Here is a 144179-nt window from a genome sequence, read left to right as displayed (position 1 = left end):
TCCACATAGATTACCGACCACTATAGTACCTCCAGGCCCAGAGGAAGCTACAAAGACTAGGAATTACAAGTGGATGGGGTTTCTACAATAATTTCATTTGGTGATCAAGTACAAAAAGGGAAACACAAATAAGTTGGTCGCCATGCTCTCAAGGCAACCCATATCAAAGATCACAACTTCGAGGACTCTTATGCACATGAAGCCATTCACCCGTGATGCATACAAAGAGGCATGTTTAGGGGATGAGGACTTCAAGGAGGTGTTTCATAATTTTTTGAGTTAGATTCATTGCACGATGGTGACAAAACTGTTGACCACCATCTCCAGAATGGGTTACTCTATAGGATGGATAAGCTATGTGTTCCTAAACGCTAGTGATTGTAGTTGATTAGAGTGGCTCACACCTCCAAGGTTGCAGGACACTTTAGTGTAGGGACGATTGTGGCCAACTTACAGAGGTATGTGTATTGACCCAAGATGAAAGAAAAAGTAGCAAGGTTTATAAGAGAATGCATGTTTTGTAGTACTAGCAAGTCTAGAAACAAGAACAAGGTCCATACCATCCCTTACCTATACCCACTTGTCCTTGGGAAAGAATTTCCATGGATTTTGTGGGAGGTTTACCAACAACCAGGAAGGGACACGACTACCTATTCGTGGTAATTGACAAGTTCAACAAGATATGTGTTCTAATACCCTGTAGAAAGACCATAAGTAGGAAAGAAGCAACAAAATTGTGCTTTGGACAGGTCTGGGTGCACTTTGGGATACCAAGGAGCATCATTTCAGACGGGGACACAAGATTTCTTAGTGCATTTTGGACTACATTGTGGGAGAAGATGGACATAAATTTAAATATATCCACAACATTCCATCCACATACAAATGGGCAGATAGAAGTAGTCATCAAGACTTTGGTGTTCTTCTGAGGGGATAAAACCATAAGCATCTAAAGACTTGGGACGAAAATCCAGGATATATACAACATTCTTACAAAAAGTAGTCCACACTTCTACAAGAAAGTGATGCGAGGGTTACCCTCTCTTACACCCACAATATACATATACAATGCATTACCACATTAGTCCCACATATTTTAACTCTTCTTCAAGTCAAAATCTTCAACCATCATAGTCTCAAGCAGAATGATTTATAGACTAATAAAGTCTAACCCTTAACTCACCTTTTCCTTTATATCGGAACTCAATCACCCCTTATAAACCTTAGTTTAAGCCTTACCTGCACTTTAGGCCTTCATAGCATTGTTGCCCCATATATATAACAAACCCCTCTTTAAACCATGGTAAATGCAGACTTAACCACAAAACCCTCTATCAGTGCTTAACTCATTATAACCCCTTTATCCTTTATAATGGTGGACTTATATATGAAACTTCACATATTCGCGCTTAATCCTTTATAACTCATTTACAAAGGAAATATACGCAAAACATACCTTTCCGCCTTGGTACAACCTCTGCACGGTTCTCAAGGTTTCCCCTTTATCGCTGATCGCAATCGGGTATCGGCTCCTCCCAGGGTTTTTGTTAACATCGGATCTATCACATCCGATATGCGATAAAGCACTATCGGATCTCAAATATTATTAACTGCACCTCAATACTTTATCGGGTCCGCCTTTTCCATATGCTTTATCGAATTTCCTCCGAACTCCGCATTACACAGGAAATACACGGAATGATGCTCCAAAGCTTAAGGCCAAAACTAAAATGGAATTGAGTCCGCTTCTATAAGCTTTCAGGTCTGCACCTTTCAACCATTTCCAAAGCACTGCTCCTTCCTTCCACCAATCTCCGATTAAATCAGGACCGTAGATCTGGCTTCCGATCCGACAGTTGCGATTAAATATCTATCTCTATTGCCATACCTCATTCTAATAGCTCCAATTGAATCTTGATTGTTGATCTGGCGATCGATCCAACAGTTGAGATCCTTCCTCGTTCGAAAAATCGCTTGACGATCTTCTGCCGTTAATCTACACTTAGTAGATCCAACAGTCCATGATGACTTCGGATAGACAACAGGCATGAAGAATAACCGCCCGAAAAAGTAGTTTTCCCTCTCTCCTTTGCTGCTATGTGTCACTCGGCTAGTGGGATCAGGTGTTCACTCCTCAATACCACTTACCACTTCTCACTCGTCCGAAATACCACTTGTGTGTTTAAACCGCCTTTCTTTGTTAAAATTCGTTGATGCGATATTTCAACACTACCCCATGCGACATGATCTGGACCGTTGATCTATAAGATCCAACGGTTGTTGTGTACTGGCACCTCACTTCTCCGTTCGTCCCTTTCACTTGGTTTTTACGTTGTTTCTTCAATTTTTCTCTATGGTTCGGGTTCTTCAAAAGGTTCTGGGTCTTCTGCTATTTCGTTGCGCACTCTTCCCCTTGGGCTAACATCGCATGCTCCTTTGATTGATGTCACTTCAAATCATTTCTTGATCCTTCAAGTGGATTCAATGATCCATTACAATTCCTCTGAATCATTCTTCTCCTCTACGTAGTTCTTCAGAACTCTGCCTGCAATCTTGTTACAAAAGCTACAAATTCACGCATAAATCAATCATTACATACTTATTTCACACATTTACACAGTTCCAGAATAACCTCTGTATATATATAAATATGAACAATTGTTACATGTCGAGACTCTCTGTCTCTCAGGCTTGATCTTTGATGTCAATAGCCTCCTCTCCCTACACTCTGCCCGTAGGCTTACATTTATACCAGAAAAGTTCTGTTGAACTAATTCTGGTTCAAATCCTAGATCTACTGAACTAACTCCTAAATGTCCTCTATGTCCACTCCTAACTTCAATTAATTCCTAAGAACTCTCTCTAGTTCCTCGAATCATGAAACTACCTTTAGAGTTATAATTGACTTCTAACTCTCTTGTCACTATTAACCACTCATGTTCTCCTTTATTCGAGAGAATTTACAAACATCCTCACACGTCTAATTAATTCCTATTCTACCCACTCAAAAACCTAAATATTACATTAATTCAACACTTAGTACACTAACTTCCTTAAAACACATGACCCCCCTATGTCTACTAAAATACAATGATTTTTAAGTATGGGGGATTTACGCAGTGCATTATATTAGATATCATTTTTGGGATTCAACTGCGTTAAGTAAGTCATTCAAACGTATGACCATTTCCATGAGAGGTAGTCGTAACTGACTAATTTCTCATGATTTTTGAATAGTTCACTTAGCACTCATTGCATCGGGTGATGCTCACAGGGGTGAAGAAGTGGGATTGAAACTAGTGAAATGTGGAGAACGAATCACAATGATTTTTCTTGGGTTGAATGCTCCTGCATCATACTCCCAAAGTAGAAAATATCCATGATCTCTTGATCATGGATATTAATTCAACACTTAGTACACTAACTTCCTTAAAACACATGACCCCCCTATGTCTACTAAAATAAAATGATTTTTCTTGGGTTGAATGCTCCTACATCAGACTCCCAAAGTAGAAAATATCCATGATCTCCTGATCATGTGCCTTCATGTATTGATAGAAAACCTCCAAGGTCCCAAACTTTAGTTTGTAACTGTCTGAAAGCTCTACACCTTTGTTGTTGATGTATGTCTGCTATTTTATGTTTCATCTTCCTCTCCTTGTCAATCAGGTTCAAATTCTGATTGATCATGTTTCCTGCTGCTATCATTTTCCTCCCTATGGCCTATTTCATCATCAACTGCCATAATTCTTCAATCTCCATCTCCAGCACATCCTTGGACTGGTCTATACTTTGCCACTTACTTCCGCCTCTTTCTCTTTGTTTCAGGTTGTTGCTGCTGTCTACTAACTCTTCAAATTGTTGTTTATTTTCTTCTACTTTTTCTCTTGCTACCATTGTAGACATTGTCGTAGTTACTGCTCTAGGTACCACTGTAGACATTGCTTCCACCCAAACTTCCTGAATATATTTAAGGATATCTCCCTCTGCAACATCTAATTTCTGCATTGAATTCTGACTTTCCAGCATCCTCTCCAGCAATTGAGCATCTCTATTCCATGGATTAAATACTTCCACAAAACCCTCTTCTTTCATCTTTATTTGGCTACTCATCTGTGTCAAATTTTCTCCAGCATCTGCAACTAAACATGCATTCACAAAAAATTTGTTAAAATAAAAAACATAAGGCTTCAGTGCCTTATTTTCCTTTGGCAACAATTCATTTTGCTGCTCTATTTTATCCTCCTCTGTCAGCACATCAGTTTGTTGTTTTGATTTCTCAAAAGAATTCATGAGACTGTTGATTAGCCTCTCCTCCACATCATCTGTTTCAATGATGCCTCCCTGCTTTTGTACACATTAGTGAACTTCTTCTTCCTTGGCTTGCTGCTGTTTAACTCTTCTTTGAAATTGGTTGATTCTTACTACCTCCCTTTCATCCTTACCCTCTTGTTCTTTAAGAACCTCCATATCATCTTCAAACAATCTCTGTCTTTCCCCAATGACATTCATTGGATCATTTCTCTGGGGCAACATTTCTTCAGTCTTCATTGGAATAAGACTTCCATCTTCCTCCTCTATGACAGTTCTAACATTCTGCTACCTACTCCCAGGTGACTCTTCTATCTCCATCTGGTTCTGAGATCTTGCCATCTCAGTCTTGATCTTAACAGATTTCAGATTCTGCTCCTTCTCTCTGACAAACTCTAAAGTTTGTTCATTCTCCTGTGACGTACCTGCAATCATCCACAAATTATTAATTTTAAAATCATAAGACCTCGTGGTATTACTCGACTCTTTAGTCATCACATTTTCTTGCTGCTCTGGGTCTTCTACGTGATTCAGCTCCTTAGGCTCAACTTCATCTCCTTCCTTCACAAGGAATGGTTCTTGTCTTGTAAGAGCTCCAATTATTAATTTGTCAATGAGTTCTTTCTACTGTAACAACTCAATACTTTCCTCCTTTGAAAGGTCTTCTTCATCATACTCTGCTCTAGAGTACCTTTTATCCCCTAAAACACATTGCTCCTCATACTTCATTTCAAGAGCTCTATTCAGTTTCACTTTAGAGTATTCATCTTCTGTAAGATACTCCTCCATGTTTTCGATAGCTTCACAAGCTTGTCTATCCTCTCTTATGCATCCTGCAAGCACACCAAAACTATTAGGTTCAAAAACACAATGCTTTATGGCCTTATACATCAGCTCTTCATCTTCAGTCAGCATCTCCTCATGCTGTTTTGAACTATCCCAATAGTCCATGAGATCTTCAATTGATTTCCATTCCTTAGCTTGAGTGTAGTATTCACTTTCTCCCAGAATTTCTCCCTGTTCTGGTTCACAAATGGACTCTTCCATTTCCAACTCAACTTCATTGAGTTTTTCCCTCATCCACTTTACTTGCTTTTGTTGTAGCCTTCTGTGCATCTCATGCCACTCCACTGGCTTCTTCCTTAATACCCAACCTTGTCTCTGGTTTTCTTCTAGCCGCATTGTTTACACATCAAGTTATTTTCTTATCTTAGCCAACTCCTTGTCAATCTCCTCTTGACTCAGTCTCTTTCCATCTACTTTTTCATTCTTCTTCTCATATCTTCTATTTTGGCTTCTCTCTGAACCTCTTCTATGACTATCAGTAGTCATCTTCTTCTCCTCTTTCTTCATGAGCTCCTCACTCATCTGCAACAAGCCTCTGCAACAGCTAGTCCTCCTTGCTGCAATCTTACCTCACTAAGCTCTCCTCACGCAGTCTTTTGGTGAGCACGGGTCCTCCATCTGGAACCTCCTCTTGAGCAACACGTTTGCTCGTTCTAGCTTCTGCAATCTTTCACTCTCTCTTGAGAACACTTCAACTGTCCTCTCTCTATCCAACCTCTTGTTGGATTCTTCAGGTTCACTGCCACTTCTCCTTCAGAGTGTTTTCCTTACTCTACCTTCAAGAACACATCTGGTTCTCCTCTCACAACTTCTCTTGTTGTCCTTTGCTGAGATGCTTCATCTGCAACCACAATCTTCAATTTCAATTTGAAACAAAACACACTATCTTACCTCCAAGATCTATGTATGATCTTGTTCTCCCATTCTTCTGCACTTTGAATGGATTGTCCTCTGTTTGGTCTCCAAGTCCTCTTTCCTTCAGAACTTGTACTAAGCAATCTTGCTCTCACTTTTCTTCAAGGAATCCTCTGTTCCTGTTTACTCCAAGCCTCTGCTGGAACTGCTACAATCTCCCAGGAACTTCAAAAGTTCCCTTACAATCTTCTGTTGTAGTCTCTATCATTCATCAATTAACTTATGCACATTACCTTCTTCTGTGTGCAAACTCCTTTTCATAGGAAATCTTTCCCCGCTCTGATTACAATTCTGCTCTGATACCACTAATGATGCCAGTTTTACCCCCGCCTACACCCACAGTATGCATATACAATGCATAACCACATTAGTCCGAGGTATTTTAACTCTTCTTCGATTCAAAATCTTCAACCATCATAGTCTCAAGCGAAATGATTTATAGGCTAATAAAGTCTAACCCTTAACTCACCTTTTCCTTTATATTGGAACTCAATCACCCCTTATAAACCTTAGTTTAAGCCTTACTCGCACTTTAGGCCTTCATAGCATTGTTGCCCCATATATATAACAAACCCCTCTTTAAACCATGGTAAATGTGGACTTAACCACAAAACCCTCTATCGACGCTTAACTCATTATAACCCATTTATCCTTTATAATGGTGGACTTATATATGAAACTTCACATATTCGCACTTAATCCTTTATAACTCATTTACAAAGGAAATATACACAAAACATACCTTTCCGCCTTGGTATGGCCTCTACACGTTTCTCAAGGTTTCCCCTTTATCGCTAATCGTAATCAGGTATCGACTCCTCCGTAGGTTTTTGTTAACACTGGCTCTATCGCATCCGATATGCGATAACGCACTACCGGATCTCAACTATTATTAACTGTGCCTCAATACTTTATCGAGTCTGCCTTTTCCATATGCTTTATCGCATTTCCTCCAAACTCCACATTACACATGAAATACACGGAACGTTGCTCCAAAGCTTAAGGCCGGAACTCAAATGGAATTGAGTCCGCCTCTATAAACTTTCGGTCCCACACCTTGCAACCATTTCTGAAGCGTTGCTCCTTCCTTCTGTCGATCTCCGATTAAATCAGGAGCATAGATCAGGCTTCCGATCCAACGGTTGCGATTAAATCGCTATCGCTATTGCCATATTTAAAAGGGTCATTCCAACCTCGTTCCAATAGCTCTGATTAAATCTTGACCATTGATCTGGTGATCAATCCAACGGTCGAGATCCTTCCCCATTCCAAAATTCGCTTGATGGTCTTCCGCCATTGATCTACACTTAGTAGATCCAATGGTCCATGATGACTTCGGATAAACAACAGACATGAAGAATAACTGCCCGAAAAAGCAGTTTTCCCTCTCTCCTTCACTGCTATGTGTTGCTCGGCTAGTGGGATTGGGTGTTCACTCCTCAATACCACTTACCACTTCTCACTCGTCTGAAACACCACTTGTGTGTTTAAACCACCTTTCTTTGTTAAAATTCGCTGATGCGATATTTCAACACTACCCCATGTGACATGATCTAGACCGTTGATCCATAAGATCCAACGGTTGTTGTGTACTGGCACCTCACTTCTTCGTTCGTCCCTTTCACTTGGTTTTTATGTTGTTTCTTCAATTTTTCTTCGTGGTTCAGGTTCTTCAAAAGGTTCTGGGTCTTCTGCTATTTCGTTGCGCACTCTTCCTCCTAGGCTAACATTGCATGTTGGAACTTTGATCGATGTCGCTTCAGAGCATTTCTTGATCCTTTAAGTGGATTCAATGATCCATTACGATTCCTCCGAATCGTTCTTCTCCTCTACGTAGTTCTTCAAAACTCTGCCTACAACCTTGTTACAGAACCTACGAATTCATGCATAAATCAATCATTACATACTTATTTCACACATTTACACAGTTCCAGAATAACCTTTGTATATATATAAATATGAACAACTGATTACATGTCGAGACTCTCTGTCTCTCAGGCCTGATCTTTGATATCAGTGGCCTCCTCTCCCTACACTCTACCCATAGGCTTACATTTATACCAAAAAGGTTTTGTTGAACTAATTCTAGTTCAAATCCTAGATCTACTGAACTGACTCCTAAATGTCCTCTATGTCCACTTCTAACTTCAATTAATTCCTAAGAAATCTCTCTAGTTCCTCGAATCATGAAACTACCTTTAGAGTTATAATTGACTTCTAACTCTCGTCATTATTAACCACTCATGTTCTCCTTTATTTGAGATCATTTACAAAAATCCTCACACATCTAATTAATTCCTATTCTACCCACTCAAAAGCCTAAATATTACATTAATTCAACACTTAGTACACTAACTTATTTAAAACACATGACCCTCCCTATGTCTACTAAAATACAATGATTTTCCTTGGGTTGAATGCTGCTGCATTAGAAAGTCCCCATTTGAAACTTGTTTTGGATATTTTGGTTCTTCACCTTTGGACATTGCATATGGGTAGCACGGAGGGGTGAGGGAAGATCTTACTGGAGACGCCTTGAGGGTTGAAATATTTATAAATAACATCATGCATATCCATATACATGTGCAGGTGACACTGCGTAAGCCATAAGAGAAATATAAGGCCAAGCATGATCAATATAGAATAGAGAAATCATTCAAGGTGGGAGACAAAGTATGGCTACAGTTGAACAAGGAGAGGCTACAAGGGCCTAGTAAGAAAATCAAATCTCTAAGGTATGGTCCCTTTGAGATACCGGAAAAGGTGGGTGATAATGAGTATAGACTCAGTTTACCACCATATATGCACATTTAATCAATTGTGAATGTAGAGGATCTGAAACTCTATGAGTCTTCCATGCTAGGTCAAAAAGAGAAACAAGTTCTACCTTCTAAGGAGGAGTTGGCACCAGATACTCATGCAAAGTTGAAAGAAGATACTATTTTGCAGAAGAGGTCTAGAACTACAAGACAATGGTAGCATGACCTTTGGAATATTGGTTTGAAAGGACAACTTCCAGGCAAAGCTAAATGATACACCAAAGAGAAGGTGGAGGAATTTTTTCCTCGCCTCATTCAACATAATCTTTTGGGGACCCAAACCCTCCCAAAATAGGGATTTGTTATCTGTATTGGATCATTATATCGTTTTCCATTCCTTTTGGTGACTTTAGATTGGAAAAAGAGGATGACTCAACTCTCAGGACCATTTTCACTGGCATGACCCATTTTGGCAAATTGGGGTCTGAAACCTTCCGGGAATGTTTTGAGGCATCAAAATATGTTTTTTGAGGGTAAAACTTTGCCTCTTTAGCATTGTACCTTTTTTTTTCCTATTTTACACACAGATACCTTTCCAACGATGCAAGAATCACGTCAATAGAGTCCATATGTGAAAGTTATGCCACTAATAACTTGACCTTCCTGTTTTTACCACCATAATTTGAGAGGATGCCATATCAACTCCCATTATTCATGAAAAATGGGCCAGGCATGTGATTATGATGTAGAAGAATCTAGAAGAGTCTATATTGTAACTCTGGTTAAGAGTTGAGGTAGTAAAACCTAACCACTAGTAGGCTATCGAATGATGTTATAATTAGGCCATTAGGAGGAAAAGTGGGTTCCATTATATCAAGTGCATGTGTTCCATAGTTGAGATAAAATAGTCAATAGGGATAGGAGATAGAGCACACACAGAGGCTTTATGCATTGTAGTAGCATGCAGGCCACATGCCATACTTCTTTGTATGCGCAGACATTTTCTATTCAGACAAAGAGAGCAGAGTGGCCTCACCTTCCAACTGGGTTTTTCTCCCAAGAGTGTTTCCCAAGTCATATCTTGTGTCAAATGTGTGTGTGAGATTTTATTTCGTTGTTCTTTATTTTTTGCATAATTTTAAATTTACATGCATGCAATATTAACATTAAATCTACAAATCCAGAAATCTAATAAAATTGTAATACTATAGAATTTCAGCTTTTAAATATAATTTTATCAGATATGTTGTGACAAACTATCCAATGGAATATCCAAGATAGTTTACAGATCACTACTTGATTGTATTTACTACCTACTCCACTCGATTCTATTTATTGCCTACTCCACATGATTGTATCCACTGCCTACTGCACTTGCTTGCCTATAATACTTTATGTACTTGCTTACTTTTATGAATATTACCTACATATTTTCATTATGCCTATTTAATATGAAGACATGAAAATAAGCACTAGGGATCAAAATTGATTCAATGTAGGCATGATTCCTAATTATAAAAAATTCAACGCTAGTATTTAGTTTAAACATTGATTTTTGTTGACAAAACAATTTTTTTTTTTGTTTTCTTTTATAGATGGTGTTCCACATCATAACGCATATGTGCACTAACCATTAGGCCTACAATGCTTATGATAAAATATTCTTGTAAGATATATTTCATTTATGGAAAATTGTGTTGTTCGAGGTTTTAAAAGGTAGCAATAGTTTTCTGTTTTTTTGGTAACAGAGATTGCAGTAATATACACAAAGAATACTCTATATTGATTACTTTTAAAAGACTCATTGCAATTGTTTGAATGATTGGATCGAATACCATATAGAAAAGAAAATTAATTTCATGGTATTTGAGGAATGACGTCCATGAGATGAAAGAGTAAATGGTCCTCTTGAATTTCCTCCATATGATTCTTATATAATTTGTAAGTAATGGTCCAATTGAATTGCCTCCATATAATTTATATATACTATAACTAAATGGTTGTATCAAATTTCCTATACATGATTCCTATATAGATTGTAATATTGGTGAATCAATGTCATTTAAGTATGTTTATTCAAGTGCACTTATTGTTCTGGTATATAGATAAGATTATATTTTTTAGGTTTATAGCCTACATAGTTTGTGGAAGGTGTGATGTGTGGGATATAGATGAAATTTAAAAATATTTTTCATTTTCATATGAAAATATTAATTTATTTTAGCTTCTCAATATTGAAAAGCTAAAATAAAGTTAACCATTCAAAATGAAATATAGATGTATAGATATTGTTGTATATTTAATAGTTAGATTCATGATTGTTTAACATGGTGTTGTGTTAACCTTGCTTCTGTGGTGTGTGTGTGTGTGTGTGTGTATATATATATATCAAAATCATAAATGCATTGAAGCAGTCTTGAGAAATGCTTGAAGCAATCCCGTGTTGAAGCATTGATTGAATGGAGCATCTTATTCCTCTCCAGATGTAGAAATTTACACTAGAATTCCACTTCAAGGGATGACTTCCCACAACTTCCCTAAATGTAATGACAACCCCATATTCACTTGCTTATCTTTGATTTTTGTTGAAGAAAATAAAATGCTCATGAATAAAGGTGTTTAGTGTCTTTCACTCCGTAAGACAAGAACCATTTTTTGAGATCGAGTGTCTCTTAGAGCAACACTTGAGTAGCTCATCGAGAATCAAAGGCTATCACCATTGTTATGATTATCAAATCTGATCTTTACAGTTATCAAGGACATATGAGTGCAACCTTCATACTTGGCAGTGTGAATTGAACATGACCGTATTTGTATACAATTTATCCCCTCGGATAAATCAACACTCTACCACTCACTACAATGGGTTTGGGTTCTCTCGCTGCTTAAATTTAGGTTTTCCGAACCTGTAAAACACTAGAGATTATTCCAGTCGAGACTTGAAGCCTGGTTGAGAACCCTTTTATTTGACTTGTGAGTGCATTCAACAATTGAAATTGTTGGAAAATGGTTGATGGAGTATTGGAATTACTGAAAAATCTAATACATTCTACTGTTGACAATAGAATCGTGATTGACAAAGCCATTCTCACAGGCATTCAAACATGTCTGTAAAATTCACATGACAAGATTGATTTTTTGCAGCTTGAGTCACAACTACAACAAAATAAACATCATTCTGAAATTGTTTTTGTTCAAAACAATCCTCTCTTTGAGATTGAGATAGACTCCCATCAATTGTCAAAAACTCATCAAATCAGTGAAAGAGCATATTAGCATGCAGATGCAGAAGTATAGTATGCCCTTCCCAAGCCCATCATCACGTCTTGGAAAGAGCTTTTCAACAACAGGAACATGATCAGTCTTGGATATGACAAGGATGTGTCCTTTAATATTCTAAACCATACCAAGCCAAAGCAATTTTAGAGTGTTATACTTCTTCAAAACCGATCATATTCACATGTTCTCGTTCTTGCTCCTTCACATTCACAACCATAGATTTTCAAATACCAACATTGTAATCGAGTTGGTCATGTGAAAGATTATTGTTTTGATCTTCATCCGTGTGATCATTGTGGTCAATGCACTCATCATTCACATAGATGCCTCAAAAACAAGACTTCTGCAAGAACAAAGATTCACCTTGGATGGATCACTTATTGGCAATGGGCTTCAACAACCAAGAAGATACTTTGATCGTATCATAAAACTTATGCTCGAGTATTGAAAATTCTTGCAATTAAAATATCTTCATCTTCTCACCTTATATCTGATAAGGGGGGAATTGATGGTCATCTACAAGATTCAAAGATAAATTAAGCGAGCCTAAGCCACAACCTAAGCCTATTGCCTTAGCGTAGAGCTAGAGTCATCCATACCCAGATTCATAATTGTAGCCAAAGACAGAGAAGCCCATGAGCATGCCTTTGGTTGGTGGCCTTCCTTAAACCACCGTTGGTTGGGACCATCCCTTTTCAGGTTGAGGTTCTCCCTTTTTCTGTAGGTTGAGAACTCCCTTTTCAGGTTGATGTTCTCCCTTTTTTTCATGGTTTGAGGCCTCCCTTTTCCAAGTTGATCGTATCCCTTTTTAGAACATTAGGGACACTTCCTCTTTCAGAAGACTAACAACTTCTTTCCAGATTTAGAAATGTTATGGGAACTGCACTAAACGTTCCAGGGGCAGTTCCCAAAACAAAAAATATATATTTAATTATAAAAATATTAATAATTTAATTAAAAATAATAATACACATAAATCAAATTAAAATGATTAAAATACACTTAAATGTTTATCTATGTGTATGTAAAAAGGCTCATATTGAGTGTAATTTTCTTCAAAGTTGGTTTGACATCATTTAAAAAATAATCAACAATTATGTTTTATTAAAGTTGGTTTGGATTTTTTATTAACATTATGTTTTTAAAAATATATACAATTTTAAATATGATTAGATGAATGTTAATGAAATATGACAATGATTTTTTTTTTTTGTTAAGCTTGGCATGACCATTCCATTTTCTATTAAATATAAACAAGTTTACACCACACAGATAAATCGAGTGGCCTCAACTTGCCCCGAGGGAAACCAAGTCTGTTGGCCACCGGTCCACAGTATAAGCCATCCAAAAACAATATTGTCTTAGTCTTTCCAGCCAGGCTAGATATGTCTCTACTTCATGACCAAACACTACATAACTATATAAACTGATAATTGCAACATGGAAATTAAAAGCTATCCGCATAAGACAAAATTATGCATGGGTGTTGTTCTAATCCTTCTTTTCCTCTGAGACAGATGCAACAGGTGCAGGGTCCTGGGCGGATGTTCCAGGCATACCATACAACTCCAGGATGCAAGGGATATGGCAGTCAATTCTGTCCAGCCGAATATCCTGCTTATGCAGCTGAAAGAGGATTTTATCCATATCCTTCTTGTAGTTCGACAATCCTTGTAATGTCACCGCCATCCCCATTGAGATATGTTCCATAGCCTTGCCTAATAAACTTTTCATTAGCCAATACAAGTACAGAGTTTTCTTGAACTGAGTGATTCTTTTGTGGGTGTTTCCTAAATCCGGGACTAAGGTCCTCCAGATGTCCATCTCCTCCTCTATCTCACTGCCTTGTTTCACTTCCTCTTCCCGTTCTTCCAGTAGCTTCTGAATGCCCACATTTGTCCCTTCTCTGTAAGCTTTTGTCACCTCTGTTATGAGATGTTCTACTGATTTTCTTCCCTTGCGTGGCTCCGACGTGCTCGACCCCTTATCTTTCTTGGGTGTCGGGCCTCTCCTACCACGCCCACGGCCTCGCGCAACATGAGCCATAACCTGTTGTCCTAAGCACTGATGGCATCCGCAGTAAGTTAGTTTTAAACACAGAATTGAAATTATACACCACCTCACCCATTCCTTATTGCTTGCAGTGGGGTACTTCTTGCCTTGCTTCTCTTCTCTGCCAGTTCTCCCCACAGTCATGCTGGGGTGGGTCGAAGCCCACAACCCCCAATGGGAAAGGCCCTGGCCCCAACCCCTTGAAGCGCCCTTTTCCCCCTCTCCATTTCTCTTAGTTGTATGCAGGTCTACCATCCCATGCCCATGCCAAGCTCGCAGTCCCCCCTTGTGTTCTGTTACATGCCAATTATGTATCAGGTACCTTTCCCCCTTTGCCTCAGCCTTAGAGCTCTTGCCTCTCAGTTCCCCCCAACTGGGTCTCCACCCACAATTTCTAGTCTTACCCTCACTCTGGCATGGGTTCCAGGTAGCCCAATGCTTACTATGCGATTCTTGGGTATGACTACATCCTAGGCTGCCTACCAGCTGCTTTCCCCTGCCCCCATCTATGCTCCATTGCCCCTCCTGCATTACCCTGCGACAGACAAGCTTCCCCCCCCCCTTGTTGACAGAGCGTGAAGCTTCCCATCCTAACAGCAGGCAATTGCCCCCCCAACTGTCATGGGTATCACCCATTTGACATAAGGTAAAGACGTAGAACCAGGCCATGGTGAGCAATTGCCTGCCCCATTGCCACCAACAATTTCCTATCCCCCAAACAGAACCCCTTGCATCCCAGCTAAACCCCAGCAAGACCATAATTACAGGTTTGAGGTGGAGCTGAATAACATACCCGAAGTTCGCAGTTGTTTGACGACGACCCTGGTTCTTCGCGTTTCGACGATCACCACCAGCTCTGAGCCACCACCCTTCTCCGCAAGCTATCGCGCTAACACTGCACGTCGAAATGCCTCTCCGTCCGTTATACCCTACCTTGCCTCCAGTCCCGCCACCTTGCCCACCTCCCCAGCATGCAATCATGCCAAGGGTCACCGCACCCCTTGCCTCGAGCATGTGGGGGATGGTGGTATTAAGTGCTCAAGTACCCTTCATTACTACATCCTTGCGCTCCTAGTTGTCGGCCCGCAGGATGAAATATGACAGTGATTATTAAGATTAATATGGTTTAATAAATATTAAGAAAGAAAAAAATTAATTGGGATTATTATAAATTTATTTTATGATTAAAAAAAAAAGAAAAACAATATATAAATTTATTTTATGATTAAAAATAAAAAACAATATGTGCGTATTCTTAGATGATTATAATTTTATTTACTTATAAATAAATTAATAGTATAACAAAAATTTTGAAAATTAAAACGAATATGAATAAAATCTAAACAATCCAACAAAAAATATTTCAACTCCTTTAATTTTTTAATATATGTAAAAACCTCTTTTAACCTTCTAGCTTGAATGGGAGCTAAGCAATCCAACAAAAAGTATTTTAACTCTTTTAACTTTTTAATTTATGTAAAAACCTCTTCTGACCTTCCAGTAAACTCGAGTGGGTCCGTGAACGTAGTGATATGTCAGTGGCGTGGTTTTTTATGCATTTTCACGGCCGTTGGTTTCTTCTTTTTCACAATCTCAACAAAGATGAGTCAAATTATCCACAAATGCTAAATCTCTTTAGTTTGTTTTTGTTGCCTTATTTATCATAATTCATTTCAAGTAACTTGTGACCTAAATTTAGTATGATTTTGTAATTTTGAGATTATTTACATCACTTTGTCCTTAAAAAAATGATTTTTTTAACAGAATAAATTGTGCACTTGTTACCTTAAATCTATGTTGATTTTGTAACCTTGAGATTATTTACATAATTTTGCGTCAATAATTATTATTATATAATATAAAATCAAATTTTAAATTTAAAAATTTTCCTAAACTTAATTGACTCAATCATCAATTTTCCACCGTCCTCAATATCTATTTTCTCTAATTGTGCCTTCTCTAAGATTTTTCTCGAACCATCATAGTCCTAGTTGGGGCCAAAGCTCACCATTGTGGTGAATTCCCTATGCTTATTTCCAATTCCAAGACTATGGTTCCTAAGCTCTCTTTGTGAAGGGGTCATGCACCATATAGTTGTTGAGTGCAAGGTCCAAAGAACTCCACTCAAGGTAATCACTATTTAGAAAAAGATGAAAATCTATCGGTTCTCCCTTTATGCGAATGAATAACCATATTGTCCTTTCATCTATCATTGCGAAATTGTTACAATACCCCTCAAACCTAGCCTATCTTTTCCATTACAATAAAAATTCACCCTTCATCATATAAATTCATAATTTTCCGCGTCCTTCATCATATAAATTTCAGACAAACTTGACGAGTTCCACTAACCTACATTATTAAAGACCATCGAAGATGGGTTTCACACCCTCTTCATTATTGCCTTTCTCATTTGAGCTATGTGCCATACCCATGAGTGATTTGAAGGAAGAGCCCTTGGACCTCATTAACGCTCTTCTCATTACATACATTTCAGTTTCATTTCGTTGAAATTCACTCATTTTGAGTATATTTTTAATATAAAATTGAGGTTTTATATATATATAGATAGAGTTGAATTTTAGTTAGGCATGCCAAACAACCTCGATTACAGTCAATTGAGAGAATTCTGGTTCTATAGAATCTCCATATTCTAGCTTTTGTAACATAGATTCATTGCTGTTGGTACGCATTTGGCATGGCTGAGAGATGCTTGCTATGCTTTTGGCGTCTTAGAGTCCTGTCTTACAATTCCTATTTTTTTTTGTTGCTTTGGAACTTTCTTGGGTTAAGCTAAGTCTCGAATAAACTTTAATCAACAGTCCAATTATACAAAACCTGCATATATTAAATTGTATTAATATATAACCTGTCCCCACCTCCGATATACCAAGGCTCTCATCTGAACCCGACCCCAATTCATCCAGATCTTCCTTTATCCAAATTCAACGCTTATCGTGTCCCTCTATTTGACCCTTAACACCTCAGAAGCGCGCGATATGGGCGGTTTTTCCTTGCCACGCGTCAGCCACTAAGTGGCATCACGTCTGTTTCGTAGAAAATTGCTCATCAACCAAGAGCAGTGCGATGAAAACCGCTTACCACTCCCAGCGTAGTTAACACCCTCCTTATGCAAAGCGCGATGACCGTCAGATCAACCCTGCCCAGATTCGACGCTTGTCGCGTCCCTCGCTGTTTGGTCCTTTACCTGATCCCACCTCCATACCCAACCACACAACAAGGATAATACCCCGCCAAGTTCAATGCATGATAATCGTCCAATCTTCCCCCGCCCAAATCCGACGCTTATCGCATCCCTCGTTGTTTGACCCTTAACACCACAGGAGCGCACGATATCGGCGGTTTTGACCAGCCACGCATCAGACCCTAAGGTACATCACGTCTGATTCATGAAATACTGCCTAGCAGCCAGAAGCGATGCGATGTAAACCGCTTACCACTCCCCGCGATTTTAACACCCCACATTTTCCAGTGCGCAATGACCATCGGATCATCCCCCCCAGATCCTATGCATCACATCCTTCAAAACCATCCTCTGATTGAATACAATTATGCACCCTGTTAAAACACCCAAAAATTGATGGCCCATGTGAAAATCTATAGTATGTCGAGGAGTGGCCCACTCTTTCTTGACAATGAAAGTCTGTCTGTGCTAGTCTTTGTTCTGCGGAATTTTGTCATTGATCAACTTTCCTTGTCTCTTAAGGAATTGGGTGTGTCACGCCCCTACACCCGCGGTAGTCTTCCAACCGCTCGTAGCAAGGTGCGACACCACCGAATGTTTTCTTTTTACCAATACTAACATTCATGGACTACGCCTACTTCACTTTAACATTACTTAGCTTGTGTTTCGCAGCCAAGTAAACATACAATTATCCTTTATACCAATGAAGTCCATACTCATTCATTATCCATAGCAATTATAACAAGAACAACAATTGCAACAGTATAAAGGGAGGGGCAACTCCCTGTAATATGAGTCTACCCAACAATATATTAAGAATATCAATTTACAATGTATAAGTATGTCTTGGCTGAACCAAGTCTCATACTTAGTCAAATTTACAATGAGAGGCAACCCTGCCTTTTACAATCTTGTGCACCTCTTGCACAAAGGGCGGTGCTCACCCAAGCCACCTAGAATCCCTTTGCCAAGTCCTACACCAAAACTGCACTTCCGCACGAACCCGAGCACACCTTGACTGACCCACAACTGTCTCCAAGAAATACTCCAAGTGCGTCCTCAAGGCTTGCGCATGAGGTATGCTCACTCCCTCTTAATTTGCGCACTTTACCCCTTGGCTTATGCGAGTTCTCAAGTGCGAGTTCGTTGTCTCCAAATGAATCTGCGCAAGTGTATTTATATGCATGTTAGCATGGGAGGTGGCACTCCAGTCGACCCCCAAAACATGCTCCAACACACCCCTTAACATCTCTTTACAAGTCGGCCTTGCCTTAGCGCAAGTCTCCTCCAAGTCGTGGTATAAACCCACCATCATTTCTACGCACTTCATTCAAGTGTCGTAATTCTGTCCAAGTATCGTCGCATTCCTGTTTGCTGTTTCGTCGCATTTCTGTGCAGCGCGCGCCCGTCGTGCAGCCCTCGCCCGCCCGTCGTGCAACCCGCGCCCACCTCGTGCGCCCGCGCGCCCGTCGTTCACCCGCGCGCCCGTCGTGCACGGTGACTCGCCTGGCGCCCGTCCGCGTTCACGCCTAAGGACCTTACATCCTCCTCCACCTGAAATCGTTGTCGTCCTCGACAACATACCATCCCAGTAGCCATCCACCAAGATCATCACTATCCATGATGTCAACTCCTCCACATAAGGCAAACATCCCTGCAACATATGTAGAACTCCATCTCCATCATGTCTCGCCTTAGTGACCAACTGCCACCAAGATAACCATACCAAGGTATACACCTCTACGGTATGTCCTCCATCATCAGATATCATCTCGATCCATGATCATCGACCCCTCTGCCACAATCTCCACTGCAACATCTCGTGTCGACCCCATCATGTGTCCCCTCCATGTAGTCTCTCATCAGATGCCAACACATTCGTATCATGTGTTACCATGTCTCGACTAATGCCAACATATCTCTGCACATTGGTACCCCTCATGACTTGAACTAGTCGGGTGATCAGTCCAACCATACGCCCAAACCATAAGAATGCACATCCTTATGCCACCACAAGTCTTTCCCTGACTTCTGCTACATCTCGGACTCATCAAGAATCTATCAATCATCCCATGCTCAGGTCCATGGAAACTCCATCCCATCTGCAACATGCTCCACATAACCAACCTGATGTCCATGACTCTAGTTGTCCATGATGTCTAACCCATGTAGACTCCATCTCAACCTCTGGTCATCTGCATCCAAGTCTGCATCTGTCATAAAGAAGCCTCCTCCAAGGCCCCTTGTTAAGTTGGTGTAGCCCCTCCCAAGCAAGGTCCCTACACCAACCTATCTCCAAGGTTATCTATAGAGAAAGGAGGGCCAGGAAGTTTCCTCCCCGACTCTCATCCACCCATGTGTCAGATTGATGTTGTGTCCTCAAGTATCTATGCACAGCTTCAATCTCCTCACATGTACATCCAAGCTCACCTAGCTTGTCCTTTGTCAACTGAAAGTCATATATGCCCATAGCATATATAAAAAAGTCCACTATCCCAGCAGGATCTCTACCTCCATAATCCTCATCAACCACTGCCTCTGAAGTAGTACTCGGACTTTCACCATGATCCCACTTTCACCTGAGTGTCCTTCAACACCCCATCAACAGCTCTAATGGTAGAGTTGACTGCTTTGAAAGCACTCCATTCCCTCTCCATCTTTGCTTTCTTCCCAAAAGACTTTGTTGCCTTCCTGCTTAAGAAGCTATGAGTAGCCCCCGTATCCACCAAAGCTGCAAATCTCTTGCCCTTCACAGTCACCTGCACAAAACTTAGCTTCAAGGAATCACCTTCCTTTGTTGGCTTTGTCTTGCACCTCACATCAGCAACCTTCTTCAAGAATTCGGCCTCAGAAGTGTCAATTGGCTCATGCTCCATCTTAACTCTCCTTCTAAGGTACTTCACCTCCTTGCTTGGCTCTTCTAAGCAACTCGATCCTGGTCTAGCTTGATCTCCTTCAAGCTTGTCCTTCATCGCATCTTGCTCAAGTGCACCAACCAAGTGTCCATTGACCAAGTTCATAGAACTAAACTTCTGAATGTCCTCTGGATGCTCTCGGTAGTGAGTTCCCAACCTGTCAATGTAGTCGAGCTCTTCCTGCTCAATCACAACAACCTTCTTAGCAAGAAGCTTCTTCTTTATTTCTTCCTGAATTTGCTTGATTTCGGCTTCCACCCTGGGACTTTCCTTCCTCAACCGGGCTCTTTCATCAAAGAGCTCTTGAAGATCAAGACCACTTCGTTGGATCTCCTCATCAAGTTCCTTGAGTTCAACATCTGTCGTACTTCCGCATTGGCTCTTGAGTTCTTCAAGTTCCCTCCTTAGTTCCGAACAACTCTCCCGAATCTTCATATTCTCAGCCTTCATCGAAACCCAGTCAGAACTCCATCGACTCATCTGTTCCAACACTTTGTACCGGAAAGCTTCAACTGCACTATGGCTAGATTCACCTTTCGTAGGTTCATCTACCATCACTGCCTTTTCAGCCTTCTCCATGTTCACCAAGTCACCTGCAACCTGAACCAACCCTTGTTCCACTTGTGTGAAACGGTTTCCTTCACCTGCAAGTACCTGTCACGAGCAACCCTGCTCAACAGCTCCAAACCGAAGCTTTGATAAGCTCTTCACCGAGCTCTGATACCACCTGTCACGCCCCTACACCTGCGGTAGTCTTCCAACCGCTCGTAGCAAGGTGCGGCACCACCGAATGTTTTCTTTTTACCAATATTAAAATTCATGGACTACGCCTACTTCACTTTAACATTACTTAGCTTATGTTTCGCAACCAAGTAAACATACAATTATCCTTTATACCAATGAAGCCCATACTCATTCATTATCCATAGAAATTATAACAAGAACAACAATTGCAACAGTATAAAGGGAGGGGCAACTCCCTGTAATATGAGTCTGCCCGACAATATATTAAGAATATCAATTTACAATGTACAAGTATGTCTTGGCCGAACCAAGTCTCATACTTAGTCAAATTTACAATGAGAGGCAACCCTGCCTTTTACAATCTTGTGCACCTCTTGCACAAAGGGCGGTGCTCACCCGAGCCACCTAGAATCCCTTTGCCAAGTCCTACACCAAAACTGCACTTCCGCACGAACCCGGGCACACCTTGCCTGACCCACAACCGTCTCCAAGAAATACTCCAAGTGCGTCCTCAAGACTTGCGCATGAGGTATGCACACTCCCTCTTCATCTGCGCACTTTACCCCTTGGCTTATGCGAGTTCTCAAGTGCGAGTTCGTTGTCTCCAAATGAATCTGCGCAAATGTATTTATATGCATGTTAGCATGGGAGGTGGCACTCCAGCCGACCCCCAAAACATTCTCCAACACACCTCCTAACATCTCTTTACAAGTCGGCCTTGCCTTAGCACAATTCTCCTCCAAGTCGTGGTATAAACCCACCATCATTTCTATGCACTTCATTCAAGTGTCGTAATTCTGTCCAAGTATCGTCGCATTCCCGTTTGCTGTTTCGTCGCATTTCTGTGCAGCACGCACTCGTCGTGCAACCCTCGCCCGCCCGTCGTGCAGCCCGCGCCCACCTCGTGCGCCCCCGTCGTTCACCCGCGCACCCGTCGTGCACGGTGACTCGCCCAGCGCCCGTCCACATTCACGCCCAAGGACCTTACAGGGTGCCTTTCAGGGTCTCCATCATTCTTTACCAACATACCTTGAGCTAGAATACATCCTTTGTTAGCCATTATATCATCTTCCTTGTTCTGAGCTCGCAGGATATGGTAGAATGAACATGATGTGAAGTTTTGAGCCATCTTTCTTATTCTTTCAAGGGTCTTGTTTAGAGCCGAGCTATTGAGTTGGTCACCCGTGTTAAGGATTTTAATCAGGATTTTAGAATCCCTGAAGATTTGAAGGTTTTCCCCTCTGTTCCTCTAGGCCAACTGACATGCTTTAAGAAGTCCGAGAATCTCAGCCTGGTTGTTGGTGCTCTGACCAAGGCCCCAACTAAAGCTGTATTGTTTTTTGTCCATCTGTGGAGTAAATTGTTCCTCCTGCCCCTGATATCCCCAGGTTTCCTTTGGAGGCTCCGTCGAAGAAAACCGTGACTTTGCCCTGATTTTTCCACCATTTTTAAATTTCGCCTCAGAGATCCGGAGACGCCACTCTGGATTATGTCTAGACAAGAAGGTATTCTAATTGATGCTGGCCCATCTCAGGGAATCACCTAGCCAATTGAGCTCTTCAGGGAGAAGGGAGTCGTTTGGCTTATGAGGTGTATTTTCAAAATTTTCCCGCAGCAAAGCTTTGGCCTTGGCAGCCGCTGTGTTGGTGGATTGAAGTCTGTTGTTAAAGGTGGCTTCATTTCTAGCCAACGAGATTCCCCAACAAATATATTTTGGTATTGCATTCCAGATTTTAGTCCATGTTGAGTTGCTATTCAAAGAGTTAAGATAGCATTGTTTCCAGGTTGCGAAAAGACTAATAACTGAAGACTGTTGAGGGATTTGGGCGTTGAGTCCCATAATTGCTTGCAACCAGAGCTATTGAGAAAAGGGGCAGTCAATGAACAAGTGATCAATAGTTTCCTGATCCTTGCAGCAGAGAGGGCATCTGTGTGGACCCATGATTCCTCTTTTCTCTAAGTTGTCCCCAGTGAGGGTCCTTCTGTGCATGAGAATCCAGTAGAAGAAGTTGATTTTTGGGAGACCAAATGGGTCCCAAACATGTTGCCAAATATTTGTAGTATGGATTTGATGTTGTTGTTCTTGTAGGGCTACAAAACCCAGCCGAGCTGAGTAAACTCTGGACTCCCCCCAGCCCCACTTGTCCCTCGAATGGAGATGCACAAGAGCCAAACCAGTGAGTTTAGCTAATAATTGATGGAGTTGAGGGAGCATCCAATCAGGGGGGCAATGGAGGGCCTAATTACTCCAGTTCCCTGTTGTCTCCCATGTGCATATGTTAGCAAGTTTGTGGATACCTTTTTGGATGAGCTAGTTATGCAAATCTGCTATTTCCAGGGAAAGATTTAGGGGATGGAGTCCCATGATCTTGTCATGCCACAACCTAATTATTTTCCCATTTCCTGGAATTCTGTAGAGCTGTTCTTTGAAGAATTTCGAGCCTTGACTGCACAACTTCCACAACGTGGTTCCTTTGTGGGAAGCTCCTTCTTCCATATTCTTTATTTAGAGTCTGTGTAGATATTTTTTAATTAGAACTTGACTTACATGGTTTCTTTGGTTTGAGAATATTTTCTAGAGGATCTTCCCTCTCATCGCCAGATTGGCCAACACAGGATCTCTTACCTAAAGTCCACCTTCAGATATTGGCCTTTTCACTATGTCCCAGCTTACTAAATGGAATTTTTTTTGGTTCCCCTTTCCTCCTTGCCATAGAAAATTTCGAATCAACTTTGCTAACTGTTTGGTGATCATTTTTGGAGCCAAAAGGAAAGAAGCCTGGTAGATAGGAAGGGATGAGAGAACTGACTTGACCAGAGTGAGCTTCACGGTTGAGATAAGCCTCTGTCTGCCCCAAGCAGTCATTTTAGCCTTTATTTTGCTGATAATTTCCATCCAATGAGGGGCCTTAGTGGAACCCAAGGTTAAAGGCAGGCCAAGATACTTGAATTTTTCCCAAGAGGCATATCCGGTGAAGCCCAGGGCTTGGGCAATCCTGAGAATATATTGCTAGTCTACCACCCAACCATACACTGCACTTTTTCTATTGTTGACCATAGCTCTGGAGACTCTGCAGAAGCTTTGGATTACTCCATTGAAGGCTCTTGCTATTTTAATGGAGGCTCCTCCCATAAGGATAGAGTCATCGACGAACAAGGCATGATTGATTGGGTTTGTTCTGGGTATCACCCTAATGCCAGGAAGAGTCCTGTTGAGCTTCTCATCTGTGAGCTTTCGGCTTAGAGAGTTTGCCATCAGAATATACAGGAAGGGGGATAGAGGGCAGCCTTGCCTGATTCCCCTTGAAGCTTTGAAGTAGTTTGTCGGCCTATCATTTACTACAGGGTCTATCCAAGTTTCTCCAATGCATGCTTTAACCATTTTTACAAATTCAAAGCTGAAGCTAAATGCAGAAAGAACTTGGAGGAGGAATGAGTGTCTTACTCTATCGAAGGCGTTCGCCATGTCCAGTTTGATGAGCATACCTTTCTCTTTGTGTTGATGGCTGGAATGGATGATTTCCTACACCAGTATCACATTGTCTAGGATGTGCCTGCCTTTGACAAACCCTCCTTGATTGGGAGAGATGAGTTTGTCCAGCAGAGGCTTTATTCTATTAGCAAGTAACTTGGTGAGTATTTTGTAGTATGCATTGCAAAGCGAGATTGGTTTGAATCTGTCGAATGTCTCTAGGTTGGCTTCTTTGGGAATTAGGGCTAGGAAGGTGGAGTTTGTGCTTCCTCCCACTTTGGCTTTTCATAGGAATCCTTTGATCATTCGGTACAAATCAACTTGATGATGTCCCAAAAGAGTCTATAGAAGTGTATTGAGAATCCATTAGGAACTGGGGCTTTGTCTGGTTCCATCTTTCATATGACATTGCTAATTGCTTCTTCAGTGAATGGCTTAAGGAGAGTTGCATTGTCCTCCTCGTTAACCATCCTTGGAATGTGCTTGAGGAAGTCGCGAGTTTCCTCATCATCCCCCGTGCTGTCTTCTTTGAACAGTTGCTTAAAATGAGAGGTTACTGCCTCTTTTATCAGAGTTGTGCCTTTAAGAACAGTCCCTTCTGGCGAGGTGATCTCGGCAATGTGGTTTCTAGAGAGGCGAGTTCGAATTTGTTTCTGGAGACGCAAGCCAGAGATTGCATGACTTGAGCCTCACATATTCTTGCTCTTCTCTAAATGTTCGAAGGGTGCTGATTTGGTGTTCTTGCTCCCTATGGATTTCTGCTCTGGTTATGTCTTTAATCTCCAAGCCCATTTGGAGATATAGCAGTTGCTTTGTGCTTTGTTTTCGTTGGGTAGTGGGAGAGACTGTGGGCTTTTTTATCCATTGCTTCAGGGTTGTTTTGGTGACTTTTATCTTTTGCTCCCAAACATCGCTGGGTGATCCAAGAACATGGATGGACCATGCCTTATTCACTGTATCCAAAAACCCTTCCTTGTTTGCCCATAGAGGGTAGAACAGAAAGGGGATTGGTCCTAGGTTTTCTTCTTCTTCTAGCAGAGCGAGGATGGGTTTATGGTCTGAGTTCCACTTTGGCATAATTTTTGTGGAGATCATTATCTTCTCAGAGAGGAAGGAACTCTGAAGGAGGAATCTATCCAGCCTGGTTGAGATATGCTCCTCCCCTATTCTATTATTAGTCCATGTGTATAGTCCTTTTTTTGGCTTGAAATCCATTAAATCCCATTGTTGAATCAGGTTTTCCACTAAGGGAAGGAAGCGATCCCTGTTGCTGGTTCCTCCTCTTTTTTCCTTTGGGTCTAGGATTAGATTGAAGTCTCCAACAATAATTATATTATTGAGGGAGTATGCTTCCAAAAAATCAATCAAAGTTTGCCAACATTGTTCCTTTTCTGCATAGAGGACAGGTACATAGAGATTAAAGAGTGCAATGTTTATCTTACTTGATAGGTGTCGGAGTTCAGTGTAAATCCAGTGCTGCGTCTGAAAGGAGCTCTCAAGCAGGAATTTTTCAAACTCCCAGAGAGTGGCTAACCTGCCGCATGTACCTCTAACACTTACCACTTTTCCAACTTTTGTTTTATATTTTGCTTTACTGAGTTCTAGAAGGGCTTCGCCTTCTATTTTAGTCTCTTAGAGCATGAGAATCTCAGGAAGTTCTGATTTTAATAGGCTCTTGATTGCTTCAGCTTTTGATGGGTCCCCCAGTTCTCTGCAATTCCAAGAGACTAATCACATTATTTACTGGTAGGGGTTGGGGCAGCACCTCCCTTGGGAGGCCCGGTTCTAGTATTTTTGTCGATAGACATTTCTATAGTGGCCTGACTGCCTTTCATTTTTGTCTCTATGCTTCTTCTTCTCTAGCCTCTCTGTGAGATTTCCTCCCCACTCTTTTCAAGGGCCTCTCAGATGTTTCATCTCCCAAGGATCTCGATATCTCAGGGGTCTTCTTTCTTATTATATCTGCATAAGTTGGGGAGCTAGAAGCACCTTTTGGGGATGCAATTTGGACTGATTCCTCTTGCCTTTTGTTTTCTTCCATGTTATTTTCCTGTTGTTCATCCTCTTTATCTGTTGGGTCTTGGAGATTTTTTGGTGTGTTGAGTATATCAAAGGGGTTTGTTGATATCTCTGCTATTGGAGGGACCGAGCTTCCTTCTGTTGGGTTTCGGGAGGAGCAACCCTCCCAGTGGATACAACTTTCCCTTTATCCCTGTTGCTTTGCTTAGTTAGCACTGATTTCTGAACCTAAGTCCATTGATCTCCTCTCTCCTTCTCAGCTCCGTCCTCTGATTTCTTTTTGCAATGCTTGGAAAAATTCCCATAGCCATGGTAGTGTCGGCATTTAAATGGGAGTTGCTCATAGTCTAGGACTTGTATGTGTGTCCAGTCAGCCACTGTGAGTTTAATGGCTTCAGGGAGACCTTCTTCCAGGTCTACTTCTACACAGATTTTCGCACAGGAGTACTGGTCTCTTCTTTCTGCACGGTCGATGTATTTGCCTAGCTTGGTGCTTATGGTTTCTAAGGATTTAGGGTTCCAGTAGTGCAGAGGTAGGTGGGGCAATCGCACCCAAATCAGAACGGCCGAGGGCACATCCTGAGTCGGGTCAAAGTCTGGAGTCCATTGATTCAGATAGAGACCCTAAGGCCCCATGAAATATGAGTCGTTTCTGAATATGAGGTTCTTGTCTTCTGCTGCTTCAAATACGAATACAAAGAAGCCTTTGCCAACGAAATGGCTTTTTATTCCTTCTTTGACCAGTGAACGCCAGTTCCCTTGCACCCAGGCTTCTACCGCTTTAGGCAAGGGCCATAAGCCTGTGAACTGGCCAATAATCCCTCGTTATGCTAGGTTTAATGTTGCTTAGCAGGGTTCTTCAGTGGGTAGAGCGACTGTGGAGATGGATTCCATTTTTTTTACAAAATTTTTCTGGTTTTCAGTTGCTGGCGGCTTATTACATGCTGCAACCATATTCTGGAATGCAACTAGCTCAAGTGGCAAAAGAGTTTCCTTTTCGCGGTCCCCTCCCAGACCCATGACTCTAGGCTTCGCATAGAATCATGGATGGCTGTGTATCTTTATGCACTCCCCGAGCTTCCTCTCACTGGCCTCGGAGGCTGCACCAGGCTCGAACCTACCGAATATTTCGATTTTTATATTGAAATTAAGTAAAATGTAACAATTCTTTTGTTTCTTTCATACAAAGAAACTTAGTATTGATAATGGAAGAATAAAACGTTCAGAAAGCGGAGTGATGGTATTTTTTTAGGTTAATAGGTAAAAGCTATCTTTTTCAATCTGAGAGGAAAGTGTGTATATTTTTTCTATAAATTTTTTGTTAAAATAGGAAAGGGATCCGATGGTGGGGAGCTGGAACCACACATGCACGGTGAATGTATTTTTAGTTGACGTGCATAGTAACTTTGGATGTTATGTTTTTCCTTTTTCAGAAAAAAGAGGTACATTGAGCTTGCCAAAACTTAATTTACATTAAACTCTTCCAAGTGATTTGTACATTATGCATCAGCTATTATTATTATTATTCAAACTTTATCATAATCGGTATTAGTAGGGTAGAAAATTCTAATTTGACATATGTGAAATTAATATTAATATTTATTTTTAATTTTTAGTGTTTGTTTGAATCATTTTAATAAAATAAAACATTATGAAATTAATTTTTATTTTTATTTTTATTTTTAGTATTTGATAAATAAATTATAAACAACTTAACCATCAAAATTCATCATTATAAACAATTTACCCAATTGTGCAGTGAAGGCGAGCAGCGAGGGCGAGGGCGAGGGCGAGCAGCGAAGGCTTCACGGGGTCTTGCAGGTAGGGGGAGCAGCGAGGAGGGTTTCACGGGGTCTTCCAGCAAAGGAGCAGCGAGCAGAGCAACGAGGGCGAGCAGCGAGGGCTTCACGGGGTCTTGCAGTAAAGGAGCAGCGAGCAGAGCAACGAGGGCGGGGGACTTGCAGGTAGGGGGAGCAGCGAGGGCTTTGTCTGCGAGGAGCGTTGGAGCACTGAGAGGTTTCAGCGTTGGAGCAGCGAGCAGAGCAACGAGGGCTTTCTCTGCGAGAGCGTAGTTCATCGTAGGAAAACGCTATATTTGAGATTTTTTAACTATTGTGAAGATTGAGCTTAAGCAAAGGAGCAGGGGTGGTGAACAGGAGCGGGAGGTAAAGCAGCAAAGGAGCAGGGGCGGCGAGCGGCAAGAGAGCGAGCGGGAGGTTTGAACGCAGCAAAGGAGCAGGGGCGGCGAACAGGAGCGGGAGGTAAAGCAGCAGGTCCGAGGGTTTGAGACCAGCAGGAGAGGTGAATCTGAGCGGGAGGGTTTGTGCGTAGGCGAGAGGGAGCAGGAGCAGGGGCGGGAGGTTTTTGTGCGTAGGAGAGAGAGAACAGGAGAGAGAGAACAGGAGCGAGAGGGAACAGGAGCAGGAGCAGGAGCAGGAGATCCGGGAGGAGCAGGAGCGGCAGATCCGGGAGGAGCTGGAGCGGCGAATCTGCGGGGCTTCTCCAAAGGCGAGCAGGGCGTGAGGAGCGGGCTCCCTTGAGTCAGGCGGCGAGAGGCTAGCAGAGGGGTTTTTTCCTTCAGGCTTGTTTTCATCTTCTGGTTTCTTAGTCTTCTCTGAGCGGGGGCGAGGCGGCTTCCCATGCCGCCTCTGCCCCCTGTTCTCGCCTCTGCTCCAGTGGGTCTTCTCCTTCTCGGTGGCAGTTAGGTTTGTTCTGGCCGCAGAATATCCTTTGGAGCGTTGAGGGAACTATGGGCTTTGCTCTGTTTCGTGCCGCTTCTATGGATTTTTCTGTTGGTCTTTCCTGCAGGAAGATGCGGTTGATTGTGGCTGTGATCTTGTTTCTCGTCTGGATCGAGTGGAGAGTTTGAGGGGGCGGGGAAGGAGTGGCTTCTTTCGCTGCTCTCTTCCTCATTTCGTGCCTCTCCTTTTGCATTGGGCGGTCAGATCTTGCGCTTTTTTCCGTTGCTTCTCTGTTCTATGATTTGGTGCCACTTCTGCACCTTTCAGATGGGTTCGCCTTGTTTTCAGGGCATTATTGGCCTTTCGGGGCTTTATCTGGTGATCTGTTTATGCAGATTTGTATGTGGCTCGGTCCACGGTTTGGCTTATGCTTCTTGCATTTGCATTATGTAATCTCTTTCTTTATATGAATATATATTGCTTTTTTCTTCTGAAAAAAAAAAAAAACAATTTACCCATCAAAATTTATATTTCATATTTTATATATATATATAAGTACAAGCTCTTATATTTCATATTTTATATATATATATATAAGTACAAGCTCTTGGTTATGGGTGATCATGAAGAAAAAATAGTGTAAAAAGAAAAGAAATGCAAACCGAGCTATTTCTCGGAAAGAGGAGAGTCTATTTTAAACGACACTCTTTTTTTTAACAAATTCCTCAAATTAAAACTATTCCATTTGTTGGTTGGCGTTGACGTAGGCTTGTTTTATTTTAGGATAATAGGATTGGCACAGTGAGGATTGGAGAAATTAACTTTATAAATTTCTTTGAGCATTAATTTGGTATGGAAAACCACGGGCAAATTTTTTTAAGCACTAATTTGGTAGGGAAAACCACGGTAAGTTACTTCTTTGAGCATTAATTTGGTATGGAAAACCATGGTTAAATTTCTTTAAGCACTAATTTGGTAGGGGAAAACCATGGTAAGTTAGTGGCTTTTGCATGTTTGGATTTCTTTATGGTTTGAGGTGTGATTCTGGTGGAGTGATGATATGTATGTTTTTGGTATTTTTTTTGTGCGAGGAAACCATGGTTATTTTCATATATCATGGAGTTTTTTTGGTTCAAAATGTATTTGATTTTGCGTGGTTCATATGTATTGGTTTATATTGTTTTTTTGTTGAAGGATTGTGTCATGTATGTTGCTTAAGTTTGGAATGATGGTCATTGGCTATCGTTGGGGTACTGTTGGTTCTGATTATTTTACGCTCGCTCTTTGATGGAATTGTGAAATGTCTTCACCGAACTCTGTGTGCTCTAGAGAATTCCTATCTTTTACTTGATGGTAATGTACTTGAGGTTTATTTTGTCTACTTCATTCTCATGTATGAACTCCAAGTTTTGGGATGTCACCTATTGCTTATCTTGTGGCCTCAGAAGAAAATCGAACTGTCGTGCTTGTTTTGCACATTGTGTCGAACCACCATGCATGTCTTGGAAGTTTGCCGAACTCTGTTGTGTTACTTTTTCATGCCCTACCGAACTCAACACTCTACCATGTCGCCCAGCCAGAACGTGCCCTTAGGTCTGTTATAACGACCCTTGGGTTACCTGCAGCCAACCTGCACACTTGTCTCTATTTCGGGTTTGCCCAACCTGTGGGTTTGTCATAGCGGCCTCAGGTCTCTCAGGTCAATTGTAGCAACTTGCGCCGACGTTGCCTGCAACACATGTTACCTACAGCGTCTGGCTGTAGCTCACCCTCCACTTGCACTTGCGTTTTGACCTGCCACCCGACTTGCGGAACCCCAAACTTGCCTTGCCAACAAACGCCTCAGTCCCTCAGCCTACTGCCTCGCCTTGCCCACCGCTTGTGGTTGGGTCCTCCTGTTTTTTGCTCTTGTTCGTATGGTTATAACTTGTGTAGTTCGATGCTTCCAAATGCAATCTCTCCACCGCCAATATATATGTTGTCCACCAAAATGCATATCATCCAAAGGTTGTTACGGTTGGCTCACACATGGGTTCGCCCTCCCACAACGTCGTTCAACTGACCTGCCAAATCCACACGTCGCACCTGTTCAATTGGTCGTGTTTGTTTTGCCCATCGCATCCATTCAGCTTGAATGCCTATACACAGGTCGCCCTACACAGTTGTCCTACACGACTCGACTCTTCAACTCGTCACCCGAGCCGACTACCAGCACGCTCTTTGTGCCCAACGGCCCGACTCAATCATCCACTTGGGCGCTTCGCCCACCCTGGCACTTGTCCACCTAGGTGCCCAACTAGGGTCATTCATTGCGCCTTTTTCCAATGAATTGCCTGCACTCGCCCACCATGTCCGCTATTACGTGTGTGCCCACCCATCACCTTTAACCGATGGTGAGTCGTCTTTAATTGACGACATGTCGCACATAAATGAATGTCCACCTCCAAGTCAACTTTAACTGAAGGCTCCACCCGAGTCGCCTTTCACTGAACATAGGGGTCAGTTGCACATCTCAGGCGCGCCCACACTCCTCTAATGGAGAACGTTGGTTTTTTGACTCTCTTGGGCACTCACCAACTTGAGGCCCTAACATCCTCCACCACTCTAAAAATGTTTTCGCCCTCGACAACACCATCTCAGCAACCTCCATCGCTAAGACATATATCCATATATCGGCATCCAGATAGCTCTGTCCATGAGCTCCATGCCCAAATCTTGTCCAATTATACAAGAACATCTTGTGTTGGATCTCCCTGTGATGGTGATTAGTTAGGTATCTAATCCAATCGTAACATCTACTCCACAAGAACTCATGCATCTCACATCATCATGATTGTCATCGCATCTTGCTGTCAATCGCATCTATCTCGCCTCAAGTGTCTGATCATCATGTCAAAGCAGACTTAGTGCCATGAGCAGAAGACAATGAACCTCATCCCTATGCTAGTCTAGAAAGAGAGAGGGGATGGGAAAGCCGGAGGCTCTCCATCCTCCTTTTCTAACAACTAGATCCACCTGTCAGGACCCTCCCCTTCCAATATCTGCATGTATGATTCTTAGTTCTCATCCCCAGTCTCCAATTTCACATCCCTGTTATATTCCATTGCTTATAGTCTTCCTGTCAAGTCCAAAACACTATCAGACAATGTATTCATAATTTGTGTATGCTCCATGAGTTTTTTCTCCACACGGTTCAACCTCTCATAAACCTCCTCATCTCAGTTAATGTCCTTCACATCCATCGTTGTCAATTTACACCCAACTCTTACAGCTACCATAGTAGATACCCCCAATGGTTCATCCTCCCGTCCATCGTAAATATATAGCCTCTTCATGTGTGGCATCATCAAAGCTTCATACTGCTTCATGAATTCCATCCTTAGAACTGCCTCATAGTCATGCATCCACACTATTGTGAAGTCAATCTTCGCAAACCGTTCACTAATACGTACTTCCACATTCTCTGCAATACCAATGAACTTGTCCGGTGGATAGTTTACAACCTTAAGACAAGTTTGGGTTGGTGCAAACCTTAACCCAGCTTTCCTTGAAGCCTCCTCTCTAATGAAGTTATTGGTTGCACCACAGTCCACCATAGTGAGTAAAGTGCCTTGCCCAACCTTCATCATAATGGTCAACCTGTCTATCAACCGCAACAAATTCCTCCTCAAGTGTTTTGATCTTTTGCCTCTTCAACTCATTGTGTTCCCAAGGTTTGAATCCAATGATGAAGTTGAACACCTTGTCCTTCTCCGCCATATCAGGTAATTCCAATACCACACTCATGAATTCCCATTGATATTCCTGCAGACTCCCTATTTGTTTAATGTACTTGATTTTTGTCCTTGCATCCTAAGTCTCATCTTGTGGGCTAAAGTGTGTTTGCAACTCTTCCTTCATTTCTTCCCAAGTAGAGACGTCCTCAACCTCACCATGTGCAATCCATCCTGCCTTTCTTCTCCACCACATCTTGGCATCCTTTGTAACAAATTGAGTAGCTACCTTCACCTTGGCCTCCTCATTAGTAAGTCCCAAGCGTTTCAAGCATTGCTCCATATCCCATAAGAAATTACCAAGTATTTTCACGCTTCTCACCCCATCATAAGAATCAGGGTCCCTGACTTTGATGTGGGTCGTTCCTCCAACCGTTCCTTGCCCAATTTCTTTCTTCAAAATCGCAATCTCATTGAGAGCCCCATCAAGAATATTATGTGGCTTCGTGATCTCTTCTAATCCTTGATCCTTTGCAGCTTCAAAGTTCTTGACTTCACTCGCAATTTTCCCATACTTCCTTTCAAGATAATGGTCAACCTATCTATCAACCGCAACAAATTCCTCCTCATATGTTTTGATCTTTTGCCTCTTCACCTCATTGTGTTCCCAAGGTTTCAATCCAATGATGAAGTTGAACACCTTGTCTTTCTCCACCATATCAGGTAATTCCAATACCACGCTCTCAAATTCCCATTGATATGCCTGCAGACTCCTTGTTTGTTTAATGTACTTGATTTTTTTCTTTGTATCCCAAGTCTATCTTGTGGGCTAAAGTGAGTTTGCAATGCTTCCTTCATTTCTTCCCAAGTAGAGATGTCCTCAACCTCACCATGTGCAATTGGCCTACCTTCCTTCTCCACCACATCTTCGCATCCTTTGTAAGGAATTGAGTAGCTACCTTCACCTTGGCCTCCTCATTAGTAAGTCCCAAGTGTTTCAAGTATTGCTCCATATCCCATAAGAAATTACCAAGTATTTTCACGCTTCTCACCCCATCATAAGAATCAGGTTCCTTGACTTTGATGTGGGCCATTCCTGCAACCGTTCCTTGCCCAATTTCTTTCTTCAAAATGGAAATCGCATTGAGAGCCTCATAAAGAATATTTTGCGGCTTCGTGATCTCTTCTAATCCTTGATCCTTTGCAGCTTCAAATTTCTTGACTTCACCTGCAATTTTCCCATACTTCCATTCAAGATACTCATATCATACCTTGAGGTTCTCATGGTCCTCTTCCTTCTTCGTGAAATTATCTCTAAGTTCAACATTCTCGACTTCCAATGCACTCATCTTTGAAGTTATCTCATCCATATGATCCAACATCTTGTTCATGAAAATTGTCTTAGGACTCATGCTAGATTCACCTATAACCTGTGGTTCCTCTACATTATCCACCATCAACTTTTTCTTTGAATGTGTCAAGACCATACACTTCTGTGCTCAACTTCAGCCCTAACTTGTAGTCTTTCCCTTGCCGAATTCCCTAATGTCGCACTGCGACCAACTACACAATGCCCAAGCTTCAATACCAACTGCAACCACTGCCTGTCGTATTCTTGCTTCTCCTTGTCAAAAGCCCCTTGCAATAGTTTTAAAAAATAGCAATAGTTTTCTGTTTTTTTGTTATTGGAGACTGCAGTAATGACCACAAAGAATACTCTTTAATGCTTACTTTTAAAAGACTCATTGCAATTGTTTGAATGATTTGATTGAATACCATATAGAAAAGAAAATTAATTTCATGGTATTTGAGGAATGACGTCCATGAGCTGAAAGAGTAAATGGTCCTCTTGAATTTCCTCCAAATGATTCTTATATAATTTGTAAGTAATGGTCCAATTGAATTCCCTCCATATAATTTATATATACTGTAACTAAATGGTCCTATCAAATTTCCTATACATGATTCCTATATAGATTGTAATATTGGTGAATCAATGTCATTTAAGTATGTTCATTCAAGTGCACTTTTTGTTTTGTAATATAGATAAGATTATATTTTTTAGGTTTGTGGCCTACACAGTTTGTGGAAGGTGTGATGTGTGGGATACACATGAAATTTAAAAATATTTTTCATTTTCATATGAAAAGATTAATTTATTTTAGCTTCTCAAAATTGAAAAGCTAAAATAAAGTTAACCATTCAAAATGAAATATAGTTGTATATTTAATAGTTAGATTCATGATTGTTTAACATGGTGTTGTGTTAACCCTTCTTCTGTGGTTTGTGTTTATATATATATATATATATATATATATATATATATATATAGATATATATATATATATATATATATATATATATACATATATATATATATATATATATCTATATATATCTATATACATATATATACATATATATACATATATACATATATACACATATATACACACACACACACACACACACACACACATATATATATATATATATCTATATATATCTATATATATATATCTATATACATATATATATATATATATATATATATATATATATATATATATATATATATATATATATACATATATATACATATATACACATATATACACACACACACACACACACACACATATATATATATATATATTCTGGTTCGAAATCATAAATTCATTGAAGCAATCTTGAGAAATGCTTGAAGCAATCTCATGTTGAAGCATTGATTGAATGGAGCATCTTATTCCTCTTCAATTGTAGATGTTTACACTAGAATTCCACTTCAAGGGATGGCTTCCCACAACTTCCCGAAATGTAATGACAACCCCATATTCACTTGCTCATCTTTGATTTGTGTTGAAGAAAATGAAATGCTCATGAATAAAGGTGTTTAGTGTCTTTCGCTTCGTAAGACATGGACCATTTTCCGAGATCGAGTGTCTCTTAGAGCAACACTTGTGTAGCTCATTAAGGATCAAAGGTTATCACCATTGTTACGATTGTCAAATATGATCTTTATTGTTACCAAGGCCATGTGAGTGCAGCCTTCATACTTGGCAGTGTGGATTGAGCAAGACTGCATTTGTATACAATTTATCCCCTTGGGTAAATCAACACTCTACCACTCATTACAATGGGCTTTGGTTCTCTCACTGCTTAAATTTAGGTTTTCCGAACCTGTAAAACACTAGAGATTATTCCAGTTGAGACTTGAAGCCTACTGGAGAACCTTTTTATTTGATTTTAGGATTGCATTTACAATTGAAATTGTTGGAAAATGGTTGATGGAGTATTGGAATTACTGAACAATCTAATACATTCTACTGTCGACAATACAATCGTGATTGACAAAGCCATTCTAAGAGGCATTCAAACATGTCTGCAAAATGCACATGACAAGATTGATTTTTTGCAGTTTGAGTCACAACTACAACAAGATGAGCTACAACAAAATAAACATAATTATGAAATTGTTTTTGTTCAAAACAATCCTCTCTTTGAAATTGAGATAGACTCCCATCAACTCTCAACAACTCATCAAATAAGTGAAAGAGCATATTTGCATGCAGATGCAGAAGTGTGGTCTGCCCTTCCCAAGCCCATCATCAGGTCTTGGGAAGAGATTTTCAACAACAAGAACATGACCTGTCTTGGATATGACAAGGATGTGTCCTTTAATATTCTGAACCATACCAAGCCAATCCAATTTCAGAGTGTTAGACTTCTTCAAAACCGATCATATTCACATGTTCTAGATCTTGCTCCTTCACATTCACAACCATAGATTGTCAAATGCCAACATTGTAATTGAGTTGGCCATGTGAAATATCATTGTTTTGATCTTCATCCGGATGAGCATTGTGGTAAGCACACTCATCATTCAAACAAATGCCTAAAAAACAAGCCTCTTGCAAGAACAAAGATTCAGCTTGGATGGATCGCTTATTGGCGATGGGCTTCAATAGCCAAGAAGATACTTTGATCATACCATAGAATTTAAACTCGAGTATTGAAAAGTCTTGCTATTGAGATATCTTCATCTTCTGACCTTATATATGATAGGGGGGGAATTGATGGTCATCTTCAAGCTTCAAAGATAAATTAAGCGAGCCTAAGCCACAACCTAAGCCTATCTCCTTAGCGTAGAGCTAGAGTCATCCATACCGAGATTCATAATTGTAGCCAAAGACAGAGAAGCCCATGAGCATGCCTTTGATTGGTGGCCTTCCTTAAACCACCATTGGTTGAGACCATTCTTTTTGAGGTTGAGGTTCTCCCTTTTTCTGCAGGTTGAGACCTACCTTTTTAGGTTGAGGTTCTCCATTTTTTTCATGGGTTGAGGCCTCCCTTTTCCAAGTTGATCATCTCCCTTTTTAGAACATTATGGGCACTTCCTCTTGCAGAAGACTAACAACTTCTTTACAGATTTGGAAATGTTCAGGGAACTGCACTAAACGTTTCAGGTGCACTTCCCAGAACAAAAAAAATCTATTTAATTCTAAAAATAATAATAAATTAATATTAATAATTTAATTAAAAATAATAATACACCTGAATCAAATTAAAATGATTAAAATATACTTCAATGTTTATTTATGTGTATGTAAAAAAGCTCATATTAAGTGTAATTTTCTTTAAAGTTGGTTTGACTTTTTAATTAACAATTATGTTTTATTAAAGATGGTTTGACCTTTTTTATTAACATTATATTTTTTAAAATATATACAATTTTAAATATGATTAGTTGAATGTTAATGAAATATGACCATGATTATTAAGATCAATATGGTTTAGTAGAGATTAAGAAAGAAAGAAATTAATTGAGATTATTTAATAATTTATTTATGATTGAAAAAAAAGTTAGCTATTTAACAAATCAAATATAAAGTTAAAAAAATAAAAATAGTTATTTAATAATTTATTTTAAGATTTAAAAAAAAGAGAGAAATAATCTCTTCCTAAATCATTATAGTTTTAGTTATTTAACAAGTCAAATATAAAGTTAAAAAATTGATAATGTGCACAAACATTTAAAAAATAAAATAAATGTGAATAAAACCTAAACAATCCAACAAAAAGTATTTTAACTTTTTTAACTTTTAGTTTAGGTAAAAACCTCTTTTGACCTTCCAGTAAACTTTAATGGGTCAGTTCACGTAGTGATATGTGAGTGTCATGTTCTTATGGATTTTCACCGCCGTTTTCATCTTGTTCACAAGCTCAACAGAGATGAGTCAAATTGTCTACCAATGCTAAATTTCTTGAATTTTTTTTAAGCGAAGAAATTGTGCATCTGTTACTTTAAATTTATTTTGATTTTGTAATCAAAATAAATCTCTGTTAGTGGGTTTTTGTATGTTTGGATCTCTTTATGGTTTGAGGGGTTATGGTGTAAGATGATATGGGATGTTTTTACTTTTGTGTGGGAAAATTATGGATATCTTCATATTTCTTGGGTTTCCCTCTGCAGAATGTACTCGGTTTTCAGTGGTTAATATGTATTGGTTTATATGGTTATGATTATGTGCACATTGGTTAAGTTTGGAATGGTAGCTATCGGTTGTGTTAAGGAGTATTGTTGGTTTTAATTATTTTGTCCTTGTTTTTATTATTATTTTTTTCCGTGTTTTATAGAATTTTTACTTTTTACTTGATTATAATGTAGTGGAGGTTTATTCTATCTATTTCATTTTGATATATGAGGTTTAAGTTTTGGGATGTCACCCACTGCGTATCTTGTGGTTTCATAAGAAAATTGTAATGAGTTTGTAATGGGTTTATGTTTTTTTGGAGTTTACTTGGCAGTTATGCCCAACTACTTTTGTAAATACTTGATTTTGATGTGAAATATAACCAACATAAATCCATCTTAAATACAGATCTAATATGAGCCCAACCACCTTTGTAAATATTTGATTTTTCTCTGAAATATAACCAACACAGATCCATCTTAAATACGGATCTAATATGAGCCCAAAGACATCCAATTTCTTTAAGTGCAATTTTTTTATGAGTGGGCTGTAGAATGAGCCTCTCGACCCAATGACTTTATATTCACAAAAAAAACATTAATTTAAATATCTTCCCAAAAATCTTAAGAGCATGTAAAATTGTTTCTGAGTTCAAAAACGTTGTAGAATTTAGTATCTCATGTCTTGGAGTACATTGAATCAGAGACCCAACCATCAACTTCCTCCATGATCTATGTGTCTAATAGGGTATTTCTCTTTGCAAACTCCTCAATATCCTCTTTGCGAACACCTAAATATCTACTTCCTCGTGTTGTTGATATAACTTTCTTAAGAGGTGAGTTTGGTATTCACTGCCTTCCCCCTACTATGCTCTAGTGAGGTGAGATGGTTGGGAGGACTATGAAAAATGGCTTGTCCATCCATGGTGGTTGGCCATAGTTCTTCTTTCCTCTGTGACCTAACAAATCTTGCTAAACCATGGAGATACCTCTAACACTAAAATGAGAATTGTAAATTAATTCCCTTTTCTCTAAGTCGTAAGCACTCCAAATTCCTAAAATGTGACCCCTTTTTTCCCTTATGAAGAGGTCATGCACCATATAGTTCCTCAACCCAAGGCTCATAAAACTCCTATCAAGGTAATCACCATTTAAAGAAGAGATGAAAAACCACAAAGTTGAAAGAAAAATATATCATGTTTCCTTTTTCATTCACCCTCCACTAAAATGAATATTGAGCTTGTCCACTCATCTTAAATTTCATAATTGTTGCAACATCTCTTAATCCTCACCTATCTTCTCCATGATTGTCAAGAAATAGCCTTCTGTAGATTCCATGATCTCCCACTTCCTTCATCATATGAGTATTGCACCATCCTTTGGCAAGTTCCACTAACATGTAATATTAAAGGGCATCAAGTTCCACTAAATTGAGTTATTAAGACCATAAGGGAGGGATTCACATTGCTCTTCATTATTGTTCTTCTCATTCTGGCCACGTGTCATCCCGATTTATGATTTCAAGAAAGAGCAACCTAGATGGTTATGTAAAGGGGTAGATGGTTGACACTCTAGAGCAATCACTCCTCCTTGTTGTCACCGTATATGCTCTGGAGCGGTCACCTTGTCATCGCTCTAATATATTCTCGTAATCAAGCTACTCGATATTAATATTTATGAACAAATATTTTTATAAGGAAAATTATAAATTCCCTACAAAACAATGATGAACAAGTTTAAATACTCTATTTTTTCGCACAATTATTATTAAAATCTAGTTACAAAGTCGTAATTTTGTATTATTTAAATTACGTGCAAATATATTTAACATCTCAAAAATCCCTATCGTATTTGAGATAATTGATCTCAATCATTGATATTTGCAATTTTAATAAAATTTTAGATAAAAATGATTTTTCTTCATTTTTTTTGGGGTAAATATTGTATTGCTTTCTTTTTTTTGTTGGGTTCCACGCACGAGCCTACTGCTTGACCTAGCGGGTTCCCTCTCTGCACGCAGTCGCCACTCAGCAGCCTCCTGCTGCTGAGATCTCAGAGCCAATGGATCCCCCAGATGAGGGCGATCCACTAACAGATCGACTCCAAGGAAATGAAGAAGCAACTGATGCGTTTGCCTCCCTTATAGCAGCGACATGACCTCCAAGAATTAGGCCAACAGTAAACAAGTTTGTTAAAAAGCTTGATGATATTCTAGAAATCTCCCTTCCTCCTACTCTTCCTCGCAGAGTAGCGTTGTCTCTTGCTGAACGTGGTCTAGTTGGACAGTTCACTGGGCTATGGCCATCCCCCAAATCGATCCAAAGATGGGTTGAAAGAAATTGGAGCTCAACCATCAATGGGAAAATCGCAATAAGATTCTGTGGAAGGGGATACTACACCTTTCATTTTGAAACAAAGGAAGACAGAGATCTGATCTTTAGAAATGGCCCATATTTCATGGATACCAAAGGACTATACCTAAACCGATGAACCCCAAACTTCAATCTTGAAATGGATGTGCCAAGCGCAGTGCCAGTATGGGTCAGGCTACCCCATCTCCCTTTACGCTGTTGGGGAGATGAGTCAGTAAAGGCCATAGAAAATGTAGTAGGAAAATATATAGATAGATGTGAACCGAAGGACAATATGCATGCATGTGCCAGAATATGCGTGGAAGTGTATCTAGGAAAAGGACTTCTAGAAGCGATAAAGATCAAGGTCGACCAATGGACGCATATTCAATAGCTGGATTACGAGAAGATTCCATTCAAATGCAAGGTATGTCACGAATATGATCATTTTGCAAATAGATGTTCAAAAAAAAATTGAAAATGTTGAGGAACAAGAAAATAAATGGGAGCAAGTAAAAAGGAAGAAACCCACCAACAAGCAACCTCTTCCCCCATCTTCGTAGCCCCAGGAATCAAATGAAACTTCCTCACCATCTCCTTCCACTGCCCTTCCCCCACACCTCACAAATTCAAACCCCTTTGGGCCACTGGAAGACACTACAGATCCTCCCTCACCCAGATCCCCAACGCATTCTCATAACCCCCTTATTCTCTCCACCATCCCTTCAAACCCTCGTTCCCCCTAACCCATCCCCCCCCAAATCAGTGGACCGTATTTTAACTAGAAACCAATCCAAAGAGACCCTACAAATCAATGAACACAAAAAAAACAGGCAGAAAATCCAACAAGGAAATAAGGGATGAAGCAGCTACCAAAGAGATGGCTCTAGGTACTCAGCAACCAATGGACTCCTTCCTTGGGAAAAATACAGGAAACAGTGAGAAAAATCAGCAGAGAGGGAAGGGCATCGCGCACCAACAAACCAATAAATAATGATAGTGGTCTCTTGGAACTGTCGTGGTCTGGGCACATCCTACAAAGCAAATGCAGCAAGAGACATCCTAACGAAAGAAGTGCCAGACATTTTCATGATCCAGGAGACCAAAATAAACAGTCAAGAAACTGGAAAAATGATACAAAAATTAAAAAATTATGAAGGAATAACGCTTGAGGCAACAAGAGCCTCAAGAGGAATTTGCACCCTTTGGAAAAAAAGGAAATGGGAAATGACAAATCAAAAAATCGGCAAGCATTGGATCAAAACAGATTTAAAGGATCTCAACACAAAGGAAAACTACAGCCTCATTAACATATATGCTCCAAATCATTATAAAGAAAAAGAACAATGTTGGAACTCGGTAAAAGAAGTACTAACAGAAAGTCAAAATGGGAAAATAATTTTGGGAGGTGATCTAAACTTGGTAAGAAAGATAGAAGAAAAATTTGGAGGGACTTATCATGCAGATTCGTCAAGAGAAGCTCTGGAAGAAATAATGGAGCAGCACAATCTAATTGATATCCCACCAAGTAATGGGAAATACACATGGAGCAACAAGAGAGTGGGTAAGAATAATATAAAGGAGAGGTTGGACAGAATTTTAGTTCAAGAAAACATAGCAGCTGATTACACCTTTGTAAAATCCAAAATTATTCATACAACAACTTCGGATCATAAACCAGTAGCACTTATTTTGGGCAAAATGGACAACCAAGGTCCTCTTCCTTTTAGATACAATTCAATCTGGGATAACAATAAATATTTCAGAATTCAAATCAAAGAGGGATGGGAACAAAACATTACAAGATCTCTCCATTATGTATGGGAAACAAAATTGAAAAATCTGAGAATAAAGCTAAAAATATGGGCAAGAGAGAATGAAAAAAAAGAAGGAAAATAGAGCTGCAAAAAAAAATGGACAGCATGCAAGAAGGAAAACAAAGAAGAGGACAAGAAGGATTATTTGAAAGAAAAGGAATTATTTTAGGAAATATATAGGCAAAATAGAAAGGAAGAAGATGAGTTCATATTGAAATCCAGATGCCTTTGGCTGAAAGCAGGGGATAAAAATATTGTCTTCTTTCATAACACAATGAAAATTAGAAGAGCCAAAAATCAGATAGACTAAATTAAAGTGGATGAAAAAAAATAAAGGGAGTGTAGGAATTAAAAAAAGCAACCCATAACCACTTCAAATATCTACTAATAGCAAATGAATAGCCAGTAGATCATGAGGGTTTTCTACAACACATCCAAAAAAAAGAAGTGATGAACAAAATTCAAAAATAAACAAAGAAATCCCTGAAGAAGAAGTTCTGGCAGCAATATGGAGTCTTCATCCAGACAAGGCTCCGGGGCTAGATGGGTTCACAATCATCTTTTATAGGCAGCACTGGAATGTCATAAAAAAATATTTCATGAGAATGACAAAAAATGCATTAAAAAAAAGGGAGGAAATACCAAATCCTCATATCTGGTTCTAATTACAAAGGAATCCAATCCAACAACTTTCAACAGATATAGACCAATATCTCTCTGCAACTCCTCCTATAAAATTATCACAAAAACTATAACCAATAGAATCAAGAGAGTTCTCCCTGAAGTAATCTCTAAAAACCAGGGCGGCTTTGTCCCCAACCTGCAAATAATTGACAATGTGATTATTGTCTAGGAAGCAATTCATACTAGCATTCAAAGGAAAGAGAAAGGAATTATTATAAAGCTAGACATGGAAACTGCCTTTGATGGAGTCAGCCACACATATCTAACAACAGTTCTTAAAAAATTTAGGTTCTCTCTAGACAGAATCGAGACCATACAGTCTTGCATCTCAACCCCTTAAATAGCGCCACTAATAAATGGAAGACCCAATAACTTCTTTCAGAGCTTAAGAGGGTTGAGACAAGGATGTCCACTATCTCCATTTCTATATATTATAATGGCTGAAATGCTAAGTGCAGCATTGGAAAATCAAAGGAAAGAAAAAAATCACAGGTATCCAAATTGCAAAAGGAGTAAAAAATATCAATAGTTCTCTAATTGTTGATGACACTCTTTTACTGGGAGGGGCTTCAAGTATAATAGCAAGAAGATTTTAAAAAGTCTCGGATGACTTTCTTCAGGTATCCGAAGGGCTATTAAATAATTCAAAATGTAGAATATATGGTTGGAACACTCCTCCAAGAATAATGCAGAACATCTCACAAATCCTTGAAATTCCAACACAAGGAAGATGGACGCACTTCACCTACCTAGGACTTCCAATAGCCAAGGAGAATGTGAAAGATGAAGTATGGAGCAAACATGTGGAAAAAATGAAGAACAAAATACAAAAATGGGGAATGATATGGCTCAATATGGCAGGCAGGGTGATTATGATTAAGGCACTACTTTCAACTCTCCCAATATATCAATATGCGATTATTTTGGCTTCGGCAAGCGCTCACAAGCAAATGGATAATCATAAGAAGATTTCTCTGGTAGGGAGGAAAGCAAGAGAACAAAAAGTTTAGTTTGGTAAAGTGGGATCAAGTCACACTACCATATGAACAGGAAGGTCTATCCATACGTTTACCAGGTTTAATGAATGCTTCTCTAGGGATGAAAATAATATTGAGAAGGATAACCGGAAGGGAAAGTTGGTGGGAAAAAGCCCTCGCCACAAAATACTTGAATCAAACCAAGACAAAGTTACTGACATACATCATTCCTGTGAGGCCTTGCATGCAAGTTTGGAAACTTGTAAAGAAAATAATCTCCTCAATCAGGAATCATATATCTAAAACTCCGGGAAATGGGAAATCAGTGGCAATCTGGGATGACAAAATAATGGGAAAAGATCCCCTAAATCTTCAACGAGACCTCCTTGGCATACAAAAATGGATGGCATAAAGAGGGCTGAGCACTCTTCATTCAATTTCAGCATGGGATCAACAAACTTGGCATGAGTGGAAAATCCCAACAACCCCCATAAACTTAAAAGGAAAATGGGAGAAATTAAAGCATCGCCTCAAAGGGGCAACACCCATAAGCATCGAGGAAGAGGAGGATTATGTTGGGATCCAAATGGAGGAGGATACACGGTTAAAACAGGGTAGAAAGCACTTCAAGAACAGCAAAACCATCAAGAGTGGAGCCTCTAGAAAGTGGTTTAGAAAATTGAATGTCTCCCTAAAATCAAAGCATTTATATGGACTCTTCTCAAAGGAAAAATACTAACTACTAAAAACTTAAAAAAAAAAAGGAATTCAGGGCCCATCTAGGTACTCCATGTGCTTGATAGAGGAAGAATCCATCCACCATCTTTTCTTGGAATGCAGGATAGCCGGAGACTGTTGGAAGCAGATTACAAACCCACTGGAAATCAATTTAAACTTCATAAAAACTTTCTCAGAATTTTATAAAACATGGGAGAAGAATTACCCTTATTCTAAAAAAAACAAGGCTACAATAATGAGGCTCTAGAAATGCTTTCCAGCAGTACTATGTTGGCAGATTTGGCTAACTAGAAATAAAAGTATCTTCAAAGACCAAAAGCCAAGAACAAGTAAAATCCTATAAAAAACATGGAGTTTAGTCTCAGAAATTATAAACACTAAAGGGATGTCAGTAGTGGATCACAACAATCTTCAGCAAGAGGAGAGAGATTGGATTGGAAAAAACTGGGAAAGCAATACCAAAGAAAGCTCCTACAGCAAGAAATTGGAAACTAAGGATGAATGAAAAAGAACTTGGAGAGTGGAGGAAAAAAAATAGATTCAGTCCCTTTTTTGATGGGGCATCGAAAAACAATCCAAGGAAAGCAGGAGCAGGAGGAGCGATAAGTGATCCAGATGGGAAAGAGATCGTCACCTACGAATGGGGCCTAGGAGAAACCACAAATAACAAAGCAGAAGCCTATAGTCTTTTATTAGGCTCAAATATTCTAAAAAAAAAGCAATTCGAGATCCTATGATAATAGGAGACTTTGCAATTGTTATTGAAGCAATGATCAATAGTAAAAATCCCAATAATTCGGCTATCAACAGAATATATCAGAGGATAAGATTGAATCTAAAAGGATTAGGAAGGGTCAGCTTCAAACATGTCCTGAGAGAACATAATAAAGAGGCTGATAACCTCGCCAATAAGGCTACAGAAAGAGAAGCAGGAAGCATCAAGGAAAACAACGAAATATATTGTATTTCCATTCCATAATTTACAACATCCCTCATGATGAAAGAGAAAAAAAATGGAAAAAAGCATGAGGAAAATAAAAAAATCAGTGAGAGTACACCAGAAGATCAAAAGGTAGATTTGTTAACAGAAGCACTCAATTGGTACCTACAGGAGTATAATCAACAAATCCAAACAAAATCTAACACTATCTAAAGCCCGCAGGCCAAGGAAGACAGAAATATTCTCTGCCTGAATCGAGTTGATATCTATCATATCAGTGTCAAGTTTCAAGAAACAAATGTGTTCATAAATTGAAATCGAATGACTATATTCAAACACTGCAACATGACATGTATACTTGTGTTCATCAACAAGCTTAGTAAACTCAAAGAAAGCTTATGTAACTCTTTAGTGAACAACAAAAGTTCTTAGTTATATGTTTTCAGTTTTCTGTGTCAAGCCATCAATGAAGAAATCTCTCAGTCAGGCATTTTCATACATTCGGGTCACTCGTCATCCTTCTGCGAGCTCTTCGTTAGTCTCTTAGCCATCTCCAAACACTTTAACGGAAAGAGTGTTCTCATTTCCTCCAACAAGCACACTGCTCCCAATAACTCCCTATGTATCCCTCCCTTGAATCAACAGAGAATTTTGCCCTGTGTCTCCACTCCTTTGTGTCATTTTATCAGGGTGTCTCCCTCTTCTAGAAATCTCCATCATTTCCTTTAGTTCCATTTTCCTTCTCTTAGTGCCTTCTCCATCATCCATTCAACGTCCGGAAATTCTTGGTGGACATCCCTTCAAATAGGCTTCATAGTATTTCTTCAAATCAAGCTTAGAGTATTCCTTCAAATGAACCTCAAAGAATCTCCTCTTTTCTAGATTGGGCATTGTTGTGTATTTGTGTGGTAACAGGCTGCAACAGATCAAATTCTAATTCCAAGGACAAAGAAGCAGAGCAAAAAAATCTCAACAGAAGGTATATCAAAAACAACAGTAAGATCAGCAAGAGCACATACAAAAGGAATAAAAAAATCACAAAAGATTCAGCAAGTCAGAGGATCAAAATGGAGTGCAATCTCATAGAAAGAGTTGAAAAAAATGATGGTTGTCCAACATGCGAGGCAAACAAGTTCATGATAGATGGATTCAATGAAGCACTCAAGGAAAATAGAGAACATGTATAAACAAAGAGACATAGATAAGAAAAAAGCTGAAATAATAGAGCTCAAAAACAAATGCAAGCATCTTGAGGAAGCCATAGACTATATCAAGTCAATCACTTAGAGCCAGCAAGGGGAAACCTCCACTCAGCAAAGCAAGAAGCGCCACACTCAACAGGAGCAATCAGTTAAGCAGTTTTGGTGAAATATTTTAATTTTATATGTATTGCAAGTTTATTTTACTTCTAGGACAGTATGTACGGTAATACGCCAAGCTAATCAAAGGAATACATAGAAAATTGGATTCAAGTTTAGAAATAGGGACTATGCTCCCATTTTCATCTTTCTACTTGAATCCAATCCCCATCGAATGTAATAGGAGTTTGCTTCTCTCTTTTTTTGCAATATAATCAATACCCGATCGTGTTAATATATATATATATATATATATATATATATATATATATATATATATATATATATATAATTTACATGGATATGCTAGATACAATCATTGATATTTGCAATTTTAGTAAACATAATATTTTTTAATAAAATTTTAAGTAAAACTAATTTTTCTTCATCTTTCTTTTGTGGGGCAAATATTGTATTGCTTTCTAAAAAATGAATTTACATGGATATACTAGATACGCTTGGTCATTCTTTCACTAGGGCCATAACCAAAAGTGGACTGTTCACAGAGAGGCATAGGAGATCATGCATTACAAAAAGACTAAATATAAAATATATATATTGAAAAAGGGACCAGATTGGCCATGAAAATGAGCTAGATAGTCATAATGCAAAATAAACTAGATCATAACAAAGTTAAACTAACGGATCAAAGTCAATAGCAACAACCTGAATAGGATTGTCGGCGTTGCGAGGGGTTTTTTCTGTGAGGGGAGAAATACCAAGGCGTTGCTCAATGGGACCCACATGTTGATCCATGTCCCTCAGGTGATGGTGAAGGTTTTCCAAAGAGTGTGGGATGTCGATCCTGTGCTAAAAGAGGTACATCAGAATTCTACCTAGGGGGAGCTTCAAATACCAATACATATCAATGGTGTAGATGTATTAGTTAAAGGGGCCTGAGGTATGTCCAATATTTGGCCCCCACTCAACGAGAGCATCAAGAACCTCTGTATATGAAAGTTGTTTTCCTTGGGAAGCCCCTGCTTTGTTCTATATGTGCTAAATCCTCCTAGATGGGGCTTCAGGTGATCAACAGCTTAGAATTATGCTAGAAAATCAAATTCATCAGAATGGTGTGGAACCTGAACGAATGCGTAGTTCTCGTCATCATGAATCTGGTGCAACTTGTTTTGCTCAAAACGGACTCCGCATGACTCTAGAAATGAGTTCTGTCCACTTTGTCAAATAGGGGAATTTTCAAAAAAATGGACAACCCAGTCAGCAGTCCGTACTGCTGACGTGGTGCTAGTTGGGCAGGGGAGCTAGAAGTTTGACTTGGTCAAAGTTCCCTCAGTGAATCGGGTGTTGATAAGTGGCATTGTAACATTGGTTGAAATTTGTGCATTTTTTATTGGTTGGTGAAGTGGCTAACCATGGGCTTACACGTGGCCTAGCCGGAGGCCACCATGTGGCACCCTGGGAAGCCACCAAAAGTTTGCTATCGACCAGGCAAAGGCAGCAGGGGGTTGAACCGCCAACCTTCCAACACACAACAAACTCCAATGCCAATGCACCATAATCATGGTTCTTAACCTTATATATTGGTGCATATATTTAAATGTTAATGCAATTATGGTTGGGGGTTGGGCGGAATTAACTGCCCCCCATGTGAATACACCGCGTCGACAGTTGCGTTAACCGCCACCGCCAACCGTCTCCACTTTACCACCAGCCTAACCGCTAGGGACTCTGCTGCATGTGAACGCTTTCATGTAACCGTCAATAATTAATGAGACCGCTGGAGGGAGGGGGCCAGTTTCGGGGGCTAGCCCCTTGGCGCATGACCCCCCATATGACCATTCTTTTAGTTTCTAGGCCTCGGTGGAAAAATTAACCATTTGACAAATCTGCTATTTCGGCGGATTTGGTGGCCCGTTAGCAGAAAATGGGGTGAAATTGTAGGATGATGCCAGATTTTGGACAATTTGTGGAGCAAATAGTGGAAAAAATAGGAGAGGTCATAACTTCTTCAATTTTCGACCAAATTGGGTGTAGAAATAGACTAGGTAGCCATTTTTGGACATTCTGGACTCATTGGAGTAATTTTCAGAAGCATTTAAGTAATGTAAACACATATTTTTACACATTTGAGCATAATAGAGAAGCCTAAGCCATTGGAAGTTGGACCAAGGAGACGTATCCCAGGAGGGGTGAACTCCTTTATCATGTTCCTATTGTGATGTGTTTTTGGTGATGTTCTGTACATTTTTATGTTGTCATTCAACGTCTTATTTATGTTAAAATTGCTCCTAAAATTAACATAAAACTCCTTTTTCACTTGTAAAACTCATGAATCCTTAAGCACATGAATAACATTTTGTTTCTAATCTGAGGAGGATCTTAGCACAACAAAATAATGTTCTTAATCAAATCATTTTGGTATGAGAGCACTAGGTTTGCTTTGTGTAAGAAAGATTTAATTGTTTGCAATTTTATGTCATGCTTACAAGGTTAAAACTCAAAAGAGGAGAAGGGAAGCCTGTTGGAAGCCCTAAAGTTGGGTCAAGGGGAAGGAGGCAAGGTTGCCACAATCTCCACAACCATGTTAGGATATTCTGACACATAGGAAATAGTTAAGTATAACTTGGTTTAGTGTAGAGTTAGGTAAAGTGTGTTTCTTTACTATGTACATTTGTAACTTACAATCTGACGGTCACAATATGTTTTAGACATGAAGTGATTCGACAGTTCATTCTCTCCTCGGTATTACCGAGACTTGATCCATGGATTAACACCCAATTGGTCCATGATATCTATTTAAAGAGCATGGAGGGTCATTTGTAGGGTGACGTTCATGAGAGAAGCTTATGTAAATTTTCTTTCTCTTATTAATAAATTTCCTGAAGTGGTCGCGTTGGCTCAAGTCATGGATTGTTTCCCTCTTTGAGGGTTTTAACCATGTAAAGAATACGGGTGTATTGATCTGTGAACTGTTTGTGAGCGGTGTCCTTTGGTGTTCTATCTGAGGAACTTACCTTGTAAATTCCTACATGGTATCGGAGCTATTTGAGGGCCGCATCCATTGGTGATCCAAATCCAAAGCTGGTACAATTGCATCCGACTGTCGTTTCCTAGATCTATTGTTTCTGACTGCTTTTGAGTTGAGAGGACTTCTCTATTGTGTTAGGAGCATCTGTTCCAGTTAGGAAACCCTTTCGTTTCACGTGAAAAGGTTTCCAGTAGCCCTAGCTACGTGATTTTTAAGATTTGGAGGTATACAGTCTTTATTTGCAGTTCTAGCTATTTATATCTTTTTATTTCAGTTTATTTACCTCTTTGGTTTATATTACAGGATCTATACCCTTTGTTTCTGCAGATTCTCTTTGCCCCGCGACTCTGTGTGATCTGGGAAAATCAGAAACAGAAAGGAAGGATTTTTCTCATGTGTATGCTCTTTTCCGCCACGCCTTAATGTGATCTCGAAAAATCAAAAATATCGAAGAAAATTGACATAAGCTTCTCTCATGAACAGTCACCCTACAAATGACCCTCCATGCTCTTTAAATAGAGATCATGGACCAATCGGGTGTTAAGCCACGGGATCAAGTGTCGGTAATACCAAGGAGAGAATGAACCGTCAGATCACTTCATGTCTAGAACATATTGTGACTGTCGGATTGTAAGTTACAAATGTACATAGTAAAGAAACACATATTACCTAACTCTACACGAGACCAAGTTATACTTAACTATTTCCTATGTGTCGGAATATCTAACATCCCCCCTTAAGAACAACTTGGGATAGGATTGAAGGATGTACATATATGACACAATAGGAGAAGGAAGGAGGCATTAGAGCCTATGGGGGGCATTCCGAGAATATTGCCTACGCCAAGAAAGTGGGTAAGTCTCTTATAATTCTTGTTCTTTATGTTGATGATCTTATCCTTACTGGTAGTGAGCCCAACCTTATAAACCATGTGAAGTCCAACCTTAAAAAGAAGTTTGAAATGACAGACTTAGGACACTTGCATTATTTCCTTGGTCTTCAAGTCTTGCAATCCAAGGAATGTATTTCCCTTTCCCAGTCCAAGTATGCCTATGATCTTCTACACCACTTTCACATGGAAGACTGTAAGCTATCCCCTTCTCCATTTCAGTCTAGAGCCAAACTTTCAGTCACTTGTACTTCCCATGAAGTTGATGCTACCTTATACCATCAGCTTGTAGGAAAACTTATGTATCTAACCCATACCCGTCCTGACCTTTCCTTTGTTGTTGGCCTTATTGCTCGGTTTATGCAAAACCCACATGAAAGTCATTGGAAAACAACTAAAAGAATACTTCATTATGTTCGAGGTACAACTCAGTTTGGGATTCATTACAGTGTAGAAGCATCTCCTCTATTGGTTGGTTTCACTGATTTTGATTGGGCTAGTGACCCTGATGATCGGAAGTCTACTGCAAGTTATGTCTTCACTCTTGGTTTCAGACCTATTACATGGGCTTGCAAGAAACAAAGTGCCATTTCTCTTTCTTCAGCAGAAGCAGAGTATCGTGGCGCCATAGAAGCTAGTAAGGAAGCCCTGTGGCTTCATCAGATCTTGTCAGATTTTGGCTTTCAGCAATAGCATCCGACTACATTTTGGTGTGATAAAGTTCCATTCAACTATGCAAAGATCCATTCCAACATCAGCACAAAAAAACACATTGAACTACACATGCACTTCATTAGAAAGCTCATTCATGACCATGTTCTTGAAGTGCAATATTGTTCAACCAATGATCAAGTTGCAGACATCTTTACAACTTGTGCATAGTGATTTATGTGGTCCACTTCTAGTTGTTTCATTCTCTTGCTACAAGTATTTCTTAACTTTCATAGATGATTTCTCCAGACGCACTTGAGTATACTTCTTAAAACTCAAGAGTGAAGTATTTAACATGTTCTTGGCAGGCCTTTGTTGAAAAACAATCTGGATATCAAATTCTTAAGCTAAAATCTGATAATGGCAGAGAATATGTTAACAACAAATTCATCAACTTTTGCACTAAGAATGTAATTAAAATGCAACATATTGTTCCATATACTCCACAACAAAATGGTGTAGCTGAAAGGAAGAATCACACCTTAAAGGAAATGGCCAATTGTATGTTTCAATCTAAAGGACTTAGTCTTAATTTTTGGGCAGAAGCAATTAACTGTGAAAATTACATAGCAAATCACACTCCTACTAAGTTTTTAAAGAATATCACTCCTGAAGAAGCATGGAGCTTAATTAAACCAGATGTAAGTCACTTTTTTGTTTTTGAAAGTGAAGCATGAACCCATATTCCAGATGAGAAACATAAAGCTTTAGAACCTAAGAGTGAAAAATGTATTTTTGTTGGATATTTTGAAGATGTCAAAGGACATAGACTTATTCCACTTAAGTCCAAAAATGTTACCATTAGAAGAGATGTAAAGTTTGTTGAAAATATATCGACCTACGAGCCTAGTTCAGTGGATTTGCCACCTCTCTCTATCCCTTCTACTTCTGAAAATATTTCTTCTTCAGATGATGGCAGCGAGGATGAAAATCCTCCCCCACCTTCTCAAGATCCTCCTTCAGCTCCTTAGCTTCCAAAATGGGTTTGTGCTACTCGAGATGCAGCAGGTGCTCTTGCAGGCAATCCTACAGATCAGCGACGTACACGTTATCAGTTCAATAAAGCTTCTTTATTAGCTCAAGCTTCAGCAAATTGTGATCTTCACACCTTTGTAGAAGCTTCAAGTCATCTAGATTGGGACGCAGCTACGAATGAAGAATATTATTCATTATTGGAAAATGATACATGGGATCTTGTTCCTCTTCCAAAGGGACGAAGACTTGTTAGATGCGAATGGGTTTACAGAACCAAGTTTGGACCAGATGGAAAAGTTGATAAACATAAAGCTCGTCTTGTTTCTAAGGGTTTTCCACAAGTTGAAGGCATTGACTATACTGAAACCTTCTCCCCTATTGCCAAAATGAGCTCTATTTGCATTTTCCTTTCCCTTGCTGCCTCTTTCAAATGGGAAGTCCTTTAGATGGATGTTAAATCGACCTTCTTGCATGGGGACTTGCATGAATAAATCTATATGGAACAACCTACTGGCTTTATACAAACAGACTCCAGCCTCGTATGTCGGCTTAAGAAATCCATTTATGGTCTCAAGCAAGCCCCTCGGGCTTGGTATGCCAAAATGGATAGATTTCTCTTAGATATTGGCTTTTCTAGGTGTCATTTTGATAATATTGTTTACACCAAGAAAGTGGGTAAGTCTCTTATCATTCTTGTTCTTTGTGTTGATGATCTTATCCTTACTGGTAGTGATCCCAACCTTATAAACCATGTGAAGTCCAACCTTAAAAATAAGTTTGAAGAGGCACGTTTTTCAAAACTATCTCAATGATGTTTTCTGAGTGCACATCCGGAACAAACACCATCTCTGCAAGATACCATAGGAAGATTTGTCACCATATTTTCTTTACATAGATTTTGAAGGGAGCGATAGTTTAAGTGAACAAATCGCTCATGCCAGAGTTTTCTCACTTCATCCTTATGAGCAACAAATAGCAGGGAAAGAGTTGATGAACCAAAGTTGTTAAACTTATACAACCTTGTAGAATCATCAGCAATGCCAATAGCTAAAATATGTTTAAGATCTCTTAGGTCCTTAATTACAACATCGTGAGGTGAAAATTCAATGGTTTCACTGTTATGAAACCAGCTCAAGAAAAGATAGAAAAGATAGATCAACGCCTTAGAATTCAGCCTCTTCGAGGGGGCAACCTCCTTTACATTACATAAATGAACAATTCTTCGATGATACAAATGAAAAAACCTCCTTTCTATATATAGGAGTCTAAGGAGTCACAATATAATCCAGCCAACCTAACAATAATAATATAAAGCCACAAAAATAACAATAGAGGGATTCTATGGGCACATTAATAACAATATGGGGGCAATGGGGGCACAACAATATAAATAAGGGGTATAACTACAATAGTAATGGGGTAATCACTGGTATTATAGGGATCCAACATGCCTCTCTCCTTCAAAAAAGTGTTGTCCTCAACGTTTGAGTAGTTCTGGATACTTCTGCATAAAATTCTCATCCTCTCATGTGGAATCTTCAGCGGATAAGTTCTTTCACTTGATAAGGTACTCTGAAATTGATCGATTTCGTAGCTGTCGAGTTCTTGTTTCTATAACTGCTTCGGGTTCCAATATAATTTTTCCTTCCTCGTCAAGTTCTGGCAATATTGTTTGAACTGGGAGCTTGTCGCCTATAACCTTCTTTAAGCATGAAACATGGAAAACTGGGTGCAATCGAGAAGCTGCAGGAAGCTCCAATTTGTATGCCATAGTACCAATCTTTTGCAACACCTTGTACGGACCATAATACTTTGGTGATAATTTATTATCCTTCTTAGCTTGCTTGAGGGACATTTGCTTATATGGTTGTAGCCGTAGGAATACCCAATCACCTACATCAAAACTTCTTTCACTGCGATGTTGATCTGCCTGTTGTTTCATTCTATTTGTGCCAACACGAGGTTATCCTTTAAGAGTTGGAGGACTTGTTGTTGATGTTCGATGTGATGTTCCACTGCCTGAACCTTAGAATTTTCTCTTAAATATGATGTGATGGATGGTGGTTGATACCCATAAAGTGCCATAAATGGGGTCATTTTTGTTGCTGTATGAAAGGAAGTGTTATACCACCATTCAGCCAGAGGCAACCATTTGACCCATTGTGTCTGTTTATCAGATACAAAGCAACGAAGATATCCTTCCAAACATTTGTTTACTATCTCAGTTTGCCCATCAGATTGAGGATGATAAGATGAGCTATGAGCTAACTGAGTACCAAGACAAGAAAATAATTATGTCCAAAAATTTCCAGTGAAAATGGGATCTCTGTCACTTACAATAATCTTTGGGTTTCCATGTAGCTTTTGAATTGTTTCCATAAATGCAGTAGAAACTGTACTGGCTTTAAATGGATGTGATAATGCACAAAAGTGTGCATACTTGGTAAGTCTGTCAACTACCACCATGATGACACTCTTTCCCTCAGACTTGGGTAAACCTGTGATAAAATCCATTGAAACCTCCTCCCAACGTTGGCTTGGAATGGATAAAGGTTGTAATAGACTCGGTGTCTTAATTGTTTCAACTTTATTTTGTTGGCAAACCAAACATTCTGCCACAAACTTTTGAATATCTGATTTAAGGCCATCCCAAAAAAATTCCTTCTTAACCCTGTGGTAAGTTTTTAAAAATCCTGAGTGCCCTCCTAAGGGAGAAGTGTGCAATTCCATAAGAATCTTTTGTTTTAGCTGGGAATTCTTACAGAGGTATAAGCGATCTTTGTACCATAACGAATCATTTTTCCAGCTAAATGTATCAGACGTACTGGAATCTTGTTGTAGCTTTCGAATAAGTGCCCACACTTCTTCGTCATTCTTCCATTCCTCCCTTGCTTCATTTATCCAATCTGGTTGGATAATAGAAATAGCGCACAACAATGCTTCCACATCCTCATCCTTTCTTGAGAGTGCATCTGCCACCACATTTTGCTTCCCTTTTTGTAGATGATTTCAAAGTCATAACCCAACATCTTTGTGACCCACTTTTGTTGCTCTTCAGAGGATAATCTTTGTTCTAAAAAGTATTTAAGGCTATCATGATCCGTTTTTACCTTGAAGTGTCTTCCCATTAGGTAGGGTCACCATTTCTTAAGTGCATGGAGTATTGCCAACATTTCCTTCTCATAAATAGCTTTGCTTAAAAACTTTCCCTTGATTGGACGACTTTCAAAAGCAATGGGTCTTTCATCTTGCATTAGAACAGCACCAATTCCATTTCCTGAAGCATCACATTCCACAATAAAGGTTTTTGTGAAGTCCGGTGTAGCTAAGACCGGTGCTTGGCACATTGCCTCTTTAAGATGTTCAAAGGCCTTTGTTGCTTCCGGAGTCCATGAAAATGCATCTTTCTTCAATAATGTTGTTAGAGGTGCTGCTATTCTCCCATAATTCTTAACAAACTTGCGATAATACCCTGTCAACCCAAGAAATCCTCGCAAATGCTTTATGGATGTGGGGATTTTCCATTCCTTAATGGCTTTAATTTTGCTAGGGTCTACCTTAACTCCTTCATGAGATACAATATGACCCAAATATTCCACCTCCTGGACTCCAAAGAAACATTTGGATCTTTTGGCATATAATTGTTTCTCCTCCAATAGTTGTAGCACCCTGTCAACATGTTCAACATGATCCTTCCAAGACTTGCTGTAGATAAGTATATCATCAAAAAATACTAACACAAATTTTCTAAGGAATGGTTTGAAAATTGAATTCATCAAACCTTGAAATGTTGAAGGTGCATTGGTAAGGCCAAAAGGCATGACCAAAAATTCATAATGACCCTCATGAGTTCTAAATGCCGTTTTTGGAATGTCTTCAATCTTCATTCTGATTTGATGATATCCTGAACGAAGATCCAACTTGGTGAAGTAAATTGATCCATGCAATTCATCCAGTAATTCATCAATGACAGGAATGGGGAACTTATCTTTAATAGTGAGCTTGTTGAGCTCCCTATAATCCGGACACATGCGCCATGATCCATCCTTCTTGTGCACCAATACTACTGGAGCAGAGAAAGAACTTTGACTCGGTTGAATTATACCAGCCTCTAGCATTTCTGCAACCATACGTTCAATTTCACTTTTTTGGACATAGGGATATCTGTACGGCCTGATGTTTGGAGGAACACTTCCTGGAATCAGATGAATAGCATGATCATGATCACGCATAGGTGGGAGACCTTTGGGAGTCTCAAATACCTTGGAATGATTGTCCAGGACTTTTTGGAGATCTGGAGAAATAGATGATTCTAATGTGGAAACATCTAGCGAACATAATTGTGCAATTACACCCCTTTGCTCCTTTTTTAGAAGCTTTGTCATACCATTAGAGCTGATTATCTTTCCTGGTTTCCCTGCAATACCCCTTAATTCAACTTCCTTTCCTTCCATAGAAAATTTGATGAAAAGTTCTTGAAAATTAAAAGCTATTGTACCCAAGGATTGTAGCCATTGGACTCCTAGTACAACATCAGCACCTCCCATTGGAATGGAAAGCATTGGGCTAGTCAATACATATTCTCCCATGGATAGCTTGATATTATGGCACTTTCCAGAGCAATTTATTGTTCCTCCATTTGCAATCATCACTTGACACTCTGGTGCTGGATATAGGAAGCAATTCAATTCTTTTGCTACCCTACAATGAATAAAATTGTGGGTGCTTCCTGAATCAATCAACACTATTACCTTTTTCTTCTTGATTTGTCCTTCTATCTTGATGGTTTGAGGAGTGGTAATTCCTGCCAATGCATTACAAGATATGGTCGGATTTATTTTTTCTTCATCTAGGCTTTGTTCCTGGAGCATATCCTCTTCTTTTGACCTTTCTTGCTCCTTTTCTTCTTCCTCTTCACAATCTATGTAGAATAATTTCTTCTCAGCACACTTATGACCTTTAGTGTATTTGCTATCACAACTATAACAAAGCCCTTTTGCTCTTTTTTCTTCCAATTTTTGTGGTGTCAACCTTATAGGTTGTGGAAGACTAGGGGCAACTGCACTTCCGTCTTTATAGTTGTGAGTGGTATGCTTCCTGGTTGCCATAATTTTGCTTTCCATTTTTCTTGCTAACCTGAATGCCTTCTCTAATGAATCAAGTTCCCAAAGTCGAACATCATGTTGGATATTATCTTTTAAAGACCCTATGAACACATCAATCCTATGCTGCTCTGGAATATCTTTTACCCTTATGTTCAATTTTTGGAACTCCTCAATGTGCTCCATTATTGAACCCTTTTGTTTGAGACTTATCAATTGGCTAAAAAAAGTGTTGCTTTTTATATCCTCATAATGTGCTATCAATTCTTCCGTAAAAATTGCCCAAGTGATAAATTGTTTACGAGAGCAAAGCCATTGATACCATACAAACTGATTTGGTTCCAAATATAAAGTTGCCATACGTACCTTTTGTGTGTTTTGCACATTATTGAGATCGAAGAACTGCTCCATCTGTAATATCCATGTGGCGGGATCCTTGCCATCAAACTTCCTCATATCGATTTTTGGAATATGGTGGGTCTTCGATCCAACATTAGAGTCTATGGAATCATGATTAACATTTTTTTGTTCACATCATGAGTTTCCTTTACAACCTTTTCACCATTAGTAAGTATTTCTTGTAGAAAATTTGTCAAATCTGTCTTCAAATCTGTCATGTCTGTCTTCAAATTGTCCTCAAATCTATCTTAAGATAATCCATCTTAGCTTCCATGCCCTTTATCTTAGATTCCACGCCATTTATCTTAGCATCTGTTAGCTTTTGTGAGCATGACATTTGTTGCACTTGTTCTTGTAATTTTTATATATCATGTAGCATTTCTTCCTCTTCTTCATGAGTCATGCAAGAGCTTTCAGGTTCCTTACTAGGTGTTTGAATTTTCTTTCCTCGGGGCATCAGTTACCGATAATAATGCCTTACTATGCCCTTTGAATTTCTTCAAACCAAGCTTATGCAAAAATTAAAAAAAAAAACTACACACCTTTTTTTACTTTGTAGAAGCCTGATATTGAATCTGATATATCTCTGTAATTTCGAATCATCCAGTTCTGAAATTATGATCTGTAGTAGCCTTCTATGTCCTCTTTCCAACGCCACTAGTCTGATCCAAATTGGATTCTCCAAGAAAGAGTTATGCACAATCGCCCGCAGTGACCTGATTATAGACTAGTTCAGTAGAGCGAACTTGTATGAAGTGCCACGTGTCACTGTTTCAACCTTTGACTCTGAAAAATATATAAATGAAAACTACAGTCCGTCCTCTTTCTGTAACTTCTTACAAAATTTCAATCCGATGCTCAGAAAGAAAGTTATGACGATTTTCCCCAGGTCACCTGTTTTGAGTGTAATTCAGGAGTCTGCAAAAAGACCAACTTCCTCAGATCATATCTCCGAAAATATCGCGCGAAAAGCTCTGAAATTCGGACCCAAGGTTCAGCGTGATTTCTTCTCAAATGGGTTTTTTACACTTCTGAAACGTCACAGAAAAAAAGTTATAGCGAAAATGCCACAATGACCTGTTTGGAGCAGCAAAACCCTAGAATCCAAAGCTTTGATACCAAATGTTATGAAACCAGCTCAAGAAAAGATAGAAAAGATAGATCAACGCCTTAGAATTCAGCCTCTTCGAGGGGGCAACCTCCTTTACATTACATAAATGAACAATTCTTCGATGATACAAATGACAAAACCTTCTTTCTATATATAGGAGTCTAAGGAGTCACAATATAATCCAGCTGACCTAACAATAATAATATAAAGCCACAAAAATAACAATAGAGGGATTCTATGGGAACATTAATAACAATATGGGGGCAATGGGGGCACAACAATATAAATAAGGGGTATAACTACAATAGTAATGGGGTAATCACTGGTATTATAGGGACCCAACATTCACCTTCACCTGAATGAGTTATCTGATATACATATAGAAGGTTGCAGGATAAGGTTGGAACACATAATACATCATTAAATTGACCATTGTCTAGATGAATAGTTCCAGTCCCTACAACACTGAGAGATCTAACATCACCCAACATATATATTTTTGATGTGACAAGCATTTAAAGAAGAAAACATGGCTTTGTTTTTGGCCATGTGATAAGAAGCTCCAGAATCAATGAGCCACTCATGAGAATGAGAAGAAGAAGACACATTTAGTGCATAGCCAATCCGAGATGCTTGACAACCACATGCAGAAAGTGATATTCCTGAAGATGAAGTTGAAGTTGAAGAGTGCTCCAAATGGATGTTATGCTTCTTCATTGTTGCTTCCAGGGCTTCCATCTTCTTAAATAATTTGGATTCTAAGTGGCCATCTCGATTACAAAAATGGCAATGTCTTTCAATCTTATTCCCTTTGTTTTTATTTGCCTTTTCATTTTGTTCAAATGATTTTTCATTTTGAGATTGAAATTTCTTGGGACCCTTGTTTAGTTTAGGACCATTCTTTTAAGGTTACTGCTTCTTAGGATTCTTTGAATTTGGTTGTTGTTGGGAAGCTAAGGCTTTCTTAGAAGAGTTTCCAAGATTAAGAAGACCAAGATGTAAGAGTTTTTCTTGTTCTCTTATTAAAGAATCACAAAAGGCATCAAAATAGGGGGACTTGTAGTCTTGTCCTTAAGAAATAAAGGCTTCTCTAGTAGAATGGAAGGTGGAAACAAGCACAGAGTAGGTTGGTCCCAACTTAGTAAGAATGGAATAGATAAGGCTACCATATTTTTTCTTAACCTTAACACCTTCCAAGAGAAGTCTAAGGGTCTTGAACTTGGACAAAAAATCTTCAATGGAAGAAAAATTATTGGGGTCCAACGTAAGCAACTCATTTTCGAGTTGATGGGCTCTAATTTAATTTTTAATTCCAAAAACTTTAGTAAATTGTTTCATTGCTTCATTAGGGGTATCAAGTTCTGCGATATGGAATCTAAGGGGGGATAGGCTCTAATGCCTCCTTCCTTCTCCTATTGTTTGATATTTGTACATCCTAAATCCTATCCCAAGTTGTTCTTAAGGGGGATGTTAGGATATTCTGACACATAGGAAATAGTTAAGTATAACTTGGTCTAGTGTAGAGTTAGGTAAAGTGTGTTTCTTTACTATGTACCTTTGTAACTTACGATCCAATGGTCATGATATGTTTTAGACATGAAGCGATCCGATGGTTCATTTTCTCCTCGGTATTAACGACACTTGATCCATGGCTTAACACCCGATTTGTCCATGATCTCTATTTAAAGAGCATGGAGGGTCATTTGTAGGGTGACCGTTCATGAGAGAAGTTTATATAAATTTTCTTTCTTATGTTAATAAATTTCCTGAAGTGGCCATGTTGGCTCAGGTTGTGGATTGTTTCCCTCTTTTAGGGTTTTAACCACGTAAAGAATATTGGTGTATTAATTTGTGATTTGTTTGTGAGTGGTGTCCTTTGGTGTTCTATCTGAGGAACTTACCTTGTAAATTTGTACAAACCAGTTCATCCTCAAGTTGTAGTTGAGACTCCAGAGAGCATGTCTCATGAAGGAGAACCTACAAACATGATAGAAGATGAGAAGGTCTTCAGGAAGTCTTTCTTTGATATGACAAAAATGGTAAAGGTCCACTATGAAGAGGGGAATACCAGGCTGCAGGGTGGAAGCTCCAAACCTCCCAAAGGAGAAGGTTCTTCTGGAGGAGGTAATGGAAATGGAGGCAATGGAAAAGGAGGTAATGGAAATGGAGGTAAACCTCCACCATCTTCTTAATTTTCTTCTTCTCCACAAGCATCTTCACTCTCTTCCACTTACACAATGCTTACTCATACTCATTAACATACCTCAAAAGGAGCTAGTAAATCACTCTTACTAAAACTTGATGTTAAATTTCAGCTTCCCATGTATAATGGTGAAGTGAATGCAGAGAAGCTTGATAACTGGATACATCAGTTGGAGTTCTATTGCAGAATTCAAAACTTTCAAGAGGATGACATAAAGATTCAGTTAGCTTCCTTGAGAATGGAGGGTGTAGCACTAGTATGGTGGGATTCAAAGACACAAGTGGAGATAAAAAAAACACGATAAGATCTCAATTTCTTGGTCTGATTTCATTGCTGCAATTAAAAGACAATTCTACCCTATAAATTATATGCAGAAATCCATCATGAATTAGTAGAACTTTAGACAACTTAAAGGTCAAAATGTGCAATATTACACCCAAGAATTTAGAAAAAGGTTTCTAATGTTAGGTGTAGATTTGAAATCACAAGGCACGTTGCTAAAGTACATAGGGGGTTTACATAGTTACCTTAGGAATACTATATTAATGTTTAATGCCAATAATCTAGATGATGTGTGTGTGGAAACCACCCATCTTGAGGCAAGAGGGAAAACACTCCAGAAGAAGGTAGTAAAAGGTCATTTGAGAGTAAAGGAAAAGAAAATGGTTTCAAAGGGAAGGGAAAGAAAATGCATCTATCAAGAAGGAAAGGAGGAAATTAACATGCAAACATTGTTCCAAAGAGGGTCAAGATGAAGCTCATTGTTGGAAGCTTCATCTCGAAATGAAACCAAAAAAATTCAAGAACAAGGGAAAACAAAAGACAACTGTAACCACTCAACATGATTTGGGATCTGATTCGGGCGATGAAACTAAAATTATAGCTATGGTATAAAATGAAAAGAATCCATTGCTAGCACTAGTACTTCAAATTCACACAATTAAACTCCAAATGAAAAGAAGAGGATAGAACTTTTTCACATAAGGGTTATCTCAAAACATAGCAATCTTGATACACTTTTTGACAGTGGCTCTCAAGGCAATCTTATCTCTGAAAAAATTGCAAAAAGTAAAAACTTGGAAACCATTACACATCATAAACCATATCCACTTGGATGGGTGTGTGACAATGCACAATTACAGGTTACTAGAAAGTGTAAACTGACATTCACCATTACTGCAAATTTCATAGATGAAGTAGAGCTTAATGTTGTGCCATTAGACATATGTGGCATAGTTTTGGGCAGGGCGTACCTCTATGATAGAAAGCTATCTTCCATAGACATGAAAACAAATACCATTTGTTCAAAGATGGAGTAGAATATTGTTGGGTTATGTTATATTCCTTCCACAACTAACCCTAGTAGTTAAACTGAGGGGTTAGAGCCCCCCCGTTGGGGTGTTTTAGGGTGGTGGTAACCCCCCTCTACGAGGTTCGGGGCAGCACATCGGGTAAAAAAATTTTGGACCCTATATTAGGTGGGTGAACCTACCTATGGTTTTTTGCATGGATTTCACACATGGTTTTGGGTGTAATGGTTTTTGGTCCATGATATTTTGTAGATCTGGTTATGGGAACTACGATTATGTTCTAATCCAGGGTTAATGGATTGGGGTTTATGGATGCTTCGGCATGTATATATATGTATTGTAACATTGAAAGGAAAATAATGAAAAATCAATCTCTTAGTCCCGATTTTTGGATCCAGGGGAAAATCTTTGTGTATATTTGTTTTATGTGTTATGCTCTCACCATTGTTTATTTTCTGTTTTTAGAATTTGTATGCAGGTAATTTTTGTACGGGGTTAAAACCTACAAATATATTGTGAGATCATAGCAAGAAACTAAATCTTTCACTTGTTAATGCGGGGCAGATGAAAATACTAGTGAATTCAAGCAAGAATTTTGTGCTTCTAATGATCAAACCCAAGAATGATATTGCGATGAATCTTTTAAAGGTTGTGATTCAAAATTGAAATCTGTTTTGGTTGATGTAGTTAACCAATATGATGATATGTTTTAGGAACCAAAGGGATTACCTCCCAATAGAGGAATCCAACATGAGATACAGTTGCAACAAGATTGTCATCTTCCTAATATTGGCATGTACAAGATGTCAGTGATGGAAAGTGTAGAAATTAAGAAACAAATTCAAGAGTTGTTGGATAAAGGGATCATCAGGCCATCTTCCTTGCCATGTGGTTCACCTGTTGTCTTGGTGCCAATGAAGGATGGAACATGGCTCATGTGTGTGGAATTATGTGCATTGAACAAAATTACGGTAAAGAATCATTACCCACTGCCTAGAATCAATGATTTACTTAATCAATTAAAAGATGCAATGTATTTTACTAAGTTGGACTTAAGGAGTGGCTACCATCAAATTAAAATAGCTGAAGGAGACATTTGGAAGACAACATTCAAACAAAACAAGGTTTGTTTGAATGGTTATTTATGCCTTTTGGTTTATGTGTTGCTCCTGCTACATTCATGTGTGTGATGAATGATGTGTTGAGGCCATTTCTTGATGAGTTTGTTATAGTCTACTTAGATGACATCTTAATTTTCAGTAAATCTCATGATGAACATGTCATGCATGTACGAAAAGTACTTGATGTCTTGAAGAAAGAACAATTGTATCTAAAGATGTCAAAGTGTGAGTTTGGAAAAACCTTTTTAGTTTGTTTGGGTCATATTGTTGGAGGAGGTGAGTTGAAAATAGATCCCTCCAAGGTTGATGTCATTTTGAATTAGCCAAGGCCCAAGACAGTTACTGAGGTAAGAAGTTTTTTGGGAGCAGCCCAATATTGGAGGAAATTCATTGCTAACTTTTCTTCTATAGCATCTCCTTTGCATGCATTGACAAGTGTGAAAACGGTTTTTCTGTGGGGAGGCAAACAACAAAAGGCCTTTGATTCATTGAAGGAAAAAATCAGTTCAGCTCCAATACTTTCACTTCCAGACTTGAGACAGTCATTTGATATTTAGATTGATGCTAGTGACTACACCATGGGTGCAATCCTCATGCAACATGGTAATCCTATCTATTTTCATTCAGAAACTTTTAATGGTGTAGTGATTAACTATCCTACATATGACAAGGAATTGTATGCATTGGTGCAAAGTGAGAAAAAGTGGAAACACTACTTCATGGGTAAGGAAACAATCATTCACACTGATCATCAACAATTGCAATCTCAATTATTGTAGATACCTTGGTAAGAAAGGTATCTACAATAATGTTGTTGATATGCTTTCTAGGCCTATTATTAGTGCAACTACTTTACACAAGCATAATTATGTTTTGCATGAAATCTGTATTGAGAAATATGCATTAGACAATGACTTTAAAGATGTTTATGAAAGCTTGAGTCAAGGTAACCAAGTAGAAGAATTGGATTATCATTTGAATGATAACTTGGTGTATCATCTTGGCAAGCTTTGTATTCCACAGGGAGAAAGAACCAACATCATAAGAGAGGCACATACGTCTCTCATTGTTGGTCATTTCAATGTAAGTAAGATGGTGGAACATCTATAGAGGTATTGTTATTGGCCTCGTATTCTTGAAAGTGTGTCACGTTTTATTAAAGGATGTTCATTATGTGCAATCAGTAAGCCTAGCAATAGGAAGTTAGGATTGTACACACCACTTCCGGTTCCTTCACAACCATGGGAGAGTGTCTCTATGGATTTTGTAGGAGGTCTTCCATTGTCAAAAAGAGGTCATGATTATTTGTATGTAGTTGTGGATAGGTTCAGAAAAATGTGTATTTGGATGCCATGTAAAAAGAAAGTCACAGTTGAACAGATTGCTAAGTTATTATTTCATAATGTATGGGTGTATTTTGGATTGCCCACATCCATTGTTAGTGATCAAGATTCTCACTTTGTTGGGAATTTTTGGTCAAGCTTGTGGGGATTCATGGACACCAAATTGAAAAAGAGTACAAATTTTCATCCACAAACAAATGGTAAAACAGAGGTGGTGAACAGAACAATGATGTGTCTTCTTCGTGGGTATTGCAGCAAGCATCCTAAGTTGTGGGATGAACATTTGCACTATATTCAGCATGCTTACAACCAGGCCAAGCATTCTTCAACTCAAACATCGTCGTTTGAGGCATGTTTGGGATACTTGCCTAAATCTCCTTTGGATTTAATTTTTGGCAAAGATGTTGCTATCGATGGTTATAGTGACATAGACAAAGTAAGAAATTTCATTGAGAAGATCTAGTTGGTACACCAAAGAGTTCAAGAACAACTTGAAAAGAGCCAAGGAAAGTACAAAGCAAGGCACGATAAGCATCGTGTAGATCATAAGTTCCAAGTCGGTGATGAATTAGCTTCACATTAGCAAAGAGAGGCCCCAAGGAGAAGGTAAAAAGTTAAAACTAATTAGATATGGTCCATTCAGAATTTTGGAAAAGATTGGTAACAACGCCTTTAGGTTGGATTTGCCTTCATATATGAAAATTTATGTTGTTGTTAATGTTGAGAACTTAAGGTTGTATGAGCCCCCTTTGATTGAAGATCAAGGAAAGAATGTTCAAATTCCATCTATTGAAGACTTTTCTCCAGAATTCCTTGATGAGCTTCAACAAGACACTATACTTAACAGAAGAACAAGGACATCGAAAAGAGCAAATGTTGACTATCTTTGGGTGGGGCTCAAGGCAACAAATCCTTCAAAGGCCAAATGGATAGAGATTGGAAAGGTGAGGGAGTTGTACCCTCACCTGTTGAACAAATGAAAGTGATATTTTGGGGTCCAAAAGGCTTCCAGTGGGGAGGAATGATCAGGTGCTTAGAATTATGCACAAAAATCAAAGTCATCATAATGTTGTGGAACCTAAATGACTGTGTAGTGCTTGTCATCCTGAATCTAGCGCAACTCATTCCGCACGAAACAGACTTCATATGACTCTAGAAATGAGTTATATCCACTTTGTCAAACAGACGAATTTTCAAAAAAATTAACAGCCCAGTGAGTAGTTCGTACTGCTGATGTGGTGTTGATTGGGCAAGTGAGGTGGCAGTTTGACTTGGTCAAATTCCCCTTGGAGAATGGGGTGCTGACAAATGGCATTGTAACATTGGTTGAAATTTGTGCATTTTTTATTGGTTGGTGAAGTGGCCAATGACGGGCTGATAGGTGGCCCAGCTAAAGGCCGCCACATGGCAGCCCGGGAGGCCACCAAAAGTTTTCTATCGATCAGGCGGAGGCAGCGAGGGTTGAGCCACCGACCTCCCAACACACAACAAACTCCAATGCCAATGCACCATAACTATGGTTCTTAGCCTTATACATTGGCGCATATATTTAAATTTTAATGCAGTTATGGTTGGGGGTTGGGCAGACTTAACCACCCCCATGTGAACACACCACCCCGACAGTCACGTTAACTGCCACCACCGACTGTCGTCTCCTGACTGTCGGGGACTCCGCCGCATGTAAATGCTTTCATGTAACAGTAAAAAATTAATGAGACTGCTAGTATGACCATTCTTTTGGTTTTTAGGCCTCGGCGGAAAAAATAACCATCAAAAAATCTGCCCAGATTTCAAAAGATTTGGTGGCCCGTTAGTGGAAAATAGGGCGAAATTGTAGGATGATGCTGGATTTTGGGCAATTTGTGGCGTGAATAGTGGAAAAACTAGGAGAGGTCAGAACTTCTCCAGTTTTCAACCAAATTGGGTGCAGGAAGAGGCTAGGTAGCCATTTTTGGACATTATGGACTTATTGGAGCAGGTTTCAGAAGCATTTAAGCATTGTAAACACATATTTTTACACATTTGAGCATAATAGAGAGGCCCAAGCCATTGGAAGCTGGACCAAGGATACGTAGCCCAGGAGGGGTGAACTCATTCATCATGTTCCTATTGTGATGTGTTTTTGGTAATGTTCTATACTTTTTTATGTTGTTGTTCAATCTCTTATTTATGTTAAAATTGGTCATAAAATTAACATAAAAACTCATTTTTCACTTCCAAAATTCATGAACCCTTAAGCACATGAATAACATTTTGTTTCTAATCTAAGGAGGATCTTAACACATCAAACTAATATTCTTAATCAGATCATGAGGTGAGGTCTCGAAACCTAGTTGTTGATTACTAAATCTTGTGATGCACATGTGTGTGTCCTCAAGAGACTCTCTCTTTATAGTAGGCAGCCCCTTAGTGAACACATGCTCATTAATGGGGCATGTTGAAAGATCAAAATAGGATACAAAATTGGACAACTGAAAAGATAAGCAGGTAAGTGGTGGACACATAGGGGTATACCACGTAAGAAGACGTGAGGGCCTAATAGAAAAGAGTCAAATGGAGCCATAAATCAATGACAGGGAAGACAATTAGGTTGTCACAGATATATAGCAAGACCGTGAGAGTGGCCAAGGGAAAATGCTGAGATTTCCAAGGAGGTCGAAAATAGTAGACGAAAACCCATGAAAGGAACAGAGGGAGGATACAAGGATGCAAGTTGTCGATGAGGAGGAGTACAAATTTTCAAGAGCGAACTGGGAGGGATATTGAGGGCGATAAGTGAAAAGAACTCCAAAGAGGTAAGTTCTTCAAATATGATATTAGAAACAATACTCAAATGAAGAGGCAAACTCAAAACAAAGACTATAGAGCCAACATCCATTGCAACGGTCCAATATCCAAAGGGGTTGGTTTCTACCATGCAGTAGAATCCTTCACAAGTCCCAACATTCTCACTTGCATGCACACTCGAGAAGCTATGAAAGTGAAACAACAAGGTTGGGCTAATAATCTAGGAAACCAAATGGAAAGTGCCACTAGAATTAGAGAGATAGGGCCTCTTGAGGCTCATAGAAGTGGCCCAGGTAGATCCCCCATTGCTTACTAACTAGAGTCGAGGTATGAATTACAGAAAATGAGAATGGTTGTCATGCAACTTCAGACGAATGAGCTAACACCGGGAGGAGGACCATAGATATGAACATGTTAAAACTAATCGCCACACAATTGGGGACATGATTGTCCTGACAAGACAGTGAAATTACAATGCTTAGGAAATGTGTGGTCTAGGGATTGAGGAGATTGTGTACCACTTGCCTTAGACAAAATCTCATGAGCATGTCTATTATAAAACGCGTTGTGAGGGCTTGTTGCCATGTCCTCTGGCCACTTGGCTAAGTGGAATAGTGAGAACCCTCTTACATTAAAAATCACATTTTCAAGAAAATAAAACTAATTTAAAATTTTAATAATAAAATATTTGAATTATTATAATTATAGTGGTGAATACAAGTAGTGGCCATCCATGAAATCTAATAAAAGGATTTAATTGTGATTACAGTTTTCTTTATAATTAAGCTATGTATATATCAAGAAAGTGGTTGTAAATAATGAATTTTGGCATCTTTGTTCATGTAGTATAAGTTAAGACAGGTTTCTTTCTTGTTGATATGTAAAGTCTTGTAGTACCAGTTAAAACAAGTTCATTTCTTATTAATATGTAAAGTCATTGATATATTGATCAAATTTTATTGTCATCTATTAAAATTACATGGTGATATTGGGAATGGATGATGTATGTTAAGCATAAGTTTTATGGAAATAAGAAAAATTTCTTGATGAAATTTAAATGTTGATAGAGACTTATTAATTTGAAATTAATGAAAGTGCTTATCTATATATATATATATATATATATATATATATATATATATATATATATATATATATATATATATATATATATATATATATATATATATATATATATATCTGTTTTTTTTTTTTTAATAAATTTAAAATTAATTCAAAAAAAAATTTGCATTAAAAATAAGGTATTAAAAAAATTGTTTGGGTTAACTTGAGGGTCCCTGGGGCAACGATATGAAAACCCGCTTATGGATGGACTCAATAATGAACCAATTTCCCCTCCATAAATCTAAGGCTCTTTGACCTCTGAAGCAGTGTGTAATGCTAGAAAGGCAATGTTGGCTCGACAACTCAGGTAGCTGGATTAGCTGAATATGGAAGATATCCCCATCAATCTCCAACCTCTTGTGGAAACTTTGAAAATCAAGCTTGTAGGATGCACTCCTTGGAGCTAACATGTTTCAGATAAGCTTGGGTGGAAATTATCTTCCTACATTGTCAAGGAAGGGTACAAGGAGCTCCTCTTCTCTTCACAAACCTCTCATAAACCTCTCTCTAGAGCAAACTATGGCAGCCATATGTTATTCCCAAAGTTAATACCTTTTGTAGGCTCCTCTACCACAAAAATATTTTGACTTATAAAAATCTTATGAAAAGAGGTCCCCATGGCCCCTTTTGTTGCCCATTATGCCTACAACATGAAGAGACCATTAACCAGACCATTGCATTAAGTGCCTTGTAACCCTGTATAAGATGTATTTTTGACCTCCATGCCTTATTTTCTTTTTGGCATAAGCACTACTCAAGTTTCCTCTCTGAAAAACCTAGTTTAAGGAAATTCTAGATCTCCCTTCCCAAATATCTTGCTTATAAAATCTGGTTGTCTAGGAGCAATGCTATTTTCGAAATTCCCTTATCCCTCCTTGAACCACTACTCTAAAATCTCTTTCCTCTATCTAGAGATCATCTAGCCTTCTTTCTCTTCCCCTGATTCCACCTTATATCAACTCGAACAAGCTTGGATGAATTATCTCTCCATCCCCTCTCTGATTATTGCCTCACCTTCTCCTAGTTCTCGTCCACCCAATAAGGTTTTTCAACTTTGTCTTTCTAAGGATGCCTTCGAAGATTAGAAAAGAAGTAAAAATCATTGGATCCTCAACTTTGATGGTGTTTCCAAGGGAAATCCAAGGGTGGAAGGAGGAGGATGGATTCTCATTAATCCCAATGGAAAAATTGTAGTCAAATACTGATGGGGATTAGGCAAGAAAACTAATAGCCAAGTGGAGATATATGGTCTTCTTTTGGGATTAACTATAGCTCATGAATAGGGAGCCTTAGACCTTATCATACTAGGAGACTCTATGCTCACTATCCATCATTTGATCAATGACACATCTCTCGAGAAAATCTCCTTAATATCCTTTTTAAAATAATCAACCATACTCTTAGCCTCTTTTCCTCATTTTTTCTCTTCCACATCCTCTAGAATCAAAACTCTAAGGTTGAGTATGAAGAAAAACTAACCTTTATTTTAGATGAAGGGCATAAAGAGATTAATGGAAACAATGATTCTTTCCCCATTCCGTAGTTAGTAATTTTTATTCCTTGTCCTAAGTTTTCCTCCTTAACTTGCACCAACATGAATCACCATTGGATCCTAAGAAATATTAAAACCAAAGACTTGAAGGTCATGAAGACCAATGTTGTAGCACCTGTAGCGTGCAAATCTCATGCATGGGAGGCCATTATATTTTTCAAGCTCAATGTTGCAAAGTAATGTACATGGCTCTGAGCCCAACACCTCCACCTCTTGTATTAATGGATCTGAAGTGACTTATTCTCTGGAGCTTTAATTACGATGAGATTGATCTCATTGAAAAGGAGGTATCCTCAATGTTAAACTTATGGCAGAGCATGGCCCCTCCAATTTCTCTATCTCACTATATCCTTCAAGAAATCCCTTCTCTCTTGGCCTTCTTGGTTCTCCTGTTCTCCTTCCCTTCAAATGAGTCATGACATATGCTTACCATCATCACATGTGGTTTTGCAATGAGATTGATAGATTCGCCTACTTTCCTTCATTCCAGGTGGTTATGTAATTCCCTAGAGTTCGAAAAAGCCATCATCAGAAGTGGTTGCATTTTAATCTAGCATTTTTCTCCTCTGGGGCCCTTTTCTACATAGATCAGTAATGCGGACTATGCATGGTTCGGGTTCAGCCTCCGTTGGCTTGACGAAAACAACTATCTTGAGGTTAGTCCTTGTTGTCTTAAATATGTTCTTCCCTAGTCAGAATCTCATCTAGTGGTGAATTGTTTATTCATGTATTTCTTGTACCCCTCTAGTTTCGCTTTGTTTTGATCAGCTTCATTGATGCCTCTCTGCATCACTTTCCCTGTTCCTTCAGGAACCCCCTGCTCTCTCATGGGATCTCATATTGGGATTTATCTGATTTTCACCCCCTTGTCTCATGTATCTTCAAAATTTCCCTTTGATCCATCCCTCTTCTCGCTAACAATCATTAGAGCATTGTCTCTGCTCCCCCTTGGGCACCTCGTAGCTTCCACCCCATCCTAATAGCCATGTCTTCCCATCAAAACTCTCCAGGCTTCTCTAGAAATTGTCCCAATACCATCAACGACAACACTTGGGAGTCTCTCCAAGTGTAAATTATGGACTTAAAATGGTGAATCCTTTAGTAGGATAATTACTTAAGTTTTGTCACTAAGGAGATTCAACCCCTCAAGCTCATATCTACTCATCAGGATGACGAGATTGGTATTATCAGAAGATAGCTTGAAGATCTCCAAAACAAAGGCTATGCAAAGAATGTGAATCCTACCAGCAATGTTACAGGCCCAACACATGGCCATTAGAATTTCTACTTGAACCAACCAGTTGATGAAGACCCCCTCTTCCATTTGTGATGAGAGCTTATTGTAAACTTGTTTTTTTGTTATCTCAATTTTGCAGAATCTATGCATTTCGAACTGATATTGTAGTTTTTTTGGTTAGTAGTTATCTAGTCTTGATAGAAAATTCCTTCCCGAAGGACCCTATAAAAATGATGAAATGTAATGATTTCCCCATATCTGTTACGTCCACGTGAAAATTTAATGCAAATATCTACTCATTAATGTTTTAAAACAAAGTATTAAAACAAATTTGGAATAATCTAATTAAAAGATATATCATTTTTCTTAATAAAAATATTAAGCTTTTCTTATTAAAAATGAGATATTAAAAACTAATTTGAAATGGTGTTGATTTAAAAGAATGATATTTACATGATCAAGTTTCATAAACAATGATCTTTTATATTAACAATGGAATTTTATTATTTAATGCAATTCCAGAGCGCTCGGCTCTTTACATCGATTCTTGCATGCTGATGATTGCTCAACAAAGGGATATATTGGTCGCCTTTTCTTTTCCTACCTCGCAATGCAATTCCCTTCAAGAGAATCTCCCGGGAAGCTTATCCCCAATGGGGGTGCAAATGTTGCAGGGATTGGGGCTTCTTTAGAAGTTGTTCCTTAATCATAAATATCCTAACCTAGCCATGGCATCACAGAGTTCAGTTAAGGCAAGTTGGATATTGAACAAGACATCTTGTCATTATAAATGCATTCTTCAGGTTGTGGGGTGGAGGAGGTATGTGCATCGTGGGAGTGGAGGTGAAAATCTATCCTCTGCCTCCTTTATTTTGGATCAATATCCTTGGATTCTTGTTTGCATGTCATAGAGTTTGGGCCTGCTTTAGAGCTTATGGTCGTATGTTCAATTCTACCCATTCTGGAGAGTGTAATAGTGAATTTTGAGGTATTTCTTCTCATGGTGCAATTCTTGTTTGTGCATGTTGATAACCTGGTCATATTTCAGTGGGTTATTGAAGTTGAGGGGATTCTAGATTTTTTAATAAAAGTTTGGCATATTCATAGATTTTTGTTTGGGTCTATCTAGTTCATGTCTCTAGAGCACTTCGGATCTGTGATTTGGGGCTTCACTCAGTTAATTCAAGAGCATGTTTATTTCTTTATCTTTTATTTCACCTTGTTAATGTTGTTGTTTGCTTTAGGCGACGCGATTGCTCTTGTTGTTGGTCTCGATTTCTGGATCTCTCATGGTTTGGTATGGCTCTACAATATGTGGTTTATTATGTCTCTAAGTTGTGGTGAATTTCATAATTTACTTGAATTTGGACCTCTGGTGTGGCAATTGGGGGATGATTTGGTAGTCTTAGGTAAGGGGTTAAAGGGGCAGTGGTCCATCTATTTTCTTGTTTCTTTGGTCGAAGTTCGTCAAGTGATTGTCTTCATTGCTCCCTTTCCACTACCATTATGCCTCCTTTTGAGAGAATGACGAGCAGAAGGGGTGGCATAGGTAGTGTTGGGTTCAAAATAATTTGGCGTTTTACCTACGACTTGGTCACATCTTTCTTTGATGTTTTTCCTCTTGAATTGAGGAAATAAATTCTATTGTTGGAGTCTAAAAATTGAGGGAACACCCTTATCATTCTGATTTTGAAATAGTTCGTGAAGGTATGAAATGGGTTCTAATTCTGGGCATATTTTGGAAATATTGACTTCATTTCCTACACTCTTTGTCTTTGCATCAACAAATGGGCACACTGTTACGTTTAATTTTTAAGGATAAGAAAGTTGAAAATTATAATGTCTTCTCTAGATTTGAGGAAATCAAATGCATGTTAAGGAACCACCGATTCTGTCTTGATAATACAGACTCTTGACTAGCTTGGGTGGAAAGCTTTCTGGTGTCAAATTCAACTTCTGGTGATCTTACGGATCTTCCTAGTGATCCTACTATTTCGTCGATCGATAGTGCTCGGGACCTCACTATCATTTCCTATGATCAAGATTAGAAATTGGTATCATAGTTTTTGTCACTTTTTTTCCGATCATGTTCCAGTGATGTTGACGGTTTCTTACTTCTCAAAACAAGGGTTTGTGGGGCATATGGTGGTTTTTAAGGCCTTCCTAGATCTCTAATTGTTGTGGTGCGAGCAAGAGTAGTACGCTCATTCATATTCCTAGTGTGGGATTTTATGTGGATGTTATACAAGTTCTTTTTAGTACTCAAAGTTTCTTAGAGCTTGTATGTCGCAACAACTCTATGTTTTATTCTTGCGCTCTCTTTGTGCATACATCCTGGGATGGTTTTTCAATTTCGACTAGGTCAACAATAAATTGTGTTTTGTATTTGCACAATGTGGCTATGCTGCTCATTGTTCGTATTGATTTGGACAACCTAGCTACATCTTACATCTTTTGTGTATCAATGAATGCTTTGTTGTTTGCATCTAGCTCTCATATGCTATGGTTATGGTTCAAACTATATTGTTCTTGTTGGTGTTGTCTCAACCTCTTGTAGAATGGTTTATTGTCTATTGTTTTTGTAAGGAGAAGTCTATTTCTCTTGTTGACTATGAGGAGAAGTCTATTCCTCTGTCTTTGATTTTTTCTATCAATAACTTATGGTTATGGATGTAATCTCCATGTTATATTTATTTCAATTAATATCAAATTTTTTAGTTCACACACACATATTATTTTTATAATTAATAATAATAATAAGTTAAAATAAAGTTATAATTATCCCTGTCCTCGGGGTGCAGCTTCGTTGTCGATCATCGTGATATGAAGTATTGTGTAAACTAAGAGATCCACATTTCAAATCCCCTGAAATAACATAGTCTACGAAGAGGAAGACAAGTTGTATGTCCTAGAGGTATAGCGGTAGCAGCGGAAATCAACCCCATGTAACGTGAGTACAAGCCTAACCCAGTTATAATTACGTCAATAAGCATGTCTTTTTTGGAATAAGACTTGCACAATTTTAATTTAATTATCATTAATTATTAAGTGGATGGTAGGAATTTAGCATCCATAGAATATCCTTAGTAGTATACACAAATCAAAGGTTGAGATTTATCTCCAAAGTAGGTATGTCATTTTTACCCTTTTAATAAAAAAATCTAATTAAAAAATAATGCCATATGAACGTGTCATATGGAATGAGTTATGGTTTTTTGGGCCTATGGTATTGTTAAGTCATGGTATTAGCCCATTGTATTCTAACAATGTATAAGTGATTAAGAATCTCCATCATAAAGTGAAGATGAATCTTCATGGTTAAAAATCTTATTGCATGTTTTTTGTAAATGTATATATGTTTAACTTATATATTAATTTTTTGTTTCTAGTTGATGTACGAGGGAGTGATAGCACCTAGGGTTATTGTATCCTTTTTCTCTCCTTCCCACCTACTCGAGCTAGGACTTGCTTGGCCTCTCTGTGATTGGGCCATGGAGTGGAAACAAGTTTTCTGACTCCTCTTTTCGTGTGGACTATTATTGTCCTTGGGATTCATGTCCAACATTGTGTGCCTTCATGTGTGGCATTTCCCTTCTCCCCATAGAAGAAGCTGGAAGACATGGGCAAGAAGATTTTAGAGGGGGGTCTAGCTCAATAATTGTTTCCTATGCAATGCCTTTATCATGGAATACTACATGCCTCAAAAATACTTCTAGGAGCATTGATGGTGGCGTTGAAGGATTTCCTCTTCTTTTGACTGGGGTGGGAAACAATTGTAATTTAGGTTCTTTGTCTTTTATTCCCCTATCCATTGTATTACATTTCTTTTGCAGTTTGAATCTATGGGAATTTTCTACAATTTTGGCCCAAGGGGCTTTGGGGTTTGTACGGGAAACGACATCATGTCTCCCCTATCCTCTATTTTCATTAGCAAGCCCTCCATTTTTCTTGATAGAATTGTTAAAGGATGCACCTCCCTCTCTCCAGGCATAACAAGAGAAGGAAACTAATTTTCAAATTTTTATAAGGAACATGGGGGTTAAATCCATTGTCATTTGGGATAAATTCTATGATTCAATCTTATCCGTTAAAGAGACTACTAAAAAAAAATGGCGTATTCCCAAAAAAATCTAGCAACTGCAATACAAAGGGAAATTCCTCCAAGACTTTTTGTTGCTCAAGGGATCTAGTATAATAAGTAACTCTACTATTATACTAAACTCCATCTTATGTGGGGGTACTCCTGGTGCCAGGTCAACAAATGGCACAGTTGTCTCTTTCAAAAATGCAGTTGAAGGGAGCGTTTTGGGATCTGTAGCACAAGAGAAGACCTCCTCTCCGGTAGAACAAAATCAAAATATTCCAAGCCCATATATTGTAGAAAAAATGGAGAAGCTCCATCTATGGATGTAAATCTCCCTGAGGTATCTTCCCTTTTCTTTGTTCTTCAATCTAAAATAGTTATTTGTAAATTTAATGGCTTCTGGCCAAAACCTGAAGCTTTAATTTAATGGATTTTCTCTTTATGGACTCCAAACTGTGACATATATTTTTGCTCAAAGGGTTTTTTCATAGTCCAATTTGAAATACAAAAGGACCTGGATTATGCTATAAATGAAGGGCCTTTGTTCTGGGGTAGATTTGGGATATTTATCACCCCATGGTTCCATGAGTTTAATGCCAATACTATGGTGGTTTCTACCATGTCAATCTGGATGAGGCTCACAAACCTCCCCCTTCATTTCTGGCATCATAAAGTCCTTGAAGACATTGGAAACACTTCGGGAAAATACAAAAAAACAGTTCTAGAATGAACAAAAAGTCGTATCTACATATATATCAGAACATGTGTGGAGATTAATCTCAACATAGGGCCACCAAATCATATAATTTTGAAAAACAAAAATTTCCATTTGACACAAGTTCTAGATTATGAGAACATGAAATTCTAATGCCATATATGTTTTCAAATAGGACATCTACAGAAATCATGTCCACAAGAAAAGAAGAATCCCAAGAAGAAGAAGAGGTAGTCTAACAAACCAAAAGAATGGTGGTTCTCAAACAACATCCTTCTAAGGATGAAGAAGAAGATGACAAGGAAATCCAACCTAAAAAAGAAGAAGTGAATGATATGGCCCAACTGGGAGACATGTTGAAAGAGGAAGTTATGGTTCATCTAGGAATAGTGACCATACATCTGAATGGAATGGATCAAGAGGACCCTCCAACATTGGATGGAATTGGGGGCACAAAACGAGCTCATGTCTTTGAGAGCTCGAATTCTGATAAAGAATTCCCCCAGGTGGTAATTGAATTGGCTTTGGTTCTTGTCGAACCAAATCGTGATGGTTGGCAAAAAGTGCAAAAAGGAAAAAACTAGCACTATTTTTTTGCTCTTTTGTTGTTGTTTTTTAGATATTCTTTGTGGTTCTTATCCATTAAAAGAACATTTTCGTGTCTTTTGTCCTTATTAGCGACGTAAATGTACTTTCTATTTCCATATACATACACACTATGTGTGTCTACAAAATGTAATTTGTATACCATTAATAAAAATTCTTGTTTTTTCTGCGGAAAAACAACAACAACTTATATATTAATTTTTTTTATCATTAATAACAATAATTTTAAATAAATTTATAATGTAGTCCTTCCTTTTTTTTTCAGCTGCCTAAGATGTGTGATCAATTAGGTATTTTGATGTTTGTTATGAATTTATATATATGGGAGTTTTTTATTCATTTAATTCATATGGTTGTGCTACTTTAGTTAGTTTTTATGATTTTCTTAATTTTAGTTACATGGGATGTATAATGAAATAAGTATTTTAATGCTTACTATAGATCGATGCCTATTGGCGTTTAACATCCATTTAAGTTATATAAATAAACTAATAATATTTATAAATAATATATATTTAACTTGTTTGCTTTATAATTAACATGGGAAGAAAGTTGACCTAAACATTTGTTATGTAATATAGAAAAAAGCAAAGTTGGCTTTAATACGATACCTTCCCATGGATGTAGCCCAATTGGGTGAACCACGTATATCTGTTGTATTCTTTTTCCTTGTTCTCTTTCTGTTCTTATTTATATGTTGATATATTGTTGGTTTCTTAGATAGATAGCTAGTTTAGTAGATCTAATATTCTAACATGGTATCAGAGCCATGGCTACTATGATCTAGCATCTTCTTTGAATTTAACCATCAACGTGTATCTTCATTTTTTGTTACTTGGGCACTCATTATTTTTTGTAGATTTGATTTCTATCTAGTCGCCATTAGGCTTCTCTTCAGATTTGGGCATGATTCTACATATTTGAGTTTTTTTCTCATAACCCTGACTTTGTTATGTAGTTTTTTGCAGAATTTTTTTTTTCAAGGGGCTCTTGATTATTTTTCTGTAAGATCTATATGGTTTTTGGATTCTCCTCCAGGATATCTATATTCCAGTTGTAAGATCTATGATTTTCGTCCAGTTTTTTTTTTTTTCCTTTTTTTGCAGGGTGGAAGATTGGCGGACCGAGGGTTCATATTAGAATTTCGATCACATAAGTGGATGCAGAGTGGATGTGCTATTTCCGACAACTGGTCATAATGAGCATTTGGAGCATTATTGAGTGTTTTTTTGTTTTGACACCCGATGTTTTTTGTCATATTTGTTACCTTCCGTGCAGAATTTCCTAGAACATAGTAGTGGTTCCTCTCACCAAGCTACCCAATTTAAAAAAAAATCAGCTCAAATGGAGTATCAAAAGCAAAATTATTGTTGATTTAAGATTGACATTTTTTTCAGGTTTTCTAGTGATGGCAAAACGAACTATAGAAATTTACAGTTTTATATCCACTTTTTCTCTTGTCATTTCTTGCATTTGGGTTTATGTTTCTTGTCAAATTTTCTATCATTATGATTTCATACGTAGCTTTTGTTCCTGAACTTGTCGGTTCTAACTATCTTACATGGAAAAGGAAAATGATTGATGTTCTCAAGAGTAAGAATCTATGGAGGTTGGTTAATGGTGAACACAAGAAACCTACAGATGCTCAAGCCTTGATTAAATGGGAAGAAAAGTGTGATCAAGCAAGAGGGCTCATTGGTCAAACGGTTTCAGATAGTCTTCAGGTGAGTATTGAGGCAGAAGATAGCCCGGTTGAGGTATGGATAATTCTTGCTTCTTTATTTGATAAATCTGATGATGTTTCTGCTTATTACCTTGAAAACAAGATTCATGAGCTAGATCCTACTAATTTTGCTAGAGTAGAATTACATATTGTTGAATGGAAAACCTTAAATGAAAAGTTAAATAATTGTGGTAAAGACAGACACTACTCTTATCATTCTTGTAGAACAAAAATTTCCATCTTGTTTTGACATGTTCATCCAAACTAGGAATAGGGCTCTTGAACTGTCTCAAAATACCACGAAACCTGCTTTTGATGATTTCTTTAAAAGACTGATAAATGAGCAAGAAAAGTTGATTGCTTTAGGACAAGTCTCACCTAATAAAGCTCTTATGGCACATAATAAGAATCCTAAGAAAAGTTTTAATAATGCTAAAGGTTCTTATTCACACACTTTTAATCATACTAATAATAATGGTCATGCTTCTCATGCACATCATGAAACTAGTAAGAGGAAAAAAGTGTATGATCCTTGTAAGCATTGTGGTAAAACTAACCATCCTGAAAAGAATTGCTTTAAAGCGAAATGTTTAATGGCTAAACCTAACAAGAAAAATCCTAATGAATCTCAAGTAGATTTATGTTCATCTATTGTTTTGTCTAGTAATTCTTCTTCTAATGTGGAATGGATAATGGATTCTGGTGCTTCTAAACATATGACTGGTAATGTTTCTTTATTTACATCTTATAACACTAATAAGCACGCATCTCGCAAAGTTTCTATTGGTGATGGTAAACAACTTTCCGTAATTGGTTCTCCTAATATTAATGTTGCTAATGGTCAATTGGAAGATGTTTTTCATGTTCAAAACATGTCTATCAACTTACTTTCTATTTATCGTGCATGCCATAAAGGTTTTAAATTTGAAGCTTGGCCTGATAAATATGTTCTTAAATATATCAACCAAAATTACAAAGTAGTCTCTTCTGGTCCTGTTGATCATAGAGTTGGTTTATATAATTTTGTTGGTTTTAATTCAACTAACAGACAACCCTTTATTCCTATGTTGCTCATGCTGATGAACTAAGTCAATTATGGCATGAAAGATTGGGTCACTTGAATTATGGTAAAATGCAAACGCTAACTAAAATGGTTCATGGTTTGTCTAATATATCTTCTACTACTGTGTTTGTGAAGGATGTGTTCTTGGTAAACATTATAGAGAAATGTTTGATAAAGGTAAAGCCTATCATGCTAAAGCACCTTTGCAATTAATTCATAGTGATCTATGTGGTCCTCTTGAAGTTCCTCCAATATCTCATGATGTTTAATTTCTTACCTTTATTGATTACTTTAGTAGAAAATCTTGGGTTTATTTTTTGAGAAATAAAAGTGAAGCATTTGTAAAATTTCAAGAAGTTAAATCCATGGTTGAAAATGCATTTGGTAAGAGTATTAAAACCTTACGATCTGATAATGGGGGGGAATTTGTTAAGCAAGAAGTTGATGCATATTTGTCTAAACATGGTATTCAACATCAAAAGATTGTTCCTTACACACCTCAACAAAATGGTGTTGTTGAAAGGAAAAACAGAACCTTAGTTGAAATGGCTAGATGTATGCTTTATTCTAAAGGATTGCATAAGAAATTTTGGGCTAAAGCCATCTATTGTGCTAATTTTATTTTAAATAGAGTTCATATTAAAGTTGTTAAGCATGTTACCCCTAAGGTAAAATGGAATGGACGTAAACCTGATATTAGTAATTTTAAGGTATTTAGTTGTGAATGTTGGGCTCATATTCTTGATGAAAAAACAGAAAAAGTTAGAACCTAAATCTCACAAGTGTATCTTCATTGGTTATGATGAGAATTCCAAGGCTTACAGGTTGTTTGATCCTTCTAATCAAAGTGTCATAATCAGAAGGGATGTTCAATTTCATGAAGTCTCTTGCCCACCCGAGTCTGTAGAATCTCATGTTACCCTGATCTTACCAATACCACCTGTTACTCCTATTCTTGTTACTCCTTCTTCCAGTTTTGTGGCTCTTATTTATCTTTATTCTTCCTCTCCCTCAAGTATTCCATCTGAAACTCATGAAGCTCCTGAAATGACTCTTGTTCCTTCTACTCTTCCTGTTTGGGCTTGGAAAATTCTTGAATCTATAGGTAGTGAGGCCATAAATTCTTCTGATACTTGTCAACTAGATCTAACTTTGCTCTTATGACCAAAGTTTTGCTTGCAGATGATCCTACTACTTATGCTTAAGCTAAGGGTAAGCCTCATTTGGAACAAGCTATGTCTTCTGAATATGAAGCTCTTTTGAGAAACAAGACTTGGGCTCTTGTTCCTCTTCCTTTAGGAAAGAATTTAGTTGGTTGTAAATGGGTTTCTAAAACTAAGTTCATTGCAGAAGGACATATCGAAAAGCATAAAGCTAGATTAGTTACAAAAGGTTTTAATCAACTTGAAGGTATTGATTATAATGAAACTTTTGCTCCTGTTGCTAAAATGAACGCAATAAGAACCATTTTATCACTTGTTGCTTCTTATAAGTGAGAAATTCATCAAATGGATGTTAAAAGTGATTTTTTAAATGGTGATCTTAGTAGAGAAATTTATATGCGACAGTCTCCTGGTTTTATTTATAGTGAGTTCTCAAGTTTAGTATGCAAATTACACAAATCTTTATATGGTCTCAAACAAGCATCTAGGGCTTGGTATGATAAAATTGATGCATATTTCTTGAATAATGGTTTTAAGCATTGTATATCTTATCCAAATTTGTATGTTAATTGGTGATAATGTCCTCATTATTGTTTTATAGGTGGAGGATCTAATTATCACTAGCAGCCAACTTGTATTAATTCAAGATATGAAAATTTCTCTTTAGAAGTAGTTTGAGATGACAGATCTCAGTACATTGCACTATTTCTTGGGTCTTCAGATCTGGCATATGGTCGATGGTATTTTTCTCTCTTAGCCTAAGTATGCGACAAATTTATTGGCTCATTTCCATATGAGTGATTGTAAACCTGCTCCTACACCATTTCAATCCGGTGTAAAGTTAATTGTTGAGTGTACCACTCCATTGGTTGATGCTACTCTTTATCGTTAGCTCGTTGGCAATTTGATATATTTAACTCACAACATACTAGATCTCTCTTTTGCAGTCAGTATGGTTTCTCAATTCATGCAACAACCTCGTGAAAGTCATTGGCAGGAAACCAAGAGAATTCTGCGATATTTACAGGGGAAATTGCATTATGGTGTATTTTATTCTAGTAGTGTTACAATTTTACTCTCTGGTTATATAGATTTTGATTAGGCAGATGACAGTTTTGATCGACGGTCAACTGTTGGTTACATATTTCAACTTGGTTCAGGTCTGATCTCTTAGTCCAGCAAGAAGATAAAGACTCTTTCTTTATCTTCATGTGAAGCAGAGTATAGAGCAGCTAAAGAAGCCGTTTGGTTACCACATGCTTTAATGAGCTTGGTCTAGTTCTAAAACCGTCCACTGTGTTGAAATGTGACAATTAGGGTGCAATTTAGCTTTCTTATAATTTGGTATATCACTCCAAGACGAAGCATCTCGACCTTGATGCTCATTATATTCGAGGTCTTGTCATCGATGGTATTCTTTCTCTGGAGTATTGTCCTACCGAGCAGCAGGCAACTGATATCTTCACCAAATTCTTGACAGAGGCAAATTATGTGCATCTTCGTTCTTTGCTTGGGATAAGGGAAATTGTCATCAAGGGGGAGCAGTAATGACTCCTTCCTTCCTTAGTGTTAGGATGGGCCCTTCTCCCAGCCATTATTAAGGGGGAGTGTTGGAATATATTATATTCCTTGGAAGGTAATAATGTCTTTGTATTATGTCAGAAGTTGTCCACAATCTTATGTAAAAGAGTAATACATTATATCCCATATTTATTATGGCATAGTATACTCTTGTATCCATCTATTATATAAAGAGGTGCTATTTTGGAGAATTATATTATCCCACATCTAATATGTGAGAGTAATTCCTCCACATCTCTGGGTATATAATAGGGTCAAGGGAGCCTTTTAAGAGATATATCATTTTGTGATACCATCACATCTTATCCTGTGCTCATAGAATATTGCCGTTTGTACTGGGTTATTGTTTGTATTGGGTTATTTATAGTTGCTCTCTTTGTAAGATTGTAGGAGATTTTTGTAGATGATAGAAGACAACCTTCCCATCAATGTAACCTAATTAGAATTGGATGAACCATGTATATCTATTGTATTCTTTTTCCTTGTTCTCTTTTTGTTCTTATTTATATGTGGTTAATTATAATTACAATGATTCTTATTTTTATGTGGTTAATTATAATTACAACTATTACTATACATCAAATAACATTGCATTTTTAAAAATTGAATTTATTATATTATATGAATCTTTCTAATCAAAATATTTTTAATTTTTTATGTTATATTTATTTGATTATAAAATATAATATAACTCTTTAATAAAATTAAAATAATAAAAATAATATATTTTAATATTTAAATTAAATTTTATATCATTAATAAAAATGATATATACTTAATATTTATATAGTTAAAATATATTATTTTTATCCCTTATAAACCGCTTATACTTACAAATAAGTACTCAACTTTTATATATATAAAAGAAAAAGGAAAAGGAAATGGTGATAAAACTCTTATAATTGAAGCCAATAACAATAAATGGTTAAATAAAATTGTCATCGAGTAGAAAGCAAAACCAAGCCTAACACTCTTTAATAATACAATTCAAGTAAAACTTATTCCATAGGCTTCCCAACAAATACAAGCAAAGGAATATACAAGGCATATACGTATACGTATAAGTTTCTCTCCCCCATATGTATACGAGAAAATGAACATGGAACTTAAATTTAAGTGAAAAAAAAAAATGTAAAAAGGACGCATGTGTAGGCCACAGGCAGGCAAATTGTTAACATGACGACATTGTATTTATGGCCAAACGATGAGAACCCATTCCACCCCCGAATCTGTTTCCGTGAACCTAGAAACAATTATGGTTATTACTAGAGGATTTGATGCCATCGATGAATGATCGACACGTGGCATCTTGAAGCCCTGGCCATGGCAGCCTCCGGTGCCTTGTGAGATTTCACCTCTCGGAATTTTTTGCAGCTTAAATTGACCATAAAAATGCTCTATTTTTATCCTGTGCTATGGGATTCAATAAAAAGAAGAGTTGTTCATTAAGGTGGCAAATTTGTTTGGATGATAAAAATGATCAGATTTTGATAATTTGTTTTTTCAAAAAAATTTGTAGTAGGAGCGTTTGAATTGTGTTTATGGTGGAAATGGATTCAGCGCCATCAAAACCTCTGTAGCACCCAAAATATTGAAGCTTGACATTTGTAACTTAGATTTTCAAAAAATTCTGCTGGATTTTATCAAAATCATGCTAGAATTTCGAAGGTTTTTAGGGTTACTTTCAAGCCTCGTTAGACTATGACTAACAAGTAGTGCAGATGATTGAGGTTTTCACGTTCTTATTTTTCGTAGTACGATATGTTTGGGAATATATATATAGGTTGTGTGTAATGATAATATTTTTTAAGAATTCATAATTTCTAGGAGTGGTAGGTGTATGGGTTATTTTTTGTCAACAGAATAGATGAACATTATTTTGTCTTGGAGTTTAGGATAGGCTTCTATAACCAAGCAAAAATATATGATCTCTTTCAAGGTCTTTCTCTAATTTAGTACAAAGGAATTACACACATAACAATTGTTGGAGACTCCAAAATGATAATAGGCCATTTCTAAAAAGTTACTAGCCTAAGAGACCCACACCTCAATTCAATTTTCCTTTGTATCAGATTTCTCCTCACACATTTTTACATAATATAATTGTTATCACATACACTCGTAAAATAATCTTATGGTGGATCAAATGGCAAACAAGGCAATAAACATGAAAGGGGGATCGTTGCTTATCAACAATCAAATAAGCTATCAATATATCCCATGAGTAAGCCCCTATCAGAAAATGATCATTTTGAAGGACAAATAGAGTGACAATGTTGATTTGGTAGTTAAGAGTTGTTTTGAGTGGGGATTGCCTCCATTGTCTGCGTATCTCCCCATGCAATGTGGCAAAGAATACGCAACCTTGCTATGCATTATATGGTCATGCCTAATTGCTTATGGGTTGGATAAACATCACAAAGGATGAATTGAATGGAAACTTGATGGGGAAATGAATGCACATAGGTAGTTGTCCAAGGTTCGTGTATGTGACTTGAGCACGAGGACTCTAGCTGACCTTTGGCCTGAGTTGGCGAATCTTGAGCTGCGAGAATTCATGATCATGCAACTTGAGGTGATGCATAATTATCATGAGCTATGGTCATAATGGGAGTATTCAAGAGAACAAGAAAGAAGAGACAGGTGTGTCCTCAATACCCCTCATGGGAATTTACGGGACAAATTATCCTCTATCACTCTTACCTTGATATGGTTGAGATAATTTATGGCTCCAATTTGGTTATGGGTAGCATGCCAAATAGTTCAAATTGCCTCTCCTCTAAATAGACAATGGAATTTCTTGGCATGGGAATGCAAGGCAGGTATGTTGAGGTCCTTGCTTGGATAGTTGAGTTCTTAGGTTTCCTCTATCATCTCTTGGTTCGATATGCTCCCTTGTTCTAGTGTCCTTATCTTGAATTGGATTACTTAGGGCTCACATTTGAAAATTGGGCTTCCCTTCTCTAGTTTGAAGTCATTTCCAAGGGAATCTCATACTCAGTTTGTCAATTTGAGCCTCTTGAGTCATTGTTAAATTTCTTTGTAATTGCATTGTCATTAGCGGAATTTTGAGGTTAAAAATGGGTCTCAAAACAAAAATTCACTAACAAAATTAACTATAAAGGAACCAATAGGAATCAAGATGATGATGTCATCCCTATGTGTAAATATTTTGAAGGGAAAAGAAGAAATCTATTTTTTTTAATTGTATTTTCAAGATGTCTCTTTATAGGTTTGCTCAATTGTTAAGTGTAGATATTCATTGGGCGTAGAATTCAAATTCCACATCCAATGAGTACCCAAAACGTTTTTTAACATATTTTCAAATTTTTCCTATGTGGGTCTACTCAGAAGCATGCAGAGTGGGTACTCGTTGCATGTGGAGTTTAATTATATTTCTACATTCAATGGGTGTTTACACTTGACATTTGGGTAAAGTTATAAGGAGATATGTTGAAAATACAACAAAAAAGTAGTTCCCTTTCTTTTCTTTAAAAATTCATATCTATTATTATATTATTTAACTATTATTTTATCATTTTTCGTAGAAGACCCATTTTAGACCTCAAAATTCCTGTAATGGAGGGTGTCTGGGGTTTTCTTCTTATCTTTGGGCTCACAATTCTTTCTTCATAACTTTGTGAAGCCTTGACCATCATTGGAGGTCACGTCGACTTGGAGGGTTGACCTCATAAGACAAATGCACTGGGTTGTTGTCCTTAAGACCACTCTTACAAGTTATAATCAATATTGGTCCTGAGTTGACTTCTTATCTTCCAGTTTCATCGATTAGAATATGGCACACAATGATTCTAAGAAAGGCTACCACCCAAAATGGGCTGAGAAAATCAATCAACTACAATAAGAACTATTACATTTGCAAATTCATAATAGTCAGATAACATCTACATTGATCACGACTATGGAACTACTAGTGGAGCATAGAGTTAAATTGAAAAATTGTTGAGGATGAACTTGTTGCTCTTTGTCAACAAATTAATAAGCTCCAATCTTTTGTTAGTTAGCATCAATAGCGTCGGTCTTCTATAGGAAATTCAATAACTCTGCAAATGTGTCTCTTTTGGACTTAAATGTATCTTAGTCCCCTAAAGAGGAAACAAACTTGGGTAATGAGAAGTGCCCTCCTCCTCCCAAATGGTGCCTATGAATTTCAAGTCCATAGGATTTTGAAGGTTTTCGGAAGATACATGTAACTAGGCAAATAAGTTTTGCAATTGTTGTTGCTAGGAAGCTTCGAATTTTGTATGAAGATAAGCCTTATTGTTTCTTAGTTCCCATTAGTAGAAGATATCATTTTTGTACTCCTTAATGTATGGTTGTGTCCTCAAGCACAATTTTTTAGTATAAATATTTCTTGTTCCAATTTCTAATAATAATAATAACAACAACAACAACAACAACAATAATTTCTATTCATATAAAATATGAAAATTATATCTATATGATTTTTAAGTAGTTATAAAGCCAGTTTAGATCCACTTTAACTCTAGATCCATCAAGCATCATGGGGATCAAATCTATCAAAGTGCAAACCTCTTTTGTGAGTGCAAAACTTGAGGAAAGGTTTGCACGTCAAGAGATTTGAACTCTCTCGACGCTTGATAGATCTAAAATTAAGATGGATCTAGGTTGATTATATATATATATATAGCTATTCATTTGTTTAAAAATTAACTATCGAGCTGACATTGATAATTATTATTTTATTTTATTTTATTTTTATTTTTAATATTTTTATGTAATTTGACCAAGTCAAAATGTTTATATAACACAAAGAGACATTACAACATCTCTTCCATATCGAGCTAGAGAATCCCTCCTGATACAAATATATAAACATTATAAACAAAAATATATTAAATTTTAAAGATAGTATATAGCCATCACCATTAACTCAGTACACAAAAATATATAATAAATGTTATATAAATATTTAATCATTCCCTAAAATATTAAAAATTATTAAACAAATTTTTGGAATATATTTAATTATTAACATATTTAGATATTTCTCTAAAATTTAAACAAATTTATTATATTAAGTCAACACTCCACCCATATTATATAATTTAACTTATAATTTCAATTAGATTAATTAAAATATTTATGTTATAATATTATTCCAATTTAAAGTGTTTATTTACTATAATATTATAATAATAATAATTATTTTATAATATTTCAAGTCAAACAGTAAATTGGTGTATGAGATTCTTTTTATTTGTAAAATGAGGAACTCGCCTTTGCTCTAGTTAGATTGCTAAAATTTATAAATGTGTATATACTCTACCCCTTCCAAATTTGAATACTTGAAATATTTTTATTTAAAATTTGAATCTAAATCAATACTTGGTTTAACTATATTTTCATAAAGAGATGTGCATTATGTTTTTGATTGATTGGGAAATATTTATATTAATATAAAGATGCAGTGAAAAAGTATATAAAAAGGCTTTCTGCTCGAATGTGATATGACTATCCATTTTCAAATAATTCCCTATTAGAGATAAAATAGAGAGTTTCCAATATATCAAATTTCTAAAGAGCATAGAAACATAGATTGTGCTAAAAAAAAATCCTAAAAAGAGGTAAACTTTACAATGCATTCAGAAGTTAAAAAGAGGAAGAAATTCACTCACTAGGAGCCTTCTTCTTCGTTATATCAGTAGTTTTGGTGATGCTTAAATCTATGATTGTTAGTCATTTGCATCCTTGTGAGATTTCTCCTTATCTGCATTGATAAAGATGAGAGGATGAGTCGTTGAATCAAAAGGAACAAAGGTTTGGGTGGAATTGCAAACTAAATGGAGTTGGATTTCCAACTTTTATCCTCCATTTTTTTTAAGTAAAGGGACTTTGTATTATAGTAGAGTTACAAAATTTACATTCATCAGAGCATTAAAGCTCAACAATGATTGGTCATAAGCATGGGCCTAAGAGTAGGAAAGCAAAATATGATGGAAAATATGGGGAGATCTCTCCTCGCGAAAGATAAACCAAAGAACCTCCCAACAATTACATTCCAACAAAATGAACAAAACCATGACTAGCAGGAAAACACAAACTTGAAAGACAAAGAGAAGGACATGTAACAACGCAACCAACAACACAAAACATACAGCAAGACATCTCGCAATGCTACCTTGAGAGACCACCATCACCAACCATTGTTCATGGGGCTCATCCAGGACCACAGGACACAATTTGTAGTAGTAGGGGTCGTTTGGAAGAGGGAGCCCTGAGGAGGTTGGATGGCTGGAAGAGGTTGGAAACTCATAGTTCCTTTGAGGAGAACCACTAGCATGGCCACCTTGATTACACACTTGGTTTCTAATACCACCACCTTTTCCATAGGAGGGGCTTGGACCAACAAAGCCATATTTTGACTCGTTTTGTGATTGGAAACATCGTGGAAAGGGGCTACAAGGCCAAGAATGCATAGTGTCTGCATGCACTAGAGATACTGATGAATAATCCACTGTGTCTATTGAGGGTGATTCAAACCCCTAAAGCTCCATGCCCAGAAGTCGGGCAATTCAACGATATGTTGATTTCGCATGGTGTAAGTGGCATTCTAGGTTTAGGACATTTCATTCCAACAACACATTAGTGTCTTATTGATCCCAATAATGTCATTGTAGGATATTGCACAAGGAACAAAGATGGTCACCATAGACCGGGAGCTTGTGTGCTTCAGCATCTGCAACCATTCTTCTAAATCAGTGAGGAATTCCACAATCAAAACGTTCATATTCATGCCCATGCTAGGGAGGGTGGGGAGGTCAGTGTCGCCCACGGCCTCCTCCTTCGGGCCTTATTTTTTCTCGGACCATATTTGTAGAGAAACCAAATAAGATGATTTTAAGCGGCGTAGTGTAACCACCTTTGTTCTATAGTAGAAATCGATGGCCATTGCAAAAACTCCTAGAAATTTAATGAAGGGTGAAGGACTCAAGACACCAAGTGGCGTATCCATGTGCTTAATGTGCTTTAAATGCTAGAGGAAAGTGGACTTGACACCACCACCACTCTCCCTTCTTGAGACATGGTGGGAAGCGGGCCTGATGCACAACCAAATTCTGAGACAAGGTCTATTTTTTAGCTGCATTAAGTGGGAATGGAAGTTGGGGCTATTAGATTGTCACCCAAATCCACAGGAAAATTTTCCTCTCCATTTTTTATATGCGGAAATTTTTTTGGACCAAATAACTCGTGAAAACTTCATTTTTCATGAGTTATAATAGTTGGGAATGAGATTGGTTTTCATTAGCATTGATTTTAGGATAGAAGTTTGGCAATTGGTTTTCCAAACCAATAATCCTAGCTTTATGTATTTCTAATGCTTGTCTTGTTCTTCTAAGTTTAGTATAATCCATGCATAGGTGGTTGAGTGAGTCCCCTTGTTGTCTTATTATTAAAGAGCTCATCCAAACAGGAGTCTTGTTCTTCCCATAATCAGTTGCAAGCAAAGAAATATCATTACTATACCATGCCAAGTTTTGTTGTGTCCTTGATATATTATGATCAAAGATACCTTGGACAAAAAGAAATTCACACTCCCTACACCCCCTTGAATAACAAGGATATGAAGCCCAGGAGGCCTCTAAAGCACTACAAAAAGTGAATTCATAGTTGGAATGGTGTTAGATAAAGCTAGAGAGCAGAGCCAACTAGGAGGGCTAGGAGAAACCCACCCAAAATTGAGAGGCCATGAGACCATGAACAGAAAATTATGGAGATAATTCCCCATTGGAGGAGAGAAGATGGAAGTTGAACAAGGAAATCCTGAGCCAAAAGAGGTATGAACCAAAGGGATTTCCAGCTGAAATACAAAAATGAACCTAACCTTGTGCAAATCTTCATGCCATGACAAAAATCTCAAATTCATCCCAATTCCATGTAATGAGGAGATCATAAGTGGGGGTAGTGATTGTGAGGATCATGTGAGGGTGATAGGAGGGTCTTATCAACCATCTCCCACCAGGAGCATGATGAGTGACAATTTGTTGATATTTGAAGAGGCTCATGTTGATAATATGAATGAGGATTGAGGTGGGTTTATGGGATAGGTTCCACATATTTCTTAGAGTTGATTAAAAATTTCCCTATTTTCCTTTTTGTCACGAATCTTGCTAACCCATCTGCCTCATGATTTTGATGCCTAAGGACTTATAGCAAGAAACTGATGCCATACTGTTAGAAAATTATATATTACGGAGCAATGGAACACATAAAATATTGCAGAAATATAAACACAGAAAACGCATAAAACAAGAGTGACATAGATATACGTGGTTCACCCAGTTTGGGCTATGTCCACCCCGAACAGCCAGTCCTTCCTTTCTATTATCCAGAAAAATGAAGAGACACAACCTACAACAGATCCGCTGTAATATCCTCTGTTTTCTCTCACAGTCTCACCTCTCTGCTTCTCGCTCGGAGAATACACATCTATTACACAACGTCAATACAATGCCTTCATATGAAGAGAGGGGTTGCCTTCTAGGGCAAGAAACCCTAAACTAAACATAAGTTCTACCATCAAATCATCCGCCTAATGAACGGCCTAGATTGACTAGAAATTGCTATACTTTTACAAGGCAATTTTACATCTGTTTTTAGCTTCAAGGGCGTTGCCCCCAAACCCCTGCCGGGGGACCACTGGCCCCCAAACCCCCCAGCCGGGGGGGATCGACCCCCCCGCATGGAAGGGTGTACAAACTTCCTGGGGTATACATCCGGTTGAAACAAAGACCTCTAAACAATCATGCTCCACATCCAACACATACTACCTTTCTTTTATTGAATTTTCTACAAGATATATTCCAATGAATAATCTTATGAGGCTAGATAAAGAGTAGAGATCTGATGATTACTCTGGAATCTCTAATCATTATTAACTTTGCAGCTTTAATGTATTTTTTTTAATTTTGGTCCATATAGTAAAGTGTATGCTTATGCTACATTGTCAATGGTTACTCCTAGACTTTAGGCATATAAGTACACTTTTGTCCCCATGGGGTTGTGGATAACCCCCCATTGCACTTACCACCTCTAGGTTCTATTTTGAGGCCCCATCAAAGAATGACATGTGAGAATGTTGATCCTTTTGGCATGAACTAAAGTTTTGATCGTTGAGTCAACTTTTCTAGCATCAATTAAATGAGATGGGATTTTGGATATGAGTGGTTGGAATGTTCAATTATTCAAACCATCCTAATTCTTCCTTTTCTAGATTCCTGGGAAGTCCTGGTTACCGGGTGCAAGCCCCGGAAGTGATGATTGATGCTATGTGATTCGTTCTCCACATTTCACTAGTTTCAATCCCACTTCTTCACCCCTGTGAGCATCACCCGATGCAATGAGTGCTAAGTGAACTATTCAAAAATCATGAGAAATTAGTCAGTTACGACTACCTCTCATGGAAATGGTCATACGTTTGAATGACTTACTTAACGCAGTTGAATCCCAAAAATGATATCTAATATAATGCACTGCGTAAATCCCCCATACTTAAATTCAAAAAGAGTCAAGGGATCTCTACTTGAATGGTTCATGAGGCACAATACTTGCTAAGGTTTTGCAAATGGGGTAGCAAGCTAAGTGGGCTTGATTGTGGGAAAAACTCCACATTTAAGCGCGCTTGAGCCAGAGGAGTTCTGGGTTGGGTGACCTCTTGGGAAGTCCTGGTTACCGGGTGCAAGCCCCGGAAGTGATGATTGATGCTATGTGATTCGTTCTCCACATTTCACTAGTTTCAATCCCACTTCTTCACCCCTGTGAGCATCACCCGATGCAATGAGTGCTAAGTGAACTATTCAAAAATCATGAGAAATTAGTCAGTTACGACTACCTCTCATGGAAATGGTCATACGTTTGAATGACTTACTTAACGCAGTTGAATCCCAAAAATGATACCATTATATTTCTTGAGTGAACTCATTTGAACTGGAAGCACTCCAAAATAAGAGAAACAACTCCATGGTCCATTTGATTTAGCAAGGAATATTCCTGAGAGAAGATGGCCCTATTTCTAGCGAGCTACACTTTTTTATTAATGTATGATAAAAGACTTGTATATTGAATTCATCAAAGATATTATGTTTATGGGTGTGAATTTTTTTATAATTATAATTTTTTTTTGTTATTTTGGTAAGATTGTGATGACCATAAAGGTTATTGGCTTTCCTGCAAATGAAATATAGGTTTAAACCACCTTTATGTCTTATATAAAGACCTAAATTGGTTCTAGAGCTCGTCTTCCGTGAACATAAGGAAATAGGTTAACAACCAAGGACCTAAAGGTGTATGGCAAAAGTGAAATTATGCACCCTTAGGGATCTCTAGTGAATCATTTTAGGTGGCATGGTTTTTCTTGAGTAATGGTGATGAGTTATCCCTCATTCATGGATAGCTACCAGTGATGATTGTCCCAACTATCTTTTCAAAACTAAATTATGATAAGTTTTTCCACCTTCATTTAATCAAAAATAGAAAGAAAAAGGTTTAAAAAACAAAAATCATGGTGAAAATTTGTATAAGGAATATAAAAAGAAATAGAAAGAAATGAAAACAAATCAATGAAATTGTTATCACTTAGGGAAAACCCTGGCTGCGGGAAAACCCTTAAGGTAACCTCAAACCTCTTTTATGTTGAAAGATGGCCCTTCAACCCAGAGAGGGATCTCTCCGTAAAACTAAACTACTCTATGGTCACTGTAGTAGTAGGTTTCGCAATTGAGTTCAGTGGCTAGATTTAGTTTATAGGATAAAATTGGTTGGATTGTTTACAAAACAAACCATTGGGCATGGAGTCTAGTTTTAAACAAGTAAAGCTACAGATCTAATGAGTAAGCTAAAAAGAATGATAGCATCAAATCCTTTAACTATATGAGAAATTGGAAGAAAAGAATTGATATGAGACAGAGTTTATAGTTGATTGAGGTAACAAATACTAATGGTTGCTAAATACAAGAAAGGAGCATCAATGAATCCTAATCTTAGATATTAACATTTTCAGACATGTAATAAAGTCTTTTATAACAAAGAGGAAACTAACAAGGAACTACAATGCATGAGTTTCCTATAAAATGCTCACTAAAAACTGTAATATAGTCAAGACTTCTCAAGTATACCAGAATGCAAATGTTTTTTTAATAATTTCCAACCCTTCTTCATTCTTCATAAATTGTCTTATAGAACTTACATCAACTGATTGAAAAATAATAGTCTCCATAATAATTAAAATAATATAAGATATCTAAATATCTTCAAGTTCATGCATGTAAATAAAAACTTAAATACATTCAGTTTTTTTCTAAAAATAGCTACTGGAAAATATGCTTATATATAGGTCAAGTGAAATATCTTCTCAAATTTTCTTCCTTGGAAATAGAGATAGGTCCCTAACGGATAACACAACATCCTAGCTGGAAAAACAGGTCCCTCTACAAAACAAGTCCAAGTTTCCTCCAAACTGATTTTATGTTCATCCTTTATTTTATTCGGACCTACTCATGAAAAAACGTTGATACTGTTGTTGTCATCTTCATTGGTTTTCTGATTTGTAGCTTTCATTGATAGGCTCACCGTCAGCATTTTCTTTTCCGCCTTTTTCAAAATTGTTGACAATAGGAAGGTCAGCATTTTCACCTATCTGAATTTCGCTGACAACGGAGATGTCAACGCTCCTTGTTTGCTCAAAAATCACAGACATAATGGTTGTTGTCCTTTGTCCCTGTATTGTTTTCTATCAGCAGGCACACAATTTCATCCCAAAATAGCTGACAGTGGATTTATCAGTCTTATAAAAAACATTGGCAATTAGAATGTCAGCTTTCCCGATTATTCTGTTGTATGCAAAAATTATAAGGCCGACTGTCAGTGGTAAAATGAAAACCCCGTCTCATGAAATAGATAGGAAAATTTTCAAGTTTAATCCTCCAAGCCTCTTAGCTAAGGGTATTAGTTTCCTGAGAAGTACATCCACCTTCTCCAGTCTTTGTTTTTTCCTTTTCCTGGTCTCCATAAGTCCCTTTTTCATAGTTTCCTTGTCTCTACTCTTCTTAGATCATGTAGCCTTCTTCTTGTTGATGATGATGAGGTCCTTCAGTGGAATATTGTCAACATCAATCACTTCTTTGGCAAAATATGGGTTATTTCTGAGTTTATTTTTGTATCTTAATTTTTCAGTTCGCCTTGTATGGTGTCTATTGCCAACCTTGAAAATTTCAAATAGTGTCTCCTCCTCTTCAGCCTCAGGCCTTTAGGAACCTTTGTTTTATCTGTGTCTGTAGGGGAGGGTTCGAAAGGTGGACTCACAACCTAGGAAGAGTTGATATCAACAGGTGGCTTTATAAGGGATACGCAGTCTTATTTATGGAGTCTGGCACTTTTCTTATGGTATATTTTGGAAATCTTAGGGCCAGAGGATGTATATGGAATTTCTATGTTTTCTTGGCTAGGAGGTGGCTCAATAGGGGCTTAACCTTTAGTTTTCTTCTCCGTGTTTCCATCCTTTGGTATGCCTCTTCGTCTATTAAGGGGTTGAGGTTGAAAACCTCCTAAAAAAGGAAATGTCTCCAAGTCCTTTCTGCCCTGGCTAGCTATTTTTCGATTAACAATTTTATTAGGTCTTTGTGGTATATGAAATGGGAGGAGGGATTTGTGCGGGCCGTGAACCTAGCTTCCATATGTTTAAGACTTCCTAGTAAACAAAAACATGGATTAATTATGATTTGATCAGCAAGATGTGTGAGGAAATAAAAGTGGCAGAGGTTTACCCCGTTAAACCTTCCTTCGCAGGTGAAATATTTTTGACATAGGTTTAAAGGGACATGCCATTTGTTTTTCAACCACTCCTTTCGAACTTCATACCTCCAATTTTTCCCCTTGAATTCTTCTTTGAAAAAGAAAGGGACATTGATCCTTCCCAACACATGACTATGGAAAATCTTCTCTCGATCTGTTGGTAAGGTTGGTGGTCTTAGTAATTGATTGTTCTGTAACTGAAAACGATAGGCCTCCAACCTCCATGCGATTTAAATCAAATCTTTGAGGAAAATACCAAGACACTGCATTGCGGTAGTTGGTACAGTGGTGGAAAAACTCACTCCAACCGGATTACTAAAACAACTGTTGGATTTCGAGGTATATGTCCAGTAAATCCAGCGCTTTGGGCTCAAACCAATTCACTTTGCCTCCTTTCCCCATCATGTTATGTTTTCCTCCCGGGATTCGATCCTAAATCCTTGTGAGAAAAACGGTTTCAATGCCAAGTGTGACTGACTCTGAACTAACAAAAACAAACTACTGGCGGGACATGGTAAAACAACTTGACATGCGGATGGATATTACATTTGGTGAGTGAATAATCACAAAGCTTTAAGTTCTGATTATGAATAGAATTCATATCATATGGTAAAATAATTTTAAATAGAATTCACTCATAGCAGCAAAGTTGAACAAATAATTAAACAATACTTTTTACCCATCAAAATAGATAGAGATACCTTTCAACAATATCGTTGACGTTGACGTTGTTAATATAGTCATCACTTTTTAAATTTAAAATTTGGTTTTGGTGCTGAAAGTTGACCTGTCAATCAAAATGAAATTAATGATAGGCTTGTTGTCATTGAATTCCTTTGCAAGACCATATCATATCACTAAAATGTTGATAGGCCCCTTATCAGTAATTTATCTTTTTTATTACAACTAAAACATTGACACTAAAACTGTCAGTATTTTCTGAAAATTAAAAAAAAATGAAGTTTACTATGATAACAGAAACAAGAAGGGGAGCAAGGCATACTCACCTAAGAGGTGCTAAACTCAAATTTTCAAACCCCTTCATATGTTAAATGTTTGATTCCCCACATAAAACAAGTGGTAAAATAAATATAAAAAAATTCAAGAAAGAAAGGTTGAATGAAACAAAGTGTTGGGTTAATAGTGTTTTCTTACCAAATTCAATTTTCTATAGTTAAGTATATTTTATCAAACTATCTTTTTAAACCATCAATATTTAAAATAATATTCAATCCATTATGTTAGTGAAAACAAAAATCTTGTAACAAGAAATGTTTGCCTTCAAACTCACTTTGTTTTGAAGTTGAAAACGCAATAATGCAATTACGTCGTAAGGTGTTTCCTCTGGGAAGAACTCCCCTAGACTGCCACTCTGCACCATTGGGAATTGTTGGATCAATTGTTAGATGATTGAAATATTTTCACTCGTTGGATTTCACCACCGACTCCTACTTGAATTATCAACCACCTAACTATCAATCGTTGAATTGTCAATCGATTCCTTTATTTCCATTGCATGCCATCCTTCTGCTTGAACTGTGAGGTCATTGAACATCGATCATCCTCGTCAAGGTTGGCACGTCGGTGGACCAGACAATCTCCACACACTCTAACTACATGAAGATTGGTGATTGCATCATCGACAGGGGGCAAGGCAGGTCCCTGGGAAGGAGTTGTTGTTGCTCGATTCCTAAAGTTTTCTCGTCTCTTACAGTAACGATATTTTTAAGTGGTTGCAAAATTATGGTCATCTCAAGTGTTTGAATATTTGAAGAAGTTATTTTATGCTTAAGCATTCTTCTCTTGAGCTTCATGGTAGTACTGCGGGAAAGGGGGCGGAACTATTGGATCCAACTCCTAAAAGGTTGATGAAGAAATTGGAAAATGTTACAGCATAACCCAATCAGGGAATATAGACCATAAAAAAACCAATGACCATGATAGTTGGACAACAACATCTCCAAAGAAGTAATTGTCAAGATTTCAGATTTGAAGCAAAATATTCTCAAAAGCATATACTCGGGTTTTAGGGGTTTATGCTCTTCATTCCAGCTTTGCCATTCTCCGCCCATTATCGCGTTTAGATCACCTAACGATCCAATTAGGTTGTGGACTCGCAACAATGGTTAAGGGACGTGGTTTGTTCTCTGACATTGGCAAGAAAAGTTGAGATCTCTTTTATAAGGATTTCCTAGTTGACCAAAATTTTAGTCTAGACACCTACACTCCCACCGGATTGGTCTTTACATCCACTGGTACCAAGAAAGGGGAGTTTTTTCTTGAAGATATCATCACAGAGTTGAGGAATAAAAATGTTACAACTAACATTAAAGTGGACACAAGCTCTAATTTATTTGTAACTGTGACAATAGATGAACCCACAGCAGGATTGAAAGTTATTCGTAGCTTCACTATCCCAGACCAGAGATCTGGAAAAATTGAGCTTCAATACCTTCATGATTATGCAGGGATTAGTACAAGCATAATGTTGGAATAGAAATAACAACAGGGTTAAGATCTGAGGTTCGGGCATAGGGGGCCAACAAGGCTTCGTTGTAGTATAGCACAACGTCAACATTTTCACCTTACTCAAGATGGGTAAGGAGTTTCACTTGAGACGTACCGCAACCTAAGGTAGATGAGGGTTGGAATCTAATATCAGGGGAGCCATATCAAATGATAGAGAACAAATGACAGTAACTTAACACTCAAAGAAACTAAATCATAACAGTCTATTTATGCCACAATAGAAGACTACCTAAATAGGCGCATATATAAAAAAATCTGAATAACCAGAGTAATAAACAATGAACACACTATAATTCGAGAACAATCTTCTTCGTTACTATCAAAATAAGCACATTACATAAGTCTCTCGGCCATTCCTCAACATTAGAACGCCTACAGATGGGATATAAACTCATACAAATATAACCACGAAGTTGTTCTCATAGCTCTCCAACACAAGAAGAATGGTAAACTCTAAGAACAAAATGTAACCAACCAACCCCTTCTCCACTCTCCTCTCTATGTTTTATATTCTTCGACCAAGTTGAACTACCAGTTCCTTTTCCCTTGCTCGGTTGTCTTCATCCTTAGCTGCTCCTGCTCTTTCCTCGTTTGGTTGTCCCTGCTTCTTCCCGCCACTCTTCCGCAACTTCCAGTCTTCCTTCAGTCTCTTGTCTTTCCTCGGTTGTCAAGTCCACAACTTCGCAACGACCACTTCCACCACTTTTTAGTAACCCCTTTCTCCATAAATTATCTCAAAAACAAAGGCCCCAACAGGCCCTGACCACATTCCATTAACTCGTCTCCGAGTCAATCTTCCCTTGTTGTTGTTGATGTTGTTGATGCTTCTGCTGGTTCTTCTGCTAATGTTGTTGTTGGTGCTTCCTATGGTGTTTTTGTTGCTTATTCTTGGCCAGATTCTTTAAAAGAAGGCCCTAATTCAGGCATAACAACAATAGTCATATGGAAAATTTGATTATAGTTTTTTAGCGTCATTTGCCAGGTCTTTGTGATTGCAGCTACTTGTTTGAGGAATTACGTCATTATGTTGGACATTGGTTGGGCTGGTCATGCCTTAAGGAAGCCCATTGTACCTCCATATCCTCACTTAGGTCTTGAAGTGTGTCTACATGTATCTGGTATGGGGGCCGAAGATCGCAGAGTATCTGTTTTGTTTTGGACGACTCATCTTCGATCTGTCGGACACAGCCTTTCACAGTGGTGACTTCTGCTCGGAACTGCTTGCTCTGCTCCTTGTCCTTTGTATTCTTAATAACAGTGAGGAGTTGATTAATTTGTTTCAGAGTGGGTTGACTGGCTGATTCTTCCTTGATAGGCCCCATGGTCAGTCATGAACTTACTGCAGTAGGGTATACGCATCATTTAGGGCCTCAATGATGGATTCCTTGAGAGCAGTTGTAGCGGTAACCGTTTTCTCAATCTTGTTGGCATACTCGGTGGTGGGTTCTAGCAATGCACTCCTCGCAGCAGCAAGTGTATGCCTAAGCTATCGGTTGGTCGAAATTAAACCATTGCACGCGGTCTGGATATGGTTGCAGCATTCGACCAGTGTGCAGGAGAAGAAACCTTCTGGAGCATCGGTTACCACATCATAAATGGATGACCATAGTGCCCAGAATCTTGAGGTAATTTGTTCGACCTGCTCATGGAGTTGTTGCTTATCTTGGTGGAGCTGGTCTCGTTTAGCTGTTAGTGCAGCAAATTGTTTTTTTTTATTCTCATGGTTGGCAGTGAGGTCATTATGTAGTTGTGCGGCCCTCTATGCAGCTTATTGAATAAAACTGAACAGTTGAACTGAGGACCAACTTTGAAGATCATTTTGTTGCATGGTGGATGTATTTGGGAATCATCTCTGCAGGGGCTACCCACTAGCCATGGACTTGTCTGAGTGTCCATGAGGTGAGGTAGCTTGTTGTGATGGCTCTAAAAAGAGAGGAGTTGTTTGGATGGAAACGAGGTGTGATGCAACAGTGGAACAAAACGAAATGGGAGTGTAATGGGCTCGACAGTGGTAATAAGTGAATGTGGAATAATGGACCCTATTTTTAGCAGTGGACCTAACTATAGTAATAATGACATCATGGAGCGATGATGACTCCTATGTTGGGGACTGCCATGGTGGACTGGATGACTAAATCAACTTCCACGTATGTCTTAGTTCCTAGCAATGTCCTAGAGGGTATTGTGTCTGAGAGGGTGGTGGAGGTAGAAGCAGTGTGTGGGGATGGGATGTGTGAGCTCGATGATGCAAATGATGTGGAAGGTGTAAACTCTTCGATGATGAGTGAGGCAGTGTTGGACAGGGGCTTTTCAAGGGTGAGGTCGACAATGTGCATTACAGGGTTCGATTTCTACTTCTTGGCTATGCGTGGAGGCTTTGTGACTTTTTATTTATGGAGTTTGGGGAAGGCGGGTTTAGATTGTGAATGGGTATTTACAACCGGTATTACAACAACAATATGGGCGGTAACTAGAGGATTGTTTTGTATTAAACCTTGAGACTTAGTAGAGTTGGAAACCAAACCTAATGATATGTCAATATTTGTGATGTTCTCCTTTAATGAGCTCATGTGCTTCTTCAGTTGTGAGAGGACCAGTTGCAGCTCCTGTTCATCCATCCACTTCTTAGACTCCGCAACTGTTTATCCTGGTAATGGTAGTGGCACCATCCCATCAAATAAATACATGCACCTTCCTTCTCTAATTTCCCCTATGACTCCTGGCCATGACCCAACATTTTCACGGAAGGCTTCAGTTGATAGCACAAATTTTTTAGCCCACAACTGGAAGGTATGCAGTTGAACACAGTGCAACCTCACGAAGGTGTTCCCATGAGTATCCCCGAACCAAATTGTTGTTGAATACTTGTCAAGTAGTGACCTAGGGATTTGTTCTGCAACTCTAATGACTTCTAGCATCTTTACATATTAGACGTTGAACGAAGCCTCATTTATCTCTTTGCTGCTCGGGTCTCCTAAATTTCTCCAAAGCACATATTGAAGGGCAAAGAGCTGGTATTTTGTGATTAGAGCTAAATCTTGGCGCTCTGGTGGGCACCACTTTCACATTTTCGAAGCAATAAAAAGATAATCGTAAATGAAATTGGTGGTCCGCTTGTAGACATCTTCACATGATTCAAAGAATTCCTGGAGGAGGAAAACACACCAGTTCAGTTGGGCGCCTTCTACATAATGCTCAACGAATGAAATCATATCCAGTGTGCACTCATTCCTGGAGAAGTGAGACATCAACTTCCCTACAATAATGTGGCAAGTGAACTTAATTTTTGGGGAGTTGATCAGGTCTATGCATGCTACCTTTCCTCCTCTCTTGGTAGCATACTTGGTGTACTAGTTTGAATCACCCTCCTTCTTTGCTCTTTTGGAATTCATCTGAAACACAATTAAAACTGCATCTCCTTCCTCCAATAGACCTGTAAGTATTTGAATGTCAACTGCGTGAATTGGGTACTCCTTGTCGAGCCAAAGCGACCTAATGTGCATTCTGTTGATCAACAACTGGGTGCATTGCATCACTGCAAGAGTTGTCCCAAACACACTGGAACTCCTCAAATTTAGTAGGGTGGACCGTTGGATCCCTATAAAGTCATTCTTGGTCTTGATCATCAGTTTCACATCTTCTTTTGTTACTAACTCTGTGTATACCTCATGTTTTAGGGCTGGGAATTGGAATGAGTCTAATAGATCATTCCCGACTAGATTTGATTTGTCATACTTGCCATAAAGCAACTCTGATACTGAAATTCTTTCGTCCAACCCAAACTCAGGAATAGAGAGAATTTCCTCTGTCATGCTTGAGCATCGTTGATAAAATAAAATCAACGGGGGATAATAGCTAATCCTTAAATGACAACACTTAGAACCAGATTGAAAATGGAGCGACTCTACCACCTTGGCTTCGGACTCTAAGAAATTTGACATTTCCATGAAAATTAAGTAGACCAACTTGACACGACGTTCCTAACGAGACCCCCTAACTAATTACTATGGAAACTTTCCGTATGAAGACTCAAATGTGTTAATACAGTTGTCGGCTGAGTTGGTCCTGACTTGGTTGACGTAATTCTGAAAAAGGAAGGTGGAGTTGATGGGTAATTATGTTATCATAATGGAATACGTTTAGGAATTAATTATTGCATATAATGGGAAATATTTTATAGGAATCCAAGCTGACACCCGAATTATTTTCTAATTATTACGGAAAGGACTCTTAACACGCGTGACTTCCCCTTGACCACAAACAGTTGCAGTGCGGTGGAATGATAGTTGCAACTAAGACTGATGTCATGGATCCTTATGTTGTACCTCTGAGTTGATAATGGCCAGCTATCAAGCCAGAGCATTTAGGATAATTGTTTTGGGGTTTTTGCTTTAATTTGGAAGACCAATGAATGAAACAGATGTAACACTGTAATGCCTAACCTTTTGAATAATATTAATACCAAAACAGAGGGCTGCTATAAAATTTCACACAGTGATAAAGCTTGAATAGTGGTGAGCAGAAAAAAAAAAAAATTTAATATGATTATCACAATTTTCAGATAGAAAATTAAATAATCATAAGTATGAAAACCTCTGACCGATGTTTAGAAGGTTCAAGAGAATATGCTTATGCTTACAACAAGATGCTAATGATTTATTGATTCAGAGGAAATTAATTAAACAAACAATTCATTAATCCATTCTCTTTATAGATTATCACTTCAAAAGCTTATAGGGATAGATTGAAACACAATTATTCCTGCCTAGGTATCTCTGCAAGACATAAGAATATGAAGAAAAACATAATGAGTGTTACTAGAAAAACTTACAGGAAACACAAACTGTGTGAAACTGAATTCAAAATCCTTTGCTTTGTATTAAGGGTCCAGAAAAGTCAAGTACATCAAGTGTTTTGAAATGCTTCATCAAGAGTGCAACTCTCTTTCAATGGTCAACCTCGTTCAATGGCGAACCTGGTTCAATGATGAACTTGGTTCAATGATGAACTTGGTTCAATGATGAACCCATAATAACTCATTAGGAGAGTTATATATACATCACTAGAACTAAGAAAATATCCTAAACTGTTTTTACAAAAATAGATTTATTCAAAGAAAAGGAAATATCTTCATGCAAGAAGATAGAGATAGTTATTGAATTGTTGCTTGTTGTCCCTGTTATTTAGGTTTTGTTGGCTTTAGACTTTTTATCTTTTTCCCTTTAAGCTACTTGTCTGTTTGATCTTCACGCTGGATGTCATTTTTACTTATGACCTTTCATCTGATACTCTTTGACCTTGTTGACGTGTCAATAACCTTTATTGTGCTTTTTACTTTTACTGTACATATCAAGTTTTTACTATGTATTTCAATAGTAAATCATTTAGTTTTTACATGTCTCAGTATCAGTTAGTTGGATATTGATCATCTTTTTGTATATTTCATATGTTTGTCTTTTAACTGTATGTTTTATTTGCCTCCTCTGTTTAACATTTACTGTCTCTGTGTAAAGGATTTTTTCTTTGTTTTAACGATCACTGTGTAAATAACTTCTGTTTTTTGTAAATGATAATTGTCTTTTTCTTCTTAATAAAGGCTTTTAAATGTATTTCCTTGTGAATCTGGAACAAACAAGTTCTATATGATCGCCTACAAAACACAACAATTGTTAAGAAAAACATAGGCGGACAGGGAGGGTCGTAACGGCTTCAGGATACAAGATAGTGTATGGACGGAGTCCTGGCAATGTTTGGAATGTAATCAGAGGTTGAATTTGGTTGGAGAGGCTTAGGGTGGTGCAGGCAGGGTTAGGCAAGTTTTACTGTGTAAACGGGCGAAAAGAGCGAAAGTTAGGGTTTTTGCGTTTAAAAGGAAAATGGTTAACTTCTTTAAAATTTGGCACAGAAACAGATGAGTGAACAGTGATGGTTTCGGCCTTTGCGGGGAGCGGTTTCAAAGGCTCATCGCACCGCTTTTGGTCGTGGGGTGGTTTTTCTCCGAGGGCATGTGAGTTAATGTGGGACTACCACGTAACCACAAGGGACCCAAGTAAAACCACGAATATCGCGTGCTCTCAGGCGAGTAAAGCTAGGAGATCTGGAGCACGCGATATTGCTATGGGTCAGTGGATCTGGGAGCGGATGATCTGATGACTTTCACGTGGTCAAGATGCACGGAGGGAATGGGTGTTGTGATTAGCGCGGCCCAGGGGTTAATTACAAAGGATTTATAATTATTTTATTGAATAAAGCGACGATTAAACATATCGCAATGGGTTTAGGAGTGGGACCGGAGTTGAAGTCTGACGGGGTTTATTAACCACACCAAGGGGGTGGGTTAAAAGAGTTTTTATATCGGGAAAATGGGAATATAGCAGAGTTAATTAAAATAAAGTGGGGGGAGACAAAACTTAGTTTAAAGGGGTTTTATGGGTTAAAAAGGGTTTTGTCGGAAAAACATGAAGAGCGAAGTTAAAGTTAAATAAAGCGGAGGGGGGAATGAAAGTTAGAATAAGGGGTATTATGGGTTTTTATGGGTTTTCTATGAAAAATAGGAAAATACAAGGGGAAAGTGATTTCTTCAAGGGGGAATGGGTTTCACACTAGGGAAAAGGGGTTTTTAGGTAGGGGAATGAGTTTGGAGGGTAAATTGCTAGGAAAAGTGTTTGAAACTAAGGGAAAGGGTGAAAATGAAGGGAAAAGGGTATTTTCTTAGGAAATGATGGGATAATGAGGAAATTAGTAAATATGTAGTGGGGGGTGAAATGAAATGAGGGGAATTTAACCAAATCAACTTGTAAACATCTTTTCACCTTCATAACTACTCTTGCACACTGCAACACATGATCAATCATGATAAATGTGTTTATGCTTCAATCAACTTTGTACTTCTGCAATCTTTCTTCTACCTACCCTTTACTTATCCTAACATTTTTTATTCACTTAATTGGGTGCATTTAGGCTAGAAGGCCCTCTTCTTTCCTTTTTCTTTTGAAAAGCAAACTATTTAATTCTAACCTTATAACATCCAAGGGATCAGATTAAACTGATGAGCTCCTTATTATTTTCTACCTAACTATTGATCTACCAAGATTAAACAGTTTGGTTAGATATTTATTCTCTTACTATAAACATGAAATTTAAATCATGAACTAGTCAAGATTAAACTATTTGACTATCATGGGTTGTGGAATTTATGACAAGCTATACACAACCATTATTTTGCATAATAAAGTAAAAGTAGTGGCACTTGGACTTACACACTTTTAGAGTTTATTGCTTTTTGCTTTTCTCTCTAACCTAACATTTTATTTTTGCCTTCATTTTTTAGGGCATCTATTCTAACATTTTCTTTGATACGGACATGTTATTAAGATATTTCCTAACATTTTTTATTCAATATTCTTGTTTTCCATAGCCTAGCCTAACATTTTTTGAAAAATATTTTCTTTTTTTGATTAATTGATTCTAACTTACCAAAACCAAAAAATGATACAACATTGGCTCCAATTGGGGACTGTTTTCTCCTGTAGAATGCAAAGAACCTATAGATCCATGTGCCTTCTCCTTGGGCTATGGAGCCTTTTGCTGTAAAAAATTACACTGGCAGAAGGAAGAGTAAAAGAAATCAGAGTTTTTACAACGGTAGTAATGAAATCTACTTCAACTTCTCAGTACTGAATGTAATGTTTGGGAAACCTTCCATTTACAGGATAAGTGGAATATATCCCCTCAATATTTTGTAGCACAAAAGTGTTGTTTCCCTTCACTTCAGTAATTGCTAAAGGTCCAAACCATGGGTTGTTAAACTTGTCATGTTTTCCCTTTTCTTCTCTCCTGGAATCCCATCTTAGAACTAGATCACCTTCCTTAAAGTCCCTTTCCCTGGCTCTTCTTTCAAACAAGCTCTTCATCTTACTTTGATACTTTTTCAATTTGTATTGAAATTCATCTCTATTTTCATTTAGTTCAATAATCTTATTTATTCTCCTTGAGAAATCATCAGGTTCATCTATTGAATCCTGCAGGAATTTTAAAATAGGGAAGGCCAAATTGGTAGGGAAGATTGCATATTTCCCATAAACTAAATGGAAAGAATATTTTCCAGTAGATCTCTTTGGAGTAATTCTGTTTGCCCACACTTCATAAATTAAATGAGAGTCTCAGCTCTTTTTATGATCTGCTAGATTCTTTTTTATTACCTTTACCAAACTTTTATTGGGGGATTCTGCAAGGCCATTACCTTGTGGGTAATATGAAGTAGAATGATGTAACAGAATCTGATATTTCTGGAAAAACTCAATCATTTTAACACTATAAAAGGTTGTTACATTATTTGAGTTGGGCAACCAAATCTAGATAAGATGTTCTCTTCAATAAATTTGATTACTACTGAATTAGTAGCATTTCTCACTGGAATTGCTTCCACCCATTTAGTGAAGTAGTCTATTGCAGTGAGGATTCATTTACGTTGATTACTTGAAGTGGGATGAATCTCTCAAATAAAATCTAATCCCCATTGGATAAAAGGTTCTGAGACTATTGATGGAACCAGTGGAAGAGCTGCTATTTTTTGCTTACCAGCAAACATTTGACAAGGAACACAACTTCTGACCTTTTCTCCTACTTGTAAGAACAATGTTGGCCAATAAAATCCTCCTTAATATCTTATATCCTGTTGCTCTCCAAGCATAATGTCCTCCACAAAATCATGTATGAAACTGGTTAATGATTCCTTCAGTGTCGGATTCTGTTAAACATAATAACAAAATATTTAGTGGGTCTTTCCAATACAAATTTGCATTTATGATATAGTACTTGACTACTTTCAATTTGAGAGTTTTACACTGGCTTTTGGAGAATGATGTTGGACATTCAAAATGGATCAAGAAATTTACAATGTCTTGGTACCAATCTGACAACAGAAATTTGTCATCAATGTATAAAGGGAAATCTGATCTGAAGGTAAAGGTTCTTGTGGATTCTTTTCTTCAGGATGGAGGGAAGGTTCTTGTGGATTCTCCTCTTCAGGATGAAGGGAGGGTTCTTGTGGATTCTCGTCTTCTGCAAGGACAAAAGGCTCTTGTGTATTCTTCTTATCTGAAGTTTGAGAAGGTTCTTATGGATTCTTCCCTTGTATCTATAAAATAGAATTGATTCCAAGCACTTTATAGTTGGATTTAGCTAGAATCTTAGCTAATCCTTGACCTTTTACTAGCTTTGTAGTTTTGATAGTTAGATCAAACTCCAGTATTTGAGTGATCCATCTTCCTCTCTTTCCATCAGTGTCTGGTTGGGTTAAAACAATTTTCACTGCACTGTTAGGAACATAAGCAGTAATAGGAGAATGTAGGACATACATCCTGAATGATTTCAGGGCTTGAATAAGGGCATATGCTTGCTTCTAAATTATGTCATACTTAAGCTTGGCATCTCTCATAACCTTACTAAAAAAGACTATGGGCCGGTCATGGGAATCTTCATTCTTTTGTGGTAGAACAGCAGCAAGGGTTGTTTTTGAGGCAAAGGAAAAGATACTGAATGGTTTAGTGAAATAAAGGTTGGCCAAGGTGGGAGCTTCAGAGATAGCTTTCTTGATCTTATCAAATTTCTCCCTGGAAGAGACAGTCCATTTAACTTCATGATCCTTTCGGAGCATGTCGGTTATATCTTTTACAATCTCAGCATAATTTAGGATGAATCTCCTTAAAAAATTAATCTTGCCTAGAAAAGCTTGAATCTCCTTCTTGTTTCTAGGTAAGGTCAATTTTTCAATGGCAGACACACGCTTGGGATCAATCAATACTCCTTCTATACTGACCTTGATTTTTATTTTGGGGTCTAGTAACTTTTTGTTGAACTGTCCTAGGTTGAGTCTCAATCTTGGAAATTCTATTAGATATATTTCTAAGAAGAGAAGTTATTTCATCTATTTTAGAATCTTCATTTTTAGTCTTAGAAGAACTAGAGGAACTAGAGAATTCTTGAATATATTTGAGTTTTCTTTGGGCCTTTTCCTCTTTAGCTTTCAAGGAAGTCGAAGCAGCCCTATTTTCTTCCACCTCTATAGCATTTGTTTGCATATATTCAAGAGTTCTTGAAGTTCTCTCTCTTAGCATTACAGCAAAATCATCATCAAAGGCTTTAGAAAACCTAGACTTAGTTGTTGCTACAGGGGGTTTACAATCAGGGGGCATCTTATGATAAAGTTTATTGAACCTTTTGATAAAATCTAACATAGGTTCACCAAAGTTTCTTTTGAGTACTTCAAACTCAATCAGAAAGTAAAGAGGATATTTCTTTACACCCCATTGATTTTTAAATATGTTTGTAAGCTATTTCCAATTTCTAATGGAATTTACAGGTAACCGCCTAAACCAAATTCTTACATTTCCTTGAAGTGACTATACAAACAATCTCATGTAAACATTTTCTTGTTCAATATTCATGTTGTCTACAAAGTCTAGAAAAGTTTGAAGATGGTCCTCAGTTGTGGGACCAGTTTCTCCATTATACCTGGGAAGGTATTTCAAGTATCCAGCTGGGAATTCATCGAGGTTAGCAGGTAAGACTAAAGCTACATATCTAGCATGTACAATAGGTTTGAATGCCATAGTAGAAGGTGGTGTATGAGGTGTTTTTGTGGATGAAGAAGAAGAAGATGAAAAAGAGGAAGAAGAAGGTGTTTGAGGGAATGTGTGACTATGTGGAGGTGAAGAAAGAGGGGATCTCCTGAATAAATTTAAAGGAATCTTAAGAACTAACTTTTGGACCTGTGAAGGAATACCCTCTTTTGTTTCAAAGAATGGAGGTTGTTCATAAGTAGAAGCTTCAAGTCATTCAGAAGTGGAAGGAAAGTAATAAGTGGTAGGGTATATGAAATCTGTGGGTTTGTATTCAGGTAAATGAATGCCCAAGTCAAACTCAATTTTAGGTGATCCTAGTGGTAGAGGGGGTTCTGGATGCTTTTCAAAATAATGAATGAGGAAAGCTGAATCTAAATCAACTCCCATATCTAATAGTTCAGAAACCCTAGGAGGTATTTGTGTCAAATCAGGATAAGATGGAATATTACTAAAAGGATCAAATAATACTAACTTTTCAGACTGCAAGGCAGAAGAGGAAGAAGAAGATGGTTGATGTCTCTTTTTAGAACTGGATTTTCTCATAAGCTTTTCAGGATCTAATAGAGGATTAACTAAGTCAGATTATGAATGAGATCTGGTATGCTTAAAAGGTGCCAGTTTGGGCTAGTGGAGTCACGAGGTAAAATATTTTAACCTTTATATACCTTTAATCACATTAAAGGAATAGAATGAATATCATTGCTCCAGGAAAACTTAATGGAATTTGATTCCCTGGCAACGGTGCCAGACTGATGTTGTACCTCTGAGTTGATAATGGTCAGCTATCAAGCCATAGCATCTAAGATAATTTTTTTGGGGTTTTTGTTTTAATTTGGAAGACCAATGAATGAAACAGATGTAACATTGTAATGTCTAACCTTATGAATAATATTAATACCAAAACAAAGGGCTACTATAAAATTTCACACAGTGATAAAGCGTGAATAGTTGTGAGCAGAAACAAAAAATAAATATGATTATCACAAATTTCAGATAGAGAATTAAATAATCATAAGTATGAAAACCTCTGACCGGTGTTCAGAAGGTTCAAGAGAATATGCTTATGCTTACAACAAGATATTGATGATTTATTCATTCAGAGGGAATTAATTAAACATACAGTTCATTAATCCATTCTCTTTATAGATTATCACTTCCAAAGCTTATAGGAATAGATTGAAACACAATTATTCCTACCTAGGTATCTCTATAATACATAAGAATATGAAGAAAAACATAATAAGTGTTACTGGAAAAACTTACAGGAAACAAAAATTGTGTATAACTGAATTTAGAATCCTTTGCTTTGTATTAGGGTCCATAAAAGTCAAGTACATCAAGTGTTTTTGAAATTCTTCATCAAGAGTGCAACTCACTTTCAATGGTCAACCTGGTTCAATGGTGAACTTGGTTCAATGATGAACCCATAATAACTCGTAAGGAGAGTTATTTATACAATAGTAGAACTAAGAAAATATCCTAAATTGTTTTTACAAAAATAGATTTATTCAAGGAAAATGAAATATCTTCATGCAAGAAGATAGAGATAGCTATTGAACTGTTGCTTGTTGTCCCTATTATTTAGTTTTTGTTGGCTTTAGAATTTGATCTTTTGCCCTTTAAGTTGTTTGTCTGTTTGATCTTCACAATGGATATCATTTTTACTTATGACCTTTCATCTGATACACTTTCATCTTATACTCTTTGACCTTGTTGAACTATCAATAACCTTTACTGTGCTTTTTACTTTTACTGTACATTTTAAGTTTTTACTATGTATTTCAATAGTGAATCATTTAGTTTTTACATGTCTCAGTATTAGGTAGTTGGATATTGGTCATCTTTCTATATATTTCATCTGTTTGTCTTTTAATTGTATGTTTTATCTGCCTCCTCTATTAACATTTACTGTCTCTGTGTAAAGGGTTTTTTCTTTGTTTTAACCATTACTATGTAAATAACTTATGTTCTGTGTAAATGATAATTGTCTTTTTCTTCTAAATAAAGGCTTTTAAATGGATTTCCTTGTGAATCTAGAACAAACAGGTTTTATATGATCACCTGCAAAACACAACAATTGTTAAGAAAAACACAGGCGGACAGGGAGGGTCATAACGGCTTCAGGATACAAGATAGAGTATGGAAGGAGTCCAATGTTTGGAATGTAATCAGAGGTTGAATTTGGTTGGAGAGGCTCAGGGTGACACAGGCAGGGTTAGGCAGGTTTACTATGTAAACGGGCAAAAAGAGCGAAAGTGAGGGTTTTGGCGTTTAAACAGGAAATGGTTAACTTTTTTAAAATTTGGTGCGAAAACCGATGATTGAATAGTGATGGTTTCGGCCTTCGTGGGGAGCGGTTTCGGAGGCTCATCACACCGATTTTGGTCGTGGTGTGGTTTTTCTCCAAGGGCACGCGATTTAATGTGGGACTACCATGTAACCACAAGGGGCCCGAGCAAAACCACGAATCTCACGTGTGCTCAGGCGAGTAAAGCTAGGAGATCAGGAGTGCGTGATATTGCTATGGGTCATTAGATCTGGGAGCGGATGATTTGACGACTATCGCACGGTCGAGATGCACAGAGGGAACATGCACTGAGATTAGTGGGGCCCAGGGGTTAATTAAAAAGGATTTGTAATTAATTTATTGAATAAAGCGATGATTAAACATATCGCGATGGGTTTAGGAGTGGTACCGGAGTTGAAGTCTGGCGGGGTTTATTAACCACAACAAGGGGGTGGGTTAAAAGAGTTTTTATATCAAGAAAATGGGAATATAGCAGAGTTAATTAAAATAAAGATGGGGGAGACAAAACTTAGGTTAAAGGGGTTTTATGGGTTAAAAGAGGTTTTTTCGGAAAAACATGAAGGGTGAAGTTAAAGTTAAATAAAGCGGAGGGGGGAATAAAAGTTAGGATAAGGGGTATTATGAGTTTTTATGAGTTTTCTATGAAAAATAGGAAAATACAAGGGGAAAGTGATTTCTTCAAAGGGGAATGGGTTTCACACTAGGGAAAGGGGGTTTTTAGGTAGGGGAATGAGTTTGGAGGGTAAATTGCTAGGAAAAATGTGTGAAACCAAGGGAAAGGGTGAAAATTAAGGGAAAAGGGTATTTTCTTAGGAAATGATGAGGAAATTAGTAAGTATTTAGTGGGGGGGAAATGAAATGAGGGGAAGTTAACCAAATCAACTTGTGAACATATTTTCACCTTCATAATTGCTCCTGCACACTACAACACAAGATCAAGCATGATAAATGTGTTTATGCTTCAATCAAATTTGTACTTTTGCAACCTTTATTCTACCTACCCTTTACTTATCCTAACATTTTTTCTTCACTTAATCGGGTGCATTTAGGCTAGCAGACCCGTTTCTTTCCTTCTCTTTTGAAAAGAAAATTATCTAATTTTAACCTTATAACATCCAAGGGCTCAAATTAAATTGATGAGCTCCTTATTATTCTCTACCTAACTACTGATCTGCCAAGATTAAACAGTTTGGCTAGATCTTTATTCTCTAACTATAAACATGAAATTTAAAGCATGACCTAGTCAAGATTAAACTATTTGCCTATCATGGGTTGTGGCATTTATGACAAGCTGCACACAACCATTATTTTGCATAATAAATTAAAAGTAGTGGCACTTGGACTTGCACACTTTCAGAGTTTATTGTTTTTTTCTTTTCTCTCTAACCTAACATTTTATTTTTGCCTTCATTTTTTAGGGCATCTATTCTAACATTTTCTTTGATACGGACATGTTATCAAGCTATTTCCTAACATTTTTAATTCAATATTCTTTTTGTCCATATCCTAGCTTAACATTTTTTGAAAAATATTTTCATTTTTCGATTAATTGATTCTAACTTACCAAAACCAAAAAATGCTACAACACCTTATTGGGAAACTTCAAAGATAGACCTATCATAGAAAAAACAAAGAATAAGAAAGAGAAGGAAAACAAAATTGATTCACGCAACGAATGACAACGCAACTAACTTACTCCTATTGACTCCTCTTGTCCCTACCTATGATCCATTGCAGAGATCCAATCAATTCTAAGTAATAATATTTGATGTTTGAAAGGGTTTCAGGCATGCACCATTCACCCAACTTGGTAACAATACCCCATCTAGTTGTGCTAGCTTGATAGCTCGAGAATCCCTTATCTTCACAACAACGAACGGCCCTAACTAGTGCATCTGTAGCTTTCCATGAAACTTCAAGAACTTATTGTCCTATAAGAGAACATGTGCACCGACTGTGAATAACTTCTTCTTGATATGTCGGTCATGCCACACCTTCTACCTTTGCTGCTCAACCATTTGGTGGAAATATTCTTGAAATCTTGCCTCATCAAGATTTGAGTGTTCATCTAATCACTTCTGGAGTGATTCCTCCTCTTTCATCTTAGTGGCTTGGGCAATGAAAATTATTGGGATAGAAAACTCAATCAACACCACTGCTTCTCGTCCATACACAAGTTGGAAAGGTGTATATTTGTGTAATTTCTTAACCATTGTGCAGTGGCACCCTCTCATCCCAATCATCTCTATTGGACGAACATATTTTATTTTAACCCTTTTCCAATATCTTGTTGAAGGCTTCTATGGTACCACTGGCCTGTGGGTGGTATGGACTTCTTTTGTGATGTTGTATCATGACATTTTGAAGTAGGGAAGGAATTGCCTCATTTATGAAATGGGCCCCTTGATCATTGGTCAGACTCCTAGGGCACCCAAATATGGATACGATGTTCTCGAATATGAATCTAGTGTTAGGATATTCCGACACATAGGATATAGTTAAGTTCAACTTGGTCTAGCATAGAGTTAGGTTAGAGTTAGGTAAAGTGTGTTTCTTTACCGTTGTACATTTTGTAACTTACAATCCGACGGTCACGATATGTAGTGATCCGACGGTTCACTCTCACCTCGGTATTACCGACACTTGATCCGTGGCTTGACACCCGATTGGTCCATGAGTTCTATTTAAAGCGCATGGAGGGTCATTGTTCGGGTAATCCGTGCATGAGAGAAGCTTATGTAAATTTTCATTCTTTGATTAATAAATTGTCTGTACCCACGTTGGGACAGGCCGTGGACTGTTTCCCTCCTTGCACTCTGAGGGTTTTAACCACGTCAAAAATACTGGTGTATTGATTTGAGATCTGGTTGTGAGCGGTGTCCTTTTGGTATTCTTTCTGAGGAACTTACCCTGTAAATTCCTACATGGTATCAGAGCTATTTGAGGGCCGCGTCCGTTGGTGATCCAAATCTGAAGCCGGTAGAACTGCATGCGGCTGTCGTTTCCTAGATCTACTGTTTCTGACTGCTTTCGGGCCGAGAGGACTGCTCTGTTGCGTTCGGAGCATCTGTTTCAGTGAGGAACCCCTTTCGTTTCACGCAAAAAGGTTTCCGGTAGCCCTAGCTGCGTCATTTTTCAGATCGGGAGGTATACAGTGTTTTTTTTGCAGTTTACTGTCATTTTCTCTCTGCTTATTTCGGTTTCGGTTTATTTAGCCTTTTTTTTCCCGGATCTATACCTTTCATTTCTGCGTATGCTCTTTGCCCTGCGACTCTGTGCGATCTGGGCAAATCAGAAACAGAAAGAAAGGATTTTTCTCATGCGTATGCTCTTTTCCCTGCACCTTAGTGTGATCTTGGAAAATCAGAAACATTGAGAAAAATATTTAGTTTTTCGGTTAAAAGCTAACTTTGAGATTTTTTTTTTAAATTCTAGTTTTTTGGCTAAAGCTAACTTTGAGCCGTAAGGTTCGTTTTTCTTTGCATATTCGTGTTGGGTTTTGTGTTTTGTGTTTTGTAGGGGAAAAGAGCCTTCCCAAGGCAAGCACGCAAATCGAGGCCCCCCCCCCCCCCCTCTCTCTCTCTCTCTCTCTCTCTCTCAAATATTTTGTATAGATCAATTGGTTCAAAGACTTTTTAAGAGAGTAGAGGTCTTGGGTTCAAGTCTCCATTTTGTGGGGGCGGATTTTTTCATTCCCGCACATTCGCGCACTTTGCCGGCAACGTCAACAATTTTTTTTTCAAAAAGCCATATCTTCTTCATCCGGAAGCCTTTTTCAGAGCCGTTTTTTTTAAAACCGCCTATTTTTTCGAGATCTATCCATTGGACCACTTACTTTCAGCATCTTCAGCTTCAGGTTTTTTTTCAAAAAATGGAAAGTCCATGCCAAGTCATTCTTGACAGCACTAACTACTTCCAATGGGTAGCCTACATGGGAGATTTACTTAGAAGTAAAGGTCTCTTCAGAATAGCCACAGACCAAGAGAAGAAACCCAAAGATGAAGACAAGGCCGAAAAATGGGAAAATAGACAAGATCAAGCACGTGGTTTGATAGGAATGTCTGTTTCTCCTGATCTTAGATTCCACATTGCAGAAATTGAAACTCCTCATGAAGCATTAGAAAAACTTGCTAAAGTTTTTGGGATTAAAAATGAAATTAGAGCCCATCAACTTGAGAATGAGTTGCTTACTTTGGATCCTAATAATTTTTCTTGCATTGAAGATTTCTTGTCCAAATTCAAGACCCTTAGATATCTCTTGGAAGGTGTTAAAGTTAAGAAAGAAGATGGTAACCTTATTTATTCCATCCTTACTAAGTTGGGACCAGCCTACTCTGTATTTGTTTCCACTTTCCATTCTACAAGGGAAGCTTTCATTTGTCAAGGCAAAGACTACAAACCCCCTTCCTTTGACTCCTTTTGTGATTCCTTAATAAGAGAACAAGAAAAACTCTTACACCTTGGTCTTCTTAATCTTGGAAACTCTTCCTCGAAAGCGTTAGCCGCCCAGCAGCAACCAAATTCAAAGAATCCTAAGAAGTCTTATCCTCAAAGGAATGGTCCTAAACCAACTCAGCCTCAAGATGAAAGATCATTTCAGCAAAATGACAAGACCAATAAAAACAAATGGAAGAGGACTGACAGACATTGTAACTTTTGTAATCGAGATGGCCACTTAGAATCTAAATGCTTTAAGAAGATGGAAGCCTTGGAAGCCGCAATGAAGAAACATAACATCCATCTGGAGCCTACTTCAACTTCAACTTCCGGAACGGCACTTTCTGCATGTCATCGTCAATCATCTCAGTCTGGTTATGCATTAAATGTATCTTCTTCTTCTTCTCATTCTCATGAGTGGCTCATTGATTCTGGAGCCTCTTGTCACATGGCCAAAAACCAAGCCATGTTTTCTTCTTTAAATGATTGTAACACCAAAAATATATATGTTGGTGATGATAGATCTCTTAATGTTGTAGGGACTGGAACTGTTCATCTAGACAATGGTCAGTTCAATGATGTATTATGTGTTCCAAACTTATCCTGCAACCTTCTATCTGTCTATCAGATAACTCATTCAGGTGAAGGTAAAATTGTTGAATTTTCACCTCATGATGTTGTAATCAAGGATCTAAAAGATCCTAAACAGATTCTAGCTACTGGTCTTGCTGATGATTCCAAAAGGTTGTATAAGTTTCACAACTTTGGGTCATCCCATCTTCCCTCAGTGTTTGTTGCTCATAATGATGAAGTGAGCAAACTTTGGCATGAGCGGTTTGGTCACTTAAACTATCGCTCCCTTCAGCATCTATGTAAAGAAAATATGGTGACAGGTCTTCCTATGGTATCTTGCAAAGATGGTGTTTGTTCCGGATGTGTACTCGGAAAACATCATCGGGACAGTTTTGACAAACGTGCCTCTTGGCACGCCTCAGCCCCTTTACAGCTTGTGCACAGTGATTTATGTGGTCCTCTTCCTGTTGCTTCATTCTCTGGCTGCAAGTACTTCTTAACTTTCATTGATGATTTCTCTAGACGCACTTGGGTATACTTCTTAAAACTCAAGAGCGAAGTATTTAGCACTTTTTTGGCCTTCAAAGCATTTGTTGAAAAACAATCTGGACATCAAATTCTTAAGCTAAGAACTGATAATGGTGGAGAATATGTTAAAAACGCATTCATCAACTTTTGCACCGAAAATGGAATTCAAATGCAACATACTGTTCCATACACTCCACAACAAAATGGTGTAGCTGAAAGGAAAAATCGCACCTTAAAGGAAATGGCTAATTGTATGCTGCAATCTAAAGGACTCAGTCTTAGTTTTTGGGCCGAAGCAATTAATTGTGCAAATTATATAATCAATCGCACTCCTACTAAGGTTCTAGAGAATATCACTCCAGAAGAAGCTTGGAGTTCCATTAAACCAGATGTAAGTCACTTTCGTGTGTTTGGAAGTGAAGCATGGGCCCATATTCCAGATGAAAAGCATAAAGCTTTAGAACCTAAGAGTGAGAAATGTACTTTTGTTGGATATTCTGAAGATGTAAAAGGTTATAGACTTATTCCATTTAAGTCCAAAAATGTTATCATTAGAAGAGATGTAAAATTTGATGAAAATAAATCGGCCTGCGAGCCTAGTCCGGCGGATGTGCCACCTCTTCCTATCTCTTCTATCTTTGAAAACATTTCTTCTTCTGATGATGAAAGCGAGGATGATAATCCTCCCCCACCTTCTCAGGATCCTCAACTTCCAAGATGGGTCCGTGCTACTCGGGATGCAGCAGGTGATCTTGCCGGTGATCCTACAGATCAGCGACGTACACGTTCTCAGTTTGAAAGAGCCTCTTCTTTACTGGCTCAAGCTCCAGTAAATCATGATCCTGACACTTTTGCAGAAGCTTCAGGCCATCCACATTGGGAAGCAGCTATGAATGAAGAATATCATTCATTGATGACAAATGATACATGGGATCTTGTTCCTCTACCAAAGGGACGCAAACTTGTTAGATGCAAATGGGTTTACAGAACCAAGTATGGACCAGATGGGAAAGTTGATAAACATAAGGCTCGTCTAGTTGCTAAGGGCTTTTCACAGGTTGAAGGCATTGACTACACTGAAACCTTCTCTCCAGTTGCCAAAATGAACTCTATCCGCCTTGTTCTTTCCCTTGCTGCCTCTTTAAAATGGGAAGTCCATCAAATGGATGTTAAATCTGCCTTCTTGCATGGGGACTTGCAGGAAGAAATCTATATGGAACAACCCATTGGCTTCATACAAACAGACTCCAGCCTCGTTTGTCGACTTAAGAAATCCCTTTATGGCCTCAAACAAGCTCCTCGGGCTTGGTATGCCAAAATGGATAGCTTTCTTTTAGAATCTGGCTTTTCTAGGTGTCATTCTGACAATACTGTCTACACCAAGAAAGTGGGCAACTCTCTTATCATCCTTGTTCTTTATGTTGATGATCTTATTCTTACTGGTAGTGATCCCAACCTTATAAACCATGTGAAGTCCAGCCTTAAAAAGAAATTTGAAATGACAGACTTAGGACACTTACACTATTTTCTCGGTCTTCAAGTCTTGCAATCCCAAGAAGGTATTTTCCTTTCCCAGTCCAAGTATGCTTGTGATATTCTTCGTCATTTTCACATGGAAGACTGTAAGCCAGCCCCTTCTCCCTTTCAGTCTGGAGTCAAACTTTCAGTCTCTTGTACTTCTCCTGAAGTTGATGCTACCTTATACCGTCAACTTGTCGGAAAACTCTTGTATTTAACCCATACTCGTCCTGATCTTTCCTTTGCTGTTGGCCTTGTTGCTCGTTTTATGCAAAACCCCCGTGAAAGTCATTGGAAAGCAGCTAAAAGAATACTTCGTTATGTTCGAGGTACAGTACAGTTTGGGATTCATTACAGTGCCAAAGCAGCTCCTCTGTTAGTTGGTTTCACTGATTCTGATTGGGCTGGTGACCTTGATGATCGGAAGTCTACTGCCGGTTATGTCTTCACTCTTGGTTCAGGACCTATTACATGGGCTTGTAAGAAACAGGCTGCCATTTCTCTTTCGTCAGCAGAAGCAGAGTATCGTGGTGCCGTGGAAGCTAGTAAGGAAGCCTTGTGGCTTCGTCAGATCCTATCCGAATTTGGCTTTGAGCAGCAGCATCCAACCACACTTTGGTGTGATAATCAAAGTGCCATTCAGCTATGCAAAGATCCAGTCCAGCATCAGCGCAGCAAACACATTGAACTACACATGCACTTCATCAGAAAGCTCATTCATGACCATGTTCTTGAAGTGCAATATTGTCCAACGGATGATCAGGTTGCAGACATCTTCACAAAGGCTCTCACAGAGGCGAAGTTCACTAAACTTCGATATATGCTTGGAGTTCAGGAAGTTGTCACTAAGGGGGGATAGGCTCTAGTGCCTCCTTCCTTCTCCTATTGTGTCATATTTGTAAATCCTTCAATCCTATCCCAAGTTGTTCTTAAGGGGGGATGTTAGGATATTCCGACACATAGGATATAGTTAAGTTCAACTTGGTCTAGCATAGAGTTAGGTTAGAGTTAGGTAAAGTGTGTTTCTTTACCGTTGTACATTTTGTAACTTACAATCCGACGGTCACGATATGTAGTGATCCGACGGTTCACTCTCACCTCGGTATTACCGACACTTGATCCGTGGCTTGACACCCGATTGGTCCATGAGTTCTATTTAAAGCGCATGGAGGGTCATTGTTCGGGTAATCCGTGCATGAGAGAAGCTTATGTAAATTTTCATTCTTTGATTAATAAATTGTCTGTACCCACGTTGGGACAGGCCGTGGACTGTTTCCCTCCTTGCACTCTGAGGGTTTTAACCATGTCAAAAATACTGGTGTATTGATTTGAGATCTGGTTGTGAGCGGTGTCCTTTTGGTATTCTTTCTGAGGAACTTACCCTGTAAATTCCTACATCTAGAAGCAATATTAGTTGTACAGTCCTTCACAAGTGCTACTTCGACCCATCTGGTGAGGTATTCTATCAGGTGATTATATACCTGGCATGAGAGTGATGCGTCGACGGATTGATTGGCCCTATGAAATCGACTTCCCATTTCTCAAATACATGCAGGGTGCATACCAGTTGTAATGGGAGTTCATCTTGATGTGATGGCCTTCCAACCCTTTAGCACACATCGCATCCTCTGGTATATTCTTTCGTGTCTTTGAAAATCGTCGACCACCATAATCCTGCCTGCAACACTTTCCGCGCGGTAGCTTTTTCCCCAACGTGGCCACCTACAATCCCTGAATGACATTCCCATAGCACATCATGTTTCTCATGGTGGAGGACACATCGCCACAACACATGATCAAGGCCCAATTTAAACATCTAACCCATGATTAACTGGTAATCAACCACCCAAACAACCATGTGACTCATTTGTGTGGTTGTGTACTCTTCAGGACATTTTCCCATAGCTAAGAAGGTTGCAATGTCTTCTAGGTAATTTGGTACTCCTTCAATCCAAAACAGTCCAGCGTCAGGTAGTTGATCATCTAGTGACCCTCCACTTTCTCTCGATTCCATCCGTGAAAGGTAATCAGGTCCCACATTCAGTTGGTCAGGTTTAACGATTACCTCAAAGTAAATTCTTGAAATAACAACAACCATCTACAAATTCTTCCCTCGAGCACAAGATGTTTTTATCCGGATCTTGGGGGGAGGCCATCAAGATATAAAAGATTGAAATGGATCTTGAGGGGGAGGCTGCCAAGATCTGAAAATTTGAAATTTCAAGAATAAAAAGAGTAGAATGCCCAATAAACAAAACCACAAATTTTTTTATTAAAACAAATAATAAATGTAACGACTTCATTATGGTGAACAATTTGTCCTTTTACAAAATGTGACTTGTTACTTATAGTTTTTTTCAGTTACAATACCACGGGTCAATTTCATGAGTGGATGTCACAATACCACGGGTCAATTCCGTGGGTGAATGAATACCATGGGTGGATGTCACAATACCAAGGGTCAAGTCCATTGGTGAATGAATACCATGGGTGGATGTCACCATACCATGGTAAAATACCATGGGTGAATGAATACAATGGGTGGATGTCACTTACAATACCATGGGTGGATAAATACTATGGGTGGATGTCATTTACAATACCATGGGTGGATGTCACTTACAATAGCATGGGTGGATGAATAACATGGCTGGATGAATACCATGGGTTGATGCCATTTTCCATTCGGATCATTCCTCCCTCCTTAGGAAGCAATGGTCCCCATTGCATGAAGTTCCCTCCTACGAAGCCTTTGTTGAATATGAAGAGCCACTAAAGAGAAGGGTTTTATGTTGTTAACACATAACCATGATGAACGAAGATCCGAGGATAGAGATACCATGTAATGCTTGTGACCAACTATGATACTAATAGTGTGCGACCTAGCAAATGGATTTCTATGAAGTGTGGGTTTGTGGATGACCCATAACCATGACAAATGAAGATCTGAGGATAGATATACCCTGTCATTCTTGTGACCAACTGTGGTACTAATAGTATGCAGCCTAGCAAATGGACTTCGATAACAAGGATTTTGTGTTGTTGACCCATAACCATGATGTTGGTTTTTGATGAAGTAGCAGGTGCCTACATAGCCTGAGGCGGGAGGGCACGTCTCCAAAGAACCCAAGCTGAATGCTTCTATGCTGAAACTGATGAATGTGAAGCAGGTGCACACTAAAGCGGGGTGGGAGGTTACGTCTCCAAAGGGAACCCACTCTAATTGCTGCTTCAGAATTAAAATGGACATAACTCGGTCAATATAACTCAGAATATTTATTATAACCTATTTTTGGAAACAGAAGGACAATTTTGCATCTTCCCATGTGTTGGAAATCCTTATCTAGACATTCAAGAATCTCAGATTCGCACTGCAACTTTTCTGTCGCCACAAAAGTTCTGGAAAAATAACTGATTTTAATCAACGATATCTCCCACATTCAAACTTCAATTTGACCTTTTTTTTTTTTAAATTGAACATTTTTTTAGTGGATCTCAAATATAGAATCACTTTTCTGAAATTTTGTACCAAAACTATAGAAAACAGATAGGAGAGTCGTCGTCCACGAATTTCCGTCAGAATCATTTCTGCAACATAGCTTATTTTAAATCAACGATATCTCCCTCATTCAGAATCCGATTCGGCCAATTGTTTTTTTGAATTTGGGTATTTTTTCGCAAGGAACCCAGATCTGTTTTTTCTTTTGTAAATTTTGCACAAAAAAATTCATCTATGATCTGCAAACTCCCCACCCAAAAAAAAACAAAAACAAAAAAAACCAACAAAAACAAAACAAAAAACCAACAAAAAAAAAAAAAAACAAAACAAAACAAACAACAAGAAAAAACCTCCCACTTGGCCCAAGAAAATGCTTTGTGGAGGACGTAGCACATGCCTGAAGTTTTTTGAATATTGCTGCAAAATTTGAAACTGAAATATGCATCAAACCCTCATTCCCATGGAATCATAACTTGCTCTGATACCACTAATCCAGATCTTGGGGGAGGCCCTCAAGATCTAAAATATTGAAATGGATCTTGGGGGGAGGCCCCCAAGATCTAAAAAATTGAAATTGCCAAAAGAAAAAGAGTAGAATGCCTAATAAACAAAACCACAAAGAATTTTTTTATTAAAATAGATAATAATTGTAAGGACTACATTATGGTGGACAATCTGTCCTTTTACAAAATGTGACTTGTTACTTATAGTATTTTTCAGTTACAATACCACGGGTCAATTCCATGGGTGAATGCATACCATGGGTGGATGTCACAATACCATGGGTCAATTCCAAGGGTGAATGAATACCATGGGTGGATGTCACAATGCCATGGGCAAATACCATGGGTGGATGTCACAATACCACAAGTCAATTCCATGGGTGAATGAATACCATGGGTGGATGTCACAATACCATGGGTGGATGTCACTTACAATACCATGGGTAGATGCCACTTACAATACCATGGGTAAATTCCATGGGTGGATGAATAACATGGCCAGATGAATACCATGGGTTGATGCCATTTTCCATTCGGATCATTTTTTATCACCAAGTACTTCAAAGCAGATTGGTAAGTAAAAAACTTAAACAGGCCCCCAAGCAAATAGTGTCTGAATTTTTGGAGACAGTACACAATCGCGAGTGCTTCTTGCTCCGTCATGGTATAATTATTTTCTGCAGTGGATAACCTCCTGCTAGAAAATTAGATGGGGTGGTCAAGGCTCCCCTCCCTTGGCTAAGCCAAAATACCCCCAAGGGCAATATCAGATGCATCAATATGGACATGGAACTGCTTGTTCCAGTTGAGGTAGACTAGAATGGGTGCACTTACCAGTTTTTCTTTCATTATGTTAAGTGCAGCTTGACATTCCTCGGTCCACATGAATCGTTTAGCTTTCCTCAGTGGTTTCTCCATTGGTGCAGTTGATGGAAGCATAGTTACAGATAAATATTTTGTAGTATCTAATGTGTCCCAAAGTCGATCTAACTTGTCTTACACTTACGGGTGGGTCCATATCCACTATCACCGCAACCTTGACAGGATCTACACATACTCCTTCTTTACACACTATGCAGCCCAAAAGTGTGCCAAAAAGAACTGCAAATATGCATTTTTTCAAGTTAAATGATATATGTAGCTATCTACAATGATTAAACATTATCTAGAGCAAATTGGAATGTTCCTTCAGCAGACTATAAATTGTCCATTCATCCTTGTTGACCTCTAAGAACCTATGGATGTAGTCTCTGAAGGCTTCAATTACAATTATCGAGAACACTGCAAGTGCATTCTTGAGACCAGAAGGCATAACTTGATAAGCGTAGGATCCCCATTCTATAGTAAAGGTAGTTTTCCTCTTATCCTCCTCGGTGATTCGGACTTGGCGATAGCCTGAAAATCCATTTGTAAAAGAGCATGTCTCATTCCCTAGAACATTATCGATAACCTCATCATTGAATGGTGTGGTAAACTGGTCATATACACAAGCATTGTTCAACATGTTGTAGTCCATGTAGACCTGTATTTCTATAGGATTTTTCTTGTTTTGTATTACAATTAGACTTACCCCACTCTACCTCGTCCACCAGAAAGATAAGCCCTGCTTATAGCATCTTGTTTATTCATTTCTTCACTTTCTCTTTAACTCTTGGTTTAAGTCTGTAAGGTCAATGCTTTACTAGCTTTGCATCAAGCTTTAATACAATTTTCATTTCCCCTAAGTCTCCCTTGATTCCTTTTAGCTCCGCAACCGACGAGGGAAAAAAATATTCATACTCTCTTAGGAGGTCAAGAATATCTTTTGTAGTTTGTTCATCCTAGTAGTCTCCAATCGATGCTATCTTTGGTTTTTCATCCGTCCCAATGTTATGCTTCCGTAACTTTACTAGGAGCAAGTGTGGCGCATTGGTTGATGCCTCTTTCCCCTTCAGTTTCATGGAATGACAGATTTCGTAACTCCTCCAAATCATCTTCATTCTAATATTTATCCACCTTTTTGCAAGCCATTGCTTCAGGATATCCTGAGTCATAGAGATGTTGTAAGGTCCTCTGGTCTATGCACCCATCCATTAGCTGACCCGATGTGTGTAGAATCTACTTGATAGCCTACAATGCCTTAGTCAGCCTCATGTCGTTGTCTAAGAAAGAGAAGTTGATGACAAATTGATTAGCCAATTTTTCCCAATCTCTCGTTTGCCTCCTTATCTCTTCTTGTACATACCAGGCTCTTGGAAATGTTCCCATTGTATATATGAACCCATGCACCCATAACACACTTGGAAATCCTTCTCAGTTCCATTTGTCCTTACAATTTTTCAAGTGTTGTCAAGGGTCGGATTCCCCTATATACTTTGAAAATTCTTTTGGGTACTCCCCCGTGTGTCTGAATCTCTCTCCCGTATCTTTTGTGGTCTTTTCCCAGTACCAAAGGTAGTTGTGATGGACTCCCCACCATCATTTCGGGGTCGCTTGTAACATGACATTTAGTAAAAGTATTTTATTCTCTTCAATCACAGTTGCACTAATCCTATTGAGAAATCAATTTATTGAGTCTATACATTTAAATATGGGGAAGTCTCTTACCTTTGTGTCAATCCAGTTGAATTGACATATTGTAGCACAATGTCTAGTTTGATCTCATATATGTTCTGCTGCCAATCATCCCATGTAGCTTTTGATCCAACCTATGAACTTTGAATGCTTCTCCAGCTAACATATCCTTCAACTGTTGGGTTTATGTAATCCTCCCTCTTACCCATTGTTATTCTGTAAAGTTAATCTAACATCCCTGGCTCTTCTCTGTCATCTGTTGGTTTTGTGAATCTGGGTCTGTGATATGGGACTAGAGGTTGAATCGCGCTTACTCCTTCTACCTCAAAAGTCATTAGTTCCTTATTTAAGTCTATTGTGGCATAATTTTCAAAAGCTCATTCTATCCCAAGTAGTGTTGGATAAGGATCCTTGTCTCCCATAATATCTATTACTTCGAAATCTGCATGGGTCTTTACCTTTGCTACATCCACTTCTACATCCTCCAATCTCACAATCGAAGTATATAATAATGATTCACCATCCGCAACTGGATTGGTGACAATGTCAACTGAGGTTTCCTTGTTGCTTCCCACATTTTCCCTTGTAGGATGTTGATGCCAGAGCCAAGATCTAGCATAGTGTCCTTGATCTGAAATACTACAATTTGAGCATCAATTCTGAATTCTCTGCCTGTTCTCTTCTTGTTTCTTCATACTCTTCTAGTGTGTATTTCAAGAAAATTAAAGGAGATTGTTCCTCCCTCAACCCCCTCCTCCGGGATGATTTCCTTCAAAATTTTCTGCAACTTCCCTAGCATCTAGTCATCATTCACGCTCTGCAGGAATAACATAAACCATTCCTCGATAGGTCAGACAACTGTGGAGTGTGAAAGGTTTGAGACCTTATCTTTATGAAACTTTTTCTGCTCCTTTTGTAGTCTTGTGCCTTCAGCCGGATTCTCAAAAACTTTTGTTGCCTCTTTGTAATATTATTTCTACTGCTCGGGGTCATAGGAGCGCTTTAGGGAGGCTAGTTAGATGACTGTGGGTTTATCTAGGGTTCCTCGAGCAGTCCCAGTATTTTTTCCTCCGCGTGTAACTATATTAATATTGGATAATGGGGATGCCTCCGCTGCCTTTGACTCTACGTTGATCAAGTTCGCTCCCCTCTTCCTGTTTTTCTCCTCCCATCTTGCGATCAGCTCTGGATAATCCTTCATTGTATGTGCATTGACCCTACACTGAGAGCACTAGGGCCTCCTTGGTTGCAGGAAATCCCACATAACATGTCCTTCTTGGTCACAGTTGTAACAGTGAATTAGGCCTCTGCCTCCTACCCTTCCACCCATTTTTCCTCCTCCTCGCCCTCCTCGAGCAGTCTCATTGACTCAAAAGGTTGAGTAGTCTAACATATCTGCTAGAGCATCCAACACTCTACACTAATCAGTTTCATGATTTTTGGAAGCACATAGCTCATAATAATTGTTATTTGGAACATTAGACTACTTTTTCAATATCAATCATAGATGAGGAGGGTGTCCATATGCCCTGCATATTTCAAAGTACTCTAGCTATTTGTGGCTAGGATACGCCCCTTGTGCTCCTACCTACGCGACTCCTGCTACCGGTTTAGGCCCAGGTGGTCCCCCTGGAGTAGATGTGGTAACTGTACCCCGCAACCTCGGGAATTCCGTGGCAACAGGACCTTCCACCAAGAAATTTGTTCACCACACATTTGGTCTCGCCAGGAGGGATGGTTGCATATCCTTCAACTTCTCAGTTAGACTTGCAATTTGATGTTAAAGACCCAAGATATATGAATCATGTGATGTTCCCCCCCCTGTTATTCATGTGGGTACCCTGCCATAAATTCTATTCAAGTTGCTTACTCGAGAGCATCCTACAGCTTGTCAATATTTTTTTGCGTCAATGGTGTATGAGTCAGGGGTAACAGTGCTTTGATAAACCAATCCCTTTGGTGATACGGATCTATTTTGTAACTAAATTTACCAATTGCATCCTTAGATCTTTACATTACTTCCCATGTGGTCTCTCCCTCCCACTGCTTTATCTCACACAACTCTAAAAACCCTTGTTGATTAGTCTGGGGAAGTTTGAATTCTTGTATGAACTCTCAACATTGTTCACAGTTGGGTTTTGGTGTAACTCTGACCATTTAATGAACCACCTCAAGTCCCTTTCCCTAAGAATGGTTTGGAACTCGATTAGCTTCACATTATTAGGCATCTAGTGGGCTCTCCATATGGCCTTGCATAGATACCAATGTTGTTCTATGTCTTCGTTTCCCCTACCGGAGACTTCAGGATACCTTATGAATGTTCCCACCATTTTTGACTAAGTTTGTGCTAAACGCACAAAGCCTTGTTATCACGATTGTAGAGATCCTTGAGAGCCCGTATTACTGCGACTATTTCCACTGCTACTAGTACTAACTTTATAATTAACATGCACACTATGAACTCGTATCGTCTTAAGCAACTTAGAAATAAATTTGTCAGGATTTTTGTAGAGTACCAAGGGAAGGTTGGGGGAGACACTAACTAAGCCTCATAGGGGTGGATCATTGATTCTTCTGGACGCATCGTCTTCTGCAAATAGTCTCCGTATAATAAATTACATATCATCCTCTAGGCCTTCCTCTGAGCCGACACAAACTTTTCCATCCAACCTCTCCCTCTCGATTGGTGAGGGAGGGCCCCTATCACCTTTTGAACCCCAGTTGTTATGGTCATCTCTATTCCCTCCGTCGAGCTCTCTTCCATGTTGTCTTCTTTCTATGGACCCCTCAACATCTCTCCTGCTTGGTGTAATCCCTTTAGTTTCCTTTTAATCTCCTGCATGGCCCTTTCCTGCCATCTCTTTGTTATTCATGCTCTCCTTTGTGCTCTTAGATCCCTCAACTTTTGTGAATCCTCTATGTCCATCCTCCTAATAGCCTCTTAGCCCCCGCACCCCCCCCCCCCAGTCGATAGCATCCCTCCATTTAGGTCCTTCCCCCATTACTAGGTGTTTACACTGCCATGCTTGGACTTTGGAATATTAGCAAGCCCTCTTTCACTATTAAGACCTTAATCCAAAGGGTTATTTCTTTTAGCAGCTTCCCTCTCAACCCTGATTGGAATATCGCTTTGGCCTTTGAAAAGCACTGATGGATCTCTGCCCCAAACTTGACAATGTACCCTTCTAGTGTGGTTTGTACCGAGAAATCTACTTCCCTTGTCATATTCATGTTAAGATGATGGAGTGCAGCGAGATCTACCTAACTCCAGTTGCAACGAGATAACTTTTGTCCACTGGACCTCCCTTTCACCTACAATCTCACAACCAATTATAAAGTTTTTATGAAAAATTTCACCATGATATCTTGTACTGATCACTCGCATTTTCCGAATACAAGATTGTGTCCTTCAATTTTGCAACAGTTCGACGATGAAGTTGAGCTTGCTGAAAAACAAACTGATCCACTTGCTCATCCCACCAGCTCTGTAGTTCTTTCTTTAAAATCCTCAATACCATATTCCAAACCCTCTTTTTGACTTTCAAGTCTCTGTAACGAAACCATTTGATGGCTTAGAAATAGCAACAGCGTTAAGCCCTTGGGTTTAGGCACAGGGGGCCAACAAGGCTCCATTGTAGTCTAGCACAGCGCTGACATTTTCACCTTACCCGAGATGGGTAAGGAGTCTCACCCGAGGCATGCTGCAACCTAAGTTAGATGAGGGTTGGAATCCAATATCAGGGGAACCATATCAAACGATAGAGAATAAAGGACAGTAACTTAACATTCAAAGCAACCAAATCGCAACAGTTTATTCATGCCATAATAGAAGACTACCTAAACAAGCACATATATAATTTTTTTGAATAACCAGAATAATACACAATGGACACACTATAATCCAAGAACAAATTTCTTCATTACTATCAAAATAATCACATTACATAAGGCTTTTAGCTTGTTCCTCAGCATTAGAACTCCTACAAACGGGATATAAACTCATACAAATATAACCACGAAGCTATTCTCATAGCTTTGCAATAAAGGAATAATGGAAAACGTTAGGAACACAATGTAACCAACCAACCCCTTCTTCGCTCTCCTCTATGCTTTTTATCTTCTTTCACCAACCTAAACTGTCAGTTCCTTTTCCCCTACTCGATTGTTTTCATCCTCGGTTGCTCCTGCTCTTTCCTCACACAGTTGTCCCTGCTTCTTCCCACCACTCTTACACAACTGATAGTCTTCCTTTTGTATCCTATCTTTCCTCAAATGTTAGCTCCGCAACTTCCCAATGGCCACTTTCACCACTTGCCAGTAGCTCCTTTCTTCGCAAAATATCTCAAAAACGAAGTCCCCAATGCATAGGCTTAACGACATATCCTGTTGTGGAGACTTATGTAGTCACAGGGAATGAAAATTGTTTCTCTTGGGGGGGTTTCTTTTGATATTGCATTAGAGAACTTTATGAAATACAATGTATGCCTAAAATTTGTGCAACTAGATATCATTTCTTCTTTGAATTTAACAGATAGAGGTGATACATTGAAGGCATCTTACTTGCACATTGTGATCCCTCTCACAAATACTGTAGTTGGAGCCGAGATTTCCCATATCATTTCAAGAAATGAGAATACTTTCACCATGGGTACTCAACATGCTTTCAATCCCTTTAAAACTGTAAAGGCATGCTTGAATAACCACAGAAAAGTTGCTACCCTTTTCCAGCATGAATGGAGGAGTATTTCATAACTCTTTGCGAGGAAATAGATAGAAAGGCTCTTGATAACAGTACTAAGATAGGTTTATCTCTAGATTTGAAACCATGAAAGGAGTCTTGAGGATTACTTCATAATCATTTTCCATAAACCATGGACTATGGACTTAACTATTATTTGTGTTCCATTTGAGATTGCATCCTATTTAGTGCCCACATTTTGTGTTCTAGGTTGGCACTGTAGCGACATTGTTTAGTCCTTGGTAGTTTGCACTTATAGATTCACGTAATTATCTTACAAGTTTGAGACTGCTGAGGTTTGAAGATGTTCGTTGCAATATATTATGGCAAGTTAATAACATATGATTTCTATGTGCAGTGAAATCAACAGAAGTAAAAATTTTGATGTTGTTTTAACTACCAAAAGAAAGAGAAGGGGAAATTTCCTAATTTTTTGTTCTGCCTATTGTTGAATGTTGTTTTGACATGATTGAAGTTTTATTTTCTTGAAAAGCTCAGACTGTGTAATGTTATAATTATGTTGCATGCACTAGACTACTCCGTTGACTGATCAAGGATATATTTTTTGAATGATATGCCATATTTTCTATGTCCTAAGAAGGCATTCCCAGTGGTTGACATAAATCATTTCAATATGTGTGTGTGGGGCTATGAATATGAAATCTGAAGCTGAGAGGAAGAAGAAGAACATAAGTGTTACCTCATTGGTGAAACCAAAAGTGACATTGGTTGGAGCCACCATGTTGTTGACTTACGAGAATATACACATTAATTTAGGTTATGTTGTTTTCACCATACAATCTTGATCTGAAATAGTATCCCATCACGCTAAGTTGTGCCCATCATAAAAGTGGGTGGGTGTTATGCCTTCCCGGAGAATGATTGATTTCCCACTTGAGAGAGGTTATTTTGACCCAACGCATCGATTTTTGTTATTGGTGTGAAAGTGCATGGAGTTGAACCCTATATTTAGACTAGGTTTATTCTGATTCTTATTTAATTCAATTACATATTAGTCAAATCTTGACAATTATTTATTAGTAGATGACCATAGCCTCATGAAATCGCTCTATAAATTAAACAAAATACCAAGGTTAAATATCCCTAACAAAAACTCGTCATCATTTTTATAAATAAACATAATAAATTATAATTACTTGATATAATTAGATGGGTCAATGTATAAAAAAAAGAGCAACAGAGAAATATTGTGATAAATAAGTTGAGCAATAAAGGAAATCAGGTTCGTGTAGAGAAATGTCATTTATTGGTGGTACTTTTATGTTTTTGAATAACATGAGTCCTCGGTGAAATAACCCTCAAAAGTTATCAAACAAATAAAAATAATATGCATGAACTGTTTTATATATATATGTGTGTGTTTGTGTGTGTGTGAACTGCTAACAATGTCGTGGTACAGTTAATTGAAATTCACTAAGACTTAATTTTTTCTCAACAATGGGTTTTCAAAAAACTTAATGTATGTTGAATGATTGGTGGAGTTTGTTGTCAACAATAATCTTACTGCCTTTGTTGTAAAAAATGGTTTCGTTGATGTTTTTTTTGTCTATATACAATAAAAAAATTGCTAAATTATGGATCCCACATGGTTATCACTAGAAATTGCACCACAGGTTACAACTCAATGGATGCTATCCATAATCTTGAGTCATCGATTTATCCTACATGGTTAGTCGGCATGGTTCATTTATAACCTAATTTTAGGAAAATTGAAAACTATGTGCTTTTACTTTTTCCAAATATTGCATCCAATAAATGAATGGAATTGGAAGAAAATCAATGTTTTAAGTTTTGAGAATTGATTGTTTTTGTTTCAATATTTTTCAGATACATTTCTCATTTTCTTTCCAAATGAGAAGATCATGGTTAGTTGGCATGGTTCATTTATGACCTAATTCTAGGAAAATTGAAAACTATGCGCTTTTACTTTTTCCAAATATTGCATCCAATAAATGAATGGCATTGGAAGAAAGTCAATGTTTTAAGTTTTTAGAGTTGATTGTTTTTGTTTCAATATTTTTCAGATACATTTCTCAATTTCTTTCCAAATGATAAAATCTCGCCCTTTCGTATGCAATTTGATAATGCTTATGGTGATTTATTATGGTGTTTTGGTGATTTATTCTGATGTTCTATAGTTTTTTTTATATTTTTGTTCTATAAAAATCTTTATTTCTTTTACCTTCAAGCCATATTAATTGATGAGAGCATTATTTGTTTCAACCACAAGGTGAACTACCTTAATAAAAATTCTCTCTTGTAAAACAACCAACTTAGCTTAGTGAGTATATAAGCAATTAGCACTTAGTTATCAATGTATGTTTCCCATTAGGTTCAAGTGGTGCAACAAACTTTTCTTTGCCCTTTTGCTTTGCCCTTATATGCTTAAGTGGAAGTAGAGTAGGCAAGATGGCTATGGCATACAAGGGTTGTGCATTTGTAATAAATTTATCATAATGTTTATTTCCAAAGAAAGATAAAATTTCTCTTCATGCTTATTAGCTGAATCATGATCCATAGTTAAATTGATTGAATAACTTTTGTTTAACAAGGTTAGAAACATAGAACCATTGAAAACTACAGGTGGACTTTGCTTGTTATTTGTTACAAAAACATGTTTTACAAGTCAATAGTTTTCTTTGCTCACTCTTTTTTCTTCATTGTCCTAGACCAAAGATCTGGCAAGGTTGAGCTTCAATACCTTCATGATTATGCAGGGATCAGTACACGCATAGGCTTAAGAACAACTCTTGTTGTGGACACTTTTGCAGTCATATGGAATACAATGCAACTTTGTGAAATACAATGCAAGCCTAAACTTTACGAAATGCAATGCAAGCCTAAACTTTGTGCAACGAGATTTCATTTACTCTTTGAATTTAACGAACATAGTGGTATATTGAAGGAATCTTATTTGCACATTGTGAACCCTTCAAAAAGACGACAGTTGGAGCCGAGATTTCCCAGCAGGCTTATCCATAACATCGATTTGCATATAATACTCTATTCCATGTGAGCTATCGCAAGATAACCATAATGTCAAATTCCATTTCACTCACATTTATTTATTGGAAGGAAGAAAACATTTTCATTCAATATTGTCATAGTAAAAAATACATGACACTTTTCTTTATTGTTTTTACGTATCTGTTAGGTGGAGAGAATTGTCATACCACTTTGTGTGTATAATCAGCACCCTAGAGTTTTCAATAATCCGAGACAAAAACATAACTTATTCAACCCCTCAGCAAATATATTTTCAGATGACAACCATCTAGAGTAACTATTGTTTAGATCATGTACAAACACAAGCTGATATGTGAGAGTGACCAAATTTAGGTCTTCCTATTTTAATTGCATCTAAGTAGAACTCCTCCCAAATATATATTAATGCATTATAAACTTCTCCAAGGAATCCTTACCTAAGTAACATTACAAAATCATTTGGTCATTTCTTTCCTGAGTAAGTTAACATCACTGAATAATGAATTAGTCACAGATGTAGAATTGGAAACTCTACATTTTTCCAGAAGCAAGCTTGAAAGAATCAATCACAATGGGTGCTCAGTACAAACTTGAAAGGGATTTTTTGCAATTGGTCTCTTTACTAATGTAAAAAAAAATTACAGTAGTAGATGATTTAACCTTGGCTACTATAGCAAGTGGTGCCAAAATTCTCACGCATTTGAGCCTGGTAGGGTGAATTTCCCCAATTTGTTGACATGTCAGATAATTGCATCCTTTGTTATGTTATTTAAACCCTCAGATCAAATCTTTGCACACATATTCATTGTTGAATCATTACTTCTCTACATTATCTAAAGTTCTAGGTGAACATTTTTTAAAGTCTCAATACAAGTTAAAATTACACAGTTTTATAACATATTGGCCATCATTCTTCATCCATTTCTATTGGTTTAACTACCTTCGATGTTCAACAAAACCTCTATCCAAACACATTGCTCGAGATGGCAATGCTCCTCCTAAATGTGTCAAAGGTATTTTGGGTGGCAGACTTCATTGTTGTTGCAGCCAACACCTTTTCCTTTCTTCGAATTCACGGAAGGAAGGTGTCTCCCTTTGAAAATACAATTGATGAGTCACAAGAGGTGCTCGCAAGCTTTCTAGTAAAAAAAAAATGGTAATTTCATTTTTTCATTCTATATTATTTTTAGTACAAAAATAATATTGTTTGAGTGTGAAAGGTTAATCAATTATGGTATTTTTTAGTAGCTGCAAACCTATAGTCATTTCAAGTGTTTGAATATTTGAACAATTTCTTTTATGCCAAAGCACTCGTCCCATTTTTAACATTTTTTACCATGGCAGTGGATGACGACAACTTTTTCTTTTCCATTTCAACTGCTTCTTCTCTTCTAGAAAAAGATGCATGTCTCAAGTTTGCAGTAGATTATGGTTATTATCTGAAGGAGATAAAGCCAGAGCCCAAATATGGTAGCCAAACATTTTTTTATGAAGCACAAACTGATTCACAAGTCAGAAGTAACCAACAATTAGACGAAGATAGAAAGATTAAATGTGGAAATGGTGGTCAAAACTTGGAAAATGCATTAACACTATCTACAAAAAATGTATTAGGACACCATCAAATTAAGGAAGGTGGATGACAGAATAAGGATTTTTACGAAATACCATTGAAGGAGTGCAATCTTCTCCTCACCTCAAAATCATTCTAATCAACAAGCTACAAATTAGTAGTTAAAAATCTAACTATCATATATGTTGTGTTGAATGCACCTTTCTCTATTTGTATAATTATGCTATAAACTTGACTCCATTTTTTTAAACTTAATTCAATAAAATTAAACCAAAGAAAAAGGAGGTACACAGATATGAAAACCATCTAGGTTGAAATGTACATAAAAGTACTATTAACTTGATCATGTTCTACAAACAATTATTATTTCAAATAAGAGCAACCATACACACATACACACATATACATACTTCTAGCTTGAAATGTACAAAAAAGTATTGTTGACTTCTAAAACCTAAAACATACTTGATCATATCCTGCAAACTAAATTCGTATTTGACATAAGAGCATAGATATATACTTCATAGCTAGGCATATTGTTGATTTTCACAACTACACATATTGTTATCAACTTACAGAATTTCCTTTGCAACATTTGGTGAAATCGCTAATAGACTACTACTTTCCTTAATACTCTATTACGATATTGAAATATAACCACAATCCCAATCGTTTTAATTTAAATGTAATAATCTATAAATAAAATTCAAATGTACTCATTATTATAAATAAATCAAAATAATCCTCAATGGGGGTGTAAGTACAAGGTTACGCTAGGGAAGGGGGGACTCGTCCTTCTCTCATAAGATACACCATTTTACAAGTGTCACTTTGGTGGCATACACATGATTAATCTGGATGCTTCCAGAATGCGAGAGTCAATTATATGAGTGGATTGGTGAGGCTAGTTTCAGCATTTGCAACTTTGGTTATTTCATTAGTAAGGGTAGTGAAGGGCTTGAATCGCATGTGCACGCTGCCAACATGTGCCTACTCCTCAAGACACGATACTTTATGACAAAAAGCTCCAAATTCAACTAAGGATTCATCTGGGGTGTTGTTGGAGCTTAGACAAGCTAGGTCTGGGATCTTGCAGAGGTCAACAGTTAGGGTTCTTTCTGGTGTTTGGGAAGCTCAATCCTATGGTGGCACCAACCAAACTTGTAGGATGGTGGGGCCAATTAGAATTGGGTTTTCACAATGGTTACCCTGGTAAGCCCTCTTCGTCCTTTAGGTGGGTTTTCTTATGCTTCTATTTTCCCTAAACTAGGGTCGGTGTTCTCAGTTTATGTGTGTATTTCAATTTGTTCATCCTCAGTTGTTGAAAGCATAGGTAGTAAAGGTTGTAAGATTAATTGGGGTTATATTTAGGGGCCATCAACATGTGCATGGTTTTTGTGGCTTAACGTCGATTTCTGGGTGTATCGTCGGAATATTTTTTGCCTCTTAGATGAAGGGGGGATAGCGGCTGATGGTATTATCCATGTGTACTAATTTTGTGTTTGAAAATTTGGCCTATAGTAGTTGGGGGTGGGTTCGACCTTGTGTCCAATTGATTTGGGTGGGTTATACCTTGTTTTGAGTTTCAGGGGGGACTCTTCTGCTCTGGTGCTTCGGGTTTGTTGGTGCCATCTCGGGAGAATTTAGCTTTATTGGCGAGGAATGAAGCCTCAGGGGAACAATGGGTATTAGCATTTAGTAAAGGCAGCATGGGATTCAAGAGAAATTCTCTCAACGAGGGTTGTTCTGGTCACAAGAGACTTTAACTAGGCCTCACAGGAGTTGTATTCCTAAACTCTGGGGTTTGAAGGAATTTTTGTAGTCAAGGTGGTAGACATGGCAGGTTAAGGCTCATTTGACAATGCACAAGAAACGTGGCAGAGCACAGAGAGGCATTGAACCAAGGGGGAAATAGTGAAGCATAGAGGGGAGGATGCTAAGTTAGGGGAAGAAGGAAGGATGGAAGTAGATTTCAGGGAGGAGGTGGCTCACAATCCAACTCCCTCTCCTGGCCGAGTTGATCTCCCACCACCTTTTCACGCCTTATAATCTCATTTGTGGCACATCACTACTCTTCTGGAGCAGTTGGGACAAGATCAATGTTATGATTGCAATGTGGTCATAAGTTTTATGAATGATCTGCGACACAACCAATGGAAAATGCAAGACCGATTGGCTTCGTTACAATGCGGCCATAGGAGAATATCGGAGCACCTGAAGCATATGGAAGGGAGGTTGTCTCATGTGGAATCTCACATTCATGGAAATCCCAAATCTCGATATTCACTTGGTGAGGAACCAAAACCAAACAATTAGATAGCTCTGGTTAATTCTTATGTTCCCTGATATCTATGGGTTACATCTTTATCTTGGAGATATTTTGGGCCTTTTGGTCTTTTTGTTTTTGGGTTCTCGGTAGCTTATGACACTTTGTAGTTAGCTTTTGTGTTTCTCTTTTAGCCAGCTTATGACACTTTGTAGTTAGCTTTTGTGTTTCTCTTTTAGCCAGCTTATGACACTTTGTAGTTAGCTTTTGTGTTTCTCTTTTAGCCAGCTTATGACACTTTGTAGTTAGCTTTTATGTTTCTCTTTTAGCCAGCTTATGACACTTTGTAGTTAGTTTTTGTGTTTCTCTTTTAGCCAACCAATCTGGTAGGAGTGAAGTGAAAAGAGATAGAACGCTGAATAGTTATGTGTAATCTTTTGAATAAATTAATAAAATCATTTTAACCAAAAAAACAATAAAATGAAATAAAAATAAATTGCCTATTTTATATTATATTATACCTCTATAATGTAACTCATTTTATCAATCTAGGGATAGGAAGTGCAAAGGAAAATTTTGATTAAGAAAAGACAAAATAATCGATGAAAAACAAACTTGTTTCTAATAAATTTATCACAATACCCTATTTTTAAACCCATTATCGCATTCCTCAAACGTTTGACGTCTTTATTGGAAAAATTACATCGACTTTTCAAGCGCTACATAGTAGCTACTCCTGACACTTAGTTTAGATATAGCTAAATTATAGTAAAAATGTTAAATTCAATTTAGTGTTAAGGTTTAGAATTCCATCAATTTGAATTTTACAAATTGGTAAAGTCCTCATCTGTGCAATTAAAGAGAAAGGCCCTAATTTTAATGCTCATGCAAACATAGCTTTAAAAAACTATAATATATTATGCTTACATTTACATTTGAACTACAATAGTTGTCCAAATCAAAGATGTCTATCCAAATCAAAAATTATATATTTTATTTCTTAGAATTTGAACTAAAATATTCAATAAAAAATTATTTTAATATAATTATTAGCTTATAAAACTACATAGATTTTATTTTTAAAATTTTAAAATTTTAATTTATATTTGAAAAACATAATAATAATATTGATTTATTATTTAATTTATAAAAATGTATATGTTTTATTTTATTAAAATTTGAATTTAGATTTTAACCTAAAAAAGTTGAATTATATAAAAAAAATATTTATTAAAATTTGAATTAAAATATTCAATCAAATATTTTTAATATAATAATTAGTGTATAAAAGTATTGATGTGACAAGAATGGAGTATATCGCACTAAAAATGTAATGATTGCAAAATTACAATTTAGGATGTGTTTTGCAATAAGATATTCAAATTCTCAGCCAATAATAACATAAATAAATACTAATTTTTTTCTCTTATTTTTTATATAGGTTATTAAATCAAAACCTATGAAATAGTTTCACTGAACTAATAGGGTTAGCACAATTATCTAATGTATTGTCCTGTCAGGCGGTAGGAATGAAAATTGTGAAGGTTTACTTGAATGAGAAAACAAATATAGGAAGTAAAGTCCACTATTATTATTAGGAGTTGTCTATAATGCGACTTTTTGAGATTCCGGTGACGGAATCCGGTGGAAGAAATTGAGTTGAAATCATGATTTGTTGCAGTTAAAATGGTTTTTTAACTGCATATTCGGATTCAGCACCCTGAAAAACCCCTGGGACGGTTTCATTGTGCAGAAATTAGCTATCAAACTTGGATTCCAATAAATTACTGCCGGATTTTCACCGGAAAAAATCGCCGGAAAAGCTTTCAAAAAGTCGCGTTAAAGACTACTCCTTGGAAAAATAAGCGTAATTGTGGACTTCACTGAACTAATAGGGTTAGCACAATTATCTAATGCGTTATCCTGTCAGGCGGTAGGATAATAATAATAGTGGACTTTACTTCCTATATTTGTTTTCTCATTCAAGTAAACCTTCACAATTTTCATTAACGTTTTGGAAAAATAAGCGTAGTTGTGGTTCCACGCATAGTATTCAAGTTTGAAATTTTGAGGCGTAGTTTTTAAGTGCGATTTTTTTGAGATTTTGACAAATTTTTGGTCGAAAATTAGCGAAAAAAAAAATTGTGGCTAAATCTCGATTTATGTTGTTTAAATTAGTTTCTTGATTGCATATATGGATTCAACGCTCTCAAAAACTCATGGGGCACTTGAATTGTGAAAAAATCATTTGTCAAACCTATGATTTCAATAAATCTTTATCATATTCTAAACAAATTAGATTAGACAATAAACTCCAAAAATCGTACTTAAAAACTACTCTCAAATTTAATGCCAAAATATAAATATTTAATAATGAAAAAGATTTGAAGAAAAATATACACAAATTTAATATCACTTAGGGAAAAAAAAATTATCAATAATATTATTAGCACTATTACTAAATTAGTGCTAATAGGTGGATGAGCATTGAGAGCACTTAAATATGAGTGGTTGGGTTATTTTTGTTAAATGATAGCTTATTAGGTGCTCCAAATTTTCCCAACTTTTCTGTGAGACATTATTTTAGTTTTAAAAAATTATTCAATTTTAGATAGGTTTAGTCATTATTTTTTATTAAATTTTGCGTAAAAGTTATAAATTATATATATATATATATATCTATATGTATATATATATATATTTAGGGAAATGTAAAAGTGTAAAATGTTTAGATTACAATTATAAATTATAAATGTAGGCAAAAAATCTAGTTATCTGAAGGGTTGGTGTGGCCCACACTGGGTGCCAGGTGATTTTGACAGTTTAGATGCTTCTGACAGTTTAGATGTTGCTAGATCACGGTTTCTCAAGCTAAAGGTTAAACTTATAGTGCTACTAAACACTAATGATGATTAACATCTACTAAGATTGATATGGTCTATCAAACTTTAACAAGGTAAGAGATTACTCTCAATTATAGCTAAAGGTTAAGCTTGTAGTGCCACTAAAAAATGATGATGATTAATGATGCAGGAGCATCAAGACCATTTTTTCATTTGTAAATATGTGATTAAAGGGGGTGTGACAATTTTTAATATTTTGTTAATTAATTTGTTATTTTTAATAAAATAGGAGAAAGTGAGGATTTTGTAAATATTCTTTTAATTAAAAGGAATATGAGAGAAAATAGAGTTGGATAGAAATTCTAGGAAATAGAAATGCTATGTACGGGACTTAGTTGAGTCCACACCTAAAATCTATTTAAATTAGATTTAGTTGCAAAACTTTAGGGATAGATCTAGATTTTGGGGATGTTGAGAGATTTAAGGGTTTGTTGAGTAATTTTAGATTTTTTTTTAATTAAGAAGCCTCAAAGGCATTGAGAGGTGTGTGTGAGGGAGAAGTTCTCCTTGGGAACCTTCGGCAGTTTGTAAAAGGGCCATGATTTGCATATGTGACCATGAATATAGCTGTTATGTATGCTTTGTTTATGTAAATATGAGTAGTTGAATTCAATTGATATGGATGTGTTTGTGATTAAGGAACTCCGAGATATGGCTCTGCACCTGGCGTAATAAATGTATGCTTTGTTTATGTAAATATGAGTAGTTGAATTCAATTGATATGGATGTGTTTGTGGTTAAGGAACTCCGAGATATGGCTCTGCACCTGGCGTAATAAACTAAGTGTGTTGAATAATTTGATTGCTTTTGGCGGACAGTGTTTAGATGTTTAATTGAATGGCGGATATCGTGTTTATTTAATATGCAATTATTGTTGATCGTCAACTATTGATATCTTGTTATTCCAGTTTGGCATTCACGCGGATGATTGTTACCTTCTGCGTTCAAACCAAAGTTTGCAGCCATGGTTGAGTTATCGTAGAGATGCATGCGCTCTAATTACAAACTGGTTGTCCGAATTGTATGTCTGAGTTGTATATTCCCCGGCGGAATGTGTTAAGGGCGTATATATCTGTAGTCATCAGCGTTAAATCAGAGCCTTGTTCATCCTTGAAGTGCTGTTATACTTCCACACATAACTCTGGTTGGCGATTACAATCAACGCATCTGCGTTGACCTTTGAAGGCCGCATGTAATTATAAATGTGAATATGAATTATCTATACGCGTTGACAGAGAGCGTGCTGGAGTAAAAATGTGTGCGATGGTATGTTATTTAACAATTTAAAGAAGTGCTGATCAGAGTCTGAGACATCGCATAGCGGATTATATTCTGTGGATCCGCAGATCGAAGGGAAGGATCGTTGGTTGATTGAGCCAGTACAAGTATATATATACCCTGACAGAAATATAAGAACGGCCGTTGTATGTTCAAATTGTGAATACTTGCAGTTCGATGGGAGCTATATGGAACCAGAGCTGAGTCCCGGAGATTGGGAGCAAATCAATAGAATTTACAGTCTATATTATCGCCTGAGCAGTTATACGAAGGCAGAACAATCGTTCATCAAGTCCCGCATCAGGTGTTGGACAAAGGCGGAAGCCGTCCACGCCACGGCATACAATTGCCAAGGTTTGTCGAACAATTGAAATGACATACATTCATTGAATGGTGGCGCCGGGACAAAGATATATATACTGCGTGTAGCCGCATTTCCACACTGTATACAGTAATTTAGATATCTTCATTCTGTTGTGTGACCGAGACTGTCTCGCTGTCCGTTGTGATGGAGACCAATTGAAGGATTTAACCAGAGGTGTTATTAGATCAGGTATATATATATTGGATGCGCATTGAAGGTTCGTTCTTTGGATAACCGATGTTATGCCGGGGTTAAATTACAACTGTGACTGTTAATGATATATACATATACGCCTGCGGGTTCGTATGAGGTTGGGAATTATTGAATGTAGCGAATACAATTCGGATACCTGTGGCTGTTTATTTAAATTGACTGTAAGTCCATTTTAATGAAGAGCGCTGTGAGTAAATTCAAGCATGGTTGTTTTTTTTGGTCATGAGATCACAATGATAGAAATAAGCTTTCAAATTTTCAAAGTGTACACCTAGAGTGTGTTGAGGTGCATGGTTTATAAGCACGGTTGTAGAAGACCCTGGTAGAAGTGGCTTGGGAGCGGCCTGGGCTGCGTCAATTAACATCTATTAAGATTGATATGGTCTATCAAACTTTAAGAAGGTAAGAGATTACTCTCAATTATTTATCGTTTTATTTTTATGTTTGAAAAAAGTTAACAGAATCATTCCAAGATCACCATATTTTTGTTGACTTAAGAAGTCAAGAAGAATGATAGGACAAATATTTTGAAAATTAGATCAATGTGAGTATAAGATGGAAAATTTAGAAGAAAGTAATTTTCATTTTTAACTTCCTTGGAGTCACAAAAGTGACAAACTATTTCATCTCATGGAGTTTTGGGAATTGAACAATACCAGCGCATGAGAACTTGTTCTTATTTTAGCAAGTTCATTTTTTTCTTAACATTAATCAAGACAAAGATATTTTTATTTTCAAAATTGAAGTTTATCACTTCCTTATAAAATTTTAGTTTTCTTTTTCTCTTTAACCTTTTATCACTCCATAACTTCTCCTTAAAAGAATAAATAAATATATAAATTTCACTACTTTGTTTTGAAATTAGAAACTTAAAAGGGAAAAATTATTATATTTTTCCTCATTAAATATGAGTATATAAGATTATACAAATATAATCACAATGTGCAATACTTCTAATTTATTATAATTATAATTATTTAAAAATTAATAAATAATTATAATTATAAAATATTAAATTTATAATTATTATATTATTAAATAATATATTAAAATAACTATTTTAATTAATTTGTATTTGTGAATTGATATTTGATTAAATAATAATAATAACAATAAAGGCAACATATTATTTAAAAATATATATATGAAGAAGAGAATAAATACTTTACTTTTTCCATTTATGCCTAATCAAAAACATATATTTTCAATTTTTTATTAAAGATTTTAATTAATTTAAAAATATCATTCTTGTCTATTTTAGAATAGGATTTCAGGAATTTTTTTTTTAAATAAAAATGTATGGATGGTTTAGGTTTGATAATATGGGAATAGTTTTTGTCGTATACACAATTTAATTGATTAAAGCAAGGATTTCTACACTAGTTTTTTATTTCAAAATTTAAACAGTATGTTTGTGATCTCTATTTTATTCTATTATTATGAATTCTTAGGGTTATATAAACTAAATGGCATATAAGTGTTTTGATGGCTATCAACATTTGTCATCCATTTAATTTATATGGTCGTGCTAGTTTTTAATTAGTCAACTTTTTTTTTAACATTTTTTAAAACACATTGTTAATGTAATTAAGTACATGTTATTAAAATATAACTATTCTTTGTTTATTCATAAGTTTTAATGTTTATTGTCAATAAGATTTATTTTGGGTGGTTGGGAGGAATAATTAGGATTCCCATATTCAATTCTTTCAAATGATATGATGAACTTTGATGTAATAGCTTTAAGATTTGTCGTTGAGAATAAAAAGTTCCTTAAGAGCTCAAACATGTGTATTATGTATATATCTCATTTGAAATATGTAAAATATTACCTATCATATTTTATGTATACAATAAGAAAACAAACCATAATGTTTTTTTTGCGTTGATGTGTGAATTTTTAGTGTGTTGATACATAATGGCTTACTGCATGCTACCTTTACAAACTATTTTTATTTTTATTTTAAATAAGTAAATAAAATATATTAATTAATAACTTTACGAAATATATTTTAAAATTGATGAATGTGAATGGTTGTATTTAAGATATTTTCAAATTGGACCTCAAGATGGAGAGCTTTGCTACATGTATGTGGAGGTTTAAAAGAGAAGATGATTTGTAAGAGAAGATAATTCTTTCAAAATCATAGGTCAGTAAGTCTTTTTTACATTTTTTTTCCAATTGTAATTGGAAAAATTTGTAATAACAAAATCTATGTCAAGATGACACAATAAAGTACAAAATTTCAAGATTTCAACCATTAAGAGCTTGTCCAGAACATTTATCCTGCAATGAATTATGATCCTCTTTATTGTAAAGAGTACATATTTTTATCAAATGGATTTTCTTAATAATCTCTATAAAAGACACTAAATATTAATATATAGAAACACTCTATTAAGAGGGACTTGGAATTTGTGACAGCTGCTTCATAATTCTGAAATTTTGTCCTATTGTTGTAGTTGGAACATTTAGGTCAATGAGGAATTGGTTGATTGTATGATATGATGTTATACTTGAAGGTGTTGGAGAAATCTACTCATGGAGAACCATGTTGTTTTCAAGCATTAATTTGTCAACCATACAGTGCAAAGGATCCACTTCATCTTTTAAGCACTGAGTTAAATGCCTATGTTGGATGATTATATCCCATGGGAGCTCCACCTACGATTCAAAGTGCATAATTCAAATGAGTGTTTCACAATGGGGATCATCATGCATGTCATGGGCATCATTCAGAAGAACTGAGGGGGACATATGAGTTGAGGACCCATAAGGAGGCATCAAAACAAAGCCACCAAATGGGATATGTATAGGGTAAGCCAAATGGACAAGGATGGATGTGCAAGAATTAGCCAAAAGGATAATCAAAACCATAAAATCCACATACTGGTA

The 144179-nt window shown here is 37.6% G+C and overlaps 1 pseudogene; it reads left to right on the top strand.

The window, feature by feature from the left end:
* Nucleotides 1–97991: 97991 nt before the first annotated feature.
* Nucleotides 97992–129771, top strand: LOC149200910 (mitochondrial outer membrane protein porin of 34 kDa-like; annotated as a pseudogene).
* The last annotated feature ends 14408 nt before the right edge of the window (nucleotides 129772–144179 follow it).

The sequence above is a fragment of the Pinus tabuliformis genome, chromosome 2_1 (genome assembly GCF_031772625.1).
Source record: "Pinus tabuliformis cultivar Carrire ecotype Pingquan chromosome 2_1, CPIR1, whole genome shotgun sequence".
In the NCBI taxonomy this organism is placed as follows: Eukaryota; Viridiplantae; Streptophyta; class Pinopsida; order Pinales; family Pinaceae; genus Pinus; species Pinus tabuliformis.
Note: the sequence above shows the minus strand (reverse complement) of the source record. Positions and strands in the feature narration are given on the sequence as shown.